The 144,179-nt window shown below is 37.0% G+C and overlaps 1 protein-coding gene across 1 annotated transcript; it reads right to left on the bottom strand.

Moving 5' to 3' along the window:
* Positions 1-138,044: 138,044 nt before the first annotated feature.
* On the bottom strand, positions 138,045-138,422 carry LOC309830521 (large ribosomal subunit protein eL31-like; the record flags this gene model as incomplete). The annotated part of the gene is made up of 1 exon (XM_082667121.1): positions 138,045-138,422. The coding sequence occupies one exon, from the start codon at positions 138,420-138,422 to the stop codon at positions 138,045-138,047; it is 378 nt and encodes a 125-aa protein (XP_082523247.1).
* Between the last annotated feature and the right edge of the window lie 5,757 nt (positions 138,423-144,179).

The raw sequence follows: 144,179 nt of genomic DNA on the forward strand, positions 1-144,179 counted from the left end.
ATATGTCTAATTTTAAGTGGATCCCATATTAGCTACTTAGGAAAAGAGTGGCAATGAACTACCAGCATCTAAACCTGAGACAAAATTAGTTGTGATTTTTCGTTAAAAAAAATTGAATTTTTATAATGGAAGAGAAAGCAAGGTTACTCTTTTCTGATAACATTCACTTAATATCCTTACTGTTGGGCTAGTAAGGTCAGGCCCAGGTCACTTTCAGATAATATATGGTCTCCAAGTCCTTTTAACCCTGATCAATAATTATTATGTCCAGTACAATACAGTCAGTATTCTGAACTTTCGTCAGCATTTTCCCCTTCACTGACTTGGGCCAGCTACCAGCAGCAGGAATTCACAGTGGGAAAAGGGGTGTGCTTTATACCCTGCCATGGAATTCTGTCTTGCAAACTAGGTTTCCAATGCCTATAGGAGGAAACCTGAGGAAAGAAGGAAAGGTTAAGGGGCTGTAAAGTTGCAACATAGATGCCATCAATTACTCTGGCCAGAGAGGAGATTTGTTACTCTTACTCACGGGCACTTCTGTGGTCAAAGGTGGTCATGGGAAGCTAGTTTATGATCATTTGAAGCAGAGACCCTCACACCAGGGCCTCCTAATCGGCTACCACCTCTCTTGATCCAGGGTTCAAATAATTTCCAATTTTCCAAGCTGTCGTCGAGCCAGCTATCACAGAAAAGCTTGTTCTAGAGGATCTGTCAATTAGGGTATCATTTAGAAGAAGATTATTCTAGAGCTGTTGTCAATCAGCGTCCACATTATATTTTCTCCAGGTTAGATCAGATCTAAAGATTGCAAATATCTTTAGATAGCGAAAAACAGTCATGAACTCTCTTAAGAGATGTCATCTTTTTCCCTTTTGCTGATGAGGAAGTTTTAAAAAATAAGTGCCTACCTGCTGTTAGATGCTGTTACTCCTTTTGCATCTCTCCCTATGCCTATTTACCTAGATCCAAGCAAATAAAAACTTAAAAATAGATATGTAATGCACATTAGCTACACATTCACGTCTGTAGCTGGTTCTGAGTTCATTTCACTGACGAGTGCAATGATTTATCTTCTACATTTAATGCTCTTCTAAAGGTGAAATAGCAACTGTCCCATTTCTTTGTCCGTATATATTTAGAATGTAGATCTATTTTCTCCTCTAGTCCCTTCTGCAATTATGGAACAGTACCAATGCGGAAGGAACAGAGATTACTCAGCCACCAAGCCATCCATGCCCAGAGGAAAAGCTGTTCGTTTCTGTAGCCCATGGCTTAAAGCCCTACACAATCTTGTTCTACAATCCCCCTCACTCGCTGGCTACAGTGACTCTGTCCCTGTAGACTCAGAACTAGAAGAGGACAGAAGGCATGTGAACAGAGGTCCAGCAGGCTCTGAAATTACAGAGGGAGGTCCAAAGACCTGACCATGCTCTATTCCTTCAGCGGGGATCACCAAGCCGATAAGCCACTTCATTACTGAAGGAAGGGAATGAGGGGGTGGAGAAAAACTGGGAATGCTCTCTAGTAAGTTCCCTTTCTGGAGACTGCAGCGGAAATGCATTCCGCTCGATGGAAATATGATGAGTGTGAACGACTTACAATACTCAGAGTCACAAAATTTGAATGTGAATCCAGCTCTGCTACTTATTAGCAGTTTTGCCGTGTGCAAATTATTTACACCTTAGGCCTTGGTTTTCACATATGAAAAATGAGAATAATTTCCTCATCGTAGAGTTTTCCAAGAATTATAATGAGAAGCATTGGTGGAATGAAGGCACCCAACAAATGGCAGGAAATATTACATTCACTAATAGTAAAAACAATCTCTCTGAGCCTAAGTTTTTTATCAGTAAAATAAGCATAAAGTATATATTTCATAGGTTTCTTGGAGAATTATGTGACAGCATGCATAATCTGAAAGTGCCCTGATACTCAACAAATCTTTAAAGACATTCTTGTCTTTTGCCAAAGAAAAGACAAAGTCTATATTAGAGAAACTGACAGTTTTTCTTTCCTACGAGTCTCCTTTCCTCCTCACACAGAACATTTTACATCTGACATTTCTGGTCACCAAATGTGTGGGTTTCTTTCCCCACACCAAGAAATTCTCCACAACACCAGCTGGGTGTCCTACAGTTTAAATTCTGACACTATCCACCTGGAGATAGCACCAGATCCACAGGGTAAGGGCTCAGTCTCTTAAGACTGCTCTCCCCGACTTCAGATGCCAATCTCAATAGTAGATCCCTAGGTTACCCACAACTTCTGTTCGACTTGGCTACAAATTGGAGGTCCCCAGAACCACCTACTCAGTTTTGATTAATTTTCTAGAATGGCTCACAGAACTCAGGGAAACAGTTACGTTTATCAGTTTATTAAAGGATATGGTAAAAGATACAGATGAGCAGCTAGCTGAAGAGATGCATCGGCTGAGGTCTGGGAGGGTCCTAAACACAAGAGTTTCTGTCCATGTGGAGATGGGTTGGATGTGTCATCCTCCCAGAACATGGACGTGTTTGCCAACCTGGAAACTCCCGAACCCCTTACTTTTGAATTTTTATGGAGGCTTCATAATGTAGGCATGACTGATCATTAACTCCATTTTCAACCCCCCTTTTTCTTCCTCAAGAGAATGGGGGTGGAGCTGAACATTCCAAGCTTCTACTTATGGTTTGGTCTTTCCAGTGACCAGCCTCCTATCCGGGAGCCACCCAGGATCTCACCCAGAGTTGCCTCAATGAGACAAAAGATGCTCCTATCACCTAGGAAATTACAAGATTTTTCAGGTTGCCTGTCTTATTAGAACAAAAGATGCTCTTATCACTTAGGGATTTACAAGGGTTTCAGGAGCTTTGTGCCAGGATCCAGGGGCAGAAACAATCTGTATTTTCTATTATCCCACATAAGCCAAATCTGTTTCCTATGCTCCCAGCCTCCCTCTCTGTGCTCTGTCCCTTCCTTTCTTTAGCCCCCAATGTGATATTCACTGTCTTGCCCCCATTTTCTCCAGCTCAGAGATGTGTGACCCTTGTGCCTTCCCCTTTTCCGCTCTCCCATAGCAATACCTGATATAAGGGAGAAGTTCTGTTGGATGGTATAGAATAAGTATCACACACACATGTACACATTACACATATAGGTAAAATGACCATAAAGTGAATTTAAGTGCAGGCTTGTTTTCCATCAGAATTCTTTAGTTGTCAACTCTAAGTTTCTGTTTCTTATATGAAAAATTTCTGTGATCAGAAAATATGTAGAAGAGATTTGGGGAATTCCCAAAAGGTCATTTTTAGTTCCTTTGAACCATACAACATGAGCCAACATCTATGTCACTGAAACATGAAGTCAGCCCTCCTGGCACCCGGGCTATTGAAGATGATCTCTCCAGGGTTATTATTTATGTTCACTTACAGGCTACTGGCACAGGGCCCTAAAGTCACTTTCAGTCTTGGCCAGAGAAGAAAAATTCCTGGGGTGAGGCCTGAGGAACTATGAATTAGGGCCACTGGACTCCCTCCCTGTTTAGGAAAGCAATAGTGAAGTTGACAGCTGCAAAAAGGTACACGTAGACAGCTGGAAGTAGAAGCAGGGCCATTTTGATTTGAAATCTTTTGTGCAAGGTTACTTGTCTCGTGTCTTCCTAACTCTCATTTGGTTACGTTTCAGCAAATGTGAAGACTAAAATCCAGCCAGCATACTAGCATCTCTGTTCGTCATCAAAATTTGGAGCTATATCTTGAAGCAGAGAGAGTATTTTTGAACATACTTGCAACGTTGTCACAGCGCATTCGGGGTAAAGCATCCAAATGTATTATTTCAGCACTTGTTGTGTCTACTTTTAGTGAGATGAGGAGAAGCTGAATTCAGACGTGTGTAAACTGTCTTCTATTGTACAAATTCTTGGCTTCAGACATTTCTTTTTTAATGTGAAGTTTTGTTTTAGCAGCTTGAAAATCACTTCCTAATGGAGTGTCACTTCCTACAGGCCAGGGCACCAGATTTTCAGTTGTAAATGCCTACATCATTGTCAAGAAGTAAAGTTAACAGGAAACATAATTGAAATCAAGGACACTGGCAATTCTAAAATAGCAATAATACTCTTAACTAACCGCTATTGAATATTTGCTATGTGCCCAGGAATGTTTCAAGTACTTGACCGTGAATTAACTCATTTTAACCTTAAAACAAATTGATGAAGATTATATCTCATAGTTGGATGTGTCTTAATCCATGGGAGTTATCCTTGGGCTTGGATGGCTTTCTGAATTCAGTGTGAGAGAACACTCTTAGAGGATTTCAGAGATGGACAGAAGGTAAGCTTACACACCCATCTCCACTTGCCGCTCTGCAGGATTTGTTCCTACTCCTTTCCTGAATAAAGAGAAAAACCCAGGAGAACCCGAGCGTGTGCCTAAGGATCATTAATCCAGAGTGGATAGAAAGCATCCACAATGAGGGCTCTCATGCCCCTTTTCTTATATCCCCTGCTCACCTTTTTTTTTTTTGCGGTACGCGGGCCTCTCACTGTTGTGGCCTCTCCCGCTGCGGAGCACAGGCTCTGGACGCGCAGGCTCAGCGGCCATGGCTCACGGGCCCAGCCGCTCCGCGGCATGTGGGATCTTCCCGGACCTGGGCACGACCCCGTGTCCCCTCCATCGGCAGGCAGACTCTCAACCACTGCGCCACCAGGGAAGCTCTCAAATTCTTTGTTTTTAATTTGATTACTTTCCAAGGCTACCACTTCCCAAAGCTCATGGTAGAAATTGTGCCTTTGTCTCTCTCAGGTGGGAGCTCAAAGAGGCCAGAGACCATCAAAGGCTCTGAAGCCCAGGAGTGAGCTTACCTGCCTGACTTTACCAGCCTGTTTCAAGAGCTCTCATTCTCATAACATGCAATGGAGGATACGTGATGACTGATGGTATATTTGTGATGGTATTAGATTTATTTCTGTTGTTTTTAGTCGTCTTGGGAGCTTCTGTGAGTCAGTATAGTTCTCTACTTCAGTAAAGTTCTGAAACTTTAATATATAAAAGCTAATCACTCTTGACATGGTCAAATGAAACTCTTAATTCTCATTCTACTTCTCGCTTTCCACACACACATAAGACCTGCTGCTTCTTTTCTTCTCCATCTCAGTAAATGGCTTAGAATAACATCCCACGTTATCTGTAAGACCTTCATGGTCTGATCCCTGTCTACCTCTCTGCCTGGGGCTCCTTTTGGTCCTTTACCAATTATTCTTCTGTCACTCTTGTCTTCTTTCTGCCTCTTGAATATTTCAAGCTTGCTCTCTCTTTTTTTAATGGTGTTTTCATTTGCTGTTTTTCTGTCTCCTGTGCTTGGCAATCACCTTTTTCCAGAATTGGCTATTCCTTTTCAGCTAAAATGTCATCAGTAGAGCAAGGCTGTCCATGACCAAAAGTATTCCCACTCCTAATACTTCCATTCAATCAATTGTAGTACTATTGTTCTCTGAAATTGTCATGTTCATTTTTCATTTACATGGTTATTATTCACCTTTCACCCACACTAACATATATGCTCCTTTGAGCAGGTATTATACCTATTTTATTAAAGATGTATGTATTCTACATGATAAGGGTTCAGTAAATATTTGAAGACTATATAAGTAATTTCTATGCCATAAATATTTTGAATATGTATCACTGAAATGTTGTCCTGGGTTTGTCGTGCTTTAAAAACATAACCTCCAAATTCACTAATACTTCTCCTTTCAAGAGATAGGAGCATGAATGCCCCTGCCCTTAAGTCTGGACTATGTTACTGCACAGAGCTTAGGAGACTAACTCTTTCTATTTCCTACATCTTGGGATGATCACTTTTAGAACCCACCTGCTACAGTATGAGAAAATCATGAGGGTTCCATGGTAAGGACTGTGTAGGATTTTTGGCCATAGCCCAAGCTGAGGTTCTCGTCAACAGCCAAACATCAACTTCCAAACATGTGAGTGAGTGAGTTTTTATTTCAGAGGTCAGCACAATTTTTTTTTTCTGTAAGGGGCCAGCTAATAAATATTTACATGGTGGCTATATAGTGTCTGCCATAGATACTCAGCTGTCCTGTTACAAGTAAAAATTTTTTGGCAAAAATAGCCAAAAACAGTACATAAACAAAGAGCAAGGTGTGTTCCAATAAAACTTTACAAAAATAGGTGGTGGGTCAGAATTGGGCCATGGGCTGTAGTTTGCCAGCTTGTACATTAGATGACGCTAGCTCCATCCTTCAGTTGCTTCTAGCCTTTGAGCTACTCCAGTTAATGACACATGAAGTGGAGATAAACTTTCCCACTAAGCCTTGCCCAAATCGCAGCTTTGTGGACATAATAAATGCTTTTCGTCATTTTAAGCCCTTAAGTTCCAGGTGGTTTGTTATGTATCCGTAGGTGACTGAACGGGATCAAAGCCAGTCTTCTTAAAGTCAGGCAACATTCAGTTTTATATTACATGGTGGATGAGAGATAACTCCTCTATCTTCAAAATATTTCCATACATATATGTTCTATATGTGGTGGACTTAAAAGTGGCACCTGAGCGCCTTATAAATCACAACATTTCAATTTAATGATGCTTTACCAATATTTTTCACACATATGATACTTACGGAATACGACTATATGTGTGCAAAGTATGGATGACAATGCACATCTTCGACTTTTGGCTTCAAAATACAACATTCAAAGTAGAGTGATTGTAGAGAAATATCAGTGAGTTGATTTTGGCTGTGATAAAGTTTCATGTGATTTTTCTTCCAGAAAGATAGTTGCATAAGTATCCAGATTTATGGGAAAATAAAAACAATATACTCACCTATAGTCCAAAATAGAAAAATTTAATAGTACTCTAGGAGTTTCACAACTTTTCCATGAAATGCACATCTCTATTCAGAAAATATCTATAGCCTTTGGTGAGTTTATGAAGAGACTAATACATTTCCATCCTGGTGCATATGTAAAAAAAAACAGACCAACAATCTCGAGAGATAGTTTTTGTCAGAAAGATTTTTCAAATTGCTAATTTTAATTTTCCTCTATTATAAGTCTATCAATGTGGACATTTTAATTTCTTCAATAAATTAGAGGCTTTATATTAAGAAAATCATGCTCTTAAAACTGATTTATACACATAGCACAGAATTTTGAGATTTCAGTGTAATGCACACATCATATGAGCTCCAGCTGCATTTAACATGGATTTCACAGATTACTGGTCAGTTTTCAATCTTTGTTTGAACACACTCAGAATGTTTTGCCTTATAACGTTATTCCATAATTCAGAAGTGTTTCCTTTCACCGGTTATAGAATTGATGTGGTACATGCATTGGTGTAAATGTTCTAACACTCTTCTTTCTCCAAATAGTGACCAATATTAACAGAAGTAATATCTAACCCTCAGATGTTCTGTCTAGAGAGATTAATGGCAAGTGCTTTCCTTTATAAACTTTGGGGAAACAAAGAATAAAAAAAAATGCTCAAACAGACACTGTTATAAATGACAAGAATCTTGAGCTTTTGTAACTAAAGTAGGAGGATTGAGAGTGGAGTAAAAATAAAAGTGGTGTTATTTTCAAATATATAGATTTGATTTTCTGGAAAGTAGTAGGAAATAATGTATTTAATACCAAATATTAAACATTTAATACTACAGATGCCTTTTAAATTCCTGACACCACGCAAAAAATGTGTTGTCCCACCTTAAGGCGATGCATGTTTCTCAAATTTCTTTAAAGGAAAATTCAAGCAACTTGGGAAATTGTGTCAGGATAACTTGATATTTTCTTTTTAGTCTGGGTCAAATATGCAATAAATAGACAATTCAAGCAAAACCATTTGAGATCTCACTTCCTTTAGTCTTCTTGAAGTGTCACCTTCATGGCTGTCTGTTCTGATGCTTAAGGTTTTTGTGTTTAAGAGCAAAGGTGCTAACAGAATATAGGGTTTTCTGGAATGCATTTTCCCCCATTCTGTTGATGCTTTTGTTTCAGGGGAGTTGACAGCTGCTTTTTAGTTCTGTGATAGCTTAAGAAAACCTGCTGCTCCGTAAACATGTTAATTTTCTTCCTTTTAGAAAAAGCTTGCTAATCTCAGGCGGTATTGCAAATTTTAAATTGAAGTAAATAGAAAAATTACTAAGTTGAAAAAAAAAAATGTTCCATGCAGCTTCTGATGAGTGGGAACACACCTGGCACACAACAGAACATGACATTCTTCGGCTCATTGTTTCCTGAGGATGTGTGAAAGAATCATCACTGTTTAGTATGCATCAGGTTTGGAGCACCAGCAAGTACAGGTTTAATTACGGATCAATTTGTCACTTGGCCTGTGGATTATTTAGGGGTAGACTAGTTCCATTTTTTCTTTTCCCCATAGAAAATACTCTTCCAAAAGACATCTTCAGAATAATGAGACCTTGCCTCTTATAATTTTTTTTTTTTGCGGTACGCGGGCCTCTCACTGTCGTGGCCTCTCCCGTTGCGGAGCACAGGCTCTGGACGCGCAGGCTCAGCGGCCATGGCTCACAGGCCCAGGCGCTCCGCGGCATGTGGGATCCTCTCGGACCGGGGCACGAACCCGTGTCCCCTGCATCGGCAGGCGGACTCTCAACCACTGCACCACCAGGGAAGCCCGCCTCTTATCATTTGCTTATGTTTCATTTGATTTTTCATCTTCCTTTAACAGGCATGCTGACAGTAGTTTATGAACCATTCAAGGTCATGCCTGGGTTTTCAATGCTATTTTTTTTCACAATGATCATGCCAATGAGTTTGACACAGGTGTGTATATGAGTGCATGTTAAATATGGAAGTCAGCAGTAAAAAATGCATCATTTGGGGCCACTTGGGAGATTTAGAGCAGAAGAAATTCTTCCTAACAAACATCTGGAAAGGTGTGACACAAGAGTGTATCTGGTCAGAAAGATAAAAACAAATACCGTATGCTAACACATATATATGGAATCAAAAAAAAAAAAGTGGTTCTGATGAGCCTAGGGGCAGGACAGGAATAAAGATGCAGACTTAGAGAATGGACTTGACACGGGGAGGGGGAAGGGTAAGCTGGAAGGAAGTGAGAGAGTAGTATTGACATATATACGCTACCAAATGTAGAATAGATAGCTAGTGGGAAGCAGCTGCATAACATAGGGAGATCAGCTCATTGCTTTGTGACCCTCTAGAGGGGTGGGATAGGGAGGGTGGGAGGGAGAAGCAAGAGGGAGGAGATACAGGGGTATATGTATATTTATAGCTGATTCACTTTGTTATAAAGCAGAAACTAACACACCATTGTAAAGCAATTATACTCCAATAAAGATGTTAAAAAAAAAAAAAGTATAACTGGAAGTGGATTGTTAGCTGGTGTGAGAACAAATATGGCAGAAGGACAAACTAACAACACCGAGGTCAGCCTCTGGCACAAGCAAAAGACAATCCCAACTGTGGGTTCCATTTCCTACCTGGCAAGGGTAACTCCACCTATAGGTCCTAGGTGTAGTTATCCTTACCAGGTGGGAAATGGAAGTTGCAACAAAAAGTAACTGCAAAAATTAAATAGGAATAAAGATCAAACATATCAGCCAGGTTTGCTGTCATCACGTTTCTAGCTACTTTGTCATCCTTTCACTTAGGGGAGATTTTCAACAGAAATATTTTTTCTTTCAGAAAAATTCAAATAGCTAAGTAAATAGACTATTGGAAATTGAATCATTTTTAGGAAAATTACTGGTTTGCAGAAGGATGGCTTTGTGAAGGCTAATAACTTTTTTCTTTTTAAAATAATATATATATATTTTCTCCAAAATAGACACTGTAACTAAAGTAAGGAATTAAAGTTCTGCTGCCTTGAGAAAAGTTAATATTCTGCATGATAAATCAGTATCTTGGGGTGCAATGACACAGAGGAAGAAAACATAAAAACTACAGAGATTTTAGTGGCCTTCTAACATTACTTATGGCCCTCTTCCCTAAACAAAGGACAATTACACACCAATTTTCTCCCTGTTATTAAAATCTTTTCTTATTGGCTCAGTGCTTCAATATGTCCCAAGTTTTCAACTAGGTCCTTCCAGCTGGATCTATTGATTCTTTTCATCCACAGTATAAAACCATTCATCTATCAATCCATCCATCCTTCAATTCAGCAAACTGTATGTACATATAAGAAACACATAAAAAAGTGCATAAAACACAGTTCCTGTAATGAAAGACTTGATAGTAAAGTTGAGAACAGTGACATGTATACAAATAAATTATACTTAAAAATAATATCACAATTGACATTGGAGCAAAAGGTATTTAGGAGTATAAAAAAAGAAAGAATTTTACCTGAAAATTTTTATTAGGCTTCACATAGATGGTAATATTTAACATTTAACAGCCTTTAAAACCTTAAAGGTAGCTATTTATTAAACGTGTACTATGTACCAGATACAGTTCTAAGTAGATTATATAGAGAGGCAAATTAGATTTTACAATAACTTATAATTTACTACCGTAATATTACTGAGGTAAAGAAACAAAGGTATAGAGAAGTTAAATAACTCCCTCAGAATTGCACTGCTTATAAATAGTAGACATAGAATTCAAACCTATCAGTTTAATTCCAGTGTCTGAAGCCTAATTCAATATGCTATATTGTCTGGTAGAAAGAGGTGGACTTCCTGTTCTGGGGGTATAGCAAAATAGCTACCTTGAAAGTCCTTCCCAACTGCAACAATTAAAATGTAAGATCAGGGACTTCCCTGGTAGCGCAATGGTTAAGAATCTGCCTGCCATTGCAGGGGACATGGGTTCGAGCCCTGTCCGGGAAGGTCCCGCATGCCATGAAGCAAATAAGCCCGTGTGCCACAACTACTGAGCCTGCGCCCTAGAGCCTGCGAGCCACAACTACTGAAGCCTGCAGACCTAGAGCCTGTGCTCCACAGCAAGAGAAGCCACCGCAAGGAGAAGCCCGAGCACCGAAACAAAGAGTACCCCCTGCTTGCCGCAACTAGAGGAAGCCTGCACCCAGCAATGAAGACCCAATGCAGCCAAAAATAAAAATTAATTAATTAATTAATTTAAAAAATGCAAGATCAAATATAACAGAACATCTTTTAAAATGCATTGCTGAGTGGTCATGAAAGGAAGGGCTCTGCAGAGACCAAAAGCTCAGAGAAAGTTTTCACCTGGAGATTATATTAGAGAATCCATAAAAAGGCATCAGCTCAGAAAATGGAGCACGGTAATCAGTAGGTGACCAATAACATATAAGAAAAATAATATTAGGGTCTGGTTCTTGTCCTGCTATAACCATGGGAATCACTTCCTGTGAAGCTAAGAACAGATATGCTTTCAAGTTTGTTCTTATTCATTCAGGTAGCTCACTGACCCAACTTTAGCCACTCTACTTTTGATGTACCTGACATCGCTACCCTAAGTCAATTCCTTCTTGCCCCACTGCTTGTATAACCGTTCTGTAGTGGCTTGCCACCAAGCTGGTCCCCGATGATTCTTCCTTCTGGTCTTCACATTCTTGCAGAGTCCCCTCCTACAATTTACCAAAGTTCACTTATGTGACCAATAGAATATGGCAGAAGCGATGAATGTCCCTTCTAGATTAGGTTATAAAGGTCACCAGGTCACCGCTTCCACCTTGGAGTCTTTCTCTCTCTCTGCCATGTCTTAAGGACATTCAGGCAGTCCTATGAGAGGGCAACATGGAGAGGAACTAAGATTTCCAGTTAGTGAAGAATTAAGGAGTCCATCCAACAGCCATGTGAATCTGCCTTCTTAAGAGCGGGTTCTCAAGACTTCAGAAGATGCACTCTCAGCCAACATCTTGACTGCAACTCATAAGGGACTCTTAGTCAGAACGACCTAACTAAACTGCACCCAAATTTGTAATCTATAGAAATATGAGAGAATTAATGTTTGTTGTTTCAAGCCATTAGGTTGGGTAGTTTGTAATACAGCAATAGATAACTAAAACATAGCTTATGTCTTAGGCCCAGTACATTATATAACAACATAGTTCCCTTATTAAATAAAGTAGAGAGCATAGATGTGTTTTATTACTCATTCTGTCTTCATTTTCTTGTTTTCTTTCCTCCCAACTTGGAAAAACACATAAGCACATCAGATCTTCCATTCAGAGTTTCTTTAATACCTGTTCCCATCCCTAAGGCTCTGAAACTGATCTGATTATATTGCAACATAGTATTGATCTACTAATCCAGATCCCATACTAAAACAGACATGAGAATGTATTATTTGATATCAAAGGGGAATAATCCTCAAACATTCTCAATATTTGGAAATTAAGGTCACTTCCCCAAAGGGTGGAATGAAGAGATGCCATACTTGTTAATGCCTATCCTTGGACATGGCACACATGTTCTATTGGCCTAAACAAGTCACACAAACTCATCATCAGTGGGAGGAGGGGAGTAAAGAGTTGATGAATAATAATGTGATCAATCACAATAATTAAATTCACATTCTAAGATCATAGTTGAAAGAACATAAAAAAATTCTAAACATATTGTAGTTCTTTCTCATCACCTTTCTCACCATGTTCTTTTTCTCTACTCTTCTTTATCCCTTAGATTAATGCTTTTAATAACTGCCATAGGGCTTCCCTGGTGGCGCAGTGGTTGAGAGTCCGTCTGCCGATGCAGGGGACACGGGTTCATGCCCCAGTCCGGGAAGGTCCCACATGCCGCGGAGCGGCTGGGCCCGTGAGCCATGGCCGCTGCGCCTGCGCGTCCGGAGCCTGTGCTCCGCAACGGGAGAGGCCGCAGCAGTGAGAGGCCCGCGTACCGCAAAAAACAAACAAAACAAAAAAAAAACAATAAAAAACCTGCCTTAAGCTATGCTCTCCTGTATAATCCATTTGTTATTGAATTATATTTCTTCTCTTCTCTGACTTAAGTAGCTTATTATAACTAGTTATTTCAAATCATAAAATATTTTGTGTTTTTATATCGTATTAACTTTAAACAGATATATATTAACTTCTGTCTTTTCTCATTTTCTTGCAGTGATTCCCTTTCTCCATAACTGAAAATAAAAAGCAAGTTACCATCTTCAATTTAGGTCTCCAAATCTTGATTAATATTGCAAGCAATTATTGGGACAGTCATCTAAGTCATATACTAATGCAAACATGAGAACCTCTTTTTTTGTTATATAATCAGAATAACCTATAAATAAGTTCTGCTCTCTATATGGAAATTAAATTTACCTTCCTAAATAAAATGTACTTCTATCTGGGATTTTTCCCAGTGAATATAACAAAAGCCCTGTAAGTAGAATTGGAAAAAAACATTTAAATATATGTGTACTGGGACATGAACTGATGTCTTATGAGATTAGGTAACTAGTCCATGGTCAAGTAACAAAGCACAAATCACATCCAACTTTTTAGCTCTAGATGCTACCAATACTGTGTAGTATATTTTCTGTCTCCCTCTCTTCCTCCTTCTTCATGCCTTTCTTATATTTTTTCTTTCCTTCTTGTCTCCTCTATCTCCTTTTAAAAAACATTCATTGGCTACTGTGGAGATTTTTTAAGTAGCAACAAATTAAAAGAATATAAAGAGGCTCATATATCTCTACATATGTATCTCTATATACCACAACACATCGTCATTAATATTAGAATGTCAATTAGTTCTTCACACTATCTCCATCTGTGAGATCAGAGGCATAGAGATAATAGTAGAGGTTCTATAATGGGGATGAGATGGCAGTAAGAAAAGTGGGGGTAAGTAAACAAATAAACATTTCGTCCACTTTACATTTTTCCTCGGCTTCCCAAGCACATGCATTCTGTTGCTGCATGAAGATTATTTTACCACCAAACTGCATTTGCAAAAATACTTTTGAAAGGGTTAAATATAGCCCTTTGCCAGTGAGTGATTCCTGGGAATTTTAATAAGCCTGAGTTCCTGCAATTCAGCAGATAACAGTCACCAGGATTGCTGTGCATACAGAACTGCATAGTGTCATGTTTTCACGGCTGCACAGTTCTAGTAGAAATTGCTCCTGGAATGACCCAGCCTCATATGCGACAGATCCACGGGATGTTGAAGGAGCCACTACAATGCTGAGATTCTTGCTGAACCCGTAACTTTCAGCTGATTGTGAAACCAACTGAACTGGAAGGATGACAGTCTGACTGAAGACTTGTCAGTCTCCATCAAATGGTTACCTGGGATGACAAGTGTCCCTCTGAGATGGAAGTTGTATGTCCTCCAGCATGCCAGAACTATCGCTCCATTTAGAGTCCCTGTGTGTGTAGGTAGTAGAAGAATCACTTCATCATGCACACAGTGCAGAGTCACAAATAAGGTCATTTTGGTGCACAGCGTTCCAACGCCCAGAGTAATTAACTCCACATGCCATGGCTGAGCGCTGGGACTGTGTTCAAGTGAGGTGAGGTATCCAGCCTTAAAGAGTACAATTGCTTGACTTTTTATTATAAATACAATGAAAAAAGTAATAGTTTTTGCTACATGGCATGGAAGTGCTTCCACTCAGGAAATGAATTTTTATGTGTTGGATCTCTTACGAATTCTGTGTGATTTTGGTCCCAGGAGTAGAAGAAAAACTGCTCTTTTTGTACTACTAAGTGATGCAGTGTGTAGCCTAAACAGATGGAAACAGCTTGACTTTAGCATAAGTGTTAGAATATGTAGTTAAAGTGTAGGAATCCACAAGGCACAACTAACAGAAAGTCTATATCATTTAAAAGGCTTATCGAGTTTACATTGACATAGAGATTGAGACACTGCTGCATGAAGCTTTATTGAAAAATTTTTGTATGAAATTAATAGAGAATTTCAAATATCTTTACCTGAAATGACAAATAAATCTTTAAACACGTTGGAGTAGATATACAAAGTGGTTTTCGTGGAACTTTGTGCTTTGTCAAGTATCTACACGTTCTATACAGAAAGGCTTTCATACACACACACACACAAACTCAACAAATAAAATGTACATATTCTATCACATTTCTAATTGCCTTCAAATCATCAGGGGCAAGGAACTTGCTTGAGCTATCTTGGATTTCTGAGGTGGAAATATTGGTGTTTTAAAGTCAGACGTCTCAATGGTGTGGGTGTGTATATATGGAGGATATTACTTTTAACTTCCACTAACCTCTTTCAGACAGTTCACAAAATAGTTTTTTATATGGATATATATATTTGGTTACATATCCAAATATATATATCTATATATATTTGGTTACAAATTATATCAATTTCTACTTTAAGGACTGCCACCAGCAAAAGACTTAGAGTGGGCTACTGTATCGACATATTTCAGGGCAATTTCTAGTCTTAGGGTGTTCTGAGGAAACAGTGTTACCCAAACTTACACTTCTCATTGGCCAATGTATTCTATATTATGGATCTATATTTCATTTTACTGCTTCCCCTACAGAGAAAATTCAATCTTAAAAGGTAGTATAATACAAAACTAAGAGTAAGACTTTTTTACCAAATTCAGAGAAAGAAAAATGTATAACTCCCCTATACTATCCTATATATACCACATATGCGTTCTAAGTAGATGTTTTATATGGAATGTCTTCTTAATGAATCATAATTATAAAGTTTCTGTTAAATATTTGCAGTATATACTTATGTTTTCTCACAAGACACAGTATACATGATATAAATTAAATTTTTGTTTGATATGTCCCAGTGTCCCACTGATATCATTATCTTTTTTTTTTTATATAAATTAATTTTTTTTGGCCGTGTTGGGTCTTTGTTTCTGTGTGAGGGCTTTCTCCAGTTGCGGCGAGCGTGGGCCACTCTTCATCGTTGTGCGTGGGCCTCTCACAGGCTCCAGACGTGCAGGCTCAGTAGTTGTGGCTCACGGGCCTAGCTGCTCTGCAGCATGTGGGATCTTCCCAGACCAGGGCTCAAACCCATGACCCCTGCATTGGCAGGCAGATTCTCAACCACTGCGCCACCAGGGAAGCCCTGATATCATTATCTTATACCTTTTCATTATAAAAATAAATTGATCATGTAGTGTCAAAATGTTTGTGTTACTTATCCAACTACTTTTAGTATATAAAAAAATAGATTTCAAAAGTACTTAATATAATCTAAGAGAATCTAATTGCTAAAAATTTATATTTAGGGAAGTATTTTATTTCTGAGAAACTAATCTTATTTAGAGTTTGGGTAAATGCATAATAAATCAAGTTTTAAAACCGATTAGAATATTGGATTTACATAAGAACTGATCACTTGATTATCATAGTCTGCCTTGAATATTCATTATATACATTCATTAAATCTACATCTAGCTTACGCTATACTAGCAATAGCTGACCACAGATTCAGTTTCTTTTGCATTGAAGATAAAAATCTTAGCTTGATATGAACTTTTTCCCCATAAATACCTTTGGCTTACCTTGGCATTTATGCAGCAGCTGGAGACCATTATTCAGTGACACATTCTATCCCACTGACATTATCACTCAAAGATGGTCGATTTCCCAGAGAGCCACAGACAAGTAACAATCAATCACACAACGACAACCGCTAGCAAAGTCACATTCCTTGCAAAAAGAAAGGGTAAGGAAAACACAAATGTGCTAATGCATATTTAAATTTCATATTTAGCTCCTAAAGAAGGGGTGAATTGTAGCGTATCGTCATATTAACAATGTCATGATGTTTAATCCGTGCCAGGTTTTTCAGTGACATATATAAATAGCAAAATGAGTTTAAATGCTTTGCTTTGTGGTTGTAGAATACAGACAGGCCAGATGCTTTGGGAAAGGCTGCAGTGGTTGTAATATAGGAGTGGAAATGAGTGGAAAGCTTTGAAGTTAGTCAAGTAAAGCTAGATATGGATCAGACTAGGCTTGGGGGATAGTTAAAGGTAAGTAGAAAGCAGGTTGGAAGAAGTGGCAGGTATCAGGGGTCAATGAACTCACCACTAGGATCAAGTAAGGCTGAAGTGCAACAGGAGGTAAAGAATAGAGTCAGGATCCAGGCCACTGGGCTTGAAACAGCTTTAGATAGAGGCAGCCCAACTTTCTACAGAAAATTTTTAAGAAGGCATTTCCCTGGACATTGTGAGAATTTCTACATAATGAGCTCCCGGCTCATTCAATGGGTCAAACCCTGTCTCTCTACCTCTCTTTTGGTGAAACATTGCTATGTGTCAGTTCAAGTCTTTGAGGAGCCTTGAAATTACCTTTCTTTCCCCCAAAGATGTTTAGTTTCTGTGTCAGAAGTTGGAATTGTATCTTGTGACCTGATCTGGAATTCCACTGGCCTATCTGTGTCATGTGGGTAAAGCAAGCTGACTTCTCCTCCTCTTCACCTCTCCTTATGGCAGTGGAGGGTCAGAAGTTATTAAATCTTTTCACACAACTCCAGGTTCCTCACCCATTTCTCCAGTAAGAAAACCAGGACTCAGCAAAATCAAAAAGCTTAAGCCATGTCTGAGCTCATTAATAAGTAAGCTGATACTAGAGGCCTGGTCTCGGGATGCTTAGGCCCGTGACCTTTCTACTTTATCAAATGGCCTCTCCAAATACTCTGTTTTACTCAATGCAGAACAGAGACCCAGCTAGTCACAAGGCACTTGACAAAGGTAGTATGGAATTCAACTGTGAAAACATTTCCTGGGAAATAGTTATCTTACTCTTTATAATGGAAATGGAAGGCTATCAAGCTTGGTTAGCTGTATAAAGAAATTGAATTATCACAAAGTCCTCCCATTGCTATCCACATAATTGTCAAGAGTTCAAAATGTCAGACCATATTGCTATGTTCCACGTTACATTTAGGGCTGAATGAGCTTTTTATATCTATTAAGATGCATATAATTTTCATTCGCCTTTAAAGAGCTTCTAAAGAAACTGGCAGCACTTTATAGAATTAGTAATGTTTACCAATAAAATAAGCACAATGATATACATATATAAAATTAATAACACAGAGATATTAAAGTTCTTAGACAATTTGTCTAAACTTTTTAGAACTCTGTTTCTTATTATATAAAGAATGGGAGAATTGGATGAGAACTGAGTACTAGTTACGACAGAGATGCTAGTTCCAGATTTCCTGGTTCAAACCCTGGTTCTGCCACTTATTAGATATGTGTCCTTCAGTACATTTTCTGTGCATTTATCTTTCTGTATGTAAAATAGAGCTAATTATAGACTCTAGCTCAGAGTTGTTCTGAAAATAAAATGAGTTAACATATGAAAACCACTTAAAACAGTGATTGGCTTATAGTAAGTGTTTTATTTGTTGTAGTTAACTCTAATATACATTCTAGATCTATAATTTGGAAATTCTATACATGTATCCTTTATGGTGATTTTTCTTGAAAAATATGAATTTTATAGTAACTAGAGGATATTATTTGTACTTTTTAGAAGCAGAACAGCTCATTTATTCATGGTTTCTATAACAAGAATTCATTACATTCTACTTGACCATAAATCTGTATAACTTTAAATCAGTAATGACCAACCACCCAGAACAGATAGATATCTGACACTCTGCCCACCCTACCATTGGATTTCTAAGGCAGAGACTCTCACTAATGATGGATGGGATTTGAGTACCCTCATGAAGGTGGAATTTGATACAATTTGGAGACGATTCTGATATACCTCTCTACCAAAGAAGTGAGTATGATACTAACTATACTTGAGAATCACTGCTTCAGAGCTACTGGCAAAACCAAATGCAAGCAGAATATGTCCAAACTATGTCCTCACTTAGCTAGTTTAATAAAAAACAAAAATTCAATAAGTAGATATGATATGTCTTTCCTCCTCTCAATACTGTTTGGAGTAGGTAGAGAAGGAGCCACTGAAGTGAGCCACTTGACAAGGGACCAGTGGCTTTAGGATGGACATGATGATGAGATATGGGGTTGTTAAAAATGCCCAGTCAGGGGGCTTCCCTGGTGGCGCAGTGGTTGAGAGTCCGCCTGCCGATGCAGGGGATGCGGGTTCGTGCCCCGGTCCGGGAAGATCCCACATGCCGCGGAGTGGCTGGGCCCGTGAGCCATGGCCGCTGAGCCTGCGCGTCCGGAGCCTGTGCTCCGCAACGGGAGAGGCCACAGCAGTGAGAGGCCCGCGTATCGCAAAAAAAAAAAAAAGAAAAAAAATCCCCAGTAAGCAAGGTACTTCCCATAACTTCTCACCAGACCTGGTCAATATATCTATTACAACAAGACATCTTGATTTATACTTAATTTCATTTTGCAGGTGCTTTGACCTGCCTAATACTCTACCCCATTGTCACAAGTCTTTTCTCTATTATCTCACACGTTTCTGGGCAACTGGCCAACGTCAATCATCAACAAGTGTTGATAGAGCATCCAGGTGGAGCCAGGCGCTGCAGTGAGCACTAGAAACACAATTAGAAAAAGACATTGTGTCTCCTTAAAGAACAAACAGTCTTACTTGGGTTACCGGCAAGTTAACAGTCAATTAAAATACATTACAATAAGTGTTGTGTTGCTATTTCTGAATCAGAAATACCTTATTGAGGTTTTGATATTTAACCTGGAACTAAAAGATAGGGTAGGGGAAGTACCTTCTAGACACCGGGGACAGTAGTGTAGAATCTCTGAAGCAATATTAAGTATACAATTTAGAGAATAGCCAGTAATTTAGTATGTCTGCAGCTTAGAATACAGAGTGAGGTTTAACAAGGAGACTACAGAGCCAAGATCAGGAAGGGCTTTAAAAGCCATCATGAGGAGTTTGGAAAATTTCCCAAATACAAAGAAGTTTAATAGGGTGATTGATATAATCAGATCTGCATTTTAGAAGTATAATTCTGGTTGCCATGGAAAGGTTGAAGGACAAGACACTAGACTGTGATATTTGTTAGAAAAGTATTTCATTCATTGGTAGAAAACAGAAATTGGTGGCTGAATCTGAAGGTGTAGTTGTGCTAATAGAGATGAATGAATTGAATGAAACAGAAATAGTAAGAGAGTAGGGTTGACAGGACATAAGGAAGAGAGAAATCAAATGGGTCACCCAGATCTCTTGCTTGAACAACTGAATGGAAGTTGGGGTCATTACTGACTTAGGAGACAAGACAGGTTTTTGAGGAAGAAGAGGAGAAAGAGCCTGCACACACTGGTTAAAGGAGGGACTGAAAAATTAAGATAAAGAGACAGCATGTTGAAATGCTGAATGGAAGGAACTAGAGATTAAGATGTTTCTAATACAGGAGAAAGAAGGAATATTAATTGCAGTATGTTGCTTACAAAGGAAAGAAATTTTTTTATGTCGTTTGATTTTTTATTTTTACAGGAAAGAAAATTTTGACAGAAGAAATGGTGACATGATGAATATACATGCATGAAAATTGGTAAGTGAAGTGAGAAGTAAGTAAAGTCCTTTTCTGATGGTCCTATCTTCTTTGTCGGTTAAGAGACTATGATATTGGCTGTAAGGAAGGAGGTGGTAGAGTAGGATATTTAACAAAGTGGAGATAATTTGGAATAGCCACTGTGGAAGCATGAAATAGAGCAAAAGAAAGCCAGTGATTGAAGAGACATGGCAGGATGCTTGGGTCCCAGCCTGACACTAAGATTAGCACTGAAGGCCCAGTTCGAACTGGAAACCATGAATTTGTAACACCTCCAATTCTCAAGGTTGTGCAATTTTTTTTCTCTAGGCTTATTCAGCATCCCTTGTATAACAGTTGAGAAATCAGACTATTTGAATATTCCAGCATTGTGATTTTTGCCAACTGAGTACAGCGGAAGGATGAAGATTCAACAAAGAACACTGTCAAGGGAGTGACTGAAGTGGTGGAGAGTAAAATCTAGGCTTCTAAGGCAAGGAAAAGTAAATAGTGGAGATTTAGAGACCCTTTTAATAAACAGCTGTATTTGGGGAAAATCATGTTATAGAAATTAAAGGAAAGAAGGCTGTGATCAGAGAAGAATACTTGAGTTTGGGATTTTTGAGTTAATGAATCCTGAACATTTTACTTAAAATAGAGTTTGGTGATTGAATGCTGCCATACGTACAAATGGTTATTGTACAATGCAAAATAAAATCTCATACTGGCAATGTTTTTAACAATGTACTGATATAATCTAATAAAACAAACACCATCTAAAAATTAAGCAGGAGATCAATGCTTCTATGATGTTGAAAGATGAGAAACCTGGTGAGGCCAAGCCAATTCTTCTAGCAATCTCGTTTTCCAATCCTAGTGCCATTTACATTTTTACGTTCCATAGTATTTTGCCAAATGCAAAAATGAAAATGTCAAGTTCCAACTGTCTTCTTCAAGGGATTGCTAAGCATTTCTTTTAGGATAGATAAATTAATAGATAGGTAGGAGAGCTCAGGTTGACTCAGTTCAGCTGCACAATACAGGTGTGTGGTTTCCGCCATCACCACATGGCTAAGTGTCCAGGGGCCCACTTTATTTGAGGGGGTTAGCCTAAAATAGGTTGTAAGGGGTTGTATCCACAGGGATAAACCATGTGGAGATTGAGCAAAGGGAAGTATTTATTGACAAAAAGTAAAAATCAAAATTAACAAATGTGGAAAAGAATAAAGAGAGAAATAAAGCTCAAGTACAAATCCATTTTGACATCTATTCTTCTCTAAATAATACGTATATGCAGACACACACCAAAATATCTTATAAAACTTGATATTATACATTTTGTTCTGAAACTTACCTTTTTAACTAACAAAGGGGATATTGAATATTAATAAATATTTACCTATATAATCATTTTAGTGGCAGCAAAAAATTCCATAATAAGACTGTAAGTTTATTTTTTATTTTCTTCTTATATCTAATCAGTTTTCTACTAAGAAAACTTTAATTTCATTGATTATTACACACTTATGAGGATTTATATATGATAAGGATGATGCTTTACATCAATGGGGAAACAAATATTATATAGCATCCATTAGTGGGGTTACTGGATATGTACTTTAAAAATAGTGATATTCTTATCATATTTTGCATAATGATAAATTGTGCATGGACCAAATAACCAAATATTAAAAATTAAATAACTATAGAATAGAATAATAAATGGAAGCTCTGTTTTTTAAAATCTTGACTTGGGAGATCCTTCTCGAGCAGGGCTCAAAGTGCAAATCCTAGGAAGGAAATGCCTTGGCTGTATGAGCTTTAAACTCCCATAATATCTTTTAAGTCACCACATCTTTTTTAATGTATTTTAATTCATTCAGGGCGAATTCTTCCACATTAGTCTTCATTTTCACAAACCTTCTTTGCTCTTCTCAGACATTTACTGTTCTACATAGACATTAGAATTATTTGGATAATCTCTGATCCTTGCTACCCCCGAAAGAAGTCTATTGAGGTCTGAGTTGGCAATGCATCATGGTTACGGCTTAATTGGTGTAGAATGGTCACCTTTGCAAAGTTGAAATTTCCAGCCTGTAAATTGTCTTTGCCTTTGCAAATGGATATGCTTTATTAATAACCCTTAAAGAACATTAATATGCAAATATATAACCACTGTTTAATCAAATAAAATACAGTTTATTTAGGTGAAACTCAAATAAGTTTTCAGGCCCTTTGCAATAACCAGAGTACCCTTAGTGGTCCACATCCTGCAGGTTGGGAACAATTGCATCGGAGAAGAATCTGTTTTTTGTTTGGCGGGTTGCACTTTATATGGGGATGGGAGAGGGATGAGGTCCAGTGTGCCCCTGAGCCTTTGTTTAAATGCTTGGCCTTGAGGGATTTCCCTCCTTGAAGAGATGGTTTAATCCAGCTCATGTCAGGTTTGAGTTTTGATACAACAGAGATTAAAAGATGCCTTTCCAAATCTAGAAGTTAATGATTTTATGTTTATATTTCATCTATCTATTATCTTTCTATCTATCTATCATCTATCTACCTACCTATCATCTATCATCTATTTATCTTCTATCATCTATCTATTCATAATGGAGAATTTAGAAAAAAGAAAATTCAACTGCCACTTGTATAATGACATTCAATTTTATTAGTTTAAATACCTTTTCAGTAAATGAGAATTCTCACTAATACCATTTTCCATAGTTGAAACAGTGCAGAATAAACACAGTGCTCTGATATTTCTTTGCAACCTGCCTCCTCATAGAGAATGGAAGTTATCATTAGTAAGTGATTTCAAATTATGCTTCCAGGTAGTAATGTTCTAACTAATTTGTTTTCAGAACAAAATAATTCTCTAATCATTGTTATGAAGTTTTATGTTTTTCATAAGTGTATTTTTTCCATGATCAAGAAGAATGATTAATTCAAAATTTATTTTAACTGCTTTTCATTAAACCATAACTGAGTTTCACTGGCTTAAATTTGATAATTTTCCAATCTAAGTGTGTTTTAGGTTGGTGCCAGGACTGATTCAATTGCTTCTTTTCTATATTCATAGGTTTCATAAAAAGTTCATTTTATGTTAGCTTAGGGCTTTTCTAACTAGTGAGGATTATAGCATTTATCACAAGGGTGCCAAGATTTATTATAAGAAAAAAGAAAATAATTCGTAAATTTTACAGTTGAAATGACTATATTTAGAATGCTTAATAAGGGCACTTAAGAGACAACAGTGTTTGTTGATTCTTATGCTAATTAGCCAATTTGCTGTTGCTTTTCTTAATTGTGAAAGGTGGTTTTAGTGCAGAGTTCTGTGCTGTGATTTATAAAACGTTAAGACCTTAACGTATGTCAGTGCTTTCAGTGGAATTGGGACATTTTCTTCTGCACAAACGCTTTCATATCAGAGAAGGTGCGAAACTCATCATGCTATTTATTTATTGGAGGGTAGCTTTCACGGAAGATATTGGAGATAGGAGGACCTATGCCTTTCCTAATGTGTCTCATTGTTTGCAAGGAAGACTGACTGTATTGCCATTATCATTCTGGTCACATCATAGAGAGAGCTTGGAATTTTAATAACTGTCCTATTCAGTGAATTATAGTCGTTTGATGTAGCAATTTGACAGTATTGTGTTTAGCTGGTTAGTGGCTACCCCGTCCCCTTTGTGTTCTAATAAGGCTGCTCTGTCCAGGCCTGTAGGCATCTTGGATGCTGTACAAAGAGGTAACCGAAATGATGAAGTGTTGTATATTATTTATAGCCTCAATTTGCTGAACTAGCTTGTTTTGTGTTGGTTTTGAGCAAAAGGAAAGATCAGGCAACTCTAAATGATTTCTATTTGTGTCCTCTGGGTATGGTGCTCAGTTCACTGCACCCTCTAATTTAAAAGATGGCATTACTTCTCAGATGCAAGTGATTGTGCCAGAACCTGGCTTGAGCCAGCTGCAGAACTAAATGAGGATTTGAAAAAGCTGGTGCATGTCCCTAAATGCTTTAACGTACTACCAGGGAGTACTTTTGGCAAAGGGAGGGGAAGAATTCAGTCCACAATTTCATTAATCATTTCAACTTCAACAGAAGCAACTGCTATATTTATTACTCTAAGAAAATTAGTAAAACTTCTCTTAAATCATTTTCTAAGTGACCTTTATATCAGACTCTAGCCTAATGGTAGCATGTTTGTTCTTTTAGATTTTTTTTATTAGAATAAACACAAGAATGTATTTTTTCTTCTCTCCATCCATCCAACCCTCCAACCATCCATTCTTCTATCCATCTATTCATACCTCCATTTATCTAACTAACCAATGTCAATTGAATGTTTACTAGACATCATTTACCTGTCTGTGCAATATTTAATAGTCATTATTTGACAGGCAGTATGCTTAGTGCTGGGAATACAAGGATGAATGAAACCTTTGTGAAAGTAGTGGCTGAACCACATGCTAACAGACCACTACAAGACAACATGGTAAGTGATTTGACAGTGGTAGGGAAATGAGGCCATAAGGCTTGTTATGAACTGCACACTGCACAGAAGGCCAATAAATCGAGAGATGAGCTGTTGGGGCAAGGAATAGTGGCTTTATTCAGAAAGCCAGCAGACCGAGAAGATGGTGGACTAGTGTCCCAAAGAACCATTTTCTCTGAATTAGAATTCAGACTTCTTTTATACGAAAAGGGGAGGGGATGTGGTAGGTTCTTGAAGACTTCTTGGTGTTAGAATCCTTTGTTCTTGCAGATGTCCACCTAGGTCAGGTCAAGATGTTCCTGTAAAACCTCCAACAAGACAAATATTATTCTCTGTTCTGCAACTTTTTATCTCTATATGAATGAAAAAGTGTTACACTTTAAAGGTCAGAACGTTGAGAATGGATTACCCTGTATAGTTTAGGCTATACACAACATTCTTATTTTAGAGCAAAAGCAATAGAATACAAAGGTTAAAGTAAAAGGAACAGATACAATATGGAGTCAGATTTGCTCTTCCCTATTACAGGTTCATAATAAAGGACCTTGAAGCCAACCAGCCAATGTGGAAGAGAATATGACATTCATCTTGTCTTATACGTGTAAAAAGAAAACAAAAGATATTTCTGAGATTGTCTTTTGTGTTTCTAAGGATGACTGATTCTCAATATAAGTTTAAATAAATGTGCTTTCTAACCTCAACTGCAAAAGGAAAGTAGACACTCTGGAGTTAATACAATTACTGAATATTCAGTAAGTATTCAGTTGTGATGAGGTGATCATTATTGAAATGATAATTTGATATGCTAATGGCAGCTTCTGTGGTAAATCCTTTATATTCACCATCTTATTTAATCCACACAACAACTCTATGTGGTAGGAACTAACAGATTACAATTTTATGGACTATGGACATTGAGCCCTGGATATGTGTATTAACTACTCAGAGTCCCATGGCTATGGGCTGCAGTGTTGGGCTCCATCCCAGCTGTCTTCCTCCAGAGCCCCAGGTTTAACAGACATGATGTTACCTACACTGGGTCAGGTTCTGTGCTGGACACCAGAGTTGTGAGTGATAAAATTCCGGGAGACTACAGTAGAGAATTTGGGAACAATCTTTCAACTTTAAGGAGTGTCTAAAAGATTTGGTGAGGGCTTCCCTGGTGGCGCAGTGGTTGAGAGTCCGCCTGCCGATGCAGATGACACGGGTTCGTGCCCCGGTCCGGGAAGATCCCTCGTGCCGCGGAGCGGCTGGGCCCGTGCGCCATGGCCGCTGAGCCTGCGCGTCCGGAGCCTGTGCTCCGCAATGGGAGAGGCCACAGCAGTGAGAGGCCCGCGTACCGCAAAAAAAAAAAAAAAAAAAAAAAAAAAGACTTGGTGAGCAGTGCCTATCCATATTTGAGGATGTTAAAATACTCTGCAATTGCATGGTAAACAGTGCGGATACGTTTGCCTTTGGGGGTTATGCTTAATGGTTCCTTATGTGTCCTCTGGGTATTCTTCACTATAGGACAGTGTACACTTCTCTGGAATCTTCTAGAGCTAAGAATCTCGGGAAAGAAAAAATAGAGTTTGGTGACAGAATTAGTGACCAGCAGTGGTAACAGCTGTCCTTTCTGTTAACTGTGGTTAATGGTTTGATGCTGATACCTAGGATAATAGAATGCATTTTTATGAGGGTACTTTGTGACCCACTAGAATGAATCCAATGACATCACACTAAATATTGTTATTCCCTTATGTTTTGGGGTGAAGGCTAGACCAAAATGGCTTCGAGGTGAGACCTCATAATGGCAAAGCCACAGTCTTACTTCACTAATAATTTTAGCAGATAGGAGTTATTTAGTATAAAATGCAGTGCCTCCCTGCTGAATATAATGGAGAAAGATTTCATGTTTTTCTAAGGTCTACAGCTAGTTTAGCTTTTAGAGGAACATCAACATAACTACAGATGTGCTGCTTTTTTTTTAATAGAAAGTATACCAAAGCTTAAAAGATGTCATAAGTTTTGTAGCTGCTTGCCTAAGGAAATCATGTGTATGATTTTAGATATTATGAAAAGAAGGCTTCTTGGACCAGGCCTGACCATTCTCATTATATCTCTTGTCTCTATCTACAAGATGCCAAACCTTCTCAATCCATCTTCCATTCATTTAGCCTCTTTTATTTTTTTCCACCTCTTTGTATCTTTGTGCCGCACTTTGTATACTTTCTTAGGTCATTCTTCCCGTAGATTGATTTTGACATCTCTGTCTTGTTTGCTTTCTAACCCTTTGTTGAATTTTTAATTTTGGTATTTTATTTTTCTCCAATGAAGACATTATCTTTGGTTTTATTCAGATCTATTTGGTCATTTTTATAATCCCTCATTTACTTTTTAGTTCCTCTCTTTTTTAACATAATACATGTATTATTATATATTTTTTCTGCTCATTCTAATATCTGAAACCTTAGGTCTTATTCCGTTGTTTCTAGCTTATAGTATTTGGTTGCTTTGTGTGTTTTCATTGTTATTTTTGGCTGTGTGATGATGTTCATTGGACCATATCTCTTGCTGGGAGGGAAACTGTGTGTAATTGTGGGACTCACAAGGAGTTTTTACGGGATGCAGAATTTTATTTCTTAAGATATACTATGTGTACTTTGGCAGTTTGTTATTGTATATGATATATTACTTTGAAATATTTTAGAAGATTAAAGTAGGTGCATTTTTATGTCCCTCTGATTATTTCTAGAATTCTTAATACCTAGAAATGAGCATTTAGACCTACTAGATATTTGGTTTTTCAGAGATCCATTCGATTGCTTCCTCTGAAAGTATTTATTCACACAATGAACATTTATGGAAATCATCATGAAACAGAATGGTGACTGTGTTGCTTCATTTGATAACCAAACTGGATGACTGCCTAGTAGATTTTTTAATAATCTGAGTTCATTCAGTCAGCAATGGAATTCGAACAGAGACTTACTGAGGGCAGGTCTGAAATGAGCCAAAAGAATCAGTCTGCACGAAGGGCTTAATTTTGAAATTAAATAAGTTTTCTAAGGTAATGGAGTAGAAGCATATCTGTGATAATGTGAAACCAAGAACCAAGAGATTATCAAGCGGAATAGGTGAAGGCAAAGTAGGACAGGAAGGAAAAAAAGTGAAGGCAGAGAATGGAGGGATTCAGAAATGGAGCTTCTGATCTATCCCTCCCCTCACGTTCATGAACACACACACACTACTATGTATAAGGTAGATAACCAACAAGGACCTACCATATAGCACAGGGAACTCTACTCAATATTCTATGATAACCTATATGAGAAAAGAATCTAAAAATGAATGAATATATGTACATGTATAACTGAATCACTTTGCCGTACACCTGAAACTAACACAACATTGTAAATCAGGTATACTCCAATAAAATTTAAAAAAAAGAAAAGAAATGGAGTGGCTTGAATACATGTCATAGAAACAAATGTTGATGACTTTACTGGTTCTGCTGTTTATGAAACACATCATTTTTTAATTTTTACAAAGGCACACCCTGTGTTTTATTTATTTATTCATTTTTTATTTTTAAAGTTTTACACTATTGTCTGGAGTTGGGTGAAGGAGTAACTATACAAAAGTTAGTTGTGTAAGATAATGCTGCCTCAGGGAACCCAGAACTTAGTGATGATAAAATGTTAAGTCAGGAGGCAGTGATTAAGGTAAAAAGAAGTAATATATATCGCACCTGGATGTATGAAGCGTACACACAAAAACACATACACACACACACACTTTTTTTTACAGACTATACCTTTAGTTCTCTTTTGAGTGGGAAACAGTTTTTAGGATTTATTAATTACAATCCTTTATCATACAAATGATAAAACAAAGAAGTTAAATTATTTCCTTACAGTCAGAAACATGGCCATGATTCAAATTTTCAGAATCCTGGCTTCATAGTTACTCTATTATGTCATTTTTCCTCATTTGGTAAGTTGAAATCTGCACATTGGTTGGATGAAAGGGGAGAAGGCAACAAACATTGCTGTAATATTAGATAATATATAAGATACATGCGTGAGCACGTCATTCACAGAGTATTAGCTGCATCCTTTTGTAACTCATTTTGTTCCCAAGTACACATGTTAATAGACTCCAAAATTTATTTTATAACATCTCCAAAGTTCTTCTCAAAGCTACACTTATTGCTGTTATATCACACTTCCAGAATTAACCACTTAACCCCAGACACCAAAGTTTAAAATGAACAGAGCATGCAAAGAGTTGGCAAATGAATAGAGATTACAAAAAAGGATTGATAAACACATATTCTCTTGCTGCCACTGTGGGAGTCCATCTGCTGGAATGGCAAGCCACCTACTTAGGAGGTCAACCTGCGTCCATGAGAGTGTCCTTGCATGGGTAGCCCTGCTAAACTTGGCCTCTTTATTGTCTACTGAGCGAGAAATATCCATTTAGTGTTATATACCTCTTCATAAAGATTAGTACAATTTAAAACATGTCAATTAATTGATATATCTAAGCTTTTAAAATATTTCTATATGATTACGATTTCTATTTTAATTTACTATTTATTTTGTTCCACAAACAGTACAAAGATTTATGAATTGGAAGAAATTAAAAAATTAGTTAAGACACATCTTATTGAAGAGTTTAGAGACAAAAGGGCAAGAAAAAGATATAAGTAACCACAACACTATGAGAAGTGTTATTCAAAGGTATAGACTAGTGCTGTGGGAATACATGTTCGGGAGTGATTACCTCTCCCTGTGAAAGTTAGTTGGGACTTCGCAAAGGAAAAAGCCATGAAAAGAATATTGAAAGAAAAGTAGTAGCTGGCAAGGTTTGAGGAATGTAAAAAAGCGGACCATGCAGAGATCAAAAGACATAAGAGAAAACATGAAATATTCGAGAATTGTGGGAGATTTAGTGCAGCTGGAGCATCTAGGATGCAGAGGCCGGACAGCAGGGAGGGACTGGTGGACAGAAAAGCTGGAAGGTGAGCTAGAGGCAGCTCTTCCTCCTTTTAAGGAGGTTGGATACCATTCTCCAAGAAACAAAGGGGAAAAAAGTTATCAGCTGTTTTATACAGTGAGTACTGAGATCCAATTTGTGTTTCAGAAAAATAACCTGAAAAAAAAAAAAAAAAAACAGAAACATAACCTGGTTTTTTTAGGGAAGAGGGATCAGGAAAAGGAGAAGGTGAAGCAGTGCTTGCTAAGTACAACCCCTCTCCAACAGTAATCACTTGCCTCTACCCCAAGCAAACCAGAGAACCAAGTAAACTTGGTGCTTGTTACACTTCACTTCTTCCACAAATGCAGTCTCAAGACATTTGCCAAGCCCCGCCCTTCCAAAGGGATTTCCGCTCTTAACTCCCTCTGTATCTGGAGCTACCAAAATGAAACCAAACCAAAATACCACTTAGAATACCACCGAAGTCATCTAAAGCAGAAATGATAGGCATTGCCATCAGCTGGTGGCTGCTTAGATGGTAGATAGTAAACAGTAAACAGAAGACACTAGAATAAGAAACACAGCTGGTAGAGCATCTTTAAGAATGAAAGAAATAAGCTTGGCTGTGAGTGGACCATTTGCATTTGTCCATAGATGAAAATTGTGAGTGGATGTTTTCATGCCACACTTTCCACAGAAGCCAGGATACCTTGCATTATCCTACGAATTCCATGATTGCTTTTCAGAGAATAAGTTGATTTCTTTGTTACCCAGACATATTATTAAAGATTATGATGATCTGTTTAAGAACAATCCATGGTGCATTTTTTGCTATGAAACAATACAGCACCCTTCACATTGTCAGTTATGTACATCTTCTATGAACATTCTGAATTGAGATTATGGTTCTATGGACTGCTAGTAAAACTTGGGCCCTCCTCTATGACTCCATATACCGCCTGCTAAGGGAGGTTGCAAAGTTGACCAATGAAATGACAAGGTCCTGATTCAGTAGGACAACAATGCTCAATGCTTTTTAAATCATCAGTACATATTACATATCTCATTTTTCTCAAGATATACCAAATAATAAAGTAAATTAAAATAAAACCATTTTATTTACAGGAATTAAAAAATAACAACAAAACTTTATTTTACCAGAGTGAGGATTACAAGAGACCTAAAAGCAATTCTATATTTTGACTCATCTAAATATATATTTAATCTATATCTACTTGTGTTCAATTGTCTAGGAAATTGTTCAATTGTCTAGGAAAAAAGAAAAAGACAGAAATTTGTTTTTTTAAAGAAGATTTTAGTCAGTATGTTGAGAGAGCCAAAATTACCTACAAGGCTTTCACCCCATGTATGCTTCTGGCTGACTCTCTATCCTTCAGATTTCAGCTCAAAATCACCTCCTCAGAGAGGTTTCATTGAGTTTTCCATCAAATGCAGCCAATTCTTCTCACTCCCATATTACCCCTCCTCCAGATCCTTCCTTCCTAGCACACGTCACAAACTGACATCATACTGTTTATTTATTTGTTTAACTGTCCAGTGTTTGTCCTAGAATATCAGCTCTAACAGGACCTGGCCACCAGCTCTCGGTGCCTAAGTCCTTGTCTGGGAGTGTGGAGACTGACGTAATATACATGGAAAGGATAGAGGAATGAATGAATTAGATGAATGAATTAGACATACATGTGAAGAAAGGAAGCACCTGAAGATGGGACTAGTTTTCAGGATGGCAATTTAAATCAGGAAAAAATGTTCCATCTGTCTTCTGCTGCCTGTTAAGCATCTATAGAGAGGAGAAAGAAGCCTACTAGCAGTTACCTAGAGAAAAAGGAAATATGGATTTTCCTCGTTAGCATTAAATTAGAACTTTGTGACAGAGAGCTGCAGGAAATGCCATATCAGGAAAGAGATATTAGCCCTATTATGTAAGTGAATTACTCTGTCACATGGAGGGCACTGACAGATGGTGGTATAAATCACCCTTACAGCATTCTTAACTGAGGGATTTAATATAAACCTTTGTTGGAAATCAGTAAAATTCCGACACAAGGCTCCAGGGAACAATTAACAATTGCAATGAAATCACAGAAACTCTAGCATACCAAACCAAGAACACTCACACTTATAGCCTACACAAGGAGAGAAACAGACCAGCAATATTTTGCATCAAAGGATTTATTCTTAGACTGTCTGGGGGCAGAATCTGTCACAGTTTTGAGGGTCAATCAGACATTTTGATTTCTGGCCGGCCCACAGTCTCTTACTACCCAGTGCTGTCTGAGCAATGTTACCCGTCAACAGTGAGACCAACCATCTGGCTATTTCCTTCCACATCCTTTGAAATAACCACAATCGCCACTACTCATTCTCCCTTTATATTTCCTGTTTTTACAGTTTTTTATTGTTTAAGCTTTAATCTCAATTTCTAATTTTGTGTTCATGTTGGATTGTTAGTTTTCATTTCACGTCCCTTAAACCTAGAATATTGTTTGGGTACTTCTTTTCTGAATCATTGGCCTCTGCACTCCCCTGTTCTCTTTCCAACCCCGCTCACCCTGGAAATACACACACTGGGCTATCTCTCTAGAAATCAGAGCTATTTTGCCTCTATTTTGAGCTGTATCCTAAATTGTTCCATATTCTTTCAAGTTTCTTTTTTTTAATCTTTAGGTCATCTTTCTCCAGTACTATCATTATTCTCTCTCTCTGAATAATAATTTCCTTTCCATAGTGGTCAGCTGTCTAAACCTTGTGTGTATCTGTGGTGGTGGGTGTGCTCGCTTGCATATTTTCCAGGCATTAACCCTAATCCCTGAATTTCTGACTTGATATTTTCTTTTCACAGGTAAATACAGGGATCTTAAATAATCAATTGAAAAGCAAATTGACTATGATCTTAGATGTTCTGCAGACACAATTCTGAACTCTTGGTAGTTAATCAAGTTAACTGAATATATGATTTTCAAAACTATTTCACCTTTCAAAACCATAGGACAAATAACCGCTTAGAAAAGGAAAAATGATACTTTGACTAGTTACGAAAACACATGTAATCTCCTAAAATTATAAACACAGTCACAAACATAGCCATGGCTGGTTTTTAGATTAGTTGTGATAAAACTGTATATCACCTATATGCAAAATAAATATACGGTAATGAAATTTCACAAAAATATAGTATTTTTGGTGTTTTGAGATCTAGTTATCCTAATTTTGTAGGTGAAGAAACTAAGACCCAGAGGGGCTAAATCTCTCAGCAAAGCCCAGATCTTCTCTAAGTCCTGTGTTCATTACACTTTTCATTTTAGGACTTTGAACAATCTACAATCATGACTGATACTGCCTTTAAAAATGTGGGCAAAACCCAAGTGATGCTAAAAACCTACTCCTTATCTACCCACAGTCAGTGGTCCCTACTTTGTTTTAGAAGTGGGCGGGGACCGTAATTCTGTGTAGTGACTCTACTCACGTTCTTTCCTATGTGTGGGTGTCGGCAGTCTCCTGTGAGACGCATTATGTGCCATCTGTGGATTCCCCCCCACTCCTCCGGACCCTCATACTGAGACAATGATGTAAGAGGTGGAAACAGGAAGATAATGCATCAGATTCTTCTTCCTGCATTGGGGGATATGGGCTTTATTATTATAAAGACTCATAAAACACAGTTGGGTAGAAGGAATCACTCCCTGTAGGTCTGCTTGGAAAATCATCTTTGTGTTTAGATAATTTGTTTAAGCATATTTTCTTTCTTCTTTTCTTCCTTCCACAAAGGCTTATCAAACACTATACGACAAGGATTGTGTGAGGCGTTGGGAAAACAAAAAGGAATAAAACCACATTATCTTCAAGGAACTCTTGTCGGGGTAGAGGAGGGCAGTAAATAAATACACAATAATAATACCGTGAAGTAAGTATTATGATGATGGAAAGCACATCCGCACTATAGATACATAACAGGGGCACCTAATCCAGAAAAGAAGGTCAAGAAATTTTTCTCTGGAGTCTCAACACCTGAGCTAAGTCAGTCTCCCAGGATTCTCATCTCAGTAAAGAAAGGCTAAGAGCCATCCTAGATAATTACATCATTAGAGCCCACATGGGCCATGGAAATGACTTTGGATTTTGTAGGCTGTGTGTCACAGCTACTTCATAGCTAAACTCATCGCTGCTCCAGGGAAGCCAACACCTCCCAAAAAGGGATGGCACTCCTTAAATGTGTTGGTGTTTTCCATCAGTTAATCTTATTAAACTAGGCTATTCTGCAATATAAATACCAAAATCCCAATGGCTTAACACAGTAAAAGTTTATTTCTCCATCACACCAAGTACAAGGCAAGACAAAGGAAATCCCTCCATCTTGAAACTATACCATATGTGCATACATCTGCCCAGATTGCAGCAGTTGGAGAAGCCTGCTGGAGGATTGCCTAGGATACTTTTAAAGAGCAGTGTGGGAAGAGGTGACATCACCCCCCTACCATTGACCAGAACTCAGGCATTTGTCTGCAGCCTAATTACAACAGAGGCTGGGAAATACTGTCTTCTTGTGTGCTGGCAAGAGGGGAAATCATATGACAAACTCAGGTGAATATTTCTACCACAAGAAGAGTAGTAGAGTTCACCCTACTACTTAGGTGTGATCCTGAGATCCTATTTAGGACAAAGTTTTCTTTTTTATTCTTTTTAACATCTTTATTGGAGTATAATTGCTTTACAATGGTGTGTTAGTTTCTGCTTTATAACAAAGTGAATCAGTTATACATATACATATGTTCCCATATCTCTTCTCTCTTGCATCTCCCTCCGTCCCACCCTCCCTCTCCCACCCCTCTGGGTGGTCACAAAGCACTGAGCTGAACTCCCTGTGTGATGCAGCTTCTTCTCACTAGCTATCGATTTTACATTTGGTAGTGTATATATGTCAATGCTACTCTCTTACTTCGTCACAGCTTACCCTTCCCTCTCCCCATGTCCTCAAGTCCATTCTCTACGTCTGCATATTTATTCCTGTTCTGCCCCTAGGTTCATCAGAACCATTTTTTTTTAGATTCCATATATATGTGTTAGTGTACACTATTTGTTTTTCTCTTTCTGACTTACTTCACTCTGTATGACAGACTCTAGATCCATCCACCTCACTGCAAATAACTCAGTTTTGTTTCTTTTTTATGACTGAGTAATATTCCATTGTATATATGTGCCACATCATCTGTATCCATTCATCTGTCAATGGACACTTAGGTTGCTTCCATATCCTGGCAATTGTAAATAGTGCTGCAATGAACATTGTGGTACATGACTCTTTTTGAATTGTGGTTTTCTCAGGGTATATGCCCAGTAGTGGGATTGCTGGGTCATATGGTAGTTCTATTTTTAGTTTTCTAAGGAACCTCCATACTGTTCTCCATAATGGCTGTATCAATTTACATTCCCACCAACACTGCAAGAGGGTTCCCTTTTCTCCACACCCTCTCCAGCATTTATTGTTTGTAAATTTTGATGATGGCCATTCTGACTGGTGTGAGGTGATACCGTACTGTAGTTTGATTGGCATTTCTCTAATGATTAGTGATGTTGAGCATCCTTTCATGTGTTTGTTGGCAATCTCTATATCTTCTTTGGAGAAATGTGTAGTTAGGTCTTCTGCCCATTTTTGGATTGGCTCGTTTGTTTTCTTGATATTGAGCTGCATGAGCTGCTTGTATAATTTGGAGATTAATCCTTTGTCAGTTGTTTTGTTTGGAAATATTTTCTCCCATTCTGAGGGTTGTCTTTTTGTCCTGTTTATGGTTTCCTTTGTTGTACAAAATCTTTTAAGTTTCATTAGGTCCCATTTGTTTATTTTTGTTTTTATTTCCATTTCTTTAGGAGGCGGGTCAAAAAGATCTTGCTGTGATTTATGCCAAAGAGTGTTCTTCCTATGTTTTCCTCTAAGAGTTTTATAGTGTCTATCCTTACCTTTAGGTCTTTAATCCATTTTGAGTTCATTTTCGTGTATGGTGTTAGGGAGTGTTCTAATTTCATTCTCTTACATGTAGCTGTCCAGTTTTCCCAGCACCACTTATTGAAGAGGCTGTCTTTTCTCCATTGTATATTCTTGCCTCCTGTATCAAATATAAGGTGACCATATGTGCGTGGGTTTATCTCTGGGCTATCTATCCTGTTCCACTGATGTATATTTCTGTTTTTGTGCCAGTACCATACTGTCTTGATTACTGTAGTTTTGTAGTATAGTCTGAAGTTCGGGAGCCTGATTCCTCCAGCTCCGTTTTTCTTTCTCAAGTTTGCTTTGGCTATTCGGGATCTTTTGTGTTTCCATACAAATTGTGAAATTTTTTGTTCTAGTTCTGTGAAAAATGCCACTGGTAGTTTGATAGGGATTACATTGAATCTGTAGATTACTTTAGGTAGGATAGTCATTTTTAATGTTGATTCTTCCATTCCAAGAACATGGTATATCTCTCCATCTGTTGGTATCATCTTTCATTTCTTTCATCAGTGTCTTATAGTTTTCTGCATACAAGACTTTTGTCTCCTCAGGTAGGTTTATTCCTAGGTATTTTATTCTTTTTGTTGCAATAGTAAATGGGAGTGTTTCCTTAATTTCTCTGTCAGATTTTTCTTCATTAGTGTATAGGAATGCCAGAGATTTCTGTGCAGTAATTTTGCATCCTGCTACTTTACCAAATTCATTGATTTGCTCTAGTAGTATTCTCGTAGCATCTTTAAGATTCTCCATGTATAGTAAGTGTAATGTCATCTGTAAACAGTGATAGCTTTACTTCTTCTTTTCCAATTCAGATTCCTTTCATTTCCTTTTTCTTCTCTGATTGCTGTGGCTAAAACTTACAAAACTATGTTGACTAATAATGGTGAGAGTGGACAACCTTGTCTTGTTCCTGATCTTGTTTTCAGTTTTTCAACACTGAGCACGATGTTGGCTGTCGGTTTGTCAATTATGGTCTTTATTATGTTGAGGTAGGTTTCCCATATTCCTACTTTCTGGAAAGTTTTCATCATAAATTGGTGTTGAATTTTGTTGAAAGCTTTTTCTGTATCTATTGAGATGATCATATGGTTGATATGGTGTATCACAATGATTGATTTGCATATATTGAAGAATCCTTGCATTCCTGGAATAAACCCCACTTGATTATGGTGTATGATCCTTTTACTGTGCTGTTGGATTCTGTTTGCTAGTATTTTGTTGAGGATTTTTGCATCTATGTTCATCAGTGATATTGGCCTGTAGTTTTCTTTCTTTGTGATATCTTTGTCTGGTTTTGGTATCAGGGTGATGGTGGCCTCATAGAAAGAGTTTGGGAGTGTTCCTCCCTCTGCTATATTTCAGAAGAGTTTGAGAAAGATAGCTGTTAGCTTTTCTCTAAATACTTGATAGAATTCGCCTGTGAAACCATCTGGTCCTGGGCTTTTGTTTGTTGGAAGATTTTTAATCACAGTTTCAATTTCAGTGCTTATGATTGGTCTGTTTATATATATTTTATTTCTTCATGGTTCAGTCTTGCAAGGTTGTGCTTTTCTAAGAATTTGTCAATTTCTTCAAGGGTGTCCATTTTTTTGGCATATAGTTGCTTGTAGTAATCCCTCATAATTTTTTGTCTTTCTGCAGTGTCAGTTGTAACTTCTCCCTTTTCATTTCTAACTCTGTTGATCTGAGTCTTCTCCCTTTTTTTCTTGATAAGTCTGGCTAGTGGTTTATCAATTTTGTTTATCTTCTTAAAGAACCAGCATTTAGTTTTATTGTTTTTTGCTATTTTTTCCTTTATTTCTTTTTCATTTATTTCTGATCTCATATTTATGATTTCTTTCCTTCTGCTAACTTTGGGGATTTTTTTGTTCTTTTTTCTCTAATTGCTTTAGGTGTAAGGTTAGATTGTTTATTTGAGATTTTTCTTTTTTCTTGAGGTAGGATTGTGTTGCTATAAACATCCCTCTTAGAACTGCTTTTGCTGTATTCCATAGGTTTGGGATCGTCGTGTTTTCATTGTCATTTGTTTCTAGGTATTTTTTGATTTCCTCTTTGATTTCTTCAGTGATCTCTTGGTTATTTAGTAGCGTATTGTTTAGCCTCCATGTGTTTGTATTTTTTAAAGTTTTTTTTCTGTAATTGACATCTAGTCTCATAGTGTTGTGATCAGGAAAGATATCTGATACAATTTCCATTTTCTTAAATTTACCAGGGCTTGATTTGTGACTCAGGGTGTGATCTATCCTGGATAATGTTTCATAAGCACTTGAGAAGAAAGTGTATTCTGTTGTTTTTGGATGGAATGTCCTATAAATATCAATTAAGTCCATCTTGTTTACTGTGTCATTTAAAGCTTATGTTTCCTTATTTATTTTCATTTTGGATGATTTGTCCACTGGTGAAAGTGGGGCGTTAACATCCCCTACTATGATTGTGTTGCTGTCGATTTCCCTTTTTATTGCTATTAGCCTTTGCCTATGTATTGAGGCGCTCTTATGTTGGGTGCATAAATACTTACAATTGTTATATCTTCTTCTTGGATTGATCCCTTGATGATTATGTAGTGACCTTCTTTGTCTCTTTTAATAGTCTTTATTTTAAAGTCTATTTTGTGTGAAATGAGAATTGCTACTCCAGGTTTCGTTTAATTTCCATTTGCATGGAATATCTTTTTCCATCCCCTCACTTTCAGTCTGTACATGTCCCTAGGTCTGAAGTGGGTCTCTGGTAGACAGCATATATACGGGTCTTGTTTTTTGGTCTATTCAGCCAGTCTATGTCTTTTGGTTGGAGCATTTAATCCATTTATATTTAAGGTAATTATCTATATGTATGTTCCTATTACCATTTTCTTAATTGTTTTGGGTTTGTTTATGTAGGTCTTTTCCTTCTCTTGTGTTTCCTGCCTAGAGAAGTTCCTTTAGCATTTGTTGTAAAGCTGGTTTGGTGGTGCTGAATTCTCTTAACTTTTGCTTGTCTTTAAAGGTTTTAATTTCACCGTTAAATCTGAATGAGATCCTTGCTGGGTAGAGTAATTTTGATTGTAGGTTTTTCCCTTTCATCACTTTAAATATGTCCTGCCATTTCCTTCTGGCTTGCAGAGTTTCTGCTGGAAGTCCAGCTGTTAACCTTATGGGGATTCCCTAGTATGTTTTTTGTTGCTTTTCCTTGGCTGCTTTAATATTTTTTCTTTGTATTAATTTTTGATAGTTTGATTAATATGTGTCTTGGTGTGTTTTTCCTTGGATTTATCCTGTACGGGACTCTCTGTGCTTCCTAGACTTGATTGACTATTTCCTTTTCCATGTTAGGGAAGTTTTCAACTATAATCTCTTCAAATATTTTCTCAGACCTTTTCTTCCTCTCTTCTTTTTCTGGGACCCCTGTAATTCTAATGTTTGTTCACTTAATGTTGGCCCAGAGGTCTCTGAGACTGTCCTCAATTCTTTTCATTCTTTTTTCTTTATTCTGCTCTGCAGTAGCTATATCCTCTATTTTATCTTCCAGGTCACTTATCTGTTCTTCTGATTCAGTTACCCTGCTATTGACTCCTTCTAGAGAATTTTTAATTTCACTTATTGTGTTGTTCATCATTGTTTGTTTGCTCTTTAGTTCTTCTAGGTCCTTGTTAAACTTTTGTTGTATTTTGTCCATTCTCTTTCCAAGATTTTGGATCATCTTTACTATCATTACTCTGAATTCTTTTTCAGGTAGACTGCCTATTTCCTCTTCATTTCTTTGGTCTGGTGGGTTTTTACCTTGCTCCTTCATCTGCTGCATACTTCTCTGTCTTCCCATTTTGCGTAACTTACTGTGTTTGGGGTCTCCTTTTTGCAGACTTCAGGTTCGTTGTTCCATTGTTTTTGGTGTCTGCCCCCAGTGACCAAGGTTGGTTCAGTGGGTTGTGTAGGTTTCCTGGTGGAGGGGACTGGTGCCTGTGTTCTGGTGGGAGGGGCTGGATCTTGTCTTTCTGTTCGGCTGAACAGCATCTGGTGGTGTGTTTTGGGGTGTCTGTGAACTTAGTATGATTTTAGGCAGCCTCTCTGCTAATGGGTGGGGTTGTGTTTCTGTCTTGCTAGTTGTTTGGCATGGGGCCTTCCACACTGCAGCTTGCTGGCCGTTGGGTGGAGCTGGGTCTTAGCATTGAGAGAGAGATCTCTGGGAGAGCGCTCACCGATTGATATTACCTGGGGCTTGGAAGTCTCTGGTGTTCCAATGTCCTGAACTCGGCTCTCCCACCTCAGAGGCTCAGGACTGACACTGGGGCGGAGCACCAAGACCCTGTCAGCCACATGGCTCAGAAGAAAAGGGAGAAAAAAAGAAAGAAAAAATTTAAAATAAATAAAATTATATTAAAATGAAATAAAATAAATTATTAAAATAAAAAAATAAAGAAGTAGTAAAAAAAAAAAGAAGAGAGCAACCAAACCAATAAACAAACCCACCAATTATAGCAAGTGCTAAAACTACACTAAGATAAGCATAAAATTCAGAAATAAGTCAGTCGCAGACAGCAAACCCCAAGTGTACAGTTGCTCCCAAAGTCCACTGCCTCAATTTTGGGTTGATTCGTTGTCTATTCAGGTATTCCACAGATGCAGGGTACATCGAGTTGATTGTGGAGATTTAATCCGCTGCTCCTGAGGCTGCTGGGAGAGATTTCCCTTTCTCTTCTTTGTTTGCACAGCTCCTGGGGTTCAGCTTTGGATATGGCCCCACCTCTGCGTGTAGGTCACCCTGAGGCTTCTGTTCCTGCCCAGACAGGACGGGGTTAAAGCAGTGACTGATTAGAGGGCTATGGCTCACTCATGCCAGGGAGAGGGAGGGGTATGGTAGTCATAATTGGAATTGTGGGGCAAGCCTGTGGCAGCAGAGGCTGGCGTGACATTGCAACAGCCTGAGGCATGCCATGTGTTCTCCTGGGGAAGTTGTCCCTGGATCACAGGACCCTGGCAGTGGTGGGATGCACAGGCTCCTGGGGCTGGGGGTGTGGATAGTGACCTGTGCTTGCACACACATTTTTTGGTGGCTGCAGCAGCAGCATTAGCATTTCGTGCCCGTCTCTGGGGTCTGAGCTGTCATCTGCAGTTCACGCCAGTCTCTGGAGTTTGTTTAGGCGGTGCTCTGAATCCCGTCTCCTCAAGCACCCCGAAACAATGGTCTCTTGCCTCTTAGGCAGGTCCAGACATTTTCCCAGACTCCCTCCCGGCTAGCTGTGGCGCACTAGCCCCCTTCAGGCTGTGTTCAGGCAACCAACCCCAGCCCTCCCCCTGGGATCTGAACTCTGAAGCCTGAGCCTCTGCTCCCAGCCCCCACCCGTCCTGGCGGGGAGCAGACAAGCCTCTCAGGCTGGTGAGTGCTGATTGGCACTGATACTCTGTGAAGGAATCTCTCCGCTTTGCCCTCTGCACCCCTGCTGCTGCACTCTCCTCTGTGGCTCTGAAGCTTCTCCCCTGCCCACCCCCCATCTCCACCGGTGAAGGGGCTTCCTAGTGTGTGGAAACTTTTCCTCCTTCACAGCTCCCTCCCACTGGTGCAGGTCCCGTCCCTATTCTTTTGTCTCTGTTTTTTCTTTTGCCCTACCCAGGTACGTGGGGAGTTTCTTGCCTTTTGGGAGGTCTGAGGTCTTCTTCCAGAGTTCAGTAAGTGCTCTGTAGGATTTGTTACACATGTAGATCTATTTTTGATATATTTGTGGGGAGGAAGGTGATTTCCATGTCATATTCCTCCGCTATCTTGAAGGTCCATCACTAGGACACAGTTTTCAAAAACAACTTACAGCTATCCCCACTCAAAATGTCATAGAAATTAACTACTTCTTGATTTGGACTCTATCTTAAGTAAATGAAATGCAATTGTGAATGAAGAAAAGTAAAGGAAAATAACTAAGAATTGATGTTTTCCAGTGTCACTGAACTGTGGTCAGCACATTTTGGTAGAAAACACTTTCCTTTGTTCAATTAATAGACACAGCCCCTAACATGGGGTTTCTAGAAAAATCTCTTGGAATAGTAGTTTATTTGAAGTCATTCAAGTGATTGAGCCAAATACTTTATCCTTGAGCACCCTACATGGCAAAGTTTTGGGGTATCAGGTTTGAAGATCAGGAAGGCAAATTCTGCTTCTGGATGATCTTGCCTATTTGCTTAATGAATCAAATGTTTTTGCAGTACAAATGATGTGTTTGGTAATATATGGGGAAGAGAACCAAGGAAAACCTTGTCCCTGTCTGCAAGGGCATATAATCTACATGAAGAGACTGAGAAAAGTATTGACAAATAGCAATGTTGCATAATCAAAGGGAATAATAGCATTGTAGAGCATCATGACGGGGAGGGAATAGTACGTTAACACTGTGGGGATTCGAGGAAGGTTTGGAAGAAAATATGGTAGCGTGGAAGTTGAACTTGAAGGGTGAAGGAAGCTTTCAATAAACATAGAGGTGGAAAACATTCCAGGATGGAAGAATAATATGAGCAGTGATGACTTTGTAAATTTTAAGTGGTTGTTGTGAAGGATCCAATAGTTGTGAGTGGCCAGAAAGATGAGTGTTTGAAGGACACAGGCTCTTAGAGGGAAGAAGATATTTGAATCTTCATCTTACAGATGAAAAGGCCAAGTCCAGGTTCCCTGAGTACCAGACCAGGGCTCCCTCTGTGTTAACCTGTGCACACTGAGAGATTGAGGCTACCCAGGCAAGGTAGGGCTGGATTGCACATGGCTGGTTATCTTTCTTTTTCTGGGACCATGGCTGAAAAAGACTTGTCAGGACTAGGTAGCAAAATGTAGTAGGTGGAGTGAGATGATAAATGATTTTTTTCGTAGCTGTCATCAAATTTTCCTGTTGGAACAGCCTACTTTAGGTCATTACCTTGAGACACAGCATTAGATGGGATAACCTACTTGGAAAAGTAATCCTCTGTGTCTGCTTCCTTCTATATAAAATTGAGTTAATGACAATATCTACCTCACAGATCACTAAGGCAACAACTGAGAGTATTCATTCATTTCAAGCACCTTGCACAGTGCCAGGAACATGATAAATGTGAGAATGTTAGATATCATTATTGTCATTGCTATTGTTGTTGGTGTTTCTAGAAGCTGGAAGAAGAGGAGTGAGGAGAAAATAATACCACCAACAAAAGTATAAACTCTGAATGAGACATGAACAGAAATTTATGGGTGGAGAAAAGCAGAGGGGGTGAAAGAGAGGAGAGGAGTCCCTTTCTAGTAGAGTAAAGAAAATTGCTAAGAATGGTTGAGATGCTTTGAATAATGAAAATCTAATCAGTTTTAACTTACTGGTTTCTCATTCTTACTTTCCAAGTGGAAACTAGAAACCAAGTCAAGGGTGACTAGGGGCAAATGTAGTCCAGGAAATTTTCAGAAATCTTCAGGAAGTCCAAGGAGTCAAGAATTTCACTCACAGTGACATGGGGAAGGTAGAGCATCAAGGGGTTCAGCCAGAAATCAAGGGGCAACATGACCCTAACTGGCTTTTGCTTTCCCACACCTAGAAAACCAAAGCTTTTATTTGGCAATTGACTTATTAAATTCTCAACTGAGAACTCCAGGACTAATGTAAACATTTGACTGGTTAATAATACTTAAGAGTTTTGTTTTCTTATACTTTTTATATTGATACTTTCAATTGTTATTGTATGATTCAATAAAACAGAACCAACTCTATTAGTGTCTGTTTCAGTTTCAGTTTTATGGTATGGTGTTGGCTTGAAACAGTGCTCATTGCTAGGTTAGAAATGGATTCACAAGTGCTTTGAAAAGTGCTTTAGGATTTTGAGACAACGGTTATATATCAAGTTTTTTTATTGCGTGGGGGAGGTTATTGGGAAGTATATTGGACTGGAAGTTAGGAGATCTTGAGCAAATTACATCCAGTTGAATTATAATTTCCTCTCCTCTAAAATAAAGTGAATGCTTATTTTGCAGAGTCATTGGAAAAATAAAATATCTCTGCATAACTAGTCCAGTGCTAGGAACATACCTGCATCAAAAAAAAAAAATTTGCATGCATTCTTTCAACAAATGTTTTTTGGCTACGTATCACGTGCCAAGTACTATACTCAGTGATGTGGGCAAAGCAATGAGGAAGGTATTCCTTACCCTTAAGAAGCTCAGTTCTAGTGGGGAGTTAGAAAACACACACACATAAATAAAATAGTTATAACCTTTAATAACTGCATGAAAAAAACCAACAAGGGGATGAACAGAGGGTCGTATATTTTAGATAAGCTTGATGATTTTACTACTTGCTTATCAAGAGGTTACTGTTTTTGAATGACATAGATTTAAGAGACTATTGTTCTTAAAAGTAAAGCAGCTCATAATATATATTTATTTTCACCTTTCCTTTGCATTCTAACATGCCACCTGTTTGGCTTCAGATGATCTCTGTTGGGTCAAAAATTTCTAATAGTTCAATTGCAATGACTTAGTTTTATTGCTGGTCATGAACACATAACGTATATCACTCTACCTTCTACTCTGTCCAAATTTGATTAATTATTTTAGCTTGGAAAGGTAAAGAATTAAAAGCTGGGGCAACAAGGGGTTTGGTTGCAGATTGTTAAGAATCATGTGTCAAAGGAAATGTCAGCTTTGTAATTTATGGCCTTTCAAATACTGAAACTTGGCAATTGTCTGAATCTATGCATTTACTCTTTTAGTGGAAGAATAAACCTTCGGTGACTTGAGTCGTCTAAATAACCATTTTACGACTCAAACAGTTCTCTTTTCTCTTATGCGGCAGGATTGCTTGATTTTTAGAGCTGTTTTAGCCAGGTGGTAATTTATATAGAAATCTTTAAGCAGAACACATAGCTCTATCCTTAAAATGTTTTTTGAAGGAAAAGAAAAGCATGCCTAAGGGACTTTTGGAGTTACCTACTCTGATTTTATCTGAGAACTTGTTGTAATAGGAAGTTATAAAGAGAAAAGTCAATACAGATTTCCAATTCTGATATAACCAGTTGGGATGGCTATTTCTAAAACCTTCACCCATCTCTTGAGTTGAGATTCAGCTAAGCCTAGCCTCATACAGTGTTGGAGTTGAAAGAGACCTGAGAAGGATGATTGCTGAAACTGACAAGAGGTCAGAATCTCCTAAGAAGCTTACAAAATATACCCATTCCTGGGTTCTATCCCAGTTATACTAAATCAAATCCTGACAGGGTAGAGCCAAAGAATCTGTGATCTGTGTGTTTATCAACTTCTCATAATGATAAGCAGCTAACTTTGGAAAATTTTTAAAATGCAGTTGAGGACATGGAGGTCCACTGTTTTAATGGGAATTTAAAATATAAAAAGTGAAAGAGGGAATCATTCATTCACTTATTCTTTTTATAAATGAAGAGCTGGTTTTTTTTTTTTTTGTTGTTGTTGTTGTTTTTATTTTTTTTTGCGGTACGTGGACCTCTCAATGCTGTCGCCTCTCCCGTTGCGGAGCACAGGCTCTGGACGTGCAGGCCCAGCGGGCATGCCTCATGGGCCCAGCCGCTCTGCGGCATGTGGGATCTTCCCGGACCGGGGCACGAACCCGCGTCCCCTGCATCGGCAGGCGGACTCTCAACCACTGCGCCACCAGGGAAGCCCTGAAGAGCTCTTTTATCATATGTACAATATTAGGTAGAAGTAGGGGATGCAAAGATGAAAAAATATGATCTCTAACCTCAAATATCAATATTTTTCTTGTTAGCATCAAAGGGACATGATCATGTAAATAAGTATATATACCTATTTACACAGAGCATCAAAGAATACATTTATTTTTATTTACTCTTTGAAAAAATATGAGTGCAAGTACTATTATTCCCAATCTACTCTTCCTCTTCTTCTACTGTAAGCAGAGATATAACACAAGTGATTAGCAAATTTCCTTCACGGGAACAATAGCTTAAATATAAAAGAATAAATGTGAACATTTATTTAGTACTAACAATATTCTAGGCACTGTACTTGGTACTTTATATGTGTTAACATATAATCCTCATAACAACTTTATGAAACAGGGGCTATCATTCTATTTTATAACTGATGAAACTGAAGCTTAAGTAACACGTTCAAAATCACACAGCACGTTGGTAGTAGCACTAGACGTTGAGGTTCAGAGTTAGTGTGCTTATTTACCGTATGATTGCATCTATCTGGAATAAAGAAAAAACAAAAATAATTTCTGGTATGAAAAAATCCAGTGGTATATTTTTGCCAGTGACGAACAATGGTACTCTGACGTTCAACAAGACGGGAAATCACTAGAATAAACTAAGCATCACAAGCCCTTTGTTTCTATTTCCATAATATACACACCACCACCCCCAACCACAAACTGAATATGGGGAAACAGTACTCTCTGCAGAACCTAGAGAAAAATAAATCACCCTGAGGTTTGACAACAATAAAATTTTCACCGCACACTAATCAAACAGATAGAAAGAGGGCCATGGCATGTGATATACTTAATTAAATCTCTGAGGGAGGAGAGGTAGTTAGCTCATAGAGCTGTACGCTTTACACATGACAAAACCCAGCAATGTCAACAGCACGGAAAAGCTATCGCTCTCACAATGATGAATGCAAAGGCATAGGAGGCTCCGTCTGCTTCTGTTAAATGTAACAGAGCCGGCTTCATGTCAGAAAAATCAGGAGACTTTTATTTGGCAAATGGTGCCTGAGTCCTGTTATGCCTATTAAAACCTACCTCTGTGTGGGGTGAAGCATTCCTCGGGGAATTCTCTTGAGGCTGCTCTGGCAACCAAGAGGACCAGGCAGCTCTTCTTGAGATCAGTGCATGAACGTGAGCAGATGAGTATAGACAAATTGCTTCTTTATGCCTTGGAGCCCCTTGGCCATCTGAGGTTCACTTTAGGATATTTTGAAACCTGCTCTCAGACTTTTCTGTGTCTAATGTCCCTTCCATCTTTGTAGTGTTAAACATGTGAGTATAGTTTGGGAACTATATCTGTCAGGATAGTCTCAGTTTTGCTGCAATAACAAACAACCCTCAAATCTGAGGGCATAAACCCAACAAAGGCTTATATCTTGCTCACATCACCTGGGCAGCATGGGGAGATGGGGGATGGAGGACCCCCACTTACTGTAATTACATAGGGACTCAGGCTGAAAGAAGATCTATCTTGACACTTGCTTTTACAATAACCAGGAAGGAGGAAAAGGGAATGTGGTAACTATACATTGACTCTTAACTCTTCTGTCTGGAAGAAATAAATGTCACTTCAGATTACCTTTCACTGACTAAAGCAAATCACATGACTGTGACTAATTTCAAAGGGAAGGAGGAAATACAACACTCACATGCTGAAAAGAAATGACATAGACTATACATCCACAGTCCTAATGAAAAAGGACACGTATAGGAGTCATAGACATGCTGGCCAGTGCTGAGAGTGGAGGAGAATTTATGACCTGATCTCCTGAATTCCTAGCTGCTTGATTTAATGGAATGTCCTTTCTTAGGAGTCTTCCTGCACCTCAGCCTAGGGTCAGTCTTGCTATCAAGGATGTTTTCTTCTCTGCAGAACAGGAGGAGAAAGAATTAGGAAAAAAGAATATGGACCATGAATTCCTGAGATGCCTGTGTGCTGTTTTTCAGAATAAAAACTTAATAGCTTTTGGCTAAAAAACAAAACAGATGACAGGTGACTGTGTATGTTTCTTGCTCAAGTCTACTTAAGACTCCAAAACTAGAGCTAAAAGTCTAAAAGACTGCTCAGGGAATACTTGTGTCACACTGCCCCACATCACTGCTTACTCTGGTCCAGGTGGTCCATATGGATGCAGTTATTAATGGCTGTGGAATGGCATGGTGGCCACAGTTTTATTGTCAATGGCCACCTTGTAGGGCTGGCTCTATTATGGGAATAATTCACCCCTACTGGGTACATTGTCCCAAACAACTTCCATACCACACCAAACAGTGTCTGCCCCATTTCCAAAAGCCATCCTGCTGCAGATATCATGGTTTCTAACTTTGAAGGAGGAGTAGGATAATTCCACAGTGTTCTCACATAGGACAAACACAAGAGAATCTCTTAGGTCATTAACAACATTTCTCTTCACTTTTTTTTTCAAACATCTTTATTGGAGTATAATTGCTTTACAATGGTGTGTTAGTTTCTGCTTTATAACAAAGTGAATCAGCTATACATACACATATATCCCCATATCTCCTCCCTCTTGTGTCTCCTTCCCACCCTCCCTGTCCCACCCCTCTAGGTGGTCAAAAACCACCGAGCTGATCTCCCTGTGCTATGCGGCTGTTTCCCACTAGCTATCTATTTTACATTTGGTAGTGTATATATGTCCATGCCACTCTCTCACTTCGTCTCAGCTAGCCCTTCCCACTCCCTGTGTCCTAAAGTCCACTCTCTATGTCTGTGTCTTTATTCCTGTCCTGACCCTAGGTTTTTCAGAACCATTTTTTTTAGATTCCATATATATGTGTTAGCATACGGTATTTGTTTTTCTCTTTCTGACTTACTTCACTCTGTATGACAGACTCTAGGTCCATCCACCTCACTACAAATAACTCAATTTCGTTTCTTTTTATGGCTAATATTCCATTGTATATATGTGCCACATCTTCTTTATCCATTCATCTCTCGATGGACACTTAGGTTGCTTCCATGTCTTGGCTATTGTAAATAGTGCTGCAATGAACATTGTGGTACATGACTCTTTTTGAATTATGGTTTTCTCAGGATATATGTCCAGTAGTGGGATTACTGGGTTGTATGGTAGTTCTAGTTTTAGTTTTTTAAGGAGCCTGCATACTGTTCTCCATAGTAGCTGTATCAATTTACATTCCCACCAACAGTGCAAGAGGGTTCCCTTTTCTCCACATCCTCTCCAGCATTTATTGTTTGTAGATGTTTTGATGATGGCCATTTTGACTGGTGTGAGGTGATATCTCATTGTAGTTTTGATTTACATTTCTCTAATGATTAGTGATGTTGAGCATCCTTTCATTTATTTGTTGGTAATCTGTATATCTTCTTTGGAGAAATGTCTATTTAGGTCTTCTGTCCATTTTTGGATTGGGTTGTTTGTTTTTTTGATATTGAAATGCATGAGCTGCTTGTAATTTTATAGATTAATCCTTTGTCATTTGCCTCATTTGCCAATATTTTCTCCCATTCTGAGGGTGGTCTTTTCATCTTGTTTATGTTTTCCTTTGCTGTGCAAAACCTTTTAAGTTTCATTAGGTCCCATTTTTTTATTATTCTTTTTATTTCCATTTCTCTAGGAGGTGGGTCAAAAAGGATCTTGCTGTGATTTATGTCATAGAGTGTTCTGCCTATGTTTTCCTCTAAGAGTTTTAAAGTGTCTGTCCTTACATTTAGGTCTTTAATCCATTTTGAGTTTATTTTTCTGTATGGTGTTAGGGAGTGTTCTAATTTCATTCTTTTACATGTAGCTGTCCCGTTTTCCCAGCACCACTTATTGAAGAGGCTGTCTTTTCTCCATTGTATATTCTTGCCTCCTTTATAAAAAATAAGGTGACCATACGTTCATGGGTTTATCTCTGGGCTTTCTATCCTGTTCCATTGATCTATTTCTGTTTTTGTGCCAGTACCATACTGTCTTGATTGCTGTAGCTTTGTAGTATAGTCTGAAGTTTGAGAGCCTGATTCCTCCAGCTCCATCTTTCTTTCTCAAGATTGCTTTGGCTATTTGGGGTCTTTTGTGTTTCCATACAAATTGTAAAATTTTTTGTTCTAGTTCTGTGAAAAATGCCATTGGTAGTTTGATAGGGGTTGCATTGAATCTGTAGATTGCTTTGGGTAGTATAGTCATTTTCACAATATTGATTCTTCCAATCCAAGAACATGGTATATCTCTCCATCAGTTTGTATCATCTTTAATTTCTTTCATCAGTGTCTTATAGTTTTCTACATACAGGTCTTTTGTCTCCTTAGGTAGGTTTATTCCTAGATATTTTATTCTTTTTGTTGCAATGGTAAATGGGAGTGTTTCCTTAAATTCTCTTTCAGATTTTTCATCATTAGTGTATAGGAATGCAAGAGATTTCTGTGCATTAATTTTGTATCTTGCTACTTTACCAGATTCATTGATTAGCTCTAGTCATTTTATGGTAGCATCTTTAGGATTCTCCATGTATAGTATCATATCATCTGCAAACAGTGACAGCTTTACTTCTTTTCCGATTTGCATTCCTTTCATTTCTTTTTCTTCTCTGATTGCTGTGGCTAAGGCTTCCAAAACTATGTTGAATAATAGTGGTGAGAGTGGACAACCTTGTCTTGTTCCTGATCTTAGAGGAAATGGTTTCAGTTTTTCACCATTGAGAATGATATTGGCTGTGGGTTTGTCATATATGGCCTTTATTATGTTTTTTCTCTTCACTTGTAATTTCACATCTCATAAGGGCATGCCTTGGAGTGACAGATTTCATTTACCTCACCGGAAGATATAGTACAATATTCTTAAAAAGAACAGAAAAAGAAAACAAAATGAGTATTTATTCTAATTTACCCTCATATTTTAATTCTCTTCGCTGAAAGCCCAAGGAAAAGATTGTGCCAGAAATAGACTCACAGACAGAGAAAACAAACTTATGGTTACCAAAGGGGAAAGGGGGGGAGGGATAAATTAGCTGCTTGGGATCAACATATACACACTACTAAATATAATATAGATAACCAACAAGGACCTACTGTGTAGCACAGGGAACTATACTCAATATCTTGTAATTACCTGTAAGAGAAAAGAATCTGAAAAATAATATCTATATCTATCTATTTCTAAATCACTTTGCTGTACCCCTGAAACTAACACAACATTTTAAACCAACTATACTTCAATTAAAATAAGGAAAAAAAAAAAAAGAGATTGTGCCAACACATTCCAATCCGGGTTACCTCCAAAATACTTTTTCCAGTGGAAATAGTAGACCTTGAAATCATTGATTTACCAAGGATCCATGTAGTTCATCCTCATCCAATCCATCAGCAAGTCCTATTGGCTCCCTCTTTAAATCTTGAATCTGACCTTTTTCACCACTTCCACACAATTACCCTAGCTTAAGCCACTGTTGTGTCTCACCACGGTTATTAAAGCAGCTTCCTAAGTGACCTCAGTGATTCTACTTTTGTTCTGCTCCAGTCTGTTCTCCACCCAACAGCCATCATGATCTTTTTCACAGTAAATCACTCCCTGTTCACAACCATTCAACAGATCTATAATGGAATAAGAATTTCCAACCTCAGCCCTTGCCATTCTTCTCTTCTTTGTCTCTGTTCCAGCCAAATGGACAACTTACTGTTCCTTGAACACAATAAACATACTCAAGGTTTTTGTACATATTTTTTTTCTCACTGCTTGAAATGGTTTCCCGAAAACGTTCTTGGCATTTGCTTCTTCATTTGATTCAAGCATCTGGTCAAATGTTATCTTACCAGAGGACCTTTTCTTGACCACCATGTTAATTTTCTATTGGTGTGTAAAAAGTATCCCAAATTGTAGTGGCTTAAAGCAGTAAGTACTCATTATCAAATAGTTTATATGGGTCAGGAATCTGGGAGCCACTTAGCTTGATGATTCTGACAGAGAAGTTTCAGTCACATCAGCCAGGGCTGTAGTCATCTGGCGCTTGACCAGAGCTGAATACCCCCTTCAGAGGTGGCTCGTTCACAGGTCTGACAAGTGGATGTTGGTAGTCTGCAGAAGGCCCTAGTGCCTCACCACGTGGACATCTTCTGGAGACGGTTGAGTGTCTTTGCGACATGGCAACTGGTGTTCCCCAGAGTGGGTGCTCCAAGACAGAGAGAAAAAAGAAAAAGCCTCAACATGGTTTCTATCTTACTCTTGGATGTCAGCACACCTTCTCTTCCACCTTCTTCTATTTGTAGGAATAATAAATCTGGCCCACACTCAAGGGAAAAGAAATTAGGCTTCACCTCCTGAAGGGAAGAGGATCAAACAATTTGTGGTCATATTTTTAAAAATCATCATAACTATATTTCACCCTTCCTACCCATCACCCTGCTTCGTTTATCTTTATGCCACTCATGATGTATCTCTAAAGAGGCAACAAAGTGAAGTTGAGAATATGGACTCTGAGACCAGACTGTCTTAATTCAAATTCCAGTTGTACAACTTATAGGAAATAAAAGCTTGGACAAAATAAACCAGAGACAGGACTTCTCTGTGCCTCAGTTTTTACATCTGTAAAATGGGATACACATACCCATTTTAAGGACCTACCTTAAAGGGTTATGGTGAGAAATAAAGGAATAGGTAGATAGAGAGATAGATAATGGTTAGATAGATGATAGAAATAGCACTTAGCACAAAAAACTACAGAAGTATTATATATTATTCTCAATACAACACTGTTATTATTACTATTATTTTTAGTAAACAAAAAAGTATTCGTTTATTCCTGTCTTACCAGGGTATGATTTGCATCAGTACAGGGAATTTGTTCACTGTTGTGTTCTCAGATCCTACAAATAGGTTTTCAAAAATATGTTTTGAATGAATCTATGCACTAGAAGGGAATAGTATTTAATTATATATTTTCAGGTTTGGTGGCTATAAATGTACTCAAATATATCCATTAATTCATCCCTCCATTCCTGCTTTCAGAATGCTTGTGTTGAGTGTTTTCTAAAAGTCTGACATACACTAGCCCTATTTAAAGCCATCATCTTTCCACTCAAATATAAATTAGGTGTTATATCGAAGACATCAGAGTTAAGGTGGAAGAATCACAGAAGAATTGAGGGAAAAAGAACAATAGGACTTAAGATAACCTGTGATTATGCCCAGAGCTATTACTATACTGGTAATTAGACAATTTACAATTGTTTGTAAATTGTCTCAGTGGGAAAAATGTAGGTTAAAGTGGTATATCTTTTTATATTAAAGATCATTAATAAATTTTGAACAATTATAAAAGAAGTACATGGGTGAGGCATGAGAACCTTGGTAAAAGATATAATTAGGTAAATACTGTCAGAGTCCCCACCTAGGTTCTCTTAGGGTGGTATGCATTGTTTTTTAAGTTTAATTTCAATGAAAATCCTAGAATTTCTTAACAAATTAGTGATTCACAGAAAGTAGAGGCTCATTACACATTTTCTTTCAAAATTCAAAAACTGAAAGTTTAAACAAATTTGGAATATAAGATTTGTGTTTTAATTACATGGTACATGAGGACTCCACAGAATATTCCATTTTGGCTGGACCAGTGCAAGCCAAGCAGAATGTGACTCACATAGCTGTCTACATTGGCCATCAACACAGACAGACCTTAGCCCAAAACCCATTTGGGAAGAAAACTGAAAACGTGTTATGCCTATGTGATATCACTACACTTACTCTTGCACCTGCGGTTTGCTTTTTGGAGTTGTTTAACGGAAACTCAAGTCCCCTTAAACCAAATGTAATTGATGGAGAGGTGGCCATGCTGCATCGTAAGCGTACGTATGTTAACAAGTCCTGGTCCACTGGACCACAGGCAGGGTCAGCTACTGGAGTGAGTCCTGCCTTCAGCTAGGAAAACAAAACAAACAGCACACCCCCTTTTAATTGATTGCTTCCAGCAAGAAACCTGATGATGAGAGAACAGGCCTAGACAAAGTCTGGAGCACACTGACCTTCCTCATTTACACACAGCCACGGCATCTTTTCCTGATCATATTGTGCTCGTTTTATTTTTTGCTGCTCATGTAAATGCACACAACAAAGTGCCATAAGTATTTTCCTTGTTTAGCATATTATGGAGTAAAATGATAGTGGCAAAGCTACACTATGCTTCTAAGCAAGGGAAAAATATATTAAATCTAGTTCTGCCTCTTGAAAGGAAAACAGGTACTGATCTTGTAACTAAGGTATTTAGGCAAGACAGATAGCAAAAGTATTATTTAAATAAAGTACTTCTGTGAGACAGATAAGTTATTTATGGCTGGTATATTACTAATTACAGAAATATTTTAATATTGATATAAGCTCACCAGAAGATAAAGAAAATGAATATAGCCTATGAATTTTTTTCGTTAATTCATTTAATAAATAAATATATATTATACATATTATGGGTCTGTTGTGTGCTAGGACTTGAGGATACAAGGTAGACAAAACATATGGTCTCTGAACTCCAAGTACTTACGTCAGCACTGAGTGTAGGGAAAGCAAACGTTAAACAAATAATCACACTAAACATGGGGTGGGGGTGGTGGGTATGTCTGTACAAGTGCCTTGAGAGACAAGTATAGAGATTTATTCATTTAAACAATATTTTTTGTTTACTATGTGCGCCTCTTCCCTTTCTGGATTTATGATAGTGAACAAAACAGGCAAAAAAAAAAAAAATCTGTTTTCATTGAATAAAGTAGGCAAAATATGTTTTCCGGAGAAGCAATAACCAAAATAAGTAGGTAGATTCTAGGGTAGAGTGTACCAAGGAGAAGTGTGGTGAGTAATAAGAGGAGTTGTGGTCAGAGAGGCCCTGAGTGGAGTGCGGGGGATGGAAAAAGTAGGGCCTTCTAGCCAGTTTCAAAGGCATTGGCTTTTAGCCTAGCAAGATGGGAAGCTTTGGAGGGATTTGAGAAGTGGCATGGTCTGACGTGTCTTAAAAAGATGGCTCTGGTCATAAGGACCAAGGTTGAATCAAGAAGACCAGTGAGAAGTCCATTTTATATTCTAGGCGCAAATAAGGGTGGCTCAGAAACTGGTGGCAACTTTATAGGTAGTGAAAAGTAGTCATTTTCTGGATGTAATTTCAAGGTAGTGCAACTGGATTAGCTGCTAGACTAGCTTAGGAATAGAAAAGAGAGGAACAAGGGAGAACTCTAGGGAACTTTGAAACAGTAATATCTTTTGAGGACATCTTTCTTGGGAGAGTGACACCTTGATATTGGAAGGAATAATAGGAATTCACTAGAGAAAGGGTAAGTATGGACAGAGCACATAGGTTGAGAGTTGATTATGTTCCTAGGAAGATGAAAGGAAAATAGTTTTTTTTTATTAAGCTGAAATTAAAGTATATTTATTATACTTGGCAAACTTTTAGAGATGGTATTATTTGCAACCTTGTATACTGTTAAAGCAGTGCATGTGGCACTGTATGAATCATGAATTCTTAAATTAGCTCCACATTAATTAGGTTTACAGTACTTAAGTTTAATAAATTTTATTTCAAAATTACTATTATAGAAGGTTTTTCTTGATACTACTTATCTGTACCCAACCAAGGAGAGAATAACACAAGTTATGTATTTCCAAAATTACATTGCAATGCTGCTTCTTAACAATAATAGGGAATGCAGGTTTTGCAGTATAAGAGTCTGACAGTTCTGGAGCCCTCAACTATAAATAAATTAGGAAACGTCCAGCCTGCTTATACGGATTCAAGGCATGCATTTAACCTGGATCTGAACTACATTAAATCAGGTCACATATTAAGTAACAAATCTAAGCAAATAATGTAGAGCATCAGCAAATATGTGTAATATTCTCTAACATTTTCATTTTCTGTTAAATATTTACACCTTTTAATAGTTTCAAGTTTGTTTTACTTATTAAACAATTGCTCATCTCTTCTCTGTTTCTTAAGCACCATATTTATATAAAATAAATCATAACAAAAAAGGTAGTGCTATCTATGTTGTGTATAATGCGTCTTAAATAACTGCCTCTACACTTTGATTTTACTTCAGTTTACATGGTTGGTACTTTCATCTTTTAGAGCAGCTTCTAGCAGTACTTAGTCTTAGAGGAGCCATTAACCAAATTCAAAAACTTCAGTTATTCAAATGACCCAAAGCAATGATAATAAAAGACATCAGAAGCTTCGTATTATGCTATTTTTAAAACCAGGATCATCAAGTTTGGTTTGAGTTTTCTAAAAGAGGAAATCAAAAGTATCAGGGCAGGATGTATAGAGTTATGACAACGAAGCTTTCCCAGCATGGAGCTGACAGAATAAAGGAAACCCTGTCAGGAGCACATCTGGCTATGCCTCTCATTCCAAAGTGATGCATCAAGTCTTCTAGTTTGAAAATAGTGGTAAACTCCCCAGATCACATTCTCCATGGCTTTGGAAACTCAGATACGCTTTGGGGAGGGAAAAATAGGTTCCTTTTTTCCTTTTGTGTTTGCATTGTATTTAGGCAACTTGTATGATGATCCAACTTACGGTCAGTTCAGAAAATTCAGTCTTTTAATTAGACATTTTAGTTATTTTAAAAAACCAAACTCTTACAATAGCTGTTAGTATCACATGCGGAAAATAACATTTTTATAAATCATTTTTATTTGATTATTCTGGCTTTAGCTAAGTGAGTATGTGTATACATATGTGTATATATATGCATATATTCAATAAAAAATTAATTTTCTATAGGTTAAAACTAGAATATTATCCAAGTGACTCCTGCAATTGTTAGGTTTTGGAGAATTTCTTTAGGACAATTTTCTAGAGAGAGCTAGGTGCCAGGAGATGAGATGAGAAACCACTGTTGCAGTTTACTGCCTGGGCCATAAAAGTTGATTTTACACAACTGCCAAGACCAAATCTCAGATTCTACCAGGACATCTCTAAGAACTGAGATATCAAACCCATTTCATCTTAAGATTTTATTATGACCTAAAATAAAAGTGATTTGCAAATTGTAAAAATTGTTAAAAGTAGACACGAGTCGTTCAATTTCTGGTTCATGCTTTGTTTTATCCTGACTGTGTGGAATCACTGAGGTCTCCAGTTCACCTCATTCACTTACAGCATCTGCCGAATGCATTTACACCAAAGGCAAGCTCTCTTATGAACGAAGGTAATATTAATAATCACCCATTGTTCACACAGTAACCTCCAGTTTAATAATCGTCTTTAATGATCTAATGGTGCTCATACAAGAGTTCTCTGGAGAAGAAATACGATGTATGATTATCCCCATTTTACTGATAAGAAAAATGAAGGTTTTTACATTTTATTTATTTATTTATTTATTTGGCTGCATTGGGTCTTCATTGCTGCGGACGGGCTTTCTCTTGTTGCAGCCAGCGGGGGCTACACTTGGTTGCGGTGCACAGGCTTCTCATTGCGGTGGCTTCTCTTGTTGTGGAGCATAGACTCTAGGCATGCAGGCTTCAGTAGTTGTGGCACACGGTCTCAGTAGTTGTGTCGCATGGGCTTAGTTGCTCTGCGGTCTGTGGGATCTTACCAGACCAGGGCTCAAACACATGTCCCCTGCATTTGGCAGGCGGATTCTTACCCACTGCGCCATGAGGGAAGTCCAAAAATGAAGGTTTTAGAGATAGAGATAGTGAAGTGACTTTGGCTTCCTCATTGCATACATGAGGTGACCTATTGTGATATTGATTATTACTATTATTACTACCTCTTTGCTACTGGGGCTTTTCACTGCAGCACAATAATACTGCATACTTTTGTGCAAGTGAAAGCATTTCCCTTTTGAAGTTTTCTGTGCGAAGTCTATTTGTATTGGACTTTCGTCTACTTGAAACATGCTTGATGAGCCTCCCAAGCAGGGATTGCTGATGGTTTTTATAAAGGACTGTCAGCCTTTGCATTCTTTACACATCATTGAGTTTTAAAGTGCAGGACTATAGCAGCTTACTACATATCATGGTCTCAATAAGCCTATTAATTGTAGACTTGGCTCGGCAGCATTTCAAAAACCTCACACTGACCCCAGGAGCATTTGAGGAAAATGTCCCCTCTCAGCAGGCACGTGTGAAAATCTAAATGCAGTGTTGGTCCTGGTTAGAAGAAAAGCCCTAGAAACATCAAGGATTACTGAATGTGAGAACCTAACTCTGCCTTTAAGCTCATTTTTAACAACTTCCATTCAACTCTGTTAGGAGTCAAAAATATTGCATCTAGGGTCAGTTCAGTTTTATATTCTTAAATAATGCAGGCGAACTTCATTCACAAGTGAGACCTGCTAAGGGCAATCCTTTAGATTGAGGATAACTCGCCTGTTGTAATAGCAAATTTGGGAATGGAGAGAACTTATTGGCAAAAACCTCAATTTAGGTGTGGACTGTTGCACTAAAGAAATATGCTATTTTCCCATCCTGAGATCAAAGATCACTTTTGTGTTCAAATTTCACATCACCAGCTTTTTCCTGGTGTCCCATCACTAGATGGGCAGACTACTGACCTATTTCCTGATAGATATTCTGAATCTTAGAATATATTGTCCATTTCTCTGAACACGGGCAACTAATATCTCTCAGGTTTTATCCAGTGAGAGACTGATTCTTCTTGCGTTGTACACAGAGCAGGATGCTTTATGCAGAGGCAGACTAGATAGTTGATTATCACCTGATAAAAGGGATCCATAAAGGCTTCCCTTTCCAGATGTCTCTTTCATTTGCTGTTGTCTTCTAGAGTTCTCACTTTTGAGATCATTGTACTCCAATATATTTTTTATTCAACTATTAGCTTTCACTACCCAAACATTATAAATCAGTTTATCCAATTAGCTGGTTGCCAGTGTTACAAAGAGATACCAACACATGTAAGTTTTTATCAGGGAAGGAAAGGTATAAGGATATGACATCCTTTCAAGGAGCCAGATTCAGGTAAACGTCTTTGAACAGATAGAAAATTTCTTCCATTCCTTTTATCTGCAACTAAATTATGCAACTGCTGTTTTTCAATGCATATCTAATGACTGCCCACTCTATTCAAGGTACTATGGTTTTAGAAGACAAAATAAATTTTTTTCTATTTTATCAGCGCTTAGAGAGATGAGGATATATATATAGATATATAGATAGATAGATATATACACACACATATATATATATGAAGTGTATTTGTGTTGTAAGTGTATTTGTGTATTTTTATTTGTGTTGTATACACATTTGTATGTGTATTTATGTTGTAATATGAGGAGATCATTGGTAATGAAATCATGGATATAAGTAAAGTACTGTTTGTGAGCAGAGGAATTAGAAACTCATCTTCTCTTAGGTGGACTGGCTGGATTCAAAGGAGGGCCAGCATTTGTGCTCTGCCTGGACGATTAAATAGGATCATGAAAGGGAGAAAACAGGGAGGAATGAATCCTGGGACAGGGAAGGACAGGAGTAAAAGTATGAATGTTAAGAAAGGGGATGTGGGGAAATGGCAGATGATCCCAGTTTCTTGGAAAACTCAAATTCTTATAAAGATGCAGGCATAAAAAAGGAGGTTGGAAGTAACATACAGAGGTTTAGAAAGCCATTATAAAGGTTTTGGTATTAACTATGTAGGTAATTGAAATGAATAGAAAGATTATAAACAGAAGAGTGATTTGATCATTTCTGTCCGTTATGAAGGAAACAGTGGGTGAAGAGAACGACTTGAGGAGGGGCATAGAAGCTGTTGCAACAGTTGAGACAAGAAAGGATGCGAAAAGAATATAGAAACTATAAAGGTCTGGCCAGGGCAAAGGAAATGAAAATAAGCTGTGAGAAAACTAGGATATAACACCAAAAGGATTTTATGAAAATAAATGTAGGCATTGGAGCAAGGAGTACCCCTGAAAGGAGAATTTATAAAGGAGAGGACTGCTAATTGTGTGTGAAAGGAAAATCTAATACATTTTTTTCTTATTATTACCCCCTTAGCTACTCCTGGCTGCTATAATAATAATAATATTGATAATAATGTTAAATAGATGGTAAGAGTTTATACTTTATCCTCACAACAAGTCTGATAAATGGGTAATAAAATATTGAGACTTTATAGTTGGGAATGCAGATGAAGGAAAGTTAAGGGTGTCAGATATTAGAGAAACTTAGATAGCTTATAAGTTACAAAAAAGGATCAAATTCAAATGTTTTTATTCCAGGTTTAATCTTCTGAACATTTCATCAGAGTCACTTCATATGGGCATCACTGGATTCAACACACCAAAGCAGATACATGATTAGTAGGAAATGCTCTTAATCTTTCTTTTGGTTGCGGGGAGGGGACGGGGAGGTAGGGGATGCGGAGTTTTTTTTAATTTTATTTTTGCCTGTGTTGGGTCTTGGTTGCTGGGTGCGGGCTTTCTCTAGTTGCGGCGAGCGGGGGCTACTCTTTGTTGCGGTGAGTGGGCTTCTCACTGCAGTGGCTTCTCTTGTTGCGGAACACAGGCTCTAGGCATGTGGGCTTCAGTAGTTGTGGTTTGCAGGCTCTAGAGCGCAGTCGCAGGAGTTGTGGTGCACAGGTTTATGTGCCTGTGGCATGTGGGTTCTTCCCGCACCAGGGCTCGAACCCGTGTCCCCTGCATTGGCAGGCGGATTCTTAACCACTGCGCCACCAGAAAAGCCCCGTGGGTTGTTCTTATATAAACACTATGAGGCAATATTTTTCTGCCAGTAGGAAAAAGAAAAGCCAGCATATCAACCAAGCAATTGAATGACCAAACTGGAACTTGAACCTTAATCTTCTGACTCAATGTCTGGGATTCTTTCCATGATCCTACATTACTTCAGACGAGTATGGTATAATATCTGAAGGCGAGCAGTTTCTATTATGAGGAAAGAGACTGTGAGTTAATTTTTTAAACTGCTCCTTCCATCTCTGACAGGTTTTAAAGAGGGAGCCTCAAGCTGAGAATGCCTTATTTGTCTTATCTCTCTGACAGGGAATAAGATGTATTTTGGAATTCCCTAGAGCTCATGAAGTGTGTTCTACACTGACAGCGCTTTCTGTAATTAAAGGCTACATTACTTTTGGATGGAAATTGTGAGCTCACTTCTGGAAGCATATAGCCATATGTAAGGCTTAATTTAATCAAAAAGAAATCAGAAATCAATCACAAGTGAGTTTTGTTAGGATGGAGATGTGAAATAAAAGCACGGTGAGGGCAGAGTTGACACAGTCTTTCTGAGTTGGTATGAAATGTGGAGCTTCTGCAATCATACAAAGGATTTTCTTTTCAAAGTGGGTGAAAAAGAAGATCATTTTCTGGCCTGAGCTGGAAGTCTACAGAACTTTTCAAAAGATTTGGTGAACAGATGCTTTTAAAAGCTCTTACCAGCTCAGCCTTCACTACTAGTAATTTCAAACAAAGCAGGAGGTTGGAACATTTTGCTATTTTCCTTCTTTTTTTCTGTAGTTCCCTCAGCTAACCACTGATAGCGAACAGCCTGGAGCAGCCTTGAGAAGCCCCCGTGGTGAAAACACATCACTGTCAGCTTTTCAACTAGGAGCCTGTTGTCAGCTTGAACTAATTTTTCCAGTTTCTTTTCTGCTTTACCTCTTCCCAACCACATTAAAAAGGAGATAATAGCCATGACCTATCTCCAAAGATATGCTATTTTGTTTGAGTTGTTATCATATACTTGTCACTTCTTAGCCATGCAGAATCCTACATAAGTTTTCATGAATAATAAGACAAGATGCCGTATGACGAATTAGTAGGGGCTCTCAGTGGAGGCATTATATCCCACTATAGAAGACGCCACCCTTGATCAGGATCCCTAGAAGCAGATCTTGAGATGAAGATTTGTGTGCAAGAGATTCATGAATGAGATCCTTCCTGGAGACACTGTTAGGCAGAGACAGAGCAGAATAAGAAAAGGGAGGAAGCCAGAAAGGTGCAATGTCCAGCTGAGTTTTCCTGAGGGTGGCCTCAGCCCTTCTTCCCCGGGGGCAACTCTGGCTTGTCTGCTACTCTTCAGCGGCCCCCAATCTTGAAGACAGAGAAGTGAGCCTTCTATTCCCTTACCTCCTGCTTATTGTTTAGGTAAGGCTGCCCCTAACGGGGTTGCCAACTGTCGGAAATGCCAGCTGCAGTAGCCTGGAGTAGCATTCTACTATAATCCTAGCAGTCAAATCTTACAGGCAAATTGAAGCAAATCTACTTCAAAGGTAGGGGAGGTAATCACAGAAATAGTAAAGGTTCAAGGGAATTTGGGCTGACGATGAACCCACCATTTACTTTAAAAGAAAATCAGTTAGAGCTGTGTTAAAGATTTTTATTTTCTCAGACCTCATACAAATTCTTAGAGTTGATTATGAAACATATAATAATGAATAGCCCTTGAATAGAAACAGGTCTTTTAAAGAATTGTGCACAGAGAGCACAGAAGTACTAGAAAAGACAGAGAGAGGGGGGCAGGGCTCACTACAGGAGTCCCACAAAATGGTGTCAAGGTTTGTGTCTACAGTATATGAAATATCATATAAATTAATATGATTAATTTATCATATTAAATTAATATGATAAATTGGGATAAATTAATTCTACTTCTAAAGTGACTATTTTGAAATACTTCTTTCTATTTATACCTAAATTCCTCCACAGGCAAAAATATCTAAAATACCAATGATAATTTTAGCTCTTTTAAGAGCAAGCACTAGTTTATTTATTGCTTCCCCACTGACTTTCTAAGGATAGATTGGCTTCCTTGATCGGATATCCTGCATTTTCCTCTATGATCTGCTTCACGAACCCCAAACTGGAGAGTGTATTAATAAAGCACCAAAATTTGATAACAGCTTTTTTATCTCCAATGAACATCCCTCCTTGCTATAGCTCTGACCTTCTCTATTGCACTAGCCGGATTCAGAGCATGGTTGAGGGCAGGATACGTAAGTAGCTGTTAAAGAATGGGCAGAGTAGAGACTTTGCAAAGAAAATGCGCAAAGAACTATAAGATCTGATCAGACCATGAGATTGGCTTCTGGCAATCAGCTGTACAGATAGATCAACTGCATTTCATTGTGGTAAAGGATGTGGCAGAGTTCGCTCATCCACAGATTATGACAACCATGAGAATCGCAGGCAGAGCCATGAAGAAAATATTTTGAATAGAGAATAACTTCTCAAAAATAATCACCATTGGTATTTACAATTGTATAACAATAACACTGCCAGAATTGCCAGTTTTCTAAATAAAGTCTAAACACATGTATTTTAAAATCTGGAAAGCAGACTATTAAAGGTGGGATGGCATCTGGGCTGAGAAGGCTTTAGCTCCTTTCTGGCTGCAGAACTAGGAAATACTGTGTGTGTGTAAGTGGGGCGGGGGTGGGTGGGTGTGTATTGTGTATTCTTGTCCAGTATTTATTTGCTACAACATTGACTTTCAACATTTAACAGAAGCTTAAAGTAAGAAGAGCATTTTATTTTGTGACTGTATACAAATACACACACACACACAATTATATAATTTTGGAAAAACATTTTCACAAAACAATACCTACTATTACACTGCTTGTGATATACAATGACATTTTCTATTCTTTTTCAGGCTTATGTGAATAAAATGCTGATAGCAATCCTCTAAACCAAGCATTCTCAACGGGAGTGATATTGCCCCCAAAGGGGTAAATATGGGCTCTTGGGGGCAAAGAACACTTTGCACAATGGCTTGTAACCCTCCAAGAGGTCAAGGTACATACATATACAATACAGTGTGTCTGTGGTATTAACATTTCATGTGGCTGGGGTGTCAGAAAAAAAATGGGGACAACTGAAAAAAATTGAGAAACACTGCAAAACTGACCCGCAACTTAAAAAGCACTTTTCAAAAATTCAGGAGAGCAATTCAACTGTGCCTGAAATCCACATTTTTCCAGAGAAGGTAAATGAGATCAAATGTGTACAGCCCACAAGCACATGGAACATTTGTTCAAGATCGAGAATCCCAAATCCTAGTTCCACTTTTCTACGGAATTTAGGATGTGACTGCTTTTCTGAAACCATCACCCTTCCCTCTCCTGTTATTCCAAATTAAACAAATTCCCTCCCCTGTTCACCCAGAAGTCGGGATCAGAGGTCCAGCTCCACTGAGAGAAGGGAAGAAAGGAGATTATTATAATAAAATTTGTGATTAAAAATTTTAAATCGGGCTGATCTTCAGAACCAAAAGTGATCATAAAAGGATGGAATGTACCCAAGATATCATTTAGTGGAAAGAAAAGAAGTCTGATGTAGTATGTGTAAGGCAGCAATTAGAGGAAAATGATCTTCCTTAGTGTTTGCCTCACAATGAGTTAAGACTACTTAATAAATTGATTACATTCATCAACATCTTTTCCTACTTCTCTGTTGCTAATACTCATTCTTCTCTTTCTGTCCTTGTATTTCCATTGCTGAACCTTTCCATCAGTAAGCTCCATGGTACAGAAAAACAATGAATAGGAAAGGAAATACTTTAAACAAGGTTTCTTTCTACCCCAAATCTCATATCCAAGAACGTGTGGAAATATGTTTTCATATTTGTCAAGCAAATTTGGATATGCTTGAAATTCACTGGAAGAAATGACACCAAAATTTGCAGCAAGAGCTGCAAATAACAGCCCCTTACAGTGCCAATGTGCATCATTACCCTCAGCTCCTAGAAGTCTGTGGTTGTGATACACACAGGATCTGAGCACTGGAGGAAAAGGCAGTGTGTATCCCAGTTTACCCTACCGATACATTGATTAAGCTTTTCAAACTCCAACCACAAAATGGAAATGTTAACATTTTAGTCATTGCAAACTCTGTTAAGAGGTATGCTATGGTTCATATGCCCATTCTGAACGGGGAAGCAAGGAGGATGCGGTCAAATTGTATCATGCACCTGCTGTGTTCAGAGGATGACAAAAATGCTGAGGCAGAGACATCGCCAAAGAGCTTAATCACGCCATTGCAGGTGGGGTGGGAGCCGAGAGACTAAACATAAGGCTGCTTCTCTTAGAAAAACGTATTTTGGAAGGGTGGGTAATATTCTGTTTTCTTTTTCTAAGAGGTTATAGGGACAAGTTGAGATGAAAATGTGCAATGAAGAGACTATTTCCTGGGAAGAGTCTTCCTCTGACTCTCCTTTCAGATTCTATATTTCATAGTCCCAGATTGACATTTTGGAGTATTCAAATTTACTCTTCTTTAAATCTAATATTTTATTGTCACTTTAAAAAATGGTATCTGACATTCAGATCCAAGATAATGAAAAATTCCATTTTTTATACTATCATTACAGATATTTTTAGTTACTCTATCAGTTTATTTGGTAATGATAACAGTGTGAGTTTAATAATGTCCCGTGTAGGGATTTTTCAGAAATTCATGAATTTAGAACCACTTTGGAAATAGTATTCAAAATGGGGGCTTGGGACTTGTCTTTAAGTAAATAAACTCTCACATACACAGCCTCATTGAATACTCAGTGAACAGTATTCAAAATATTATCGTCACAATATCATTATTATTACCAGACAGCCCATCAAAATTTTCTTTAAACCATCAATATGTAGTTTTCTCTATGTTTCTGTGTTTCTTATTATTTAATATGTGTGACTCATCAAATTCAGGGCAAAGAAGAAGGTAGAAAGGGAAGATACTCCAGACAACTGCATTTTCTTTAGGGTGAGCACCTCTTGTAACACAAGGTTACCTCTATAGGAAGATTTTTATTTGTATCATGATACTGCCTTTACGTATCCTTTGAATAATTTACAGAAATGTGGCTTCTTTTTATTTTTTGAGTGAGTTAACTTTCCCTAACTGGCCGAGTTCTCCTTTTCCACTTAAAATTCACATTAAAAAAAAAAAAAAAGAGTTTCAGACACTAGGGTGTGATAGATAGGCTGCACTGACACTTCACAGGTGCTTTTTAGCACAGAACATCACTTATCAACTAGTTTGGTTAGCAAGGCAAGCTCACAGTCATGGGCATAGTTAAAATAGCTGTATTTTTGCAGTAACTTATGCTCTAGGGAGTATTGACACTTGTTACCTATCAATCAGATTAGAACATATATCACTCTCTCTAGACTTATTGGGGGAGATGGTGACAGCCTCCTAATCATGCAATAGTTTAAAAAATCTATTCTACTCTTTTTCCCTTGCAACTTCAGGTTGCTTTGGGCTGAGAAATTATGAAGTATAGACACACTTTTTGTTTTAACTCCTTAAAATAATCTCATTTTCCTGTCTAATTGAAACTCTTCCTTTCTTGGCTTACTATGTAATATATCATCTTGTATTCTATTATTGTATTCCGGCTCATCTGGACAACACTGCAATAAATTGTGATGGCTGACAGAGCATTAAGTGAATTTCAGTAAATTATGGGAAACTTCATTCTGCCAGCTATGCAAAAAAAATACTTGACACCTCAATAAAATGCAAGAGGGGGAGCTTTCAAAATGAATCTCTAAAATTTAAATATTAGTCCTGTTTTTTCCTATTCAATTGTTCAATGTAGGGAGGAGAATTGAATAAACAGTTTTCAAAACTCTATTACGATAGGGTCTTTATATAAAGTCCTTGAAAACTGAACTTATTTAAAATTTGAAGATGTAGTTTTTTCTTTTAAAATAATTTAATATGTGAAAGTTGCTTAAACATGTTAGATTGGTCATTGCCAATAATTTGTCATCGTCCATGTCAGATATTTGGTCTCTGGCCAATAAAAGATTATAATTTCCTCAAAGTTGGTATATTGAGGGCTCACCTCCCAGTATCAGGTATTTTGCATGGTGTTTAGAAGGGAGTTCATACTTAGTTACGGTGATCATATAATTTATTATCCAAACTGGACACTTTGAGAAGGAAGGGAAGTACCATTCAGATGTAGAGTCTGGACCACCAGTGAAAGTCAGCACAGCCAAGAGCAAAGCAACATGAATTGTTTCCCTAGGCATCATAGTTGCCAGATACAATCTTTTAAAAATGTTTTAAATATCTGTTGCTGACAAATGTTTCCAATGAGAGCTTGAGATTGTTATTTTTTCAAGCTCTTTGTAATAAACCCACCACTCAATGTGCTAGGGAGAGGAAGAACATGTTTTATAGATTTGTTTTTGTTTTAATCGTTTTAATTCCAATCTTTCATTTCTCATTTTTATAAGTTGCTTGGAATTAACCTTTTTATCTTCTCTCTTATTCCATTTTTTCCTTTTTTCCCTCTCCTTCTCTACTTGAAGTTCATGCCTAGGTGGTGGTGGGTTGGAGTGGAACAAGTATCTGGCAACTGAAATTATAAGAGAAGGTAAAAGTGTGGTCTGAGCCTATTGGGAGGGAGGTGAGCTTCTCCCTGGATAGCTGTGTCCTTACTGTGTAAGAGAGAACCAGAAGCAAGTCAACCAATTTCTCTGCATACAAACTTTCGAACAACCTCCTCCCTCCCCTCCCAGCTACAGCTTCACTCATGCTTCATGTGTTGCCTGGGGAATCCAAGACGTGAGCCTCCTAGGGAGCTGAAGAGTAAAATCTGTTATCTCCACTGAAGTTCCTTAAATTAAAGCTTGCTTTCTTTCACTGAGTAGGTTATCTGTCAATCTTCTTTCTATCCTTCAAAAATGTGTTAAAGTGCCTCATCTGCTACTGCCTCCTACTCTAATCTCTCAGTTCTTGTGGGTAGGTAATACTTTTAAAATGCCATCATTTTCAATATTTTAGTTTTGGAAGAGAAAGGAGGTGAACAGTTGTATATTTATTGTTTCCTTTAAACATATATCTTTCAGAATGAAAGATTCAAAGTTTAAATCTGATGTCATTTTGCTTTACTGAATCTTTTACTGTTGACTCCAAAGCTCTGAATAACCTGGCCTCTGAATTCTCTTCATTCCCATCTCATACAAGAACCTAATATCTCTCTTTCTCTTTGCTCGACACACACACAGGTGTTTCTTTGGTTCCTTTTATATGTAATGTTTTCTGCCAGAAGCTTCATTTTCTGTGAAGATAGCTCTTCTTAGCTCTTTCCATCTTTGAGTTATTATTTTGTCTTTGTTTTGTTTTGTTTTTGAGGAGGGAGGGATTACAAGAATGCAAGCTTGTTTTTAATTGAATTTTTATTAAGGTGATTGTAGATTTATATGCAGTTGTAAGAAATAATACAGAGAGATCTTTTGTACCCTTTATCCAATTTTCCCCAATCGTAACGTTTTGCAAATTATTTGTGTACAATATACAAGCAGGATATTGATATTGATAAGTCCAACTGTTTAATATTTCCCTAGTTTCACTTGTACTCATTTGTGTTTATTTAATTCTATACAATTTTATTCCATGTGTAGGTTTATGTATCCACCATCACAGATAAGACACTGAATATTTCTGTCACCACAAGGACCCTTTGTATTTTGTATTTATAACACAGTTACCTCCCTATCATGCACTGGCAACCATAAAATGACTCTCAATTGCTAAAATTTTGCCACTTCAAAAATACATAAATGAATCATACAGTACATAATCTTTTGGGATTGACATTTTTGCTCAGCACAATTCCTTGTAGATTCATCCAGGTTGTGACATGTATCAAATAGTTGGTTCCTTTTTATTGCTGTGTAGTATTTATTGCCAAATTATATATGTTTGCTCTAGAATTTGGTGAAGTATCCACCTGTTCCACATGACATCTGGCCTGTTCCAGTTTGGGCTCTTATAAATAAAGCTGCTGTGGGAACTTCCCTGGTGGCACAGTGGTTAAGAATCCGCCTGCCAATGCAGGGAACACAGGTTCGATCCCTGGTCCGGGAAGATCCCACATGATGCAGAGCAACTAAGCCTGTGCACCACAACAACTGAACTTGTGCTCTAGAGCCCATGAACCACAACTACTGAGCCTGTGTGCCACAACTACTGAAGCTTGAGCGCCTAGAGCCCATGCTCTGCAACAAGAGAAGCCACTGCCATGAGAAGCCCAAGTGCAGCAACGAAGACCCAACATGGTCAAAAATAAATAAATAAATTTGAATATATATATATATATATATATATATACACAAACACACACACACACACATAAACTGCTATGAACACTTGTGTACAGGTTTTTGTGAGATCGCGCTTAACTCTTCTAGTTAAGATTTATCTCAAGGAAGGTATGCTGTCATTGTATTGTATTCTTTTCTTCATGGCACTTATCACAGTTGCAATTTTACAGTTACATGTGTGTGATAATTCAGTTACAGTTAATAGGTTCTACTTGACCTTAAGAACTATGGGGGCAGGGATTATATCTGTTTTTCCTCATAATTGTGCTCCTAGTGACTAATAGAGTGACTGGTTCATAGATATTTGGGAAATGAACTTTTGACTAAATGAACCAGTCGTGAAGATAGATAATGTATACATAATACTTATTATCCAGTCTTATAACACCCCTAGAATTTATAAATTTATAAATCTTATTTTATAGAAAATTAGGTAATTTGTCCAAATTACTCTGTGAGAAAGTAAGTAAGCTAGACTTCAAACACAAAGCTGACTTTAAAACTCCTACTCTTTCCACCGTACTATCTTTTTCTTGCAGCTCTGAAATTATTTCTACTTTTCTCTGATGGAGCAATTCTACTGCAACCACAGAGGCAAAGCTGTGACAAAATACAGCATTAAACTGATAACCTAATACAGTGATATGATGAAATGAATACCTACCTCACAGCCTTTTGTTTTATGATAGACCACATGAAGAAAGTATACATAGCTGCTATGTAATTTGCAGTTTGCAGGTGTGGGAATCTCTATTACATAAGACACAAATAAGCCTGGACATATTTGGTAATTACTGTGTTAATACAGAGTAATTTCACAGCTATTTCTTTCTTACAAATTATATGGTAGTTAAACTTGGAATTACCATAAAAAATGCAAAACTTCTAGTTGCCAGTAAATGATTGCGTTATAATTGCAAAATAATTACATAGTTATTTTGGCCTAGAAATATAAAGCATCGTACAAAATCCATATACTTTGCTGCCAGAGCTGCCAAGGTCCAAGGCTATCATCCCTTTTAGGAATTGTCCTTAGGACTTTCTGAAATTCTCAAAAACTTTAACTTCTCCTTGGAGAAAAAAAAATTCTATCACAAGGGAGATAGCTTCCCTCATTAAACTAGGATTTTCACTGACCCCAAAGCTATTGCACTGTAACAAGTCAGTAATGGTAATAACAGAACTATGTTGTCTCTCCTTGATGAGACCTGGTTGGCTGTGGTTACTCAAGAAGAAGCCAATTGATTTAGCAACGTCTTTATGCATTTCCATGGGTCACAGAGTCAAATTGCTAAAATTCTTGGAAACTGTGACAGATATTAGCTTATTCAACTTTTCTGTCACTTAAAATATTGACTTTGGGGCTTCCCTGGTGGTGCAGTGCTTGAGAGTCCGCCTGCCGATGCAGGGGACACGGGTTCGTGCCCTGGTCCGGGAAGATCCCACATGCCACGGAGCGGCTGGGCCCGTGAGCCATGGCCGCTGAGCCTGCGCGTCCGAGCCTGTTGCTCCGCAACGGGAGAGGCCAGAACAGTGAGAGGCCCGCATACAGCAAAAAACTATATACATATATATATTGACTTTGTTATGTTTGCCTGTTCATACTATAATTTATTATCTTATGATTTTCACCCTTTATGCTATTATGGCATTACATAATGTGAATGTTTAATATTACGTGTATAGATTGATTATAATTTATGACGCCAATTCCGCTTCTCTGGATATTTGGAATATAATTTTTTAAGGAAGTCAAAGATAAAACAAATAGATGTGCACTTTTAAATTATAGGATTGTAAACTCTTGAACGAAATAATTTCAATTATAAGGCTTGGGATATTCAGTTAGCATTTTTAATTAATTACTTCAACATTGACAAGATGTAATGCTTTAATATGGCAAGGTGAAAAATATTTTTAATTTAACATTTTGAATCTGAATTTTGTCTCTAATAGAAACATAGTGCTGAAACACTTTGGAGATTCACAGTTTAAAAAAAATTCAATATGGAATTCTAGTCCCAGGCATAATTTAGTAGCTGGTATAAGACATTGTTCCACTGTACATGAGTTTTTAATTGAAAAAAGAATATGAGGTATCTATTTTCAGGTATTAGCAGCAAGCAGTACCTGTTTTGCTACTTGAGGGAAGAAAAAAATATGAAGGAAGCTTCACTTCCCCCAACTTTCTGCCTGTGGCACTTTGTACACATCAGCATGTGGGAAAGGGATCCAAACAGAGAGAAACAGTCTTACTGGGCAGAGCGAATAGCAATCAAAGATCAGTGTTGTTGAGATGATTAGAATTTTCAAGGTAGGATATTTAAGAGGAGGGTACAGCCTAGAGAAGAAGCTCCAAAACTATGCTTTGGGACCCCTTTTAATTTTTTGCCAAATATTCACCTGCACATTGACAGAGGTCTTGACAGAGAACAACTATTGGGAGACTTGTGTGCTGAAAGAAGATTCCAGACTTCATATAGTACTAGAAGACATTAAAGTTCCAACCATTCAGAGTGGAGAAATGAGGCTAAATAGTCTAGGCATTCATTTGACTGTCTAGAAGAGCCATACCATACCATAGAAAAAAGACATTTTCTAGACCCACTCCTTTAAAGTATGAAAACAATTCTCCACAAGACAAAACAGATATTCTAGTAAATTTACTATCTGCCAGAGGAAAATGCAACATTTTTATTAGAACGCAAACAAAATCCACAACATAGCATGCACAATGTCCATGTTATATTAAAATATGGAGAATTAGGAAAATGTGCCCCATAACTAGAAAAAACAAACAAACAAAAACTCTGATCAATAGATTACACAGATGTTGAAATTAGAAGACAAGGGCTCTAAGCAGATATAAATACATTCCAGGATTTAAAGCAAAAACTGGACACAATAAATGAGCAGATGTTTCAAAAGAAAAATAGAAATTATTTAAAAAAAGGAAATTATGGGACTGAAAAATACAATATCTGAAATTAAAAATGACTCTAAATAGTTTTAACAGAAGCTTTGACATTAAAAAAGAATAGGTATGTGAGCTGAAAATGAGTCAAACAACTTTATCAAGACTAAAACACAGAGAGGAAAAGAAGATGGGGAATAAAAACCTCAATGAAATTTGAGACAACATCAATAAGTTTAACAAAGAATTAACTGGCATCTTGAAAAGAAAACAAGAGAATGTTGGGCAGAAATAAATATCTGAAGGAATAATATAGCCAAACATTTTCCAAATTTGATCAAAAAATTGTCTAACAAGTTCAACAGTTCTAAGTAAGAAAAGATAAGAAAACCATACACAGGAATATGACAATCAATTATTAAAAACTAAAAATAAAGAAAACATCCTAAAAGCAATCAGAATTTAAAAGTATATTAAATATAGGAAAACTATTATAGAGGCGGATGACTAGTTTTCTGAAACAATGCAAGCCAAGAGACAATGGGATCATATTTTTTAAATGCTGAATGGGGAAATAAATATATAGTCAACCTAGAATTCTATATTCTTTATAAATGCTATGCAAAATATCCTTCAACATATTGTACAAAAATCCTGCAAAAGTATTCTTCAAAAATTCCATTGAAATGAAAACATTTTAAATAGCAACTGCTGATTGGCAGGAGATCTACAGAAAATGTTAAAGAAAGTTCTTCATCTTAAAGAAAATAATAGTAGGTAGAAACTTTGAGTCATACAAAGGAATGAAGAGTGTCAGAAATTCTAAATATGTGGATAAATATGCTTTTTAAGTTATCTTCTTGTATCTTAGTTTATTTAAAAGATAACAGACTGTTAAAAACTAAAGTGATATCCCTGTGTGTGTATCAATGTGACATTATAACATATTTAAGAATTATATATGACAAAAATAATACCAGATATGGAAAGAAATAAATGAACATATTCCATTGTAAGATTACTATGTTACATGTTGAGTGGCACAATATTAATTTACTATTGACTACAGTGACCTAAGAATAAATATCATAATCCCTAGAGCAACAACTATAAGAATAAGACAAGGATATGTAGCTAAAAATCAAAAGAGACATAATTAAACACTAGGAACCCTAAATTATCCCCAAAAAATGTTAGGAAAGGAAAATAAGGGAAACAAATACTAAGTGGGGCAAGAAGAAAACAAGTAGCAAGATAGTAGACTTAAACTCAACCATATCAATATTTACAGTAAATGTAAATAATCTATATGTTCCAATGAAAAGAAAGATTTTTCATCTTGGATTAAAAAAACCCACTTTATGCTACTTATCAGAAATACGCTTGAAATATGATGCCTAGGACTGATTTTATGTAAAAGGATAGAAAAAGATATACCAGGCAAACACTAATCATATGAAAGCTGGATTATCTCTGTTATTATCAGACACAATGGACTTCAAGAAAAGACAAATAACCAGAGAAAAATAAAAATATTCCAAAATGACAAAAGAGCCAGTCCTTCAAAAATACATAACACACCTAAATGTGCACACATTGTATAGCTGAATTTTAAAATATATGGAGCAAAAACTGACAGAAGTGAAAGGAGAAATAGAAAAATAGACAAACACAGTTAGATTAAGATTTCAACGGACAAAACCATCAACACACTAAATCTAATTCACATTTATAGAATGCCTTACCAATGACTCAAAGAATCCATACTATTTTCATATGGAGCATTCACCATGGTGGGGCATATGTTTTGTCATAAAAAATAGTTTTCAATAAATCCCACAGCATTGAAATAACTCAGAGGACATTTTCTGACCAGAACAGAAAAAAATTAAGAATCAACATCAAAAGGTTACCTAGTAAGTGACCAAATATTTGTAGATTGAGCTACCAAAAAAAAAAGAGCAGGGGAATTAAAAAATATTTTAAACTAAATGGTAATAAAAAAATATTGAGGGCTTGCTGGGTGGTGCAGTGCTTAAGAATGCAGGGAACATGGGTTTGAGCCCTGGTCCAGGAAGATCCCACATGCTGCAGAGCAATTAAGCCCATGCGCCACAACTACTGAGCCTGTGCTCTAGAGCCTGTGAGCCACAACTACTGAGCCCACGCACTACAACTACTGAAGCCTGCGTGCCTAGAGCTCATTCTCTGCAACAAGAGAAGCCACCAAAATGAGAAGTCCATGTACCACAATGAAGAGTAGCCCCTGCTTGCCGCAACTAGAGAAAGCCCATGTACAGCAATGCAGCCAAAAATATATAAATTAATTAATTAATTTAAAAAATATATTGAAATAAAACTTGAGGGATGTAATCAAAGCAGTGTTTATAAATATAAATGCATAATAGTTATGACATATATCAAAGAAAATGATAGTTCAAAATAAATTCTCCAAGCTTTCATGTTAAGAAGCAAGAAAAAAATAGATCAAAATAAATTTTAAGTTGCATAAGGATATGACAAAGATAAGAAGAGAAGAAGGTAAAATAAAAAACAGACAAAGAGGGAATTAACAAAGCCAAAGGTGGTTTCTAAAGAAATTGATGAAATTACTAGGAAGACTGATCAGAAAAGGAGGAAAAAATGAAAGAATAATATTAGAGATTCCAGAGACATTAAAAGTATCATAACCAAATATCTCAAAGATCTTTATGTCAATAAATTATATAGCTAAGGTAAAATGAACAAATTCTTTAAAAAATACAGTTTAGCAAAATTGATCCTATAAAAGGTAAAAAAAATCTTAATAATCATACAGCTACTAAAGAAATTGAACTGTTACAAAGCCTGTCCACTGAGCAAACTCCAATCCAAGACAGTGACATGGGTGAATTTTATCTTATATATAGATGTTTAAAAATAGACCCAAACTTACACATGTTCAAAATATAAAAATAGAGAAACTGGAAACACCTCCTAACTCATTTTTGGGAGCTAGAATAAAACTCTGATACAAACACCTGACTAGGGCATCAGAAGAAAAGATAATTATAGATGAATACAAATGAAATATTACCAAATTGAAACCATTCTTATGTAAAGGGAATAATACATCCCCTACCTCATACCATGCACACTAAAATTAATTCATGAGGAATCATCAAACTAATCATATAAGCTCAAATTATATAAATTCTGGAAAAAAATGAAACAGGAGAGAAAATCCATATGTCCTGTAGATAGGCATAGTTTCTGTAGAATAATCACGAGCCATACCAAAAAAATCACTAAAAATAAAAGAATTGATCATTTGGTGTTCATCAAATATCTGCTCATCAGATGTCCTATTAAGAAAGTGAGTGAATAAGTGAGCCATACATAGACTGAAAGAAAAAAGAAAAAAAAAAAAACTATACTACAGTTCATACTAAAGACAATCCACTTTAAAAAAAAAAAAAAAACACGGGCAGAAGACTTGAGTCAGTTCATAGAAGTAGGTAATGAAAAATAAGCTATAAAAATGTGCAGAATAAATTATCAAGGATACACAAATTAACAGCACAATTAGATACCGCTGCACATCCATTAGAATGTATACCATTTTAAAAGACTGACAACAAATGTTATGTGACAACCAGATCTCTCATGCATTACTGAAGGGAGTGTAAACTGTAACAACTGCAGTGAAAAACTGTTTGGCAGTATCTTTAAAGTTAAACATACGGTTAACGCTTAACCCTTTGAGGCAGTCATGGAGTTGTACCATTCTGATCTCTCTTCATAAAAGAGCTTGCGTTTCATCTGAGAGTTGTTCAGTTAGCTACCAGCATCCAGCTGCGTCATCTTCAGGATTCACCTTAGTGTTCAAACTGAAGGCATCCATGCTCTTGGGTGCTGCTTCCTAACCTGTGCATCACCTGGCCATTTATCTGCAAAACAAGAGTCTTCTAATGGGCAGTCTTTGTTCTGAAGACTGTAATTGTTTGACTGAGACTTTGTCAGATCTGCATTGCAGTGGGAGGCTCTCCCTGCCTAATTATGCTTCCTCCTGCCTCTTCTTTCACGGATGTTAGCTCCACATCACAGAATATTGTTCATAGGAGTTTTATTCATTATAGCCCTGCCTGAAAAAAAATAAGTTCATCAGTTGGAAAAGAGATCAACAAATTGTGGGATCTTTATAAAGAAAAATACCAGTCAGCAATAAAAAGTAACAAACAGCAGATACACAATAACATAAACGAATCTCAAAAGTATGCTAAGGAAACAAAAAGAGAGAGACAGAGAAAGAGAGAGAGAAGAAAGGAAGGAAAAAGAAAGAAATGAAACAGACTGTTATGGACTGAATGTTTGTGCCCACCCCCAAAATTAATATGTTGAAGCCCTGACCTCTAATGTGATGGTGTTTTAGATGGGGGTCTTTAAGAAGTAGTAATGGTTGGATGAAGTCGGCGGGGGTGGGGGGGGCTGATCTTTTATGATGGGCTTATAAGAATAGACACCAAAGTGTGCTCTCTCTCACTCTCTCTCTCCTCCCCACTCTCTTTTTCTTTCCTTATGCATGCACAAAAGAAAAGCCATGTGGGCACACAGTGAAAAGGCATCCAGCTGCAAACCAGAAAGACAGCCCTTACCAGAACTCAAAAAAGCTGGCACTCATCTTGGAATTCCAGTCTCCAAAACTATAAGAAAATAAATGTCTGTTGTTTAAGCCACCCAGTCTATGGCATTTTGCTATGGCAGCACAAGCAGACTAAGACACAGCCAGGAACATTGTATGAGTCCATTTATATAAAATTCTTAAGCAGTCAGAAAGTACTAGTGAAAATCAGTAAAACGGTTGTCTCTGATTGGAGGGAGTATAAGAATTGCCTGGGAAAGGGTATAAGAGAACTTTTGGGGATGATGGAAATGTTCTGTATCTAAATGGGGTGTGGCTAGTTGGGCACCTGTCAAGACTCATATAACGGTGCATTTCACTCTGTATAATTTTACCTCAATAAAAATTTAAACATATTCAAAATGAAAATAAATGCCTTTTCAGTTAATATTCAACTTTTTAGAAATATTCCTAATTTTATTTCCTTTATCTTCAATTTTATGTTTGAACTTTTTTTCTGCTCTGACAAAATGATCCATAGGGTCGATACAAACTCAATAAAAATCTCAGAAGGCCCTTTTTTACAATAAAAATGGATAAGCTGATTCTAAAATATCTATGGAAATGCAAAGGATTTAGAATAGATAAATCAGTATTGATGAAAAAGAACAAAATTGGAGGATTTACACTATAGACTTCAATACTTTCTATAAAGCTACAATAATTAAGACATTGTGTTAAAAATCATGGTTTGGTGCCACACCATAACAAATCGGCTTAAACAATATGAATACGATTTTTGAATTAATCACTTACATTTCATTTTTGAGATTTATTTAATATATTAATTTAAGAATTGTTAAATGCAGATTGGCTTAACCATATAAGACACACTTATTTTGAATAGTTAATAAAGTGATTTATGGACACAATTAGATGTTTTTAAAGATGTACACAATTAGATGTTTATGACATTGTCTCTTTATTTTCTAATTCAGAACTTTGTCCCTGTCAAATACTGCAATTCACTTTTGACACTTTCTTTATGGTGATGAATGAAGACACTTAGAGGTATTACAGGTATTTCAAAGGAAAGTGTATTGCTCAAAGAAGCTTATTTTCTAGTTGTCAGAACACACTTGTTCTCAGTAAGGAAAGGAAATTTATGTTTTAAATTTCTCAGTAGTAGATATTTTCTTAAAATGCTACAAAAGCATGGCATGGATTCAGTGGTAATAGGAGATTCAAACACTTAATATGAAAGATTCAGTATGCTCTAAGTAAACATTTAAAAAAAGCAAATATAAAATTTCTACATTACTACTTGATCTATCAAATGATAATTTTTGATCGTTGTTCCAAGAGACCAGAAAACATGACTATTTCTCTAACCTCTGTATCTGAAGTGCCTCCTATTATAAATTTCTTCTTCATTCACTCAATTAATAATGATGTATCAAATACCTACTGTATGCCTGACTTCTGACTTTCAGGTGCTGGCCCTGTTAATTACATAGAATGCACTCAGTGAATATTGGTTACACTTATGTATGAATAAATAAAGGGATACGTGTGCATGCTTAACCTAGGCTGAAAAGCTAAGCACAGAAACATGGTCAGAACTGAACTTCAAAGGGTATAACGGTAGTGAACATTTAGTTAAAGTGCCTTCTGATCTGATACTACAGATCAATGAGAGCTGAGAAGTCAATTAAAATATTTTTATATTCCACTCTCTTTCTTGGAGTTTCATGGTAGCTGGATTTAAAGTTATAGGTTTGTATTTTTTTCATGAATTTCTCTGTTTAACATGTTTGTTATTTATTAACACATAATAAACTGCATATATTTAAAGTGTAAATTGTTGAAGGTTTTAACATATATATACCTGTGAAACCAACATCACCATCAAGATAATAAACATATGCAGCACACTTAAAAAGTTCCCCATCACCCTTTGTCATCCCTTCTTTCTCCTTATTCTTGCTGCTCTCTCCAGCCCCTACCTCATGACATATACAAAAATTAACTTAAAATGGATCAATGAACTAAATATAAGAGCCAAAATGATAAAACTCTTAAAAAAAAACATAAGGGTAAATCTTCATGACCTTAGATTTTTCAGTAGATTCTTATTTGACACCAAAAGCACAAGCAACAATGGAAAAAATAGGTAAATGGGACTTCCTCCAAATTAAAAAATATGTGCATCAAAGGACATTACCAGGAAAATAAAAAGTCAGCCTACAGAATGTTAGAAAATATTTTCAAACCCTGTATCTGATAAGGGTCTAGCATCCAGAATATATTTTAAAAAGTCCTCTTACAATTCAACAACAAAAAGACAAATAATCCAATTTAAAAATGGACAAAGGACTTGAATAGATATTTATTCAAAAAAGAAACAAGCACATGAAAATATGTTCAACATGATTGGTCATTAAGGGACTACCTTTACTTTTGAAAGACATTTTTGCTTGATATAGAAATCTAGGTTGGGAGTTCCACTTCTGACATAAAAGGGTGAGAAGTTCTGCAGACACATCGCCCATCAAAACTGGTGAAATCATTTTTTGAAAACAACCATTTAAAGTATTTGAAAATGGCCTTAAGGGCATACAACAAATGAAAACACATATATTCAAGAAAGTATACTACAACTTAATAGAACTGCAAGGATCTGTGGTATACGAACCAAAACCAATGCTCTACTTCCCACCTCCCTACTCAGCAACATGGAAAGTCCTTCCAGATTAACATGGTAAGGAACACAGGGCTCCCTCTTCCTCTGAATCCTGGTTGGAGGGCTATCTTACTGGGAATGGTGGGACAACATTCCTTATCTTGCTATCTGCTGCTGAGGCTAAATTCTAGTACAAAAAAATAAGTGGCAGCTCTCTTCTTTGCCCAGCCCCCTCTGGTGGGACAGAGACTCATCTTAGATGTGGCCCTGCTGATAATACTGGGGCCCCAGTCACCTTTGCTTTGAATCCCGGCATGGGAGTTCCATGTAAAAAGATTCAAAGCAAAGAGACTTGGGGCTGCTGTCCCCACATCCATGGAGAGCTCAGCTCCTAAATGGGGGTATCACTCAGACAGAAGTGCATTATTTTCCCATCCCCAGCACCAGTGCCGTAGCTCAGAGGTTTTGTCTCGGAGAAGGAGGACACAGGTGAGAGACCTCCAATTACTTCTCCAAATGAATTGACTTCATTTGCAATAGAATTTGGAGAACTTCAAGCTTAAGAGCATTCTCCAAAAACAGTGGTTTCTGAGTGTGGAGCAGGGAGGCATGGGAAGGAGACTGACAGATTAATTGGAGATATAGATGAAATGGTAGGCTGGCTAGTTTGCCAGAGTGAACTGGGGAAACAGCCCTCCTGGAGTCAGAATAAATGTCAAACACTGATTTGTGGAACTGTCATCTCAAAGGAGCCTGGATTTGATTGTCTGTGAAGCAGATTATATACCAATGCATTGTTGAAAACAATAAAGCCAGCAGGTGGAAATTAGAGGAGCTTAACAGCTGGACGTGGTAATGAAGAAAGATGGTCAAAAAGAGTCCTGTCAAAACTTGTTATCCCAGGTTGACTGTGAGTATATTGAAGGCTGCTTGTCCTAAAGATCAACATTACAGGCTTGTAATATTTGGACACTAGTTCATTTCATAGTCATGATGAGTAACACTTGCCCAGTTTAAACTTCAATTCCATCAAAGGATCAGTATAATTTTCTTTGTTTCTTCTCCTACTTTAATAAGATAGAAATAAAGATACTTGTTAATTGATTCCTGAACGCATATGTGGACTAAATGATAAAGTGGGATGTCAATAGCTTTCATTAATATTCTCCCTGGTATCAATAAGCTTCCCTTTAAAGCAGAATTCAATCAGTCTGGAGTCAATCAGTCTCATATGCAAAACAGGCTGAAAATTGCTCTCGGGTAGGCACAATTGCCTACAGTTCAGAGCAAAGTCAGTTTGAATTAAACAGATAGTTCCACAGCTGTAGGTTTCCCCTGGTTAGGATTTAACAGATACAGCACTTCACTTTTGCCATGGCTGTTTAAAGTTCTAGAAACCGGCTTTGGTGCCTTGTGGCTGCTGCTTTAGTCACGTTCCAGAGTTCCCCAAGTGGAAGCATAGCCAGAACGACTTTAGATGCAGGTGTTATTCTGAAATAACTCAGGAGGAAGTAAGAGCATATATACTGGAGCATTTACAATGAGTAGCTTGAAACGAATATTTGAATTATATTATCTCTGAAAATTTTGACTGATTGTTAATTGGAAGAAGTTAGGAGATGCTTTGCAACTTTACATAGATACCCCAAAGGCAAATTCTTGATGAAACTTCAGTATTGTAAACTTTAAAGTAAATTTTGTCTCTATTCAAAGCATTTACTTGTTTCCCTTGGAGGTTTATTCCCACAGTAATACTACTTGACTCCAGGGAGCTGATTAGCAGCTGTAAACAAGCACAAATATAATAACTGCACTTAGATCAGAGAATTAGAATGTCACCAAGGTGGGAAAAAGTTAAGTTTTAGCCCCATTTCATGGGTGAGTTAACAGAAAGCCTACCTAAATGCATTCCACATCTGGTTGTGTGGATGTGTGTTGAAATCAAAGGTAAAAAGAAAAGCAGATTGGGCCAAATGAATCACTTTCTTTAGATGGGACCAAAAAGGTAGAGGCCAGAAGTGCTTAGTGTATCTGATTTGACAAACTATTTTTAATGCACTATCCTTACGGATCTAGACTATTCCCATTCTATGCTAAAAACATTGTGAGGATGACCTAGTTGAAACAGAAGAAATTTTTACAATCGTAATTATTTTGCTTAAGCATTACTAATGACTTTTTCCAAACATTAATTTTAGTTTCTGAGGAATCGTATGAAAAAACTCTCCACCAGAGTAAACAATATGGTGAAAATATCAATTACTCAGAAAATAAAGCATACTGATGTTTTTCTTTGAATTTGGTCTTAGAAGACAGACCTTCGTGCTTTTCAAAACATATTAAACATTTTTCTCATTTAATCCTCACAACATGAATCCTATAAATTTCAAGGAAACGATACTTTAGAGTGAGATGACTGAATATCTTTAAATATCTGATATCTGCTTCTGATGCTTTTGATTTTCTTCTAAAAGCAAGACCACCCTCCAACTCCTGATACTTATTGATTATGTTGCTTGTTTGGCCAATGGCCTCTGGTTCCCTCCTTGATGTCAAGAATAAAGTATTTATTTCTCTGGAAACCTCATTGCACAGAATGATATTTAATGTGCAGGAGCTGATTCCACAACTTGCTTTTTTCACCTTTAATATCTCTTAGAACCAAAAAACACACATCACAGAAATGGAACCATATTTGAGTACAAACGTCCAAGCAGCACTTATTTTTGTTGTTGTTATTTTAAAACCTAGAGGATAAAATATTTTCCTTTATATCAGACAGTTAGGTGGGCTCTCTCTCTCTCTTTGCATAACAACTGCTTTCTTTATTTGTGGGTCAGCATCATTCAGCTAGCTTACTGTATAAGTAAAGCGCATATCGTTCCTAAAAATACTCTCAATCAAAAAGGTCAAGGGTTTCAGCCAGAAAGAAGACTGTAAGAGTGTAGTTACCTGACATGAAGATGGTCAGCAGACAGCATTATAATGCTTTGTTTTAATGGATGGCAATAATGCATTAAATGCTATTTTATAAAAATATTTTATAAGAATATTTTATAAAAATAAATATTAAAGTTAATATTTATTTTTGAATAAGTGGATTTAGGTAAGCAAAACAAAATCTTCACTTAGCTATTAAATCACTTTTATATTATCCAAGGCAAAATCATCACACTAAATGTGTATAAGTCACTGACTTTCAGAATATCACTGGGCATGTGCTCTATACAACTTAAACACTAATGAAATCAACTGAAAATGATAGTCATTAGTCAGCTGTGCATAGATAGGGTTCCCTGTGGACTGAAAAGTCACCATTAGAAATGGATTTTCTCACAATCCATCCAATGAATGTTTAATGTTTTTTCTTCAAAGCAGAATTTAATTTGATATTTAATGCATGACTTTTGGTTTTTTTAAAAAAATTCAGATGGCATGTTTTTGTGTTTGCAACTTGTATTTAATCTTCAAATGTTATGAGCCTGTGTAAAATGTATAAAATAGATAAAATAATCACCAGTGGAGACATACTAATTATTAAAAAAGCTCAAACTAAAGCCTAGTGGGAACAAAATGTATTCATACGTACAAATGGAATCTTGACTTAGGAACAGATCTGTAGAAACTGGAGAGAAAATATGTGTAATGTTATTACACCCTTCTGGGTTAAGAAATGGTTAACATTTTTAGATTTCACTATTGAAAATAGTGCTAGTATTTACAAATTCATCACGTAATAATTCTATAGCAATGCAAATGTATGCATGTATACATATGCATGATGTTTTGGATGTTTCAATACATCTGTTCAAATATATTGGCAACCACTAGGGTCGGGGAGTAAGGTAAGAAAAATTTTTTTTTTAAATTATATATATATAGTTGTCATCACAGAAAATAGACCTATTTCATAAATGAATATAGTTTGTCTTGCTATATAGCTACAGCAGTGGGAATATACAAATTTTAACATTGTTCAGGCAGTTTAGAATTTCAGTAGAAAACTTTCACTGTGAAATTATAGCAGAAACCACCTAAATAGCTTTATATAAAGTGCCTTGAATTTATTTGACTTCCTACAAATATCCCATTGTGCATAAATATATAATTACTTTAATTATCTTAGTATCCAGATTATTTGCTGGGGATCTCTAGAAGGGTATTTAACTCTTCCTGGCCAGTATAATATTAATAAGTCTAATGATAGCTGTTATTAATTAGCTTCTGTTGGTCTGTGGAGTTTGAAAGCTAACAGTATTGTATACTTTTCATACAATATTAGGGATTGAACTTCAGGGAAAAGGGTTGTAACATTTTCCCTAATTTTTGCAATATTTTTCCTCACTCTAAAAGTTGCTAATATAAAATACTTCATTTAGTTTTACTGTCAAAGAGTGAAAACTAGTGAAGAATTTCCTCACAATAAGATGGAAATAAACACCAATAGACAAATAAATCAAAAGGATGAGCAAATAACTCATAAAGAGATATAAACATATTAAGAAGATTCATGAAGTTTAGTTGTATATTAATACAAATTAATTCATAAGGACACACTAATCATATCTACAGATTTTCCTCCACTTACTATGGGGTTACATCCTGAAAAACCCATCTTCAGCTGAAAATGCATTTAATACACTTAACCTACCATATATTATAGCTTAGCCTGGCCAACCTTAAACGAGCTCAGAATGCTTACATTAGTCTACAGTTGAGAAAATCATCTAACACAAAACCTATTTCATAGTAAAGTGTTGAATATCCCATGTAATTTATTGAATACTGGACTGAAAATGAAAAACCGAATGATTTTCTGGATACAGAATGGTTACAGTGTACCCATTGTTTACGTAACTGGTTAACTAGGAGCTGCCACTACACAGCGTCACAAAGGAATATCATACTGCATATATCACTACCCCAGGAAAAGATCAAAATTCAAAATTCAAACTATGGTTTCTACTGAATGCAAATTGCTTTTGTGCCATGGTAAAGTGGAAAAATTGTAAATGTAACTATCCTAACTGGAAGATTTTATTCATTCATATTTTTAAATTACGAGTATCCAATTGCTAGTTTGTATTGAAACATGTATATTTAATATACAAACACATACATATATGTACTTACATATAGAATTGATGACAAGTTTCACTGAGTAGATATCTTTTGAAAAATGATTTTAAGCCTTTAATTCCCTAGCTTGTGATTTTTTCCTGAAGAAATAACAAAGCTATCTATGCAATGTGGTTCCTTATAACATGTTAAAAAATCATTTATTCATTCTTAAGCAGAAAGACTTGCATTGTAATGTTTATATTGGGCTATAGTTTTTTTATTTTTAAATAAGAAAGCAGTGCAAACGAAGCAACCAACAAGGGATTAATCTCCAAAATATACAAACAGCTCATGCAACTCAATGTCAAAAAAACAAATAACCCAATCAAAAAATGCTTGGAAGATCTAAATAGACATTTATACAAAGAAGACATACAGATGGCCAACAAACACATGAAAAGATGCTCACTAACTATTAGAGAAATGCAAATCAAAACTACAATGAGGTATCACCTCACAACAGTCAGAATGGCCATCATCAAAAAATCTACAAACAATAAATTCTGGAGAGGGTGTGGAGAAAAGGGAACCCTCTTGCACTGTTGGTGGGAATGTAAATTGATACAGCCATTATGGAGAACAGTATGGAGGTTCCTTAAAAAACTAAAAATAGAACTACCATATGACCCAGCAATCCCACTACTGGGCATATACCCTGAGAAAACCATAATTCAAAAAAAGGCATGAACCACAATGTCCACTGCAGCATTATTTGCAATAGCCAGGACATGGAAGCAACCTAAGTGTCCATCAACAGAGTAATGGATAAAGAAAATGTGGTACATATACACAATGTAATATTACTCAGCCATAAAAAAGAACAAAATAATGCCATTTGCAGCAACATGGATGGACCTAGAGATTGTCATACTGAGTGAAATAAGTCAGACAGAGAAAGACAAATATCATAGGATATCACTTATATATGAAATCTAAAAAAAAGGCACAAATGATCTTATTTACAAAATAGAAGTAGAGTCACAGATGTAGTAAACAAACTTATGGTTACCAGGGGATAAAGGCAGGGGGGAGGGATAAATTGGGAGATTGGGATTGACATATACACACTACTATATATAAAATAGATAACTAACAAAAACCTATTGTATAGCACAGGGAACTCTACTCAATACTCTGTAATGGCCTATACGGGAAAAGAATCTTAAAAAAAAGAGTGGATATGTGTACATGTATTACTGATTCACTTTCTTGTACACCTGAAACCAATACAACATTGTAAATCAACTATACCCCAATAAAAATTTTTTAAAAAGCAGTGCATTGTACTTTTTGTATTTGGTTACCATTTGTTAATGTAAAATAAGTGGAAAAAGAGGTAAAATGACAGTAAAGAATGTTGTATATGTCAAACTCATAAGCACTATATCCAGGCAATCTTTCCAGATGTGGGAAGTGCTTTCTTGCAACCAAATTTCCGAATTGCACGTACTTCGCCCCTCCAAGCCACCCCAGCTCCTCTGAGGTCGCTGGTAGAAAGCCACATCGCTGGTGAGAGGGTGTTTTATCCCTTGTGTGTTCTGTGAGGGACAAAAATAATTAATTCAGATGACAGGTCAGAACAAAACTTTGGCCACACAAAGCAAAGGTTCGGGTAGCCGTTGAAAATAAAAGAGGCCTTTGGCATACCTTTGTGCCCCTATCCATCCTCCTGATCACCATTCCTGCTTTTACCTCTTTTCTGATAAACCTGTTGAGACCTTAAAGTGATGTATTTGAGATGATGAAGAGCAGACTGAGAATAGGACGAAGGAACCAAAAAGCACGGTAGTATATATGAGGGATACAGAGACCCGCAGCTACCGTGTCCTACACAGGTTAAAGCTATAACTTCTCAAATAACATATTTCTGTCTATTCATGTTTATTCTGCAGAATCTGAATGCAGGGGGCCATGCATGCGGATGGTTGTTGTCGTGTCCAGGTGAGAACGAAAGCAGCAATAACGCACAGAAAAATCCTCTGTGTGAGGACAACGTCTGTTTTCGTAAAGAAAACAAGAAAAATGTTACAGAAAATCAGCAGCTTCTCTAGCTGTTGGAGCACATTTCCTGTAGTTCCATCATAATAAGCGATCATTTCTCCCAGGGGTTGAGGAATTGTATTTCATTTGTAGTAATTCGCCTTTGAATCAACGTGGCCCCTGCCCCAGGAAAGGTGCCGGCAAAGCAGAGGATTGAAGAAAAGTCCGTATTCATCACTTTGAAAAGACGACAAAATTTCAGAAGCAATATCGAATATTTGATAACATCTGATTTTTTTCTCCTCCTCTAATTTATATTTCATTCTAGATTTTATAGAAGGAAAGAGCAAAAACAAAAGTTCTACTTAAGCGTCTCAGCCCAAAATGCTTAGGTATGAGTTACGTGATGATGAATTTGAGTTCGTATTATCACTAACATAAAGTGGCCTGTGAATAAATGAAGAAGAATTCATTCTGTTTTACAGAATAGAAATCTGGTGGGTGTCTGACTAGTTCAAAGGCCAGACCTTCAGTGGCTCTTTTGTCTTTCACAATATATAAGTGTGTTCTGGAACTGTCTTAGCGAACCAAAAACAGTTTGTTGTCAGCAATTTCCATTTATGGTTGGCTTGTCCAGAAAGGTGCGATATGATTTTGTGATAGCTCTGTTTCTGAATGAAGCCTGACACCTGAAGAGCTAGCTGTGGCCTGAGGCTCCTAGAAGCACTGGGCTCGAGTTTAAAACTCACTGTGGACTGTCACTGATGAGAAGGGTGGTGAATAACAGTCTTACCTCCTTGTCGGGCCATTTGTTTGGTAATGACAAGAGGCAGAAGAGCATGTGGTGGGTCTTTCCCTCCCCAGGTCCTGATGTCCCTTCGGCAGAGCTCCTTTTTGTCAGTCACCACGGTGAAATCTACCGCCCTGAGTTTCATACCCATGTGGCTGTGACTATCCCAATTTCTCCTTCCTTCACTATCTCTACGGTATAAATCCATGTGGAAGTTTTCTTTCTTGTTATTTGCCCTTCAGACAATCAATCCTTTGACACCTTTTTCTAATAATACAATCGTTACTAACTCTATCTGCTCTGAAATGTTTTTTTCTCCCCCCCCCTTTCAAAATATTTCCAGTGACTTTTTATCAGTAGAGTCAAGTCAAGTGAGCCTTAGAAGAAGCAAAAACGTCAAAAGGCTTGGCTAGATTTGCTGCTTGGGAAAGCTTGATGCACTGGGCTGCAGACCATGGTGCTAGGTGTAGTGTAATTGAACACAGAAGCCACGATGATAACAGGAGTGAGGAGAAAACTGCCCCATGAGTGTACATGTAATGTGTACAATAGAGAGAGAAAGGCAGGCAGCAAGTCTTGGAAAATCACATCCTTCACTTTCGCAGACTTGCTTCAGTAGTCAACTGCATTACTTCCCGGGACCGCAAGCCACTTAAATCACACTCTGTTAGTTTCATGTCATAACAAAATTGAAAACGGGGAGTTCTGAGTTATAATAGGCAGTTTTGATGAACTTCATGAATTTTCTGAATAGGTCAGAACCCTACACAAGGCAGGATTTTGCATTTTCTTTGGTAGTAAATTGCCCTGCACCAGAGTGAGAAATCATGTCATATTTTATTACTAAACCTGGGAACTCAAATCAAGGATCAATGAGACCTCCAAAAGTATACTTATTAAGAGCTGGCGGTAGCAGGCAAGGTCACAAGTCATCAAAATCTTTACCTTTATCTTTTGTTTTTCTCAACTTTTTCATTTCAGACTGTCTTTTCACAAAGTTTTCCCCAATATTAGAAGAGGCAGTTACTAAATCCAGGTGCTAGGATAAAACTAAAAATCTATTAATTACAGACTTAAAAAAAAAGAAAAACATCTTATGAAGAATTCCAAATCACAATGTCCTCATTTTATGCAGATAAAAGGACAAATATTCCTAAATAATTGCAAAATTCACTTGAACCACTTAAAAGATATGTACATAAACATCACTTAAATGCTTCAAAAAACTTCCATAAGACACTCAATTTTGTGATTTTTCTCTCTTTTTTTTGAGTTTTTAATATAAATTAGGCCTTTATCAATATGTCATGAAACTATAATACAATCCTTTCTATTGGGATTCCAAAGTTGTCTTGTTTTAGTCATCTGAGTTCAAAATATTAAGGATGTAGTCGAGCACTGTTCTTACAAATGGCAATAAACTATGCAAAGCAGTAACCTTTGCTTAATTTTGTCTAATCTGAATGATTCCATCCCTGTAGGGGGTGATTATTCTTTAAATGTTTATAGAGAAATGCACAGTTGATTTTGAAAGAACAACTTGTGCTCGATTTCCACATTGGTTCATATATGTGCACATATACATCTATATGTTGAAACCTACCTATCTTCTTGTGTATATTAATTTGTATCCTTGGTCAAAATAAAGTCTTGATTCTCCTACTTACTCACTGCTTGTAGTATGTAAGAGGAGTGTCAAATACTATCAGTTAAATTAGCAAGGGCATATTCAGGGAAATTGATTTCTGGAGTCTGAAATCCCTGAAGTCACTCAAAGTCCTTGTTGATTTTCAGGTGCCCCATTAATCTTTATAGGACTCTGTTGACATTGGTGGCAGCTGCTTTCCCATGCAGTGCTTAGGGCAGATGTGAGCCAAACACCACGGCCCAGGGATTCAAGTCTAATTCAACAGAACTCACATTAAGCTTTTAAACTAAACAGAAAATGATATAGAAGGGATTTGTAAAGACAGGGGTGTAAATTACCACCATGGGGCAGAACTATTCCCTGATGAAGCTGGTTTCAGGGAAGAGCTTGTTTTTTGAATTACCTCCCTTGCCATTTTATGCAGCTTGAAATTTTTTTTTTTAACATCTTTAGTGGAGTATAATTGCTTTACAATGGTGTGTTAGTTTCTGCTTTATAACAAAGTGAATCAGCTATATATATACATATATCCCCATATCTCCTCCCTCTTGCGTCTCCCTCCCACCATCCCTATCCCATCCCTCTAGGTGGTCACAAAGCACCGAGCTGATCTCCCTGTGCTATGTGGCTGCTTCCCACAAGCTATCTATTTTACATTTGGTAGTGTATATATGTCCATGCCACTCTCTCACTTCATCCCAGCTTCCCCTTCCCCCTCCCCATGTCCTCAAGTCCATTCTCTACGTCTGCATCTTTATTCCTGTCCTGCCCCTAGGTTCTTCATGAACTTTTTTTTCTTAGATTCCATATATATGTGTTAGCATACGGTATTTGTTTTTCTCTTTCTGACTTACTTCACTCTGTATGACAGACTCTAGGTCCATCCACCTCACTACAAATAACTCAATTTCATATCTTTTTATGGCTGAGTAATATTCCATTGTATATATGTGCCATATCTTCTTTATCCATTCATCTGTCAATGGACACTTAGGTTGCTTCCATGTCCTGACTATTGTAAATAGTATAGCTTGAAATTTAATAAGCGCCTCCAAGCCAAGGAAGTGATTCTCATCCAAATGTAGCCTCTTCTGGTGAAAGTATGCGACTTTGGGCAACAGCTAGGACTGGAACTGTTGGTAGAGGAAAAAAAGAAAGTGGACCCAAATCTGCAGACCCCAGCTCTAGAGATAAAAAGAGCTATCAGTGAAATTGTAGCTTAAAATACTAAATAAAGTAAAACCTATAAAACGCTACAGGGTGACGACGCTTTATTCTCCAACCCTGGTGGAGTTATTTTGGGTAGTCTGTGCCCTAATTTGATGATGCTTCTACAAAGAAGAGTTCTTCTATTCTGAGGGAAAGACAAAGATAAAGGGTTGCTCTGGATTTTTAGAACTTTTAACAATAGCAGTAGTTCTCTCATGGTAAAAAAAAAAAAAAAAAAAAGTCAAAAGATATTTATGAAAATCTAGGTTTTCATAAAGATATTTATGAAAACCTAGGTTAGAAAATTCTCCTAATTATATCTATATCTCCTAATTATATCCTCGTATATAAAGGCTGTGGCTAGTTTCCTTTCTGGCCTATGATTTCAAACTCTATCGACATCATGGCCTCTTAGATTTAATTCTCAGAGTAGAGCAATTAGCAATTTAGTTGTGAATGTAGACTGTCACTCCAACTGACTCTTTCTGTCCACATATTCTAATTTGTGCACACAGTCTAGATGGTGTGGTTCAGGAATATTGGCGATTTACTGGAAATAGGAACATTTCTACAGCAAACATTTAAAAATAACCAAGGCAGAAGTAATGTTTTGGGTGGCAAATAATAAAAGACCATAATGATTGCCATGATGTTATTATCCCTGTGCTTGGGAAATCAGAATAAGTATATTAAACCTGAAGCTAAAATCTTTTTCTCCAAAGCAGCATCCTCTTTCATGTGAAAATGAGAGAAATTAAATATAGACAGACAGATAAAAAGGATTTACTCCATTTTCAAGGTAATTTATTTTCAGTGCTTACTTTCTCAGCTTTATTTTCTGTATTAAACTCTATAAAATCTCTCTGGATTAAGTTCCCCCAAGCATCTCTGAGTGAAGCAGTCCAAAACATACATGGATTTGGTCATAAAGTGCATTTTATTCATCTTGTCAAAACAAAAAAAAAAATCAGGAGGATATATGAAATCACATAAAACAGACTCAAGGGAAGGAGAAGAAGCGTCAAAATTATCTAATACCTGACACTCATGGAGTAAGCTGCATGAGGATGATTTAGACACTTACGCTTGGAATTAACCTGAAAAAAATATTCACTTTCTGTTTTAAGAATTGTATATGGACAGTCTTTCCTTCTCATTCTTCCTCTGCATATACTGATAAAAATAGATAGAACAAAACAATGGCATATTCAAATTTACTCACCGTCTTGCCAAAAAGAATGTGGTTGTTTATATGAATTATACAGCACTGCCACTTTAAATAAATGCTGGATTAAAAACATTGGATGCATATTCTTATTGAAATTTTTAAATATAAAGTCTCTTGTACCACAAGCAAGAGTTTTAAACAATTTAAACATTGATCTTCATAAACCTCCATAGGGGCTGACCTATGACTTTGGTAAACTATACGATTGCCCAAGACATATGAGCAGGGTACAGACAGGACTGCACAGAACTCTACTACAGGGAGGAGGGATCGTCTTTAAGTGAGAACCGTAGCCAATGTTACAGCCTTGGATGGAGCATAATATTTTCCATGAGGTCTTCAACATATAAAATAAATGCGTTTGAGTTCATTTAATCCTTGTAACAACTAAATGAGTCAGCTTAGATGGGTGGTACTCTCTTCTTGTGACCAGTGAGGGGGGCAATGAGTTTGGGGGACATTATATCACTTACATAAAGTCCCAGATCTGATAAGTGAGTTAGTTGGGATAAGACACACGTTCTTCAGCTTACTAGGCTAACGATCTTCGAACTGTAGAGTTTTTCTCATCGTTTTTACCACCCCTGTTTTTTGCCTTTTGTCGTATGGGCTTTGTGTTTTGAAAGGTTTTGTCAACTAAATGAAACTCACTATTGAATAGCCTACATAGTATTGTCACAAGTAAATGTAGAACTTCCTTCATGGTCTTGAACGTGAAACAGCTTATGTAAACTTCTTACTCTCACTGTACCATACCCATCCTACTTACCCCTGGGAAGCCAATCTCCAGATTTATCAGCCCTCCACACGTCGGTGTCAATTTGACAGGTTTCCTTCTGCTACTCCTGAAGACTGGGAAAAGTATTTAGATGAAAGTAGACAGAAATGAAAAATTTCAAAACAACTAGTTGCCTGGTTAGAGACTCCTGGAGGCGGGGCAGTGAAGGAGGATATCGTGTACATCATAATTTTTCCCCAGTGCCAACCTTGCCTCGTATATAAAATGAAAAATAACAATGGAAAAATGCTCATAATTTAATGACTAAAGTAAATGGTTCACTCCAGGTCAGACCGGTTATTTTTAGCCTTCATAATGAGCAAATCAAATCACTGCCAGATTCACTTGGTCAAATGATGCACACTTGGCTATGAAAATAACTGAACATGACAGATAATTTGAACTGTACCCAGTTAGCAACTACATGATTTTGTGCTAACTTCATGAACGCATCTTGCTATAGACCCACAATGGCAAACTTCCATGCAGATATTAAAGAAATAGCAGGTTTAACCAGAACATTCTGAAAATGCAGTCTACTCAGTGATAAATAAGGAAGTTAGGAAGCCTCTGACTAATACAATTCTTGTCACATTATAGAGTTAGGAAATATATATCTCCTTATTACTCAATTATACTTTATAAAATACTGTTTGGTCTAAAGTCAGCAATTAAATTCACACAAATAGATCCGATATTCACAAAAGACATAGTGCATGTGTGTTAACTTTGTAGTTTTTGCATTTTCCTTTGCATCTTTGATAGCTTTTATTTTGTACAACCCAAACTCTTTAGAATATTGTCTTTTATAATTACCATCTCATGTAAGAACACGTATTTACAAAATGGCTTGAGATTCCCTTAGTCTTACCTTGTTTTTTCATGTCATTACATCTTTCCACAAGACCATCCCTCTTCCTTTTAAACCCTTTCTACGTTTATCAACTTGATGAATTCCTATTTATCATTTATGATCTTCTTTGAAAGGTCTTTCATTATCTTTCTCCTCTCTCTCCACTCCAAGCACAGCTAGCTGTGCTCTTTTCTTTGACCCTGTGTCATTTTTCTGATAGAGCGCCTCTCACGGTCTTTTTCATATTTCATTAGCTGTCTACAAACTGTCCCTCCCCCAAACCCAATCCCAGAAAGAAAGAACCATAATATGTTGGTTTCTGAATCCCAGGAGTTTAGCTCAAAACCTGACAGAAAGTAGGTGTTCAATAAATATTTGTTGAATAAATGTCTTAAGTCGGGTTCCCTGTAAGTGAAGCCTGAGACCGAAATTCCTTTGCAATGATTTATTGAGGGAGAGCTCTCAGGAGAAACTATAAGTAAGTGAGGGAAACAGGATAGGAAACAGGGAAGGGAACCAAGCAAATATGTGACCAGCTGTGGTCTTGATTTAGCTGATACTAGGAGTGTGCTCTGGAGTGTAAGGGAAAACCCCAAAGATATTCCTTCTTGAGGGCCTCTGTACCCTATTTCATTTTGTTGTTAGCTGTGGGACTCCGCTGGAAAGGGGGAATATAAAAAATCCCAGACATTTTCAAGCAAGACTCCTCGGTCTGCCCAGCAAGTCTCTGGGGAAGGGGTACAGTTGTGCGAAGTTAACCATCATCATTCAGAGCAACCGAGGGAGGATACACTGGCCAGGAGAGGGACCAAGATAGAGTAACAATGGTGTTACCTCAAAACAGATACACAAGAAAAAAAAGAAGAAAAAATACAAACCCATTCCCCAAAGTTTTGTGAATAATGATTCATGTGGAATAGAATGCTTCATGTGGAACACCAAAAATAATTTACGCTTAGGGGTCAGACGCCTGGTTCAAATCCAGGTTTCACCTGTGTTAACCCCAGGAGCAGGTCACTGCACCTCTCCCAGTCTCAGTGTTGTCTGAGAAGCAATGATAATAAGATCTATTTCATTTAATTCTAATAAAGATTATACAAAATATATATAAAGGGCCTTACAAAGTGCTCAGCACAGAGTTAGTATTATATTATTATTATACATTATTTCGTTGTATTCATTTACAAGCTCAGGAATGAATACAGTCCTAGGCAGAAAATTCTAGTGAGATTCTTTGACATTGAGAATCCTCTCCCACATATTAGGGATATTTTTTAAAATATCAGTTACAGAGCAGAGAAGAAGCTAAACTGATTCTCAGATTCAGCTCAAAAACCACACCTGACAGCCTAAGAAAAAGATTGCCCTTCCTCAATCACTCTTCACCATTACACTAATTTACTTGCTTCAGAGCACCAGTCATGATTTAAATTTGTCTAAATTTATTATCTCTTTCATTTTTTTTGTCTATTTCTTTCTGCCAAGTAAAATCTAATCTTTTTCAGCGCAGCTACCTCCTTTCTTGTTCAGTGCAGATTCCTTGGCATAAAACTCTGCCTTGTTACATTGTCACTGGTAAATAAATAACTGACTGACTACCTTGCTGCTATTTTAAATTATCTAGCCAAGACATGGAAGCAACCTAATTGTCCATCGACAGAGGAATGGGTAAAGAAGATGTGGTACATATATACAATGGAATATTACTCGGTCAGAAAAAAGAATGAGATAATGCCACTTGTAGCAACATGGATGGACCTAGAGATGATCATACTAAGTGAAGTAAGCCAGACAGAGAAAGATAAATATCATGATATCGTTTACATGTGGAATCTAAAAAAAAAGATACAAATGAACTTATTTACAAAACAGAAAGAGACTCACAGACATGGAAAACAAACTTACAGTTACCAAAGCAGAAAGGCGGGGGAGGGATAAATTAGGAGGTTGAGATTAATATATACACACTACTATGCATAAAATAGATAAATAACAAGGACCTACTGTATAGCACAGGGAACTATACTCAATATTTTGTAATAACCCATAGGGAAAAAGAATCTGAAAAAGATTATTTAAAAGTTAAATATATATATAACTGAATCACTGTGCTATATGCCTGAAACTAACAAGACATAGTAAATCAACTATGCTTCAATAAAAAAATTTTTTACATTATCTTATCAAAAGCTATTCTTATTTTAACTTACAGGCCAGGCTAAATGTGTTCCCACTTGGTAGAGATCAAAAGCCACACCTGCCATAGCTGTTCTGTGACCTTTGTGAGCACAGTCTCAAAGAAACATGCATGTCACTAGTACTATTATTTACTTAGCCATTAATTCTTACAACTCTTCTCTGATTCATATTTCAGAGTCCCAATTCACACAAAGTTTCAGAAGTTCAGTGCACTGTAAAATATTACCACTACTCAGTGAATATAATCAAAACACAAGACAAAGAATTGTCATATAGTTCTTGAACCAGAATGTCAACATAAAAATGATACTGCATTAGTGTAGTATTTCTATGTGCATCTTATTTCATCCTACAAATGTCTCTGGACATAGTCACATGTTGCTTATTCATTTTATTTTTCAGAATTTGCTGCTGGCTGCTGAGACCTTTAGGCATATGTAAATATGAATTCATATTTTTCTACATTATGATATCTTTGAAGATATTGTGAATTCCTAATTTGCTTGATTGTGCTTGAAGTTAGATACGAATAGAAATCCCATCCACTTTTTTTTCTGTATTGCTTGATACAATATATCTGAACTTGGAATCCTGGATGACTGAAGTCTGAGTTATTAGTAAGTCCAATATCAATCAGAAAAAGAAAGAAAGAAGAGGTTGGAGGTTTTCCATAATTACATAAATGCATGGATACCTGAGAACTTCTGTAATTGACTTGCATTTGTCAATGACCTGGTTGTTGATGAATATAAATATATCAATTATAGCTGATTCTCATTGTTCTGATTCTCCTTCCTCCTCTTTCTATTTATATACCTGCAAGAAGTGATTCAGCTTTGGCGCAGAAGACTCAGAAAGTCAAAGAATACAGAATAATTGCCTGAGAATTAGAGTTTTTTTCTTTTGCTTTAGATGTTAATTTTTTTATAGTGACATAACAGCAAGGGTTGTATTCCTTCTATGCATTTTAATAATCTTTTTGGATACATATAAAAAAATCTGGCAAAATTTAAGCATACTACAGACCAGATCAAATGTGATATTATGTATTACAGGTTGCTTTTTTTAAATATTTGTTGAGAAAATAAAATATGGTCAATGATTTAAGGACTACACATTGAGTTAGTTCTACTTATTTTCAGTCTCACATCTAAATTTGAAAAATGCATGTTGAATAACTAGTCTTTATTTCATTTAAAACCTAGAATGTCTGCTCATTTCAAAGTGATGGATGAATAACTGAGTCCATAACTTCTGTGTCAGAAAATTTTTTCTCCCCATTTACCAAATTAGCTCTCAATGACAATGTAATAGGTAAAGGGGGAAAAGAAACACTAAAAAAGAAAGTGAACGCTTTTCTAGGTTCTCAGAATGAATGAGAAAGTACTTTTTCAGATAAATGCCTTAGACTCTGTCAATGAAAAAGCACCTGATTAAAAAAAAAAAAGGAATGCTTAATACTGGAATAAAATGAAATCCCCCAGATCCCTGCTAACAATTTCATTGCATTTTCAAATTAAACAACTCTTTAAGGAATTGCTCAATGTGTCAGTCACCTTTCATAATTGAACTTGCTCCAAGAAACTAGCAAGTAAGAAGCTTATGATTTTTTTCCCACTAGGTCTTCATCACATTGGAAAATTCAAAATTTGAAATTTAATCATTTGTTTCCTAGAATCGCTTCTTGATTTTGTGGACTTAACATAGGTGTTGAATTTATCTTGACATTGACTTTATCCAATTATGATGGCATAGACCAATCTACTAAACAGAAAGATGCTGGAATTGCATAACTGCAGGTTGCAGTGACCATTTGGGTTATCCACAGATTTAGCTGCTTCTGAATTTGCAAACATTTCTTTTACATCCAAGCTTGCAAGCTTCCTGTGCTATGTTAGCTTGCTAAGTGTCAAATATTCATTGTATCTAAAAGAAAAATACTAAGCCACATGATATGCGCCAGAGTATAAATGTTTTGGGATGGTATTTATAAAATCTTTTAAATATAAATTTCTACCCAAGTAAAAATTGTGAAGGGGATTTCATTTTTAAATTTCAAAACAAGTAACTGATGGACCTCATAAGTAATGTTTAAGTTTGTTGGTCTGTGTTAAATAGTGCATGTTTGGTCAAATACTAATCTATATTTACATACACATTAACTGCATTATGCTGTAGGTCAATACTTTTTTCAATAAATCAAGGTTTTAGTAAATAAATGATTATACCTAATTCAGTTTTTTACTTAACTAATAATTTTCTTCACCTTTCCTTTGTCAAATGAGATTCAGACAATAACAACAATAAATTGAAGAGAAGAAAAAATAACAGGGATAAATCCAGGAGACAATGGCCATACCACATAATAGTTTTCCTCTCAATAACAGCTACAAAGCTACGTTTCTAACCCAAGCACATTTCACTTTCTTTTAGCCTTTATCAGTTCTCACCTGGACTGAAAGAGTTCTTCCATGTATGAGATAATTTTGCACAGTATTCAGACTGGCAATTTATTTTAAAATACACTATTTTGTCTCTTATTACAAATGTGATATATATTTTGTTATACATTTAATAAATATGGACAAGAATAAAATAAAGAAATTGTGCTCTCATTACCATAGAAAAATCACTATGAATGTTTTCATTGTATTACTTTCTCTTATAAATACACATAATTTGTAAAGATGGCATTGTATGGCACAATCTGTTTAGTTGACTATCTTTGGCTGTTGACAATCTATTATGAAGATATTTCCAATTCAATCAACATGTTTCACCCTATGTTTGGTGTTTATTATCACAACTCTGCAACAGTCCTACCTGGGATTAAACCATCCTTGAAGGAAGTCTGATAGTGCTTTTATCAACACCCAGGTCCTGTATTGTCTTTTACTTAATTTTGTCTGGTACCTGTGCTTCCTGGACTTGAATTCTCAGGTATCTGACCAGGAAATTTTTATTCTATCCTTTTTTGACTATTAGTTTGTTTCTGTTTGTTCTGTATTTTCCTCAGGAATATTGACCATCTGGGTGTTGGGTCTCTTTCATCACGTCATTATCATGTTGTCTCAGGTCTTCTATCATTTTTGTGACCCTCTTTTCTGCATCTCAGAAAAGCCTCTCAAACATGCTTCCTACATCACAGATTCGCTTTTTATCATGACTGATTCTTGCAATGCTATTGCAAATATCATTTAAAATTCTGCTGTGACATTTTCCCATTTCTTTCTTGAACTTTTCCAACCCCCTTTTTTATTGTCATATCAAAGCATTTTAATGTCTTTTTCATGAAAATCATGTTTATCTTTATTTCCTTAGGAACAAAGCAGATTCCATCTAATTTTTAATTTTGTTTCTTATCTAATATATTTTTAGAAATCATGTACTTTATCTACTTTTTAAATACTTTGTCTTTTTTGTTATAGTTTTAATAAGTCTATTACTTTTTTCTCCAACAAATCGATAACATTTCACCTTATACTTTTCTTCTAAATATTATAAATACATAGCCTTTACATCTGCTCACTCTATTGGTATTTTATGTTCAGATATGAAACCTTAGGTTAAATAGGAGTCTGGGGAAAGGGAAGGGTATCTGAGATAAATATTGTCCCAGACGAGGAAATCCTTCTCTGTGTAATTTTGTCCTTCTGTTTGTTAAAACTACTTTCAGACGCCAGTGATCATCACCTAAATTTCAATGTACTCCAGCTTCCATTCTAGGTATATAGCATAGTTGGGTTGGGTTTTCTTCAAATTGCTGTTGTCATTTTTATTGGAGGAGAGCGTTGCTGTTCCAGAGAAGAGCCCTAAAGCATCACCTTAAGTTCTACCAAGTCAGAAAAGGGTCCAGTGTGAAACACCCTGTTAGGAGAAACTAACACCCTGCTAGAAGAAACTCAGCTCTGCAAGCTTCTCTGTGTGGTCCTCCCATCAGAGAAGTTTCTGAGTGTTGTTGAATATCTATTGGTATCCACCTGGTACAGGACATGAAAAACAAGAATTATACCTTTCATGTTTAAAATCTTACAGTTACTTTTCAAAGAATATATAAATGAGCCAATGATAAAAGAAGGTGTGATAGGACTCTTTCATATTCCATATTAAAATTAAGCCATAAATTTTTACTTTTCTTTCTCTTAAACACTTTCTTGTATAACATTTAATTTTCACCTGTAACTTCCTATAACTTTTCTTTCTTCACAGTGATAAAACAATAAGAGCATCCTGGCCTCAATTTCTGGTCTTTTTTTTCCATGCAGCATATATACCAGCACATATATATTAGCATATATATCACACATTTATAAATAAATATACATATATAATAGAAAATTTACACTATATTTACTAATTGTTCACAAGAAATTTAAATTTGTGTATTTGTTTAAAAGCTTATTTAATGACTGATTATAAAATATAATTAGTTTAAATCTCTATTTTTCAGTGAACATTAAATTTAATTTTTAATTTCCTGGGAACCACAGAAAATAGAAATATGTTATACATTTTTTATATTATGGTCAGTGAAAGCATACCAATAATGCAAATTAAGAAACGTTCTTAGACTAAATTCTAAAATTATATATTACTGTGCAGGTTTTATTCACTGGCCTTTGTACAACATAATAGACAAATTACATTATTTTTTGTAAAAAATGTAAAGTTATGAATATCATACCCCTTTAATTGTAATTCACCCTGACGACCCTGTGTGATGAGTTTAAAGGATCCAAGATAAAGTTTGTAAGAGATATTAATAGTTCTGATACCTGGGGTTTGACTTAAGGTTATTTACTGCATAAAAGATTAGGTGGCATAAAATTAGATAAACAAGCAACAGGATGGCAGATAACACTCGCACATGCTTGCTTACTTACTTTCTATAGTCTGGCTCAGTGGCTCTCAAACTTGAGTGTGCATTAGAATCCTCTGGAGGGCTTGTTAAAATTCAGATTTCTGGCCCATCCCCAGAGCATCTGATTCAGTAGGTCTGCGGTGGGGCCTTGGGGTTTGCAGTGCTAACAGTTCCCAGATGATGCTCATGCTGTTGATCCCATTCCACACTTTGATCATTACAGTTCTAGGGTATCCTGCATTAGAGGGAATTTATTCAGAGAATAGTTTGGGAATTAGTGTGGATATAGAGGTAGAAGAATGTGCCAATTTCACAAGGTCAGCCCAAATGTACTTTTAGAAGAAAACTTATATTTCTTCCTCGCTCCCCTTCCCTCCAGCCAAAGGCACACAAAAATGTGATTTTTCCTGATAGGCAGCGTTAGAACAGTGTAAGGCAGGAGGCCGGAAAAGCAACAGTGACTTTATCCCGTAGGAACTGTGTTTTTTCCCTCTTCCCTGAGCCAGGGAGAAAACTGAAACTCTGGGAATCAACAGGCTTTTGATAAAAAGTAAAGTGCAGAAGATACAGAGGAAATAATAAAACACATGTAATTGTGTCTCAGCTGGAGGGAAACAAAAGAACTGGCATGTAAATAAAAGTGCCATGTGTGACTTTTTAAATATTCAAGATGATGATGGATGTGGTAAAAACTGCAAACCTCCTTCTTATACTATAGTGTAGGTGGTTAATGGATTCTATTATGTTAGAGCAGTGGTCCCCAACCATTTTGGCACCAGGGACCGGTTTCATGGAAGACAATTTTTCCACCGACCCGGGCTGGGTGGGGATAGTCAGGCGGTAACGCAAGCGATGCAGAGCGATGAGGAGATGCAGATGAAGCTCGCCCACCATTCACCCCCTGCTGGGGGACCCCTGTGTTAGAGGATGGAGCCCCTAGGGAAAGAAAATAGAGAGAAGGAGAAAAAGAAGGCTAGCCAACCTGTGGTTAGTGCCAATGGCCATGCAGGTAAAATCAACTTGATTATTAAAAAGTTTGGCTGGTTTCAGATCATCATGCTTTATAAGACTATATATACTCTTTAATTTCATTATGTCTAACTCACCTAAAATGGAACAAAAAATTATATCAAAATAGGGTTTCAAAATTAAGGGATTTCAACCAACCATAGGTCTCTCCCCGCCTTTTTTTTTTTTTTTCTCATTAACTCTATAAATTATTTTACTTGGTAAAATAGTTTTACCAAGGTAATTTTAAAATAATAAAATATGAGGTGGCGTGTTGCATTAATCCTCAGGTTTACATTCCATTGAACATAATGAAAAGTGACAAAAAAATTATTTAATTATGTGGAAAAAATGGGAGGAAAGTCAGCATTACTTGGCATTCTAAATGTACATTTTGGATATACCACTTTTTACTCTGTTTTATCCATTTACAGGATTGTCTCTCTAACTAAATTGTTAAAACCTAAAAAGCAGGGCTCTTTGACATTCCCAGCTCCTAACTGTTAGTGCTCAATATATGTTTATCGAATGAAGGGAATAAAGTGCACACGATTGGGTAATTTTTAATAGTTCTGTGTTTTACCAAGGAAGAAACTATGTAAGAGGATGCAATAGTAAACATCAAATTTTGCTATAAAAGAGAGCCTTGGTATTCTGAATTTGAGTTCAGGGGTTCTAGAAACTTAAAAAAAAAAAAACTAGATCCATTCAGGACTGATTTCAAAAGTTCTATATAAAAGCATCATTCAGATTAGGCTTGACTGGTGAGTGGGAAGATTTGTGGTTCATTCAACACCTAAACCCAAATTTCTGATTGTTTTTATAAAATTGAAGTGGCTTTTAAAATTTTCCATTCTGATGAGTAGCCCCGCCTGAACACCATGGAGTGTTCTAGAATTTGTGTTTGCTGTTGGTTCCCCTCTTCACTCTTGTACATTTGTGGTTCACTCCTCTCTCTTCCTTCAACTATCTGCTCAAATGTTACCTCCCCAGGGTCTTTCCTAATCACCTCCCCCAAAAGCTCCTTGCTCCTTGATTCTCCACCCCTATCCTCCTCTTCTTTTATAGACTATCACCCCTGGGTAAATACTTACCCTGCAGTAAAAGTCAAAATATTTAACTAACAGGGATGCACAGAGATGCTGATACCATCAGAGTGGATGCTTGCCAGGCTCTTACAGGGCGGGACATTAATCCTTTAGTACTGAGATCAAGAGGAAGCCTGGGGGTTCTCTAGGATGCCAGGATGAAGGAGGTGTACTTGAGGAACTACTTACCATGTAGCACAAAATCTTTCAATATTTTCACAATCTGTACAGCCATACCAGCCCACCCCAGCAGAATATCATCCTGGTGTTTTTGACATTTTTGTTTATACTTTTGAGTCTGGATCCTCTGCCTCCAGAATATAAGCTCTATAAGACTAGGGCTTCTGTTTTGTTTCCTAATATATCCTCAGGGCCCAGAACAGTGTCTTCCATATAGTAGATACTCAATAAATATTTGTTTAATGAATGAATAAATGAATGATATGTAACATTTTTTCATGATACAAGGGAAAACTTTCAGAATTTATTTCTTTCCTAAATATTACAGAAATATACTTCATAATATGTATTTGTAGTAGCTCAATATTATTTCCTAATCCTTGAGAATAACATTTTCTATTTTAATAGTATAATGGATTCTTGATTCTATATGTGCAGACAACTGTGCATTCAGAAAGAAGTGATAGCCAAATACTTTTAACACAGCAACTCATTATTAAAATGTTTTGAGCCTACAATATATCCATTCATATTTATCTTGAAATAATAGATATGTTCTACTAAGTATTATATGCATAAAATACATGCAAAATAGAAATATTAAAATATAAGGTAAAGATAAATTAAGCAATATTCAACATTATATTTTATTAGTGTTCCAAATGTTTTCATACTAAAACATTATTAATTGATACCTAATAATAGTGGTATCACTATACCTAATTTTAGTGCCAGCAATATTATTTACTCTATCACATTTTTCTGGAAAATATTGCTATAATACTTCGTGACACAGTTGGACAAAATTTCTTGTTGGAAGTTAACTTATTTGATTTTCATGGCTTTCATAGCTGAAAATGATAACCTTAGAAAGACACAAATATCCAAATGCAAAAAGAAGGCATCAGCTACACTTATCAAATCATAATATTTATTTTTAAATTTCTATCTGAGTGATTATGGAGAGGATTTTGTTGAAATTCAGCTTGTCGAATTCTGTCTTTCCTAATGTCCACCAATTGTTTATTCAAACTTTGAAGGAGTTAAATGGTTATATTTTTAACAAGTGGTTTTAAACTCTCCTAAACACCTCATTTGGAATATCTTAAAACAAATTTAAAAACCTGCTTTTAGTGACTTCATATTGATAAGTACATTGATTACCCTCTTAGGTAAATTTTGGAAAGTGGTAACCTAAAACTCCAAACATCTCCAAACAACTTTTTTCAAAGTGCTCTCTTCATAGCCTGGATATGTTTTAAGAATCATTACATTCTTATGATTTTAAAACATTGCTTTTATCTTGAAGGGCAAAATTAAGTGTGCTAATTTTTCTCTAAAATATCTTCTGGACACCATCTGGTGGGATTCAGAACATACTACCCCTAAATAAGGCACCTTGGCATATTAAATATCTTAAGCTGAAGGAATTAAAAAAAAAAAAGCAGAAACAGGAAGGTCACTCTGACCTCCCCCCACCCTTGCCCTTCCTCCCTGAAACAGGCCCTAAAATGCCCATGTGAAAGTTCCCCCCTTTGAACCAGGAGGAGGGAAGAAATTCATGTCACCAGAGATGGAGAATTCGGGACCAAGAACTCTGTACAAACAAACCTTATTAAAATAACCCTTATCTTCCCAGTCACTTCTTCACCATTTACTACTCCTAGCCCTAAACCTTTGTCTTATCAGTTCTTCACAAATTAATTGTTTCTTTGTTTGAAAGTTATAAAAGCTTCCTGCTCTGGTCACTTCTTTGGGTCTTCATTCTCTTGTGAAGACTCCCACGTACATGTAAAAGTTGAATAATGTGTATGCTTTTCTCCTGTTAATGTCTTTCTTGGTTTAATTTTCAGACCCCACCAGAGACCTAAGATGGTGGATGAAAATTTATTTTCCTTCCCTACAGATGTTCCTAACCATTACTAAATTTGAAATATTGCCTTATATAACTTTACATAATGTTCCTTATCTTATTAAAGTGCTGTAAAGATGCCGTGGTTTAGGTTCATAGAATGATAAATCTACATAAATTGGCTTATGTAAACTTCAGTGTGACATATGACACTGGAGCGGAATGGCTGAGAAAGTGGGTGCTGCCAACACCTCCACGTTCCTCCAAGCCCTCCCTTCCCAGAGCCCTCCTTATCACTGGAGGTGATAAGTGACTCTGACAAATGGACCCATTAAGAGCATCAAGGTCAGTACATTAATTAGACTAGAATGAAGCTTAATTACTTCTGCATGTTCAGAAAAAAAATAGAAATAGAATTTCTAATACTTACTTCCCATACCCCAAAAGAACATTTGCATCCACTTCTGAGAGTATACACCCCACTTTGGAGACAGCCACCTGGAGTCTCAAGATACAACTGCCATTTACCACTACTAAATATTTTGACTTGGTGAAAATTCTCATTAAAAACAGATTCTCTTTTCTTTGTAAAATAAATCCACTTGATAAAATTAAACACCCAGTTTTCTTTTCTCTTTAAAAGGTTATTTAGACAATCCTCCTTTATATAAGGAAAAAGGAAAAAAAAAAGATTCAGATCTATATTTTAGTTTTTATAAGAGATTGATATATAATTACTAATCAGCTTCATTAGCTCTAGGCTGATTGTTTTGGTCTTCATATTTAAAAAAATAGCTTCAGAGAGGATTAGATTAGATGGAGATTAGAAATTGATAGATGTACTAACGTCAACTCTTATATCCTAGTCTTCCAATAGCTCTTCATTTCATTAAGCTTTAAAAATTTAGTGTTATCATACAAGATACCAGTAGGAATGTCTAAATATAGATTCCACCTGTTTCTTTTGTTACATTTGGCCTCCACTGCTTCAATATTTTCAAGTCAGTTCTGTTCTCTTTTTTTTTTTTTGAAGAGACTTGATTTTTTTTAATCCATGTATTTCATCTATTTTAAACATCCTGGTAACTTTCACATTTTATTAAGGATGTATAAGATTGTAGGTACAAAAATATCTCCAGTTGTAACCAGGTAGGGTGCTTCTCTCTCCTCCTTCAAGGCTTCCAAAGGAATGAGAAAAGGAAGCTGTTTAACTGACAGCTCCCTGTAAGACTCCAAACTGTCAGAATAATTTGAAGGCAGATTAGCGTTACAGATTGTTTATTAACATACTGGCAAAGGGATGGTGACAAGGGGACTGCTTGGCTCTGCATAAATTGGATCTTCCTGCAAGAAAAATTTTCTGTGAAACTAGAGGTGGAAGTGGGTTAGGGAGGGACCGAGGCAAACCCCTTCTGCAGTTGAAAGCTCATGGTGGTGTCTTTATTTATGATCTCTAGCAAGCGAGGCTGAACCACTACTCGGGAACTCAATCAAACTCACATTTTCCCCTTGACTATTTACATAACACATGCCTATAAGGAATAAAAATCTCTTGGAAAAAAGTGTTTTTGTTTTCATCAGTAAGTGCACACACGCACACGCTTGCGTGCGCATGCCTGTGTGGGAGGGATGTTTATGCATTTAGCAGATAACTTATTTTTCTAATGTGGTTTAGAGAATCAAAGCCAAGTCAAGCACAGGGTTAGCAAGTAAATCTTCCACCGCCTAAGAAGACAGTGTAGGAAGATGAAAGCTGCACATTACACGAGCTGAGTTTGGTTTGGGTTTTACTATTTTAGGATTCTAGTTTATCCATGCACTACCCTGGGCTTGCCTTGGTCTGGCCCTTTGAGTGTCACTGACTATTTAAAACTGTTTGAGGTAACAACGACAAGCCAGAAAGATTGAGTGTTTTTCAAATCTGTGATTAGAATTTTGCAAACTTTTATACCATTTTCCCTTAATACCTGAACCCAAAAAGTAGGGTACACCAAAAGCCACGGGCCAGCAAGGAAGAAATTCCCAGAGAGTTGCATCATGCTGCTTATATTTCATACTTACGTACTGATAGAATTCAAACTCACTTTGAACTTTACCAGTTACCCAAGTATAGGACCAACTTTTCATTTTGGCTCAATTTCTTATATTTATTTGACCTATCACCTAAAAATCAGCTGCAGATACTTGTCTAGGGAAGTGGCATAGCATTAGCATAACTGCTGGAAAAGATGGGCTCTGTTCGATTTTAGCCAAAGGGTTAGGCCTTATCTGTAATGGGAGTCTAGGAGGGAAGCTCAGATATATGGGGGGAATTTGAAAGTAACTAAAAAGGAGACTGTACTGGGGTTAACAGATTCGAGTTAGGGAAGATATTTTGATTCAGCCTAGGAAACTAAGGCCGGAATCGTGCGCTCTATCCAGTATTGTGTCTTGTTGTAGGTGCTATGCAGAGAATCTGAAAAGAATCCATAAAGACTGTGGTAGAGAGATAAAATGAGGCACAAACTAATTTTGGGAACTCTACTTTTATCCTGCAGGGCTTCTTTTTTCACAGTCTACCATGTTCCAAGGAGATCCAGGGCAGGACCTTAGAAGGACTAAGGTGGCCTTAAAAGTGCCAGGTTAGACCTTATAACTCTATTAACTTCATTAATTTGTCTAAACTCTCTGTTCCTTAGTACTGATTCCTGCTTTTAAAAATAGAGTGTTAATTGCTTTTAGATCATAGAGGTACACCTCTGAGGTAAAATAAAAGATGTGGCGGAACTTGAAACATAAAATTACTGTGTTCATTAAAAGTGTACAGAATCTTCCAAGAACCTGAACACTTGACAAAAAGACATAGGAATAAATTTTTTTAGAACTTCTTTATTCTCTTAAATAGTTTTGAAAAGCCTGTGCTTGAAATGAAGCATATTACTTCTCAGATCTTCATTAAGTACCTTATTGAGTCTTTTTAAATTGAGGCATATTAAATTTTTACAAAATTTTCATGAAATTTCTCAGCGTATTAAAAAGGACACTCAGAAAGGTGGGGAAGAAGCTTTCAGAAGCAGACACAATGGCAGAAGATGTAACAGTTCCTCAAAAGAAATATATAATTAAAAACTAAAAAATAAACATGGAAGAGTACTACAAAAGTAGCAGTGTTCAAAATATTGACAAGGAATCATTAAAAATATTTAAATTCTATGCAACATTCTTGTTTTTTTTTGTTTTTTTTTTGTGGTATGCGGACCTCTCACTGTTGTGACCTCTCCTGTTGCGGAGCACAGGCTCCGTACGCGCAGGCTCAGTGGCCACGGCTCACAGGTCCAGCCGCTCCGCGGCATGTGGGATCTTCCCGGACAGGGGCACGAACCCGTGTCCCCTGCATCAGCAGGCGGACTCTCAACCACTATGCCACCAGGGAAGCCCAACATTCTTGTTTTTAAAACAGAAATGTGTAACTTTATATTTGCTTTAAAAATAATTAAAACACCATTTTAAAATGGCATTTGAATCTTTGATTATTTTTTATCTTCTGAGAGACTCAGGTGTGTTGACCTCAATTCCTAATGGTCATATAATTAATGAAATATCACTGAAATGATAAAATTTTCAACTATCCAAATAAATCTAATTCATTGGATTATCTATGACAAATTCTTAATTGTGGATTGGGCTTTATATTAACATCTAGAATTGTTATAACCTCCTCTTCCTCTTATTCAGTAAAATGTGAATATAAATGTAAATATAAACTTATCTTAATATTAATCGAACAAATATAATTGAAGGAAGTCATCTGCCTATGCAAATATATGACTTATTTCTCTCTTTAAGTGACTGAAAACTGACTTTACCAATAATGAAAGCAACGTTCCATATATGCAACATCCTAAAGCTGGAGTGTCTTAATTAGCAGACAAATAACCTTCAAACCGTTAGTCCTAAGTCACCCTCATATTCTCCTTCAGTCCTCAGCACTCAGTTACCTCCCAAAGGAGTGGTCAAGACATGATGCTTCAGAACCCAGAGATGATAAGACTTCTGTATCTTCTACCTGGAGGGCTGGACATCCTCCTCTGTTACCTGTGGCACCAGGAACCATCATACATTATGACAGTAGTCATAGTTTAAACTTCACAAAACTGCCAAACTAGGCAATGCACTAGTAGCTTACTGTCACAGCTCTAGAAATGATCTACTTTGGGTCTGCCAGACTCCAAAGGCTGTGCATTTCTATTTTTTAAATATAGGATTTTTCCTGGTGAAACTGTAGCAGACCCAGTGTATTTAATGCAGGGAAGAGAAGAATCAGACCCCAAAATACCTTTCTTTATGTGAACATTCCAGTGGGATGAAGGTGGTGATGGGAAATGTTGTTAGGAGAAAAACCAGGTATAGGAATAATGATTAATTTTAAGGAAATAGAAATAAAGAAATATAAACATGAGAAAACTCATTACTTTCTCTGCTATTTTTCTCACAGAATGACTGCATGTAAGATAAAGTGTAAGTAATCTTGGACTAGCTCTAAAGAAAAACTGTAAGTACAATTTATGATGAAATGGACAGAACATAATTTTAATTTTCTTAGAAAAATTACATGAAGTCTAGTAAAGTTAAAATTGAGTTATTCTAATAAACATAATTTATATTGACTCAGTGTATTTCGTATACATATGTCTCATAGTTTGTGTTTAAATGACAATTTAGCAATAATTACTGTAAAAATTATAGCAAGGATTTATTGAATAGTAACTACGTTAGACACTGTTTTAAGAACTTTACATGATTTTTCATTTAATATTGATGATATCATATGAAGTAGATAATTTGTTTCCTATCTTTTTTACATGTGATGAAGATGAGATGCACAATATATGAGAAATTTACCTAGATTCTCCACAGATCTTATGGGACATATCCAGAATTTGAACCTAAGTCTGTCAGATTTCAGAACCTACACTCTTTATATAATTTTTTTTTGTAAATGTCATTTTCTATACATGAATGAAGTCCTATTCTACAACATTCAAGTATGAGTTAAGAATGTAAAACCATGGAGATGGTAGGTACTCAAAAAATAGTTGCAGAATAACTGAACAAATGTTTGAATGAACGGTGGTATTAAACTTTTAAAAATATATAACTTGATAAAGAGAAATACAATAAAGCTCATATGAATAACAATAGAATGTATACACCCTTAAAGTTTCCAAACTACTTATTATACATTTGATCTCTTTTGTTCAAAGCAACATCCCCATGAGGGGACATTTATATTCTCATTACAAATGTAATGGTGAAAAAAACTAAAGCTCGATTTTATTACTTTGCCTGAGTTAATATAATATTGGGTGGCAGAATCTAAACTTGGAGTCAAGGTCCTACAGCTACACATCCAATCCTATTTCAGCACACATGTTAGCCTTGGGAATCAATCACACCAAATTTATTACCTTCTTCTTTCCTGACTTCTGTTTTACCCCAAACATATATATTCTAGAATCAAAAATTCTTTTTACCTCCTGTTGGAATTTTATATGATCACGTTTATTGTATAGCCTGAGTCATTATATCATTGCTCTGTGAGTCCTTCTCCACTACTCAGAAGCCCAAAGGTATTCTGGGACTAAGTTCCTGCCCTATATTTAAGACATTCCTTTGAAAATTAGATGAGTGGTAACCTTATTAATATTTCATATTCTCAATCCTGCTTGAATTGATAATGTTGCAGTAATTTTAGTGTGAAATAATGTAACATAATATGCACAGAAAGTAAGTAGTCCTGTCAGAGAATTAATAAAACTTAGTTGTGAGAGGAAAAAAAAATTCTCATTGTTTTAGCCCCAATTCAGGAGGATTTAGCTTTTCTCCCCACTCTATGCAAGCTGCCACATTACTAAATAAAGTATCTTTATGTGCTGGAGTGAAAAGAAAAGCTAGCATCACTGTTCTCCGTAGCTGAATATAGAACTGTTGTGCCCTATATATACCTACAGAAGGGCAGTGGGATCCATAAACCACTGTAGAGTTAACAGGGATCCGAGAAATGCGCTGTCTCAGCAGGATGACCAGCTGCTTCTCCAATGTGGCTCCACTGAAGGGCAAGCACATACATGCATATATTATTTAAGATAAACACCAATGCCCTGGGGTCTATAGATGATCAAGATGCTAATTGGCAGTGAACAGAGGGGCAGAGCCCTCTTCTGTCCTGAAGTGGTATCCAGTATGCAAACTTGGTCTCATCGATTCTTTCTGCTCATCCAATGCTGTGTCCTGCTCTTGTGAGCTCATTTAAGCCAGCAGAGAGGTAACTCCTTCTATTCTCCTCCCGTCTCTCACCTTCCTGACTTTCTACCCCGCTGCCTCCTATTCCTTTACTAGATACCGACTTCTGAACCAGCCAGCCCCCTCTTGAATGCACCCTTTGCATTATCTTATCTGGCATACTGACCTTAAACTTTGTTTTATTCTTACCTCTGGAGAGTTTTTTTAATTTTTGTGTTATTTTTTAGCTTTTGGCAAAATTCACTCTGTCAAGCCTGTCCACTGAAAATAATGCCCCCTGTATGGCTAACTTCTAACATCCGCCAGGAGAAAGAGTGGTATCCTCCAGTTAAAAGGCAAGATGACTCTTTTTAAAGATTTGAAAAAATATGTTTGTTTTTTATTTCAAGTCCTCAAAAAGCATGGAGGAATTTAACATTTGCAGGTAATTTATTACTTCTATGAAATTATCATGGCTAGTAGAAAATATTAATTTTTTTCCTAGGAAGTCCCATACATTACAAAAAAAAAAAAACTGGCAAACTTAAAGACAAGTTACTACTAATGTGTAGGTAAATTTATATACAAAGTAGTTAAGAAAGTAAAAAAAAAGAACCACAAATTATTGTTTCTCCAGCCATCTAAATTTACAGATTCTTTTTTTTTTTTTTTTTTGCTGCCTTGGGTCTTCGTTGCTTCATGCAGGCTTTCTCTAGTTGCAACAAGCGGGGGCTACTCTTGGTTACAGTGCACAAGCTTCTCATTGTTGTGGCTTCTCTTATTGCAGAGCATGGGCTCTAGGCACATGGGCTTCAGTAGTTGCAACACACAGGCTCAGTAGTGTTGGCACACCTGCCCTAGAGTGCACAGGCTTCAGTAGTTGTGGTGCATGGGATCAGTAGTTGTGGCTTGCGGGCTCTAGAGCACTGGTTCAGTAGTTGTGGAGCACGGGCTTAGTTGCGCCGTGGCATGTGGGATCTTCCTGGACCAGGGATCGAATCTGTGTCCCCTGCATTGGCAGGCGGATTCTTAACGACTGTGCCACCAGGGAAGTCCCTAAATTTACAGATCGTTATTTTCACATGGTATCTTAGAATCTGTTTAGAAAGATAGCAATTGATTCATTCAAACGGTCCAAATATAGCCCAAGGTATACATTTGGTCCAAAGTATACATGGTTCACACTCAAAATTTCTTTTCTGTTTTCATGTTTTAAATAAATAATAGTCATTAGGACTGAGTTTTAGGGCTTCCCTGGTGGCACAGTGGTTGAGAATCTGCCTGCCGATAACACTCCATGCATTTCTCCCTTAATCCATAGTTGAGCCTTCACAATGTTTTGCATGTCGGAAGAGAGAAGAGTCAGGAGAGGCTAGGAGGCACTTTGATAAACTGTTTAACACAGAGAACTAGGCAGCAGCTGTGAGTCTCAATGAAGCAGTGAGTGGAAAACCAGTAGTTCCTGACCTTCAACGATCTACAAGACTGATATACTGCATGGCTACAGGATTCTTTGACAGAACAAGGGTATTAGATGCATTCCAGTGTCCTCCTTAAGCTACCCAATTAGGGTTATTAATTTGTTAAATTATTCTGGGATTTAATTTTGATGTCTCATCTTGGAAGAGTCCATTTCTATTCTCTAATCCCTGGCAAGGTCTTCTGAATATCTGCGATTGTCTAAGGTTCAGCTTATAACTTGTCAAGCAGACAAATGATGTCCTAAAAACTTGAAAGAACTAATACACTTTCTCAAGTTTCTCCCATTACCAGGTGTGGCACAGTTATTGAGGGGAGCAAAGGCCAAACAGAGAAGCATGGTGCAAAAAAGATGGTTTTCCACCTATTATATTGCATAATGTTTCCATTGTTGAGTTTAATCAGTTGGTAAAAATAAACTGTAAAACTTCATTCCTCATAACCAGGGGAACATTTCCTTGGAATTTTTCTCCATCCAATTCACTGATTTTACAATCACCTCAAACAACAGAATACACTTTCTTCTCAAATGCTCATGGAACATTCTCCAGGATAGATCATATCTGGGGTCACAAATCAAACCTTGGTAATTTTAAGAAAATTGAAATCGTATCAAGCATACTTTCCAACCACAATGTTATGAGTCTAGACATCAATTACAGGAAAAAATCTGTAAAAAATACAAACACATGGAAGCTAAACAATACACTACTAAATAACCAAGACATCATTGAAGAAATCAAAGAGGAAATAAAAAAATACCTAGAAACAAATGACAATGAAAACACAATGACCCAAAACCTATGGGATGCAGCAAAAACAGTTCTAAGAGGGAAGTTTATAGCAATACAAGCCCACCTTAAGAAACAGGAAACATCTCGAATAAACAACCTAACCTTACACCTAAAGCAATTAGAGAAAGAAGAACAAAAAACCCCCAAAGTTAGCAGAAGGAAAGAAGTCATAAAGATCAGATCAGAAATAAATTAAAAAGAAATGAATGAAACAATACCAAAGATCAATAAAACTAAAAGCTGGTTCCTTGAGAAGATAAACAAAATTGATAAACCATTAGCCAAACTCATCAAGGAAAAAAGGGAGAACACTCAGATCAATAGAATTAGAAATGAAAAAGGAGAAGTAACAACTGACACTGCAGAAATACAAAGGATCATGAGAGATTACGACAAGCAACTATATGCCAATAAAATGGACAATCTGGAAGAAATGCACAAGTTCCTGGCAAAGCACAGCCTTCTGAGACTGAACCAGGAAGAAATAGAAAATATAAACAGACCAATCACAGGCACTGAAATTGAAACTGTGATTAAAAATCTTCCAACAAACAAAAGCCCAGGACCAGATGGCTTCAAAGGCCAATTCTATCAAACACTTAGAGAAGAGCTAACACCTATCCTTTTCAAACTCTTCCCAAATATAGCAGAGGGAGGAACACTCTTCAACTCATTCTACAATGCCACCATCACCCTGATACCAAAACCAGAAAACGATGTCACAAACAAAGAAAACTACAGACCAATATCACTGATGAACATAGACGCAAAAATACTCAACAAAATACTAGCAAACAGAACCCAACAGCACATTAAAAGGCTCATACACCATGATCAAGTGGGGTTTATCCCAGGAATGCAAGGATTCTTCAATATATGCAAATCAATCAATGTGATACACTATATTAACAAACCTAAGGATAAAAACCATATGATCATCTCAATAGATGCAGAAAAAGCTTTCAACAAAATTCAACACCAATTCATGATAAAAACGCTCGAGACAGTAAGAATATAAGAAACCTACCTCAACATAATAAAGACCATAATTGACAAACCAACCGTCAACATCATGCTAAGTGTTGAAAAACTGAAACCATTTCCTCTAAGATCAGGAATAAGACAAGGTTGTCCACTTTCACCACTATTATTCAACATAGTTTTGGAAGTTTTAGCCACAGCAATCAGAGAAGAAAAAGAAATAAAAGGAATCCAAATCAGAAAAAAGGAAGTAAAGCTGTCACTGTATATATAGAGAATCCTAAAGATGCTACCAGAAAACTACTAGACCTAATTGATAAATTTGGTAAAGCTAAAGATGCTACCAGAAAGCTACTAGAGCTAATTGATGAATTTGGTAAAGTAGCAGGCTACAAAATTAATGCACAGAAATCTCTTGCATTCCTATACACTAATGATGAAAAATCTGAAAGAGAAATTAAGGAAACACTCCCATTTACCACTGCAACAAAAAGAATAAAATACCTAGGAATAACCTACTTAAGGAGACAAAAGACCCGTATGCAGAAAACTATAAGATACTAATGAAAGAAATTAAAGATGATACAAACAGATGGAGAGATATACCATGTTCTTGGATTGGAAGAATCAACATTGTGAAAATGACTATACTACCCAAAGCAATCTACAGATTCAGTGTAATCTCTATCAAACTACCAATGGCATTTTTCACAGAACTAGAACAAAAAATTTCACAATTTTTATGGAAACAAAAAAGACCCTGAATAGCCAAAGCAAATTTGAGAAAGAAAAACGGAGCTGAAAGAATCAGGCTTCTGGACTTCAGATTACACTACAAAGCTACAGTAATCAAGACAGTATGGTACTGGCACAAAATCAGACATATAGATCAATGGAACAGGATAGAAAGCCCAGAGATAAACCCACGTGCATATGGTCACCTTATCTTGGATAAAGGAGGCAAGAATATACATACAATGGAGAAAAGACAGCCTCTTCAATAAGTGGTGCTGGGAAAACTGGACAGCTACATGTAAAAGAATGAAATTAGAACACTTCCTAACACCATACACGAAAATAAACTCAAAATGGATTAAAGACCTAAATGTAAGGCCAGGCACTATAAAACTCTTAGAGGAAAACATAGGCAGAACACTCTATGCCGTAAATCACAACAAGATCTTTTTTGACCCACCTCCTAGAGAAATGGAAATATAAACAAAAATAAACAAATGGGACCTAATGAAACTTAAAAGCTTTTGCACAGCAAAGGAAAACATAAACAAGATGAAAAGACAGCCCTCAGAACTGGAGAAAATATTTTCAAATGAAGCAACTGACAAAGGATTAATCTCCAAAATTTACAAGCAGCTCATGCAGCTCAATATCAAGAAAACAAACGACCCAATCCAAAAATGGGCAGAAGACCTAAATACACATTTCTCCAAAGAAGATATACAGATTGCCAGCAAACACATGGAAGGATGCTGAACATCACTAATCTTTAGAGAAATGCAAATCCAAACTATAATGAGGTATCACCTTACACCAGTCAGAATGGCCATCATCAAAAAATCTACAAACAATAAATGCTGGAGAGGATGTGGAGGAAAGGGAACCCTCTTGCACTGTTGGTGGGAATGTAAATTGATACAGCCACTATGGAGAACTGTATGGAAGTTCCTCAAAAAACTGAAAATAGAACTACCATACAATCCAGCAATCCCACTACTGGTCATATACCCTGAGAAAACCATAATTCAAAAAGACACATGCACCCCAATGTTCATTGCAGCTCTATTTACAATAGCCAGGACATGGAAGCAACCTAAGTGTCCATTGACAGCTGAATGGATAAAGAAGATGTGGCACATATATACAATGAAGTATTATTCAGCCATAAAAAGAAACAAAATTGAGTTATTTGTAGTGAGGTGGATGGACCTAGAATCTGTCATACAGAGTGAAGTAAGTCAGAAAGGAAAAAAAAAATACCGTATGCTAACACATATATATGGAATGTAAAAAAAAAAAAAAATTCTGAAAAACCTAGGGGCTGGACAGGAATAAAGATGCAGATGTAGAGAATGGACTTGAGGACACGGGGAAGGGTAAGGGTAAGCTGGGACAAAGAGAGTGGCATGGACATATATACAGTGCCAAATATAATATAGAGAGCTAGTGGGAAGCAGCCACATAGCACAGGGAGATCGGCTCGGTGCTTTGTGACCACCTAGATTGGTGGGTTAGGGAGAGTGGGAGGGAGACACAAGAGGGAGGAGATATGGGAACATATGTATATGTATAGCTGATTCACTTTGTTATAAAGCAGAAATTAACACACCATTGTAAAGCAATTATACTGCAATATAGATGTTAAAAAATAAAAATTAAAAAGCACCTCTTTGGCTGAAATTCTGTCAAAGGTCCATGTGTTCATGTGGGACTTTTTACTGCAATTTGCCCCAGGTTTCCCTTTTTTTAGGCACATCATAGGAGTATATCCCTGGCTTTCTTGTTGGTGATGCACTGTGTGCCTGTATCTGGCCAATGAGTTCTAAATTTAATTCCTAGTGTGACAACCTCCAAATTTCTATTTTCTTTCTTGCGAGGACCCAGCGAAGTTACAGATAATGGCTTTTCCATCAGCCTGGGTCCTCCACTAAGGGAATACTGAACAGAGATCCCTAGTCAACCTTTGAAGACACGTATCATGAGCCATAAACTTTTGTTGTGTCCAGACACTGAGAATTGGGTTTGTGGTTACTGGAGCATGACCTCATCCATCCTAACTGATGCCCCGTGTAATTGGAACATTTCAGTACTTTAAAAAAGTTGCAATTTTATCCTTTAAAATACTTTAATAAAGCAACATTGCTCATTTTCTAATATCTGAGTTCTGTAAAGATAGTTTCGATTGTTAAATGTTTTTCTAGTCATAGATGAAAGATCATGAGTTGAAAGGATATGTAGAGTTTATCCTGAACTTTGACAAGTCTCAATGACATTAAACATCAATCACATGGTAATTTGCAGTTATCATTGGGCTGTCATTTTGTCTTTATTAAAGGCAAAAACTTCAAATACATGTGAGACATCATTTTTGCATTCTAATACTACTATGCTTGCATGCTCAAAAACAAACTTGGGAGTCGATAAATTCCACTGGGAAATAGTCATTAAAATACATGAGTACATGCTTCTGCTTCAGGATTTTGACACAAGTAAACTTGTTTTTCTGTGTATCACTATGTTTCAGAGCACGTTAAATATAGTTTAATGCCTTCATGAGACTCAGAGAACATAGACATTGTGATCAGGCAGCTACAAATCGTTCTGCAGTTTTACCTGGACACTTGATTTCACTGATGATGAAAATCACTCATTGAGATCTCATTTCCTTTCTGTGTAGGGAAGAATGATGTCCCTGGCAAATGCCTTTCTCTATTAAGTCTGAAAGCTCCCCAGTTATACCTCTATTTTAAAATCTTATCCACCTCATCTTCAATCTATTGTGTTTGGGGTTGAATAAATATATCAAAACAATTTCCATCATACTCTAAATTTGATGACTTAAAGTCCAATCTTGAAACTTTATCTTTTGAAAGATATTGTGCACTGTGAATCACACTTCTCTCCAGAACCTAAGTTACGACACTGGTTCTGTTAATGCTCGCTTTCTAGAATCAAGCGATATTCAAATATCTTTCTCTCGTTAGACATTTAATGGCTTCTTATTCAATTTACAGTGGGGACAAAGAGGTAGAAAAAAATGAAAGAATTGAAGATAAAAATCATCAGGTCTCATGACAAAAGAAATCAGTTATAATTTGATGGGAGAAAAGCTGAAATATAAGGTTAAAGCGGGCAAGACATAATCACACACTGAAAAGCAAAGAGTGAGGATCCTGTTGGTTAAATTAATATTAGAAATCAACACACCAATGGGCTTGGTATAGTAGCTGTAAAAGATTTTTTTAAAATTTAACCATCTGAGCGTTAATTTTCTGAGGCCGTCTGAAGAACTAGATAGACGCCAGGCACAATGAGGCCTCGTGAGGTGCTGATTCATATAAGTCAATCAGTGTATTGTTACAATTAATTTTTTTTTGAGAGTAAAGGAAAAAAAATATCAAGATAAGACTCTGACATTGCACTTTTCATGTAAGAAAATGGAGTTTATATATTATCTTCATTTCATCTAATTTTATAAAAGTCAGGTTGTAATTTTTTATTGGTGCACAGTGATGGGAAAGGCATATTAGGGGCAAGTTATGTGCTTTGTAAAAAGAATTTCAGAAAGAGAAGGCGTTGATTTATGGGAGACTGAAAATATAAAGATAATATTTTGAAATTTCCTTTTATGCAAAGGCAAAATCCTGGTAGGTCTTCTTGTTTCTGTGGCTACAGAACTCTGCTCTGTAACTCACAAGAAGTTGCTATCATCCTAGGCAAGGCTTCTTTATGGCAAATCAAACAGAGTAAAATTCATCATGATAGAGATGGCAGGGCATGATACAGATAGCAGGGTTGTGACCCATTTGCATCCACTAGGCAATTTTACAGTGAGAGCCACTAGGATCCATGGACGACACGTGCTTTTTAAGGTCTCTTCAGCAGAAGTGTGACTGGCATTTCCTTTAATACATCTCTGATCATATCTATCACTCACATCTCAAGATGTCCCCTTAAGACATGATCTAAGAGTTATAATGAATGAATCCTGAGCTACTAAATGGATCTGGAGCTATTGAACATGGTGACTGTAATAAGTTGTCGTACTGTTGCCATAATTAGTGTTCTCCTGCTCTATGTGCACTTCTCTGCAGGACATCAGGTCTTTCTACTCTATTGAAATGGCATTGTCATACTACTTGTTTGAGCCAATGGACCATGAATTCTAATGAAGTGGATCATTGTCAATGTCCTGAAATGAAGAAAACATGAATCAGAGACTCAGACAATCCTAGGTGATTGAGAAATAAATGTCTTTTTTTTATTATTATTACTGTAAACCACTGATAGCTGGGACTTATAAAAAAGAAGGAAACTTTGCCATTTGTTACAACATGGATGGACCTTAAGGACATTATGCCCAAGTGAAATAAATCAGACAGAGAAAGACAAATACCATACGATTTTGCTTATATGTGAAATCTGAAAGCAAAGTAAAACGAAACACCTCATAGAGAACGGATTAGTGGTTGCCAGGGTGGGGTATGGGGAGACAAAACGGGTAAAGGTGGTCAAAATGTACAAACTTTCAGTTATTAAAAAAAAGTCCTGTGGGTGTCATGTAATGTGATTATAGTTAATAATACTGTATTGTATATTCGAAAGCTGTTAAGAGAGTAATATTACAAGATGTAATCATAAGAAAAAAACCTGTAACTAAGTGTGGTGTTGGATGTTAACTAGACATTGTCATGGTCATTGAACAATATATACAAATATCAAATTATTATGTTGTATAAGTGAAACTTAACATAATCTTATATGTCAATTATATCTCAATTTTTAAAAAAATTCTTTTTGTCATAAAAGTAAAGGTCTTTTTTTAGGGCACGGATGGATCCCACAGGATACTTATGTGACTTCAGGTGTGTGGGAGAGTAGGTGCTGGCCCTGATGAAGGGCAGGGAGAGGAGAGGAGGCTGAGATGGGCTGAATGTCAAGGGCGACTCAGGGAATGGCCTAATCCTGCAGGAGGCGCTGCTCCTGAGACCACTCTTCCTAGAGGAAATGATCTCGTGGGATCTCGGGAGATCCATGGGGGCCTGGCAGGTGAGTCTTGGTCTGAGAAATACCTGGGTACCCTGGGTGCCCTAGGTGCCAGAGGCCCCCGTCCCAGACTCCTCCGTAAATAGTCTGTCTCACACCACCTGTCAGGCAAACCCCAATGCTTGTAGACGACTCACTCCATTTACACCCTGGAATTCAGAGTCACAGTGCCAGGAAGGGATGTCAAGCCAAACAGAGGAGCACACTGCACATTCCCTGGGCTGCAAACCTGGAGCATTATGGGAGCCCGAGGGGCCCAGGCAGTCACGTGGGCTTCCACCTAGGAACCCAGGGACCCCAGTCCAACTTCTGCTAAAGTCCAAGGCCATAGCAACCCAAATGTGCCACCCTACTGCACATCCTTTGGGCCAGTTATTCCTCTCATCAGCTTCCAGGCATTTATAACTGCAGCATACCTCCATACCTAGCCTGCAAAATACAGAAATCAATGATAGGAGTGGGATGCTGCAACAACCAAATCCACACTGTGAAGGCATTGGCTTTGGAAGCCGGGTTATAGGCAGTGAGGCATTGGCTTTGGAAACTGGGTTATAGGCAGTGAAAAAAAACTATATGAAGCTGGAAAAAAGGTTATTGATGTTACACTATGGGAAAACATCTTGGAAAAAACTATAGTTTGCAATGAAGTAAAAGGTAGATAATGTCCCTAATGAACTTATTACTTTAGGTTTAAAAGAAAAAAAAAAGGTAGGAAAAGACACTGCTTGGAACATGAGTTAGTTTTTATTGCACTTCTTTTTCTAAAAAGGTAATGCAACAAAGAGGTGGTCTCAGAAAACAAACAAAAAAGGAGACTGGCCCATTTACAAGCAGGAATAAAAGAGCACTTTGACAGCTCAGAAAATCGGGGACTGGTAGGCGTGAATGATGCTATCGATTCTCATTAAATCAGTACCAGGTAAAACTGAGGGGCCTTTTGAGTGACAGCCTCAGCCAAGGGCAAAATCAAGACTTTGCCCATTGCACCCGTAGCTAAAACTCATGAACGAGTTTCATGGAATCCAGGAAAACCTGTCAGGTGGCTCAAGAAACAGTGGCTCAGGGAAAAGCGCTTAGTGGTGTGACTCTCCCACAGAAACCTGACGCGTTCAAGGTATCCACGATGAAATCTATAGAAAGGGGCATATGAGTGTTCACACGTGGAAGAGATGACAAGAATCAAATAGTAAATAACCAACTATACTGGATATTTTATGTATTACAGTCTATATATTTTGTATCATTGCTTTGTTACCCTATTGAATATTCTGCGTGTGTGTGCGCACCAGCACGCATGTGCACGTACAGGAAGGGTGGTCAGATAGCGTATCCTTTCGGTTCCTGGGTCTCAGAGAGGAAGAACTGTAGTCAGGCTTAATATTGAGACTGCCAGGCATCACTCAGAGATCCTGGTCTTTGAATCCATAGCAGAGACGGAATGGGACTGTTGTATTATTTTGCTGTGTCAGGGGAACAGAAATAAACATTAGTGACTCCAGTGCCTATAATTTACTCAACATTTTGATAACATAGAGGTGTGTAACACAGTGTACCTGAAAATATCTAATCAAGAAACAAAGCTAATTATGAGGGTTTCTGTGATCCAGATTTTTCAGCAACCAGTAATTTCAGAAAAACATCTGGATTAGTGGGTAGTCTTCTCACCTATTTAGACACTCGATAATTCTCAGTTCAGTTTTGCTTTTTTTTTTTCTTTTATTGGAGTACAGTTGCTTTACACTGTTGTGTTAGTTTCTGCTGAAAAGCAAAGTAAATCATCCATAGGTATACATATATCCCTTCTTTTTTGGATTTCTTTCCCATGTAGGTCACCACAGAGCACCGAGTAGAGTTCCTTGTGCTATACAGTAGGTTCTCATTAGTTATCTATTTTATACATAGTAGTGTATACATTTCGCTTGTTTTTGAATGCTCCTGACTTACTGATTAAAGATTGTTTTGTTGCATTCCGAGATTTCAACCCCGATTGAATCACAAGAAGTCAATGGTCAAGAACCAGGATTCTGAGAAACAGAAGCCTTGAGCATATAGTGATAGGAGTTCTTAGTTTCTAAACAAACTGATGGCATATTGTTACATAATGCTGTGAGTTTATTGAAACCATGTTTTTGTTATGACACATCAAAGAGGTAGTCTTGACATGTAAGTGAATTTTAGAATAACTAAAGCTTATGCAAATTGTGCTTTTTTGATGGTCTTCCTGAAATGGATTTTGTCTTTGGCTTCCCCCGGAAACTTGGAAACCAAATAGCTCAACTTACATAAAACTATTTGAGAATAATACCAAGAGGATATTTGCTAATTAACAGCAGGCAAATGATCAGAGAAGGGATAGATCAACATAATGAGAAGTGGCTCATGGAAAAGCTGAACCATAAGGGATAAATAAGAATCATATAGGAACGGAAGAGACGCTTCAGTTAACAATATCATGAGTCAAGGCAAGTGGCAGGCGTAAGCATAGTAGGAGAAAAAATATTCTGGAGATGCCAAACGTCTAGGGCTAAAGATGTCGTTGAGCACTGGAGAAAGATTAAACATTTACTATTATAGACTAAAATTATTTTTGCAAATGTTCAGATTGGAATAGGGCAACCTAAGAGGGTCTCAAATATATCTGTCAGGGCGATTATAATAATGTGATGTGTGGGGAGAATAAGGTCAAGTGCCTCTCAACCTCTTTAGTACGACAATTATTTAATCAGACAGTTATATGCCTAAATATTTACATTCTGATTTATAGGCCACAGGGCCAGAGGAGCATCAATCACGTAGAAAGCACTGTGACTGGTTCCCCTAAAGTTGTGCACTATGGAAACCCTAATTCGAAACAAGAAATGAGTGGCATATGTGGGGGAGAGGTAAGGAACTAAAGATGGTGGATGCCTGAGAATGCGAAATACAGGTAATAGAAATAATGGCTGATACTTAGGATGTACCAAAAACTCTGTTCATTGCTTCTACCCATGAGGTGATGCAACGTCTTAATTCCCATTTCACAGATGAGAAAACTGAAGCCCAGAGAGATTTATTAACTTCTTCAAGTTCTCAAGCTAAGAACTGTGGAGCTAGAACCTAAAGTCATATCTATCAGATTCCAAACATTCTTGCTTTTAACCACCATAAAACAATGTTTTCCTAGTGCCTTACTCTTTTCTCACCTGGCTTCAAGAAACAGGACCAAGATGTTTCTGAATTATTATCATGTATCACTTATAGCTTCAATTTTGAAAAGGATTCCAGGTAATCCCTAATTATAACTTTGATTGTTTGACTCTTTTTCTGGTTTTCTAGAACTTTATTAAAGAATAATACATAAACTAATCGATGGCTATCCTACAGTGACGCCTTAATACACCTAAATGGATATAATACATATTTTATAGCTTTATTTACTATTAATGACTAAAAATCATTTTCAATTTGTCATTTACATTTATGATGACAGGTCTTTTTAAAGTTTTTTTTAAGTTAAGTTTTTTAAGTTGCTCAAGTCAGATGGTTGGTAAAAGAACTGAACTGAGACTTCTAAATTATGGGCTATTCCTTTTTTCTTATAGAATATGCATCCATCATACTCCACGATCAAATACCCCTCACCTCTCACCCTCCAAGCTTCTAAGGTTAGTTCTCTGAAAGATGTCCAATGCTAGTGACCTCCTATAGGTGCCCTAGAATAAAATTTAAAGAACCTGTTACTTACCGCTTTTTAGGAAATTTGTGACTATTCCATAAGAAAATCGTTGGGAAACAATTGCTGTAAAAAGGCTACTATACGTATATTGCAATGTACATTATACATATATTATAATGCAATGATGTAAATGTGACCGAGGTATTTTCTTTTTCTCAATTTCTTAATACTGGTAAACACACAATTACTAATGTAAAATGTAGAGAGGACATCATAGTTTCTAAGTGCTGTTTTGATTTCTTGAATTCTTATATAGTCAAGCTTCTGGGTGTCTGATTTTTATGCTCTCGGAAGCTTGTTTGTTTTTTTCTATATTTCACACTACCCCCAAATCCCCAAACCTTTTATGAATGCCATAAATTAAATAGCCACTTACATGAGGTCACAGGTTGTCCTCATGTATATTGAGGTCAGGGACTGGAAATCATTTAATACCTATCAGGTGTCCTAGGATAATATATTAATCTTTATAAAATGATTTCAAATACAGTTGCTTTATTATAGCATTTATTGAACATTATTTAGCTTTACACAACCCACTGAATTAAGACAGTTAAAGAAAAGGAACAGAAACTTTCCTTTCTGTTTCATCTATTATTAGTCTTCTGATCCCCAACGTCTCTATAATAATATTTGAAATAGGTAGATGCTCTCCTTTTTGCTATCATTTCAAGCTTTTATGCTGCAACTTTGCAGCATTCTCACTCCCAGTCTTATAGGCAAGTCACTGAAACATCACTTTTTATATTCTATTAAATTAGTCTATCTTCATTTATTGCAGGAGAAAAAGACTGGCCAAGTCAAATATCTATTCTTTCCCCTTAGACTAAATGAGAGTGCTCACGAAGACTTGCCCACAGATGAGTAAACTATGGCTATATTACTCACATAATTATCAATTTAAGCCAGGAAGCAGATGATAAATCTATTACATTACTCAATTTTAATTTCCTGTATAAACAATGATGTTTAGTCCATAGTATTTGATTTCATAGATAATGTTGGAAAAAACTGTAGATCCTATTTGCTAATTTCAATCAATTTTTCATTTGCGTCTTTAAAAATCACCAGCTTTCAGAACACTGGAGATGACTATGAGTGATTTACTTATATTTTGAAAAGGACACATGGTCTTTCTAATATTTCTGACTCAGTTATCTACCCTCAGTTTGATAAGAAGATACCTCTTCTATTCATCAATAGACCCTGGTCATTGATTCAAGACTGGGAAAGATTACAATTCTTTAAATACAGTAATTTGAAAGAAAGTCTATAGATTTAATATTTATCTGCCTTAAAGGAAAAAATAATATATACAGATATATATATATATATATATATAGTTTGCTTTCTGACTATCTTTAAGTCATGTCAGAAAATAGTTCTGAAGAACTGTGATAGCTCTGCAAAGAAATAATTGCAGGACATTTATGAAGGCATAAACTCCATACCATAAAAGCTATAAATGAAGTCTATTTTTTACTAGGAAGAGTCATGTCTGAGAAAGTGTGTATTTAAGCCTAGATGTTAGCAAAAGCGATATACAAGTGTCTGCGAAAGAGCTATAAAACTGAGTAGTATACACAGTGCAGTATTATGTGTAAGAGCTTGGGCTCTTCAGCCAGATAGCCTGGTTCTGAATGCTGGTTCTGCCACATAATAATTGTTTGTCCTTGGTAAAATCACTAAACTGTTTGCTGCCTCAGTTTTCTATTCTGTAAAGTGAGCATAATAAGGGTACTTACCTCAAAGGGTCTGTGTGAGGATTGGATAAGTTGGTGTACATACCGCTTAGAAGAGTGACTGGTACACAGGAAATGCTATTAAGTATTAGCTATTATTTTTAAATAAACACACTTAGTCATTTCAATTTAAGAGCCAGGCTACACAAAGAACAATTTAGTCAAAGAATCATTTGCTGTTATGGACTGATTTTTTTCTTCTTTCCTTTCAATGTTGATAAGGACTGTGAAAATAATATGTTGGTAAAACAGGAGACATATACATCTGGATTAGGATTGAGCTGGCCAGTAGCTCATGATTCAGCTTCTCCCAATCCTCTCCTGATACTCATAACAAACAAAAAACCCTCATGCCATGAAAATTAACTTTCATAGACACCCTATTGCCAAAATTGGCCAAGAATTTTCCACATTATAAAACCAATGGAGCTGAAAGATGAATCACAATCATGATTTATAATGGCACATGCTCTGCTACGTTAGGGAGAATCAGCCCACTGGCCAGAAGGACAGTAGGAGGCGCTTGATTCCTTTCTCCACAGGTTGCAATCTAATGCACAAACCTTGGCTCTGTACGTGACAGAAAATTGAGGAGTCATTTCTCCGTTGTACCCACATTTATTTTGATAAAAGGAGAATTATTGTTTATTGTTTTCCTACTCTCTGACACACACACACACACACACACACACACACACCCCTTTCATTTTCCAATACTCAGCAACAAAAATTTCTCTAAAATAACTGGGGAGAATGGTAAGCCTTTACAATAATCTGCCTGCGAGTATGGCCGACTTGACAGTAAGAACAGCAGTGGAATTAGAGAGAAATCAACTTGGCACTTGATTGGATGGAGGTGTTGCAAGAGAGGGACAGGTCAAGAATGAATCCTAGTTTTTAAAAGAGCTCTTGAGTGCACTGTGGAACAATTTACAGAATTGGGAAAGCTGGAAGAGGAGGAGGAGGCTTGGGGGAAGGATCGTGTGTTAGCTGATTGTCCATCCCATATCTGAGTTGTCTAAGGAATATCCAGGTTAAGTCTTGAGTAGAGACATAAGGGTCTGGGGTCAAGAAAAGATGAATGGATTGGATTGGTAGTGGTCAGTAAACAGGTGATAATCAAAGCTATGTGAGTACATGAAATTAAAAGAAATTATAGTGTGAGGAGGAAATAAGCTGAGAACCAAGTCTTGAAGAATGAGCCTTTAACTGTTGAGTGGACGAAGAGAAATCTGCAAAGAAGGCTGATAAAGGTAAGGCAAATGGAGCAGGAAAATTTTAGAAGGTTCGGAAATTACAGACGAAAGGACATGAGTTTCACAAAAGAGCAAATGTTTCAGAGTGAAGCCCACCCAAGAATAATTTGCCTCGTGTCTGGATGGATTAAGACAGGTCATGAAACAGTTTAGCAGGATCACATAGTTATAATCAAAATAAATAGTTACATGTTCTCTGCATACCAGAGCAGAAGCATGAATAAATTTTGAAATCCTACTACATACATACAATTCTTAAATTGTGGAAAAATTACTAAAGTAGTAGATATTTTTATTTGGTGACCAAATTGATCTATTTATTTTAAAAGATAAAGAACCATAATAACTACCATTTTTTGGACACCTGCTACTCACTGTATTTATTTCTCATGTTTTAAAAGCTGTAAATATTATTATAATCATTTATAGTTGAGTGAACTGAGGCTCAAAACAGTTTTCAGAAACTTGACACAAGGCCATACAGCTAATTCGTGGTAAGCTAGACTCAAATCTGGATCTGGGATCCTTTTGTCCAAAAATTCAAACTATGTAGATAATACTGAAGTATCAATACATTTTCAGAAGGACAAAAACAGAAAAAATCATATTTAAAAATAAAAGGAAAATAATACCTTTAATCACTGAATACAATTTGAGAAATATGAAACACTTCTTATCATCCCTAGCAGTGATGTTGAATTCCCTAAAAATATTTTCCAATATTCATCAGCTACCTTTTGTCTATCCTTTTAAGCAGCAGTCTGTGGATTTTAGAATATCTTTGTTAAAAAAGGATTCCAAGCATAAACAGACATTAGAGTGTGAATTCAAGAGAACTAGCTCACGTGCTGAGGGGTGATAGCAAGGCACCAGTGTTCATACTGGTTTCCTTTTCTTTGCCAGTCTGTCTCAGTATGTCTGATGGGAGCATGGAATACATAAATTATATTTTCTTATGAGCTTATGCAATATAAGGACTATTGCTACATGTATAGTGTAAGAATACATCTTCAGCCATGATAATTCCACCACTAGAAATGCTCTTTCAGTTTATTTGGGAATAAAAAAAAAAAATCGACTGAGCATAAATTGAGCTAAAAATATTTACTTAATTAAAGACGAATGAAAACAAAGTACCTTCTACTCTAAAGTGTAGTTTGGAGATGTGTGCAAACAATTGCAAGAAATGTTTCAGATCGTAAGATATGAATACACAAAGCATTGAAAATGAAATTAGAAAGGGAAATATTCAGTTGCTGTGAGCACGTGGCTGGGATTAGAGCCTGTGGTAACACACAAGGCAGGCAGGATCCTTTGCAGCCATAAACATGAAACAGGATAATGAATTCTGGACACTGACTCCTTGTTTCTTTCTTGTGCTCAGCTTAAAGCCCCATGACTTCTACATGGCTCACTAGACACCCAGAAACATGATTCTCCTGGAAATTAATTCTCGCCCACAGGCAAGAACTTTGCTGGTTGAAGCAGGAACATAACAGGCTCAGAGGGACTTTCATCGTCAGGCATGGCAACAGGAGCAATTGAATCAAGATCTCAGAGCACTCATTCCCTGAGCCTGGATTTTCAGCTTGGGGATGTCCTCTGTGCAAGAATATTTTCTCCAATTGCTTCCATACTATCTCAGACATAGAAGTAATCCATTCCAGTAAGTGGAATTAATATATTTCTTCAAAACTTGCTTGAAGTGACTGCCACTCTGCATGGAGTTCATGCTTTGGCATAAGAACAAAGAAATCAGCCTGGATTGATTTTGTTACTTTATTCATGTAATTATTTGGTGAGGGTAGTGATCAAAAGAGAAGATTTGGGAAAATGCAGAGATGGACTTTGTAAAGGGAGAGAAGACATTAGAAAAGCACATATAACAGATGGGAGACCAGTGGGGGTACTGGAAAGAAAAAAAATACTATTGTTTGGAGGAAGGTCTGTCAGATTAACTAACTAGTACATATTTAGTTAGAGAGGTCACAGGTTATAATTATTTGTTCTGAACGCTTGGAACTATTATGTCTATGTTAATAAAAATGGAATGTAATGAATTCTTGGATTTGGGAAAACATATATTTTTCAATAAATTTATTAACGATGGCTTTATGATGGTCGGGTATAGAAATTAATCCAAAAGAGCTTAAACATAAAAGAGAATGTATTGACTCTAGGGGTCAGGTTTCCCATCAAGCCCTGATCTGGTGTTCAAATACCATAGGATGATGAATTTCACGGTTTACCTCTCAGTTATGCTTTCCTCCTTTTTTTTGGCTTCATCCTCAGGCAGCCTCCCTATACTCGGAGAGGGACAGCTCCAGGTTTACTTTTCCACCTATTCTCCAGGTGGAAAAAGTGTGTCTTCCTCAATAATTGCCACAAATTCCTGAAATGATGTCAGGTGGCCTGTGTCACACCTCCAGGCTTGAATAATTCACTGTGTCAAGGAGTGTGGACTCTAAGACTGGCTCTCCAGGATGATGGAGACACCCTTGTCCTTGAAAGTGGAAAGCAATCAATTTCACTAAACCACGTGGAACGAAAGAAGGAAAATTGGGGTATGATAGTGGAAGGAAGAAGGTGAAGCGAGACAAATGAAACAACAGAAAAACAGGTTTTTCAACCTAGAAAGAAGGTTTAAGATATAGGAGAAATGATGGGAAAGTTGTTGAATAATTTTGTTCTTGTGGTGGTCAAAGAATAGAGGTAAGGAAAGAACACTGTTTAAATTTAACCAACCAGAACGGAGAGCCTGGCTGAGATCAACTTACAGTTTCCTGTCCCAGTTGCCTCAGATGGGGAGTTCCCTTCTGTCGTAGCAGAAGAGTAAAGTGGTTTAGAGCAGCAGGCCCCAACATTTTTGGCACCAGGGACCGGTTTCATGGAAGACAATTTTTCCATGGACTTGGTGGGGGGGATGATTCAGGCGGTAATGCGAGCGATGGGGAGTGGTGGGGAGCTATGGGGAGCGATGAGGAGCAGTGGGGAGCGATGGGGAGCAATGGGGAGCTGTGGGGAGCGATGGGGAGTGGCAGGTGAAGCTTTGCTCACTCACCCACCACTCACCTCCTGCTGTGCGGCCTGGTTCCTAACAGGCTGTGGACCTGAACCAGTCCACAGCCCAGGGGTTGGGGACCCCTGATTTAGAGGCATCTTCCTGGGTCCCTAAACAAGCTCCAAAACTTACTAATGCTATGATTTTGAACAAGATCCTTAACATCTCTGTGCCTCACTTTCCTCCTCTGGAAAATGTGTGTACCTCTCTCATGGGGCTGTGGGGAAGAGCAGTTGAAAATATAAAGTGCTTAGAAGGGCATGTGGTCCACAGGAGACTTATATCAGTATTAGTCATTCTTGTTTTTATTAACGTAATTATAATAAGAAAAGCCACAGGCAAATGTGAACATATGTATGGGTGACACAACATATGATATTAGAAGTTCATCCTCAGAGGGGATGACAGAAGGGATTCGAGATGAATACAAAGTGTGAGATCACATAGCAAATCACTAAGAGTTACCTGGTTATAGAATTCGCTGGTTTTTTCTCCCTGTTGTATGTTTGTGATCAGACTCAAACCAAATTAGCATCGATTAAATTTTTCTAACTTGTTGCTCTCTGGGCATCACTTCCTGGAAGAATTTGTAATAGGCGGGCTTTAAGATGGTTCCCCATCCTTCCTACCTCCTGACATGCAGGCTTTTGTGTAATTTCCACCCCTTGGTTGTAGGATGGACTTATTCACTTGCTTCTTATGACTAGAATATGGCAGAATTTGTGTGATGGATGCCACTTCTGAGATTTGGTTATAAAAAAGCTATGGCTACTGTCTGGGCTTGCTGTCTAAATCTCTCTTTCAGGTCACTTTACCTGGGGGTATCTAGCTGCCCTGATGTGAGGCAGCCCTGTGGTGAGGGGCTGACTCCCACTAATAACCACCTGAGTGAAATTGGAAGCAAGTCCCTCCATCTCTAAATGAGCCTTTGTATGAGTCCACAGCTCTGGCTGACAGCTCAACTGTAACCTCATGAGAAACCCTGAGCCAGAGGCACTCAGCTGAAGCCACATCCTGAGCCCTGACCCACAGACACTGTACAATAATAAAGATCTATTTACTTAAAACAATACTTAAAACAAAAAATACTGCTTTAAGCTTCTAAGTTTGGGAGTAATTTGTTATACAACGATAGATAACTGATAAATAATTTCTAGACTAAAAACTGTAGGACATAATCATCCAATAGCTTTCATGACTTGGTGTGATTTACTAGTAAATGTGGCAACTTTTTGCCTGAAAGGATCCCCATGGCCCTTACTGCCATCAAAGAGAGCTGAACCACCCCAAGTAGAGAGAATGGAGGAAGCTGTCAACTAATTTATGTTAGCATTTAAACAAACACACTTTTACGCACTCCTGATCATAACCTTTACTAGACCATAATATGTAGGTATATATCATGCCATAGAGAGGAGAGAGAAAGCATATAAAATTATTTTGGCGCCCCAATCTCCGTAAGTTCAACCTGGGGATAAGATATATACAGGTAATTCATTAAGTTAAACCATAGTACAATAAATTAAGTGTCAGAATGGTGTACTATGACAGAGTAGTTATTCCACTTAATTTGAAAGATCAAAAATGTACTTTATTTTGATAAACTCAACTTTTCCATGCCTCCTTCCTGCTCAGCAGAAGGGAAATTATTTTTAGACCAACCTGGCAAATTCAATCCAAAACAATAACTTTTATTCTACCCTGGGTAATAAAATAGCAGATTCTCCAAGGAAATAATCAAATCCAAGTAGTCTCATTCCCTCAGTCATCGTTCACAATTCCAAGTTTTCTTTCTGAGCTTCCACCCCAATTCTCCACACTTTTTTTTTTTTGTCTGAAACAAGGAAAACAGGGAGGAAGGTCATCTGCTGCTATGGTCGAGGGACCATGAAGCTGTATGTTTTATTCGATGTCATTTCTCTGTGGCTTCTGGCATCTGGTGTTTTCATGTTGCTCTGTATTGCCTCTGGTGCTGAAGGCAAATGATGCAGGCTACCTTGTAGAACATTTCAGAGATCCTAAGTCCTCAGCTGGGCAGCTGCTGTAGCCCTCCAGTGCAGCGAAGTCTCTATGAAATGCCACAGATTCTCTCTGCTTTCCTGAACTCGTTTGTGTGAGCAGCAAACTGGTTCAAGTGTCAGCTACTGCCCATTGCCTTCTGTGAGCTTATCAGAAATCTTGGAGTCAATGCCATCCCAACTAGGATTCCCATGTGATGGGCAGTTTCTGAGAATGGTAGGGGGTGGGCTATTCTCTCTCTCGTTCTATGCCTCCCTTTCTCCCTTTTTTGGACTGCTTACGCTAGGGGAAGTCAGGTGCAATGCTAGGTCCTGTGGTAGTCCTGCGGAAATGTCCACGTGTCCAGGGACTGAGGGAAGACTCAAGTCTACAGTCAGTGAAGGGTGTAGGACCTGCAGGGATCTCCTTCAATCCAAGAGTGCACAATGAACAGAGCCCACCTGAACAAGCTTGGAAATGGACCAAACCCCAGAAGAGATGACAAATCTTTAGTAGAGACTACAGCCCTAGCTGACAGCTCGACTGCCACCTCATGAGACACTTTGACCCAGAGATATACCTAGCTAGGCCATGCTTGGCTTTTTGAACTATAGAAACTATGATAATAAATGTGTGTTTTATAAGTGCCAAGTATCGGAGTAGTTTCTTAAACTGCATAGATAACTAATACATCACGTCACTGGTGAGTATTTTATATTACTTCTCCCAAGCCCTGACATCACTGCAGGTCATGTGTATATCAAGATACAGATTATAAATTGGGACCATGCCCTTTTCTCAGAAACCACCCCTAAACTACAAGGGGGATTCTCTTGTGGTGAAAGTTTTTACAGGGTAACGTAATTAAACGTTCTTCTACCCATACCCCTGCACAAAGGAGGAAGAAAAGATAAATTACCAGAGTTTAAGGCTCTCCAGAGGCTGTTCCACAAACCTCTGACATCCCTACCCTGCTATTACCCGTATTCCCTCTTCATATCTTCTAGTGGTAAATGTTGCTTCAATAAAATAAAATTTTTAAAATGTATATATATATACAGACACAGAAAACAAACTTATGGCTCCCAAAGGGGAAAGAGGGAAGGGAGGGATAAATTAGGAGTATGGAATTAACAGATACACACTACTATGTATAAAATAGATAAACAGTAAGGATCTACTATATAGCAGAGGGAACTATATTCAATATCTTGTAATAACATATAATGGAAAAGAATGTGAGAAAGAATAATATATAGCTGAATCAATTTGCTGTATGCCTAAAACATTGTAAATCATCTACCTCAATGAAAAATTAAACTTAAAAATCCCAGCTCTTTTAAGTATAGTGTGTATTTAATCAAGAAAATTATCTTTAAAAAAAAAACAGCTCTTTTTTGCTTGAAACTTGTTGCAGATTGGGAAAACCCTGAAGTAGGAATAAAACTTTCTTAATGTTTAGCAGTTTGAATAAATGTGTCATTATCCTCAGACATGAACACTCTCCCTAGTCATTCATATACTCTGCACATAGTCACCGTGAAGAGACAGACGGCAGTAAGCCAGGAGAGCAGGGGAAGAAACCACCTAATGTTAACTCACGGTATAATGTAGCAGAATTCTCTGAGGAAGAGATCAGTGGAAGCTGGTCCTGTGGATGAGGTGGGATTTGTTCTGAGCCTTAAAGGATTGGAGGATTTGCATAAATAGATTGGAGGTTTAAAATCATTTCAGAAAGTGCAAAAAAACCCCACAAAACTGCACAAAAGGCACTAAGATCAAAATTGCATTTGGAGGGATAGTGGGAAAAGGAAATTTGTAGGAACAGGGTTGTCTGTTAGGCAGCCGAAAGAGAAAGATTTCTATCACACTGGATTACTCAGAGTCTGACCATTCTCCGGAGACAAAGAGATGTTTTTGAGTAGAGGAATAAGACAATGAAATTAATGACATAATAAATTGATGAAATGGCAATTGATAACCTAAGAATAAATATTTATTGAGGGTCTTCTATGCATCAGGCGTAACACTGAAAGTACAATGGTAAGCAGAGAGATATAGCTGCTACCCTCATAGAGTTTACTATCCACGGAGGAAAACCATAATTTTAAAAGTAAATCATGTAGTTTGTGCTCAAAGTGCTTGGAAGTTGAAATTCAGTGACACGAGAGGCTATAAGGAGAGAACTTCATGGAGTCAGGCTTTCCTAAAGATTTTTTCAAAGGAAACTTTTTTTTTGAGGTAATTACAGATTCACATGCAGTTGTAAGAAATAATACAGATTCCACATATCTGTTGTCCAGGTTTCTTCAACGGTAACACATTGAGTAACCATAGAACAGTATCACGACCAGGGTATGGACATTGATACGGTGAAGATGCAGAGCATTTCCATCATAAGGATTTCTCATGTTGCCTCCTTTAGCCACACCTACCTCCTTCTTGCTCCACCCCCATATTCATCTCTGAACTGCTAATGTGGTCTCCACTTCTAAAATGTTGGCGTTTCAAAAATGCTACATAAATGGAATCATGCAGTGTATAACTGGTGATTGGCCTTTCATATTTTGCATAATTTTGTGCATGTATCAATATCTTATTCCTTTCTTATGGCCAAATAATTTTTCTTGGTATGGAAGTATTACAGTGTATTTTTTTGTAATAATGTATCTCTTTTTTTTTTTTTTTTGCGGTATGCGGGCCTCTCACTGTTGTGGCCTCTCCCGTTGCGGAGCACAGGCTCCGGACGCGCAGGCTCAGCAGCCATGGATCACAGGCCCAGCCGCTCTGCGGCATGTGGGATCTTCCCAGACCAGGGCACGAACCCGTGTCCCCTGCATCGGCAGGCGGACTTTCAACCACTGTGCCACCAGGGAAGCCCAATAATGTATCTTTTTAAAAAAAATATTTATTTATTTGGTTGCACCAAGTCTTAGTTGTGGCAGGCGGGCTCCTCAGCTGCGGCTCACCAGCTCCTTAGTTGTGGCATGCAAACTCTTAGTTGCGGCATACATGTGGGATCTACTTCCCTGACCAGGGATCGAACCCAGGCTCTCTGCGTTGGGAGCACGGAGTCTTATCCACTGTGCCATCAGGAAGCCCCTACAGTGTATTATTTTTAAGACTGCCAAATCACTTTCTAGAGGGGTTGTATTATTTTACATTCCCTTCAATAATATATGAGTGATCCAGTTTCTCCACATCTTCTGCAACATTTGGCATTGTCATTTTTTAGGTATGTAGAAATAATTCATTGTGGTTATAATTTGCATCTTCCAAGGGGCTGATGATGTTGAACATCTTTTCACGTGCTTATTTGTGAACTGTATATGAAATATATGTTTGTGTCTTTTGTCCATTTTAAATTAGGTTTATTTACTTTATTTTATTTTATAAATTTATTTATTTATTTATATTTTTGGCTGCGTTGGGTCTTCGTTGCTGTGCTCAGTGTTTCTCTAGTTGTGGCTAGCGGGGACTACTCTTCGTTGTTGTGTGAAGGCTTCTCATTGAGGTGGCTTCTCTCATTGCAGAGCATGGGCTCTAGGCACACGGGCTTCATCAGTTGTGGCTCGCAGGCTCAGTAGTTGTGGCTCACAGGCTCTAGAGCGCAGGCTCAGCAGTGTGGTGCACGGTCTTAGTTGCTCCACGGCATGTGGGATCTTCCCGGACCAGGGATCGAACCCCTGTCCCTTTCTGTGGCAGGTGGATTCTTAACCATTGTGCCACCAGGGAAGCCCAGTTTATTTACTTTAATGTGTGTCTTGAGAGTTTTCTTATGTTCTAGATACATGTGGTTTGCAATTTTTTTTCTCCCAGTCCGTATCTTGGCTTTTCAGTCTCTTAAAAGGGTCTTTCACAGAGCAAAATATTTAAAATTTTGATAAAGTCTAATGTTAATTTTTCCTTTTATGGATCATGCTTTTAGTGTCAAGTCTAAGAACACTTTGCCTAGCCATAGATACTGAATTTTTTCCTTTTTTTTTAAAGTTTAGTAGTTTTACATTTTCCATGTAAGTCCATGATCCATATTGAGTTGATTTTTGTATCATGTGAGAGACTTAAGTCAAGGTTTATTCTTCCTGCCTGTAGATGTCTAATTACTCCAACACCATTTGTTGAAAAGGCTCTCTTTTTGTTTCTCTGTTTTAATTTTCCTGCCTCCCGTGATTTTCATGAACATATTTTAGAATACCATTTTGATTTATCTAAAGTGTTTTTGAGTGTATCTCTTTGTATAGCTTTCTTAGTGCTTGCTCTAGGCATTACATTTTATGTACATAACTTATCATAGTCCAATAGTGTTGTGATTTAACCAGTTCAAATATTTTAGTATATTAAGTAGTCTTACATTTATGTGAATTTGGAATTATACTGATTTAGAGAATTGTCCTTTTTCATTAATATTATATTTTATGTCTTTTCTTATTTAATTAAATAAGCTTCAAAAAAACCCCAAAACAACAACAACAAAAAGTATACAAACCTCATCTCCCTCTGCATCTCCTTACCATCCTACATTTATAATATTTATAATTATATTCATTATAATAAATGTATATATTTTGTATATTGTACTTGTATATTTATATTCATTTATATGTTTATATTTAATCAATGTTATTTATCAAATAATATTTATTAAATATAAACAGTTTCTCTATAGACTTTTAGAACCATATCAAAAAGCATTTTAATTTTGGGGTCACCCTTAAAACAATTTCGAAGACTCACGATAAGAAGAATATTTTGTATTTAGCCATATTTTTGCTTACTATGTTGTTTATTTTCCTTTGATGTTCCCAAACTCCTTCACTTGTTTCTTTTCTGTTTAGAGAGCTTTCTTTATCCATTCTTATAGGATAAAGGTCTGCTGGTGAAAGATTCTTTTAATTTACCTTCATCTAAGAATGTTTTGATTTTTCCCCTCACTCCTGGAGGATATGCTAACTGGACACTGTACACTGGGCTGCCAGTTCTCTTTCAGACTTGAAAAATGTTAGATCACTTCCTTCTGACTTATATGTTTCCTAATAAAAAGTCCTCTGTCATTCAATTATATTCCCAGTCATAAGGGCCAGGGTTTAAGAAAAGAGGTCTGGATGGAAAGAAAACCATCTGTAAGTTATCAACTTATTGACCATACATGGCTTTGGTCATAGAAATGGGTGAGTTAAATGTTAATATTCATAAGAGTTCTATGGTTCTGAAAATAAGAAAAATGGAACAAGTGCAGGATACTATTGAGTTCAACAGTCTTTAGCAGTAGTCAGAAGGATATTTTATTTTACTATTTTATTAAGCACACATATCTTTAGTATTTGTTTAAAAGACTTGAGTATATTTGTCGAAAGACAAATAAGTGCAAAATCCAATCTTAATTATCATCCATGGTGGAAGCTACAGACTGACTTCCATGAGGGAAGGGTCAGGTGATTATATATGTGTAACAAGGAGTCAGGGCTGTATGATCATAGGATTGTATCCCTCATGGTATTATGTAATTATTAATATAACAACTCCAAATAGAGTCTAGTCTGTCTGATCAGGGTTGCTAACAAAATTCACTCAGTAAAATAATAATAGACAAAATTCAAAAATATTTGGGATGATATTTGACTTAGTTTCAACTATGAGAATTGAACTGGATTTCTGAAGTCCAGAGGTCATGACCAGCCAAAATTTCTGGCCATATGTCTCCTCTGTCTCGTGTGTATATTTCTTAGTGTGTTTATGCATCTTTCAGCTCTAGGTGGAATTAGAATAAAATACAGAGAATTTTTTTTTTTTTTGCGATACACGGGCCTTTCACTGTTCTGGCCTTTCCTGTTGTGGAGCACAGGCTCCGGACGCTCAGGCTCAGCGGCCATGGCTCACGGGGCCCAGCCGCTCCGCGGCATGTGGGATCTTCCCGGACCAGGGCACGAACCCATGTCCCCTGCATCGGCAGGCGGACTCTCAACCACTGCGCCACCAGGGAAGCCCCCAGAGATATTTTTAAGAGAAGTAAATTAAGATATTTTTATCTTGGGATGGAATCTATACATCATTTTTTGTATATGTGAAATTTAATAGAATTTAGCAAGTTTGAGTGACAGCCTCGTAAACCCAGTTTAAAACGTTATTGAGTAATTGATTCAGAATGGTGATGTAAGCTGAAATCATGCTGTTTATGTACAGTATGTTATGAACATTTATATAAACTTCAACTGTAACATATTTATAAGTTAATTTCTTGGACTTATAAAAATCCCTAATACTTGAGAAGGCTTTTTCTCAGAAAATTGAAATGCTTAAAATGAATCTAAAATATATTTTATTTATAAATTCTGTTTAAAATATTTGAAGCAGTATTCAAAGTCCCTTTATAAAGATTATGGTTTTTCTAGACTTATACATTGAATAGAATTTGCTAACTGAACCTGACAAGAGTTTTGAATTTGTAACTTCAGAAAGTTAAATTTAAAATAAATCATAAGACTCTGTGAAGTCTTTCTTATATACAAAATCTACCCTGAACTCAAAACAAGAAGGAACTAAGTTAGAAGACTGTTGCATGAAATGAAATCTGTTACGTAGAGGCACAGGAAGAGGGGACACTGGAGGGGTAGAAGAATGGGACCTGAAATGATGCAAGTACAATACTAGAACCAGAATAAGATGCTGGGAGTCTTGAGATGGAATGAACCTTGGGTTGTACAATGTCTTATTAAGGTTAATGATTAATACAAAGTTCAAGAATGTCCAAAATTCAGAGCTAGTGAACAGCAAGGCAACGAGTTGATCCTCTCTACGCTCCCACTAGACCATTTGCAACAAACTCCCCTTCAGTTCTTTTACTCCCTTCATCTCCAATCTTGCATAATGACAGATGGACAAAACGAGTTGTAAGAACCAGCCTATCCACATTGGTTGGTGTGTTATAGGTGAATGGGTGTTCAGAGCAAACCATGGGCTCATGAGAGCTAATTTTCAACCTCCCCACTCAAGTGAAGCAGCCTCATTGTTTTATCCCTTCCTTTCCCCAGAATTGGAAAGATACACTAGGTGTCCTCCTTGCTTCATACTCTCTCATATACCATAATCCTCTAGGAATGTTTAGACTTCTACATGCCTTTGAGGCTAATGGTATAAGACTATAACCTTTCCTTTTTCTTTGTTCTCAACCACTGATGTTTTAATTACTCTTTCTGCATTATTTTTAAAGACAAAATAGCATGTGACTGGTAATCTTTCTCTTCTCGCTAGGCTCTTCTGCTATTTTGGGTGACTTCTGTTTTACCAATATCCTGATCCTCAATTTCTTGACATTTTCATCTACATGGAGTGTTTTTCCCATTCCAGTTCAGCCGTTTACTCCCATAACCCCATCCTGAACCTTATTCCTTGAGTCGTCTCTGCTTCTTTTTTTTTTTGGTTCTATAACTTTATTGGACAATCAGCAGTTAATTCTCATCCTCACTATCTGTAGATTTTTGAAAGTAGGGACAGGTACATAGGTAACCAACATATAGAGCTTGTTTGGGGAATCTTCATCTTCATTACACGTTCTGGACGACTGCACACAGATATGGTATGGGACATTCCTTATTCCTTTGGTCCAGACAGCTTTCTTGAGCCTGGTGTCAATGTGTAAATCTGGAGTTCCCATCTGCTTCATGGCAAATTTCCAGATTATTTTGAGTGCCCGAGGGGCACACTTCTTGAAACCCACTCCTTGGATGTGCTTGTGAATGTTGATAGCGTATTCTTTGGTCACCACCTCATTGATGGTGGACCGACCCTTCTTCTCGCCACCCTTCTTTGCGGGAGACATCCTGCCATGCCAGGGTTGGAAAGGAAGAGAGAAAGGGATTGTGGGAGGATCTTCTCTGCTTCTGATATCATATAGGCAGGATCACAGAGATGACCACAGCCTCCTATCCTTCCATCCTTCCAAATAGCCATCAAATCTATTGGGTGGACCAAAATGTTCATTTGTTTTTTTTCCGTAAGATGGCTCTAGTAGCACTTAGTTATCTTTAACTTTATTTGAAACAATTTTGTTAGATTTTATGTGACAACTGTCATATCAGCATGCATTTAAAAAAAGACTTATCAAAATTGGTGAATTTTTATGTAGCCATTTTAATATCGAAGATGGAAGAAGAAAAGCAACATTTCTGGCATATTATGCTTTATTATTACAAGAAAGGTAAAAACGCAACTGAAACACAAAAAAAGATTCGTGCACTGTATGGAGAAGGTGCTGTGATGGATCAAACATGTCAAAGTGGTTTGGAAGTTTCGTGCTGGAGATTTCTCACTGGACAATTCTCCATGGTCAGGTAGACCAGTTGAAGTTGATAGCAATCAAATGGAGACATTAATTGAGATCAATCAATGTTATAACATGCAGGAGATAGCCAACATACTCAAAATGTCTAAATCAAGCATTGAAAATCATTTGAACCAGCTTGGTTATGTTAATCACTTTGATGTTTGGGTTCCATGTAAGTTAAGCGAAAAAAAACCTTCTTGACCGTATTTCCACATCTGATTCTCTACTGAAACGTATTGAAACGTTTGGATTATTCCGTTTTTAAAGCAAATTGTGATGGGCTATGAAAAGTGGATACTGTACAACAATGTGAAATGGAAGAGATCATGGGGCAAGCAAAATGAACCACCGTCAACCACACCAAAGGCCAGTCTTCATCCAAAGAAGGTGATGTTGTGCATATGGTGGGATTAGAAGGGAGTCCCCTATTATGAGCTCCTTCTGGAAAACCAAACGATTAATTCCAACAAGTGCTGCTCCCAATTAGACCAACTGAAAGTGATACTTGAGGAAAAGTGTCCAGAATTAGTCAACAGAAAATGCATAACCTTCCATCAGGATAACGCAAGTCCACATGTTTCTTTGACGACCAGGCAAAAACTATTACAGCTTGTCTGGGAAGTTCTGATTCATCTGCCGTATTCACCAGACATTTCACCTTTGGATTTCTATTTATTTCAGTCTTTACAAAATTCTCCTAATGGAAAAAATTTCAATTCCTTGGAAGACTGTAAAAGGCACCAGAACAGTTCTTTGCTCAAAAAGATAAAAAGTTTTGGGAAGATGGAATTATGAAGTTGCCTGAAAAATGGCAGAAGATAGTGGAACAAAAGGGTGAATACATTGTTCAATAAAGTTCTTGGTGAAAAAGAAAAATGTGTCTTTTATTTTTACTTAAAAAACTGAAGGCACTTTTTGGCCCACCCAATATTTCTCTCCATTCCTAGCATCACTACCCATTCCTCCCCCATCCCATCCTCATCCCTTTTCTGGATTATTTCTTCCACCTCTTACCTGATCTTGCTGACTCTGTTTTGTAATTCATTCCTGTCTGTTCCCTGTCTTCAGTGTTCCCTCTTTATAAAATTCAAATTTTTGATAGGTTACTGCCCTTAGGATATTGTCCAAACTCTTGAACATATGTATTTTATTTGAGCCCATTTCTTTTTTTGCACTTCAACTCTTACCCCAACTTCAACCCACTTCCACAATATCACCCCACATCCATCTCTCCACTCCAGCAAGATGGAAATTCATTGAGTTCTCCTGAGATTCCATATATTCTTACCTCTAAGTCTTCAAGTATGTTGTTTTCTGCCTGAACTTTCAATCTCACACTTACCTATAAGTTTCACTCCCACCACTCACTTTATCTAGTTCTTTCCTATACATTTGTAGGTCTTACCTTAAATTTTACTTACTTTATAAAGTTTTCCCTAAATTTCCCCTGGCCAGGCAGCCCTTGGATGCCCCTACACCTTGTATGTAGTGCCCCTATTTTCATGTTACTAAAGCATTCTGTACTTCCTAATCAGATAATTTATTATACTTTACAATCATTACTTTATTCTTTGTAAGTTCTTTGATCAATACCTATTGGGATATGTTAAAAGTTGGACTTTACTAAACATCTCTTTTCTTTACTGTTTATATGAAATGGTCTGAGGAATAAGGCAGTATTATATTTTAGAAATATTTCCCAGTTTAGGCTAGCATTGTTTCTTTCCTTTTTTCTTTTTCTTTTTGGCTGTGCCACGTGTCTTGTGGGATCTTAGTTCCCCAACCAGGGATTGAACCCGGGCCCTCGACATTGAAAGCACAGAGTCCTAACCACTGGACCACCAGGGAATTCTGCATTGTTTCTTTTCTTGATGAAAAATATTACACTGTAAAAAGGTGTAAATATTTTGAAGGAATATTTCAAAATATTGAAGGAAATGGGAACCGAAGATTCTCTGATAATTATGGGATCCTAATATCTGGTGTTTCATAAGGCTCCCTTTGTAGTACTTGCATTAATGTATTGAACTTAGCTGGACCTATATTAATAAAAACTAACATTTATTAATCATTATATACTAATCACCATGGCACTTTGCATGCATTTGCTCATTTGCTTCTTCATACCTTATTAAAAAATAGGCATTATTCCTATTATCACAATCTAAGAAATAAAGAAAACAAAGCTGATAAACCTTAAGTAACTTGCCTAAGGTTTACAGTTTCTCTAAATGGGGAAATCCAAGTACACACTCAGGTAGTTAGGTGCCAGTGTCTGCCCTCTGAAAGAAACAAATGTTTTAGCAAAGAAGTAAACTCAGTATAGGGGAGAAACAGTGTGATGTTAAGAAATCAACTTTTGAAATAGAAACAAGACCCTTATTTACTATTTCTCAAACTAGTTTCTATTTTTGAATCTATTTATTAATGATCACCTGACTAGCTCATACTACCTGTCCTGTTGGACATAATTAGATACTTCTATTTTATATTGACACTCATGATAGAGACATAAAATGATTGATCTAGGGAATGAAAACTGAAGGTACTGTTCGCCACTCTCATCATCTACTAAAAAGTAACCAAGTATCTTGTGGAAAATGCGCTTAATGAGGAAATATCATATGGCCTACCATGGCAACAAAATCAAGCACATTGCCAAGAGCATGTTCAAGAACTATGGGTTGTATAGTCCCAAATCCTTAATTAAGAGCCCTTTCCTATAAATTCCCTGAAGTATAGTCCTGTTTACTAATAGCTACAAATATCCTTGTCACAAAAATGACTTCTTTTGCACTAAATATCACATATACCAGGACAGTGAGCATGACAATAGCACAGTAAAACTGATTTCTCTAAATTCTGGGTTATTGCACTAAGTTCTCAATATTTTGTAATAACCTATATGGGAAAAGAATCTGAAAAAGAATGAATATATGTATATGTATAACTGAATCACCTTGCTGTACACCTGAAACTAACACAACATGTAAAGCAACTATACTCCAATATAAAATAAAAATTGAAAAAAAATAAAAGCTAAGTTCACATAGCCAGGAACAAAACTCATATGAGGGATGTTTACATAGCATATGATTGGGATTTGAAGGATGAGTTCGCAGGCTGGGAGGAAGAAGTAAGAAATGGCAACAGAGGTAATGAATTTCCCATTTTAAGACAAGGATAGGTCTCTGCATTTCTATTCCCTCCCTTCCTTCTCTCCTTCCTTCCTTCCATCTGTCCTTCCCTCTGCTTTATATTAAGGATTCAAATGTATGAATTCAGGGGAGAAACATGTATTTTACTCAAAGAGATACAAACCCTGTCAGAAGTGCTGGAACCCACCACTCATTTTAGACAGCAAATTTGAAAATCATCTACTCATTCCAATCTGTTTATTTAAAAACAAACACATTGGAAGAGATATGGGAACATATGTATATGTATAACTGATTCACTTTGTTATAAAGCAGAAACTAACACACCATTGTAAAGCAATTATACCCCAATAAAGCTGTTAAAAAAAAAAAAACACATTAAGAAATAAGATATGTGAAAGATTATTATCCATTTTATGTTAATACTTTTTACTTTATATTTAGAAAAAACCTCTCTTAAAATGAAAAGGATATTATTCTAAATTATAATTCAATTTTTTACACAAATCATGAAACAGCATCAAGAAATTTAAAACAAAAACAATTTTTACTATCTTCTATTTGTATGAATTTTGGTAATTTCCGTATTTTCTGGGACTTAAATTTCTCACCCACAAAGTAAGGACACTGATACCTCTCCTATTTCACAAAGATTGAGAATCAAATTTGAGAAGGCACTTTGTAAAGGCTAAAGGATTATGAACATGTTTGTAATTATAATGGTGTTGTCTATTATTTTCCCAGCTAAGCCTTAGTAGCAGTTGCAATTACTAAATCAGTATTCATGTAGATAATACCATTCAGAATGCTCTAGAGATCTCTTAATGAGATTATATAAAAGCAAATATTTTATCCAGTATTGGAATGCATCACTTTTGAAAGTTAATGGATCAATCGCCTAATAGGAACAATAACTATAATGGTTTACAACAGAAAGTGGAAATATCTCTTTCAACTGCCATTCTAAAGGGAGTTAGGTGGGAGGGAAATAATTATGCAGAGTGGATAACAGTGCTCAGAATTATAAAATGTGCCCTGGAATCTTAATAAGTTCAAGTAGACAGATGTTTAAAGTTGCACTCATCAAGACTAAGAGAAATGCTTTTCCCACTGGTATTTTAAACTTTTTTTAAAAATCTGGATTCTTTACCTTAAAGCTTTTTATTTCTTTCAGAATAGATTGCTTAAAACTGTCACTTAGCATCTTTGAAATTAAGTCATTTATAGTTATTTTCTTTTCTAATCTGTTACTGAAACCCTTTTACAGAGAACAGATCTATATGATTTAAGCTATTTATTTGTATTTTTCCTTTCCTCCCAGGGACTTTTTCAAGGAGTACAATTCCTATGAGAAGATTCTTGAAATAATATACTTTTTTCAATTTTGCGGTCAAACTTTATGGGACATCCTGATTGCCATGCACATTTCTTGGAGATTCACCAATGCATATCAGCATATTAATAGCTGTGTTATCTTTTTGTTGTAGGACAACATACTTAACTATTTAAACCAGTGTTTTTTAAATTTCTTTGGCCATTGGTAAAGCAAAAGCTCCTCTGTAGTAAGGCTGCCTAAGCTGGATCCCAGGCCTGCCATTGATCTATCTGAGCCTAAATTTCCTCACCTGTAAAACGTGGATTATAAAATGCATAGGTCACAGGATTTTTGTAAGGATTACCTGAGGTGACATTTGTAAAGTGCTTAGAACATTGCCTGACATGACTGTGCAAGTGTTTATTAAAAAGAGTATCAACTTTCCTTTCATGCCTTATTTTTTTCAGAGCACTGCTACTTGAGGGATTATGTAGCTGTAGGAGTCGGGCAGGGGGTATGGAATCTAATTTTAATAGCCCCCAAGATTGTAGGCTTCTTGAGGATCAGAGAAGTTAAATAATTTGCTCAAGACATAGTGGTGGAGATTCAAACCCAGACAATTTTTTTTCCTGGTCCTTATATGAAACTACTGCATTAAATGCATCTCTGAGGGATAAACAGCAGATTATTCTTTCATGTAACTTCTCTCTTAGAAATGTTTGTTCCAAGTACACCTTTATTTCCTAACACACATAAAGGATTTGGGGCAAATAGGACCAG

The sequence above is a fragment of the Grampus griseus genome (assembly GCF_964374135.1).
Source record: "Grampus griseus genome assembly, chromosome: 12".
In the NCBI taxonomy this organism is placed as follows: Eukaryota; Metazoa; Chordata; class Mammalia; order Artiodactyla; family Delphinidae; genus Grampus; species Grampus griseus.